We start from the raw sequence: 117912 nt of genomic DNA, 5'->3' as shown, positions 1-117912 counted from the left end.
TTTTGGAAACCCAACTAGATTGTCTGTAAGGGATCAGCACAGATTTAGAAAAGGTAGGAATGACTTAAATGACAAACATTCACTGAAAAACAACAACAACAGTAATGAACACACACAGAGCATACAATGTGGTGTATTTATATTATATTATATTTGCTTCTTAAAGATGGACTTTTTTTATTCCTCAAACTACAGGTAGCGGGCAATCATGGAAATGTGTGCGATTGGATTAAGAACTGGTGAAAGTGCATTTCTTACTGAGAACAGGAGGCACTTCACTGTACAAAAAGGTTGTGGGTGTACAGAACACGCTACCCAACCATGCTCTTCATACCGGTGCTCAAGACATGTCTGGATGAGATCTATGATCAGTTAGGACTGAACTACCACATAGGCCAAACGGGCTGTATCACCTCCTCTCCTCTGTAATCTTATAAAATCAGCCACAGTAGTCAGTCCGTCTAGTTCGTACACCCCCCCCATAGCATATAAACTCTATTTATTTTAACCTGTACCTTTAGTAAACCAAAATAAACGTCTGACTCTAATCACTGCTTTTCGACAAAAAATCTTACCCTTAACGAAAATGTTATTCACCTGACAAAGTAGTTCTCCCTTTAAAAACGATTCGATTGCATCACACCAAACTAATAGTCCGTTTTTAAATAAATGACCGAAAGCCGAAATACCAGACCTACTCCAGCGTGTCCACACCCACGCCCTACACCGAGAGACTAAACACGTGTTCCGCCAGACGCGCCACATGGAGAACTACCGTTCACACCCCATTGGCTACACCGGTGACTGCCAGAGGACGGAAGCCAATAGGATCCAGAATTCAATCACCAAGGCAACTAGCCTGAATACGTCACTAGACCGAACAGCCGTCTAGTACTAGTTTTTTTTTAAGCTCACCCCCTTATAAACAACCCAGACGAACGACATTGGTTCTCTATCATTTGTGCCGTCTTGGTTTATGATATACTGCGCTTTTCTGACAAGGGTTTTCTGTTTATATCGCTTTGGGAGTGCTTGCTGGTATCGAAGGAGGCAATTAACGATATTACAGCTTGTTCTTTACATGCAACACGTGAATGAGCTGTTAATTCCACCATCAAGTGCGTGTCTTCTAGTACGCTTTTAGCGTTGCAGTTGTTGGTAAAATTGTTAAAAATAAGTATGTATTGGACTTGAGGTTAATATCCATATGCTTTAAGTGTATACGTTACCATAATACAGTTTTCCATATGGGTTTAAGTACGAATTACATCGGTTTAAAAACATACAGCTCCGTGCAATCCCCCCCCCAAATTCAGGTGAACTGTGACAGGGATTTCCTGGAATGGGTGAAAAACATTTTGGGCCTTTCCAAAATCGGGTGTGGATCCAAGAACCCGCCCCCCACAGACGATCATAATATTTTTCAAATGCATAATGCGGTTAACGTTTCATGTCGTCCAGATGCCTCGTGAAGTTTACGAATAAATTTCTTTACATATACAGTACACATATGTGAAACAGCTGTTTCAGAGAATGTGTGCTGAACCCCAAAGAAGTATTTCCGGGTGCAGGGACAGCAGAGATGTTGGGGCTCTGGGCTCGAGTTCAGATCCCATGGTGAGGACTCTGCTCTTGCTTTACTCCTGCTGCTACAGATTAAGTGCCCAGTAGTGGAGGTAAACTGCTTTAGATAAACGCAACAGCCATAGTGTTTGCTGTTTTCTGCATTGCATTGCATCTGCAAATCCTTTAAGGTACAGAGAGAAAGGCAGCGGCTGTGCAATAGATATCGCAGCTCCATTGCACATAATGTGGGGAGCTGCGTCAGCAGGCGCAGGCTGTAAAGGAACGGGTAAAGGTGAAAAGAGAAGAAAGAAAACAACATTTCGGGTGTGCAGCCTTCCACACCCGAAGAAGGCTCCACAGCTGAAACGTTGCGTTTTCTTTCTTCTACTTTCAGCATGGAATAAACCTACACTATTACTTGTTCCTAGATCTAGACTCTAGTTCTCATTTAATCTCCGGCATTAACTGGTTTTAACCGAACCAACTTAGTGGCTACGAAATCCACCGGCTGTGTTTTCCAGGTGCTAATTGAAAGGGCATCCAAGTCCAGCACTGGAGGACCAGACTGACTTACAGTACCATGGTATTAATCATGCATTTAAAAGCACTACACCTGTACTTTTATAAATAAAGAAACAAGATACAGTATGCCAATATAATTATCTAAAGAAACTAACAATTGCACCCATTTCTGTAGCTGGTTATTTTACTAGAGCTATGCGGGTGCAGTTCCCTGCTCAGGGGTCTGACTAATGGGATTTGAACCCACAACCTTCCAGTTCTGAGGCCAGAGTCCCCTCCACTGCTGGACACGAGATGCTATAGCCAGCACTTCAGGTCATACACATAATACAATCCTAATTTCTGCAACCAATGCAAGCGCAACAGTGTATTTTTTTTACATATAGAACTTATCTAATAACGCTATAGATGCGTTTTGCAATGCCATAGTTTTAACGAATGTATTTCTTCAGTTATCCAATTATTGTGGGAATGATTCAAACTGTTTAAAATAAAATAGCTATGTTAAATACGATCTGATTTTAAAAAAAGCGAGGAAGTTATTCTCACCAAAAATGTTAGTCAACAATATGACTTATTAAAGATGTATTTTAATTCGGTACTGAATCCCATCGCTAGCAGTTTATATTTACGGTTGTGTAGTCTAGCTGCACACAAAATGCAATCGAAACACCGGCCTTTTAAGGGTTGCGTTAAACTAGCGGTGTTAACCATTTTGAGCACCAGACTCCAAGCAAATTAAACCCTTCTTCTCCTTTTAAAAGTGTAAAAAAAACACGAAGTAAGCAAAAACGTGCTAATTTCATTTTTTTTCCCATAAAACAGGCGCATTTTCTCACTCCCGCCTTTTTAATGAAAACCCGTTATCTGTCCCACTGTGGGGTAGATAAAAAGATTCGAGACCATTTCAATTGTGAAATTTTAGCAAGACATACACACGCAAAAAAAACAACAACAACAACAACAACAACACAACAGTCAAGTTTGAATTTTGATGCTCCCGCATCCTGGGACGAACCGAGAAAGCAAGACTGGATTAAAGAGACTGGCTTAAAAGTTAAATATTGAATGTTTTGTTAGGATATTTCGTGAGCAGGAAAAATATGAAAGCCTCACAGTAGCGAGTATCATCAAAATAAAGAATAAACAAGCGAAGGGCTTAATCACTACTACTATTTCCACTACTACTCTGTTAAATAGGAATGCTACAAATACAGTACTCCTGATTTTGCCAACCCAAGGGTTGTGAAATTAACCAACCCCGACATCTGCTCCTGCCCCATTTCAGTTTAACCGTAAAAATCGCCATAGCGTGCGGGCTATGCTCCCTCGCTCCAAAATTTATTTTCTCCAAAACCAAAGCCGTTGCACAAACGAGCACAGCAATCATGAGCAGCACACTCTAATGATTTTTGAGCCACTGTGCAGCTAAGAGGGCGCAATTTCACGGCCCAGAAAAGGTTCACCATCTCTGTCTTGGGGGACAAGACCGCATCCAAAACGCGTGCTGGAAATATTCGACAGGGTTTTCGTAGGAAAAGCTGGCCGGGAAAAGGCAGCACTTTCACTTTTCAACATAAGGTCGCCGTGCAATCCGGTTAAATACATCACCTCTCGAAAATATCGTGGTACTCCCGTCGATCGTAGTCATGACATACGGCCGGACTACCGATCAATCACCGCGGGACACGTCTAAGGGAAGACGGCGGCCTCCGAACTGCAGAAGCGCCGCTGCTCCGGGGCCTGTAAAACTTGGCCCTCGAGTTACTCATCTTTTCCAGCTAATGAATTCATTGATTAAATTAAGCGTTTAAGAAGTCAAGCGCTCTGCTCCCCCGATCTGAAAGCAGGTGCTAATTGATTGGTACCTTTAAAACCCCACAAACGCACGCAGGCCCCCAGTGGTGGCCAAGAGGTCGTCTGGAATACAGCTTCGCTACAATATTGTTGTCGTCTTTTTTGTCTGGGACTCCGGCAATTAAGATAGACGAAAAAGTACACGAAAGCCTCCGCGCTTTAGCCTAATAAGGTTTAGCCGCTCTTCTTTTTAAGTCACAAGGCAAGGCAGAGGAAACAATCGCGATTTTCATGTCTCAAGTGGGTTGTCATGACACCGAGGGAGAGCAAACAAGTCGGGGAACCGGGAGAATCGTCGTCTTTAGCGCTTACTGAATTAAGTAAAGATTTTTTCTGCCTTGCAAATTAAAACCGTCAGTCTGAAACAGTGCATCGCATGGTATAGGATGAGGCATAGAAAAGGACACGGATCTGTATCTGTACAAAGCGAAGTGCGACGACTGAAGATCAAAACTTGTGAGGTTAATATAAAAAAAAATGAGAAAAATGGCAAAATGTACATTGTAATCAAGAAACGTGAAATATGGTGAATATAGAAAGATGGTGAAATATTTAATTGGGGTTGGTACGCGAAGGAAGCGAGTCTGAATGTCTGAACCTTTGCTCTGACTCCAAGCTTCTCTCCCTGTCTGTGTCTCATGGAGAGCAAGCTGGGGTATGCGAAAAAAGACGAATTCCTAATGCAAAAAGTTGTATATGGCCAATAAAGTGATCATATCTCTCTTCTCTTAATTCTTAAATATACTGTTTATTAAAATACAGCCCCTTCTGCGCCTACCTTAAAAACATCTGGTAGGCTATGTAACCTTCCATTACAGGGGGAGAAGACCATTCGATTTCTCCGGCTGTAGTATTATACAAAGATCAAATTGAAGTAAATCAATAAGAATATAAAAAAACATGAAAAATGCAGTAGTACAAGCCAGGGGCGTACCCAGGAATTGATTTTTGGGTGGGCCTGTGCAAAAGTGGGTAGCACGGGCTCAAACTTACCGTCCTGCCAGCATAGGGGCACCCCCTCCAATTTACAGTACAATGCAATCCTCGAGCGGTATAATCAAACAGCAGAATTAGCGGAACCTTATGGGGGCAATTTGTTTTCAGAGTCTGTCTGGTCGGGTGGGGTGGATGTTTCAATATATTCCAATAAAGCGCCTTCTTTTCCTGGCTGTGACGTCGCTCTGTGGCGTACAAAACAGCAAAGTCACGACCACCAGATCTTTCAGTTGTGATCTTTTGATCAGTTGATCCCAGACTTTGCAGCCTTTTCGCGAATAAACAGTCTTACATTTAAGGACGTGTTATTATGTTAGTTCATTGGGTTGGGTGTTTTCTTTTAATTTTTAACCATGTTCTCGAAAATGTATTGCTTGTGTACTCCTTTCATTGGTGAAGAGACAACAGTTTCCAAATTACCGCTGGTACAACACGAGAGCCCATATTCACATTTTCAGGTATTAGTTTCAAGATCAATATAATTTAACAATAAAAACAAAATTGAAAGCACGAGCATAATAATATGATGATCATAGACTTTACATTTCTATTCATTTTTGAAGTACAAAGCAGAAGGTGTTTCCCCTACCTTAAATATACGATTAAAAATGTTCAAATACCATTTATTCATTACAGAAAGCAGCGGATGCCGTTATATTGCAAATAAAAAATGTATTTATTTCGAAGAGTATGGGACACTGTGAATCAATAAAGACGTTAAAAAATAAGCCGATTTAGTTATTTTGCAAGTAAGTAAAGCATTTAAAAAATAGATTCTCCTTGACAGTTAACAAGCCGATCCACCTGGCACTGCTCGCTTGAACAGCTCTCAGACCCGTGATTGGCTAAACCCCCAACAGCTCGGGCCGCGATTGGGTGAAGAGTGAGAATCGACACTCTGATTGGGTACAGCGCCACAGCGGAAGTTCCGAGAACATGTAGACACACAGGTGATGGAAGTTCTTCTTGGTCCAAATACTGTAGCCCCGGTTAACCGTGTGTGCTTTATGAGCACGCTGGATATACAGTAACACATCCATTGGTTTCCAATTACTGATCAATCAAAGTCGCACTGAGGTCAAAACTGAATAGCAAAGAGCGCGTTCACGACTCTGATAGCATGTCACGATAGGAGTGCGCGCATCACGATCACATTGCGACTGGCGCATCACTGCCATGGCTCAACTGTCCCGACATTAAGTCCATATAACACGATATGGCGTACCCCTCCGACAAAACCCCACCCCCATGTCGTGACACGGAGTCCACATATCACGATATGACAAACACCCCCGCGTTCATGTCGCGACATGAAGCCCGCATATCGCGATATGACACACCCCGGCAAAATTTTTCCGCCCCATGTCGCGACATAAAAGGCCCTATATCGCGATATGACAAGAATCGGTCACACCCATGTCGCGACATGAAGCCGTATATCGCGATATGACATACCCCGGCAAAAATGCCCCGCCCCATGTCGCGACATAAAACGCCCTATATCGCGATATGATAAAAACCGGTCACACCCATGTCGCGACATGAAGCCCGTATATCACGATATGATATACCCTGACAGAATGCCCCGCCCCTATGTCGCGACATGGAGTACATATGTTGCGATAGGGCATACTCTGACAGGATATGCTGACTGCATGTTGCAACACAAAGTCCATATATCGCGACACGTCCTATCTGGTTATATCATGACGCGAAGGTATCCCACAGTTATGTGTTTGGCAACAGCGTGTCACGATAGGGAAAGTAAAGGAAAACGTGCCTTAGAAAATAAAAACCATAGATCTTACAATCACGGTGATTTTACATACATTACAACCACAGGTTTATGTCATAGATGGTTAACTTGTTGGCATGCGTCGTGTCTTATTATTATTCACATCTAAGGAGACTCATATGTTTATGGATATTGATTGTCTTTAAAATGTTAAGGGTACGAGCTAAACTGTAACAGAGCGCTTAAACTCGGGAGACAGGGTCATTGGAGGTCAAACTCACCGTGCATGGTCATGTGATCACCGGAAACACAAGGTGCTGTATCTCGGGAACGAAAGCAGCAAACATAGCAGTAACGAATGAGACCGGTTTGGCTTTCCTACGACATTGTAGGGGGGCTGAATGACGTCATGACCCCGAAAAAAACAAGGCGCTGTATCTCGGAAACGAAAGCAGCACAAACGCTACTTTCAACGGCACAAACGTAGCACTGACGAATGAGGTGGGTTTAATCGTTCGTGTTGTCTGTAGGGGGGCCAACTTCACGGAGCTTTTACTTTGCCTTTAAATATTCAGCGGACTTGGGCATAACATACCAGAAGAACGTGCACGCATAGGTTTCAGAGGTCGGACTAAATGCATCGCCACAAGGATAATATCGAGTGAGGCACCATGAAAATAAAAACTGCGGAGGTATTAAAATATTAAGGTCTTAAGATCTTGTTTGATCCTTCATGATGCTTTTAAATTTGTATGAAACCCACGAAATTAGTATTCTATTTTCGATGCCAAAAGACACCTAATGTGGAAATTCGTGACTTCCCACAAGACTTAACACTGAATTGTTATAGTCGCATTACAATGCTCAACAATTAATCGTACCTTTAATTGCAAGAATGGTCTGCTAATAAAAGCGTCAAATACATACTTTGGATGTATTTTAGCTCTGTAAACGTCGTTCGCTTAAAATACTGCAGGGCAATTAGAGGCGATCTGAATAGTTATCTGTAAAATGCACACTTGGCATCTATCCGTCAGTATTATCTTAATGTTACTCATGCATTCCAAAACCTATAATTTGTTTACAGGAGAAAGTTTAGAACCTCTTCGTGCTCAGCTCCTACAGGTCGAGCATGTATCGAGCTGCTACTGCCGCTTGCGGTCCAGACACACTTGTGTTCGCGGAGCCAGGCTGTACTCCTTAAAACCCAAGATGCCTGTAGCATCTCATGTGTCTTATTTGTTTCGGGACTGGTCTGGTCATGTACAGGCGGCTTTTCGGAAAACGTTGATATACGCACTTGTTTTGCCATGTTGGCTAATAAACCAAAAACCCAGCGCTAGACAGCTCCAAGAGCGTCTGACGACAACGATAGCCAATTAGGCTACGGCTACGCTTGCACCGCCCCACCACATTTACATCATTTTCTTATTGGTCACAAGAGATACAGCGAGCCAATAGCAAATCAGATACGATGAAAAAAAAAATCAATCACCTAACATTAAAAATCAAATCATGTTACGCAAACAAGGGGAAAAAAAATTCCTAAATTACTTTGGACTGATTGGGTAGGCCTAGGATCAATCAGGCCCACCCAGGCCCACCCGTGGCTATGCCCCTAGTACAAGCACACTGCTGATTGTGCGACAGTTGTTTCAAACACCAGATCCTTGCCAATATAGAATGTCAATCACAGACAGTACAACACATAGCAGCTGTCTTCCCATCCATCTTGTTTTCCTCTGGAGAAAGCCTACTGAACTTTGGCATGTACGTTCCTTTCCGTGGCATGTTTTTGCTCCACTAAAGTGGTCTTTAGCACCTGGGTTGATTAAGCCATTCAGTATTAGAAAAAAAGGATCAATTCAGTAATAAATTTATTGGAGGGAACAAAGTCCTGTGATGGCATGGAATGGAGATACCAAGGCAGATGGCTCCTGGTTTGGCAGGAGAAGTGAACAGGTGCTTCGCCTATAATCACCGAGCTATTAACCTGTGCATGTTAGAAAAGTGGAACAATGTAAATTTAATTATACGTGTAGAAACAATACACAAAATAATCTTTAAACACGCCAGTATGAAAGCCGAAACATTGTGTTTTCTTTCTTCTCTTTTCAGCATGGAATAAATCTATTACTTGTTCCTTTGCAGCCTACGCCTGCTGACGCAGCTGCCCTCCTGAACTACTAAAAAACCAGCAGGATTGGGAACCCCTACTGTAGGGAATGCAACATCAAATCACCAGGTACAGCACTATCATGCAGACATTTTTTCACTGTATCGGTTTAGTATGATTACCCCTCCAATCGAATAAGGCAATTCATGTAAGGAACCTCTTGAAACAGAGTACAGACTCCTAAAATCAATTTGGCACCTTGATATATCATAAAATACTCTACCCAGGGGTTCCAGAAACCAGTAGGTCTTTCACGTCTCTTCAATTACAGCTTCAGAGACAAGAGAATTAAATAATTAATCATCAAAGTTTAACTGCTTAAGGCCACAGAAAAGAGATTAATTGGTGTAATTAACATCTCTGCTATGAAGAGCAGCATCTTTAGGGACATGATAGATTCCAGGCAGAGGTCTCAAACTCAGTTCCTGGAGGGCCTACTATCTTCTGTTTTAACACTCCACCTGTGCAGTTACATAGTTGTTTTAATTATTTAAATTAACACTGTGGCATATCACAGGTAACCTGTACTGTCAGTAAAGAGAATGTTTTGAGAAAGGAACTGTAAAATACCATATCTAACAACACAATAATTAAGTCGATCTTTTAATTGGGTAATTCTGATTGCGGAAAAAAGCAGATGACACCAAGCCCTCCAGGAAATGTTTGTGATCCCTGCCTCAAGGATTGGGCCTGGGAAACCCGGATCTACAATTTTCCCAAAGGGTCCTGGAGTAAATCATGTAGTGAACCAGCTATCCAAACCAGACCCAGAGGACTACTGCAGCCACACATTTTCTAAACTTGTTTAAAACACCAGTGCCTGAAGTCCTGGGAGAAGATGCTGGCTTAAATGAACTGAATCAAATCTTTATTGAAACAGTTCATTATGAGCAGAGTTAGAATGAACATGAGAAAATAGGAAAGGTACAAATGAAAGAAGACTAGCACTTCGTTGATCTTAAGGTTCTCATCCTGCAGATCAAAAGCCCGTGGACATATTAGTCCTCCAGGACCAGGATTGGACACTCCTGGTGTAAATGATGAGAAGTGCTTCTCGCTTTTAACAAACACAAAAATTACATAAGTTTGAAAACAGCATGAGGATAAAGTAATTCTTTATGCTCAACCATGATGCAGGAGTAGAACTACAGAAACAGGAAGTCATTTAATTTCAATTTAAAGCAATATTTCCTGCAGAAGATTACCATACACGTACAGTATTAACATCGGATTGTGCAAGTGTAAAAAATACTGTTAACAGAAAGACATACACATGGTGTATACCTCATTCAGCAACTGAGGGCAGAAACAGTTAATATTCCATTTACATCTAAAGTAAAAAAAATAAGTGGAATCAGACAGGCAATGGTGTATAAACCACTGCTTCATTCTTATGAAAAACAAAATATGTATACACTGAACTGGTTAATACGTAACACGGCACACACTTGCAGATTACTTCAGATAATTATGCAAGGTTACTAACCATTCTTCCGTTTTCTAAGATTTCAGCTGCTAAACCGTCTCATTTTTGTAAAAGAGAATACTGTAATTTGCAGAGGTAACGCAAATGTGGCACAAATATTTTTCTGTAGTGTAGTCTGTGTAAAAAAAGCCAATTACTGTAAACATGCTCACAAGAGAGAACACCTGCAAAGTCAGGGATTTTTTCAGTATTACAGTATGTACTGTGTCAGATGGCCTTTGTTTATATGAACAAATGTACACTCTGGAGTGTGATTTTAAAATTATTCTCTGACAAGGTCCATCAGGATACAATGTGCAGTGTGGTGAAAAATCAAAATCAACAAAACACAAGTTAGACTTTTAAAGCACATTTCCCATCTGCAACACAGCAGCCTGAGTAGGAGCGGCTGGATTTGGCCATTATGTCCTGCATGATTAAAAATTCAGTTTCTTGAAATGGTTACTTAAATACATGAAAAAGTCAACAATCCCATTTTTTTAATCTTAAAAATATAGTTAACGCCTTGGTACCAATAAACTAATCACAAGGAACTGCTGACTTTTCATGGCCATTTTAGCCTATATTGAAGCCACACAGCCCTCGATTTAGTTTTTTAGAAATGGTCTGATTATTCCAGCACTTCGCCTTCCTACAGAGACCCGACATTAAAACACAGGGCCCTGAAAAGTGTAAACCCCACCAAGCACAAAGTAGAGCAATCACAAACATCCATGTGTGGCAGTAAGGTCTTGTGCATCATGCAGGGTCTGACGTGGCCCGTTGTGGCGATGGAGATGTAGAAAGTTGATATTTATAACCAGGGTTCAGAGCCAGGGCTGGAGAGCCAAATAATTCCATTTTCTCGGGGGGCAGATGGACATCTGACACTGCAGGGCGCCGCTTATTAGGACAGACACACTATATCAAGGTCCTGTAGAAACGCCTACCTTATTAGAGAATCTCATTTAGACTATTCAGCAATAATACACTGTTTAATTTTCATTTACATGTTAAAATCTGGTGCTGATCTTTTCACCGTTCCAGCACCCTAAAGGAACGCACTGCATGATTCACTCAGCGAGGACGTACCAGCAGTCAGGTAGACCAAGGACATTCAATGCTTTTTGTTGGTTTAAAAAGACCTTGGCACAAAAGATGGTCTTGATAGCCATCTGCCGATGAATCTTTGTATACCAATGAAAAAGGACACTCCTCCCGTCGTGTTTTTGCGTCTCCAGCATTGCTGAGGACTTTCAAGTAAAGAGATGTGGAGGTCAGTAGACGATTTTCCAGTGGGTGGGCTGCTCACAGTTTGTTTCACTGTCACCGCAGAAGCGGTTATAGGTGGTTTTGGGGTCAAACCCAAGGATCTCCCTCTCCTCATGGATTCTGAATGAGAAGGTTGACACGGACGTCCCTATGAAGTACCTGTGGAAGGTAAGAAGGAAAGCAGCTGTAACCCAACACCCACATCACCTACGAACAGAAAAGCGACACTGCATGCTTCCAGCTGTTTATATCCAAGGCGTTAATGATGAAATCAGGAAACAGAAAAGGAAAGTGACAAGAAAAACCCCCCCACCAATCTCCTATTTCATTCAGGGAGAAATACGTTAATGAAGGAAGAAGAATAAAAGGACTTATTTTTGCAGAACTATACGGGGGTGTAGTCCAGCCTAATATTGTGTCAGTCGGAGAAACGAGGAGAGGAGGAGGGGACTGAAGGAGGCGGTACCTTGCATGTGCGCAGATCCATTGGTCTATGATGGCCACGCCCCCATCCTTGAAGAGCTCCAGCTCCTCCCACGTTGGCTCAAAACGGACCATCTCTGGCAACATTCTCTTCAGCTCCTCCAGCTCTGGGGGCACACAGAGCAGAAAAGGCCACAGCTCTTTCAAGGGCTCACTGGGATGCAGGCGATGATAAAGCAAATAACGTAAAACTAACTGGATGGATCCAAACACACTAGGATGGATCCATATGGGCTACTTTTAGTACCCTTCTGAGGCCTTTACAGCAGTATCTCTTCCACAAGAGATGAGTGCAATGGAAATCAAAACTGGAAAAAAAACAAGGGTTGGGTCATATTCCGTCATATCTAGAACCTGAAATGAATGAAGTGTTATGTGTATTATGTGTACCAATAATTGGAACCTTGCCTTTGTTAAAATTGTTTAAAAGATCACAGTTCAATGATTTTAAACTCTACTAAAGAATAAAGAAAAAAAGCAAACGAACATGAAAAAGCTTTCTAGATGTATTAAGAAGTTTGGAGTTTTGAATTTCATTTATAATGTATAGCATTTTATTTTCCCATCTATTCCAATGAAATCTGGAGGTCTTTAGGCCTTAATTGTTAAGAAGGTGTTCAAGCCCTACAAGATAATTTAAAGATATAAGCTGGCCCTCACACAGTTAAAGAAAGTACTATGAATAATTGGGGCGGGAGATCAACAGTGTGTATTTAAGGCGAACACTGTGGCAGTACCCTCTTCATCTGCATCGGTGGCTACAAACACCCTGTCCAGCCGATATTTCTTCATTATACTGCGCGTCTTCTTCACAGCCCCCTTCAGGCTGGGCACATCCTCCCTGTGGCCCCAGATGAAGTCCTTGCGCCGGAGGTGAACCCCAAGATAAGGGCCGCCTTTCGCAGTGCCCGGCTTCACCTAGGACAGGGAGACACGGGACCACATTCGTGGAGCAACTCTGCTACACTATTCAGAAAAAGAAAATTGCTACAAAAATGAAAGCAATTAACTGCCTTTAAGGACTCTTCAATTAAGATTCTGAAAGCAGTTTTACATGATGATTGAGGATAACGGTGTTTTGGATCTTTATTAGGGTAAAAACGGGTAATGTCTGGCCTGGAGGAGCTTGGGCTCTGTACCACAGGTGGCTCCGATTTCCGAGTTCACAGTTTAATAGACTGAACAATAGGGCATTCTGCAATGCAGGAAACAAATTCCTAAGGAACAAGGACCATTAAGGAAAAAAAAACCTCATTCTACAATGTATCTGTGCATTATTACTAGGTTCCCAGACTCCTCTGACTGGGATGCCTTGCGGCACTAGAGTACTCAGCGGCCTAGACTCACTCTCATCTGTGTCCAGTCCTCGCCGTGAACTGTCTGGTCTTTCTCATCCGTGGAATTGAGGTACCTGGCTCTGAACTCGTCTCCAACCACCCGCAGATGCTTGGCAAAGACCATGCTGCGGCGCGTCTAGGGGCAGAGAAGCACCATTAACTCCGCTACTCGGCCGACACGGCAGCACCATTTTCAACACTGCGTTTCCAAGTGAAACTGGCTCGTGACCTTCAGGGTAGGAATGTAACTGGAAGCAGAAGACAACAGTGGAAAAGCAAACGATTTCTTCCTCTCCCATGCCGTCGGTTCATGTCGCCTAGATCAGCATATGCTTGATTTAAATTGGAACTGGACAAAAATTGAATATATTTAGTTCTGGAGCCAAATGCTCTTCAGGAAATCTTACAACATTCCTTGCACTCAAGCTGGAAAATGCCTTCCACAACATTAGAAGTATAGCAGTATAAATATAGTATTCTATATATTTCCATGGAACGGGAAACCAGCTGTGAAATGCAATTCTGTTTTCCTTGGACTCTGTAGATTTAACCCTTAAATGGTACTAATGCATTGCAAGGATTAATGCATGCAAACGGAACATTATAATGCCCATTATTTCTAATTAATGAAGTCTGTGAACTTCAAAACCTACAGAAAAATTATTCTAGACACACACGGTCTAGAGTTATAAATTATTTAAAATGAACAATTTTAAATGAACAATGTATAATAAAAAATTATGCTAGATCAAAAAAAAACAGCACAGCTAAAGTGCACTAATGTTTCAGAACTTACATCCCAATAATCTTTCCCAGCATAATGGTCATGAAGGACAGTTTCAGCTCTGTCCAGCATCACTGACCTGAAAAAAATAAAATAAAACTTTGCTATGTGAAGTTTCTTAGCACTAAAAGCAGAAAAGGCTCATTCAACATCAAGTGGGCTGGTATCCCTTATTGTAGAACTCATGATTCATGAATTCATGTCCTCACAAAGAGGACAAGAGGCAGATCTACTCTCTAGGACTGCTTCTTGAATGGCAACCACGTAAACCTGTTTACCTTTCACAGAAATAACTGTCAGTAAGACCCGCTTTTAGACAAAAGACACCAAGGTCAACAAGTGCCCTTCTTTCAACAAAGTTTAAGAGATTTTTAACAACTCAACCAATCAAAACTAACCTAGTAAATGACAAACTACAGAGCAACATAAATGTGAAATGTCCCTTACAGGTGGTATGTTCAAATCGGGGTCTACAAAGAACTTATTTAGAGTTTCTATACTATTCAAAATTCAGGTTCAGGCAGAGGAGCGTGACTTTGGAGGGCCACAACTGAACAGGACTTAATTAGTATAAGCAGCATTTAAAGAGCAGGGTAAAGTAGTTTAACTGGCCCAGGTTAACCAATAATCAGATCAATTAAATTGTTAGGAATTGAGCTGGATTAAAACCCTAGAGACACAGAGGCCCTCCAAGACTGGTGTTGGGCGTCTTTGTTTTCTGCATCTCTCCGATAGTGAGAGCAGTCCTTTAACCTTCAACCCCCCCCCCCCGGTGCCACGCTACAGCCACTCACCGGGCTGTGGTGTTCTTCAGAAGGACAGGAGCCAGAATGGAGGCGTGGCCCTGGACTGACAGGCAGGTGACGTTCAGACCCCTCGTCTCCTCGTACCCCCAGAACCAGCCTCTGGACAGGAAGGAAGGGCCAAGGATTAAATCAGGCTGAACAGCAAAAACTGAAAAAATAAAACACAGCACCCCCGGACCTCTTTAGTGGCTGCTCAACCAGTAAAGGTGCTTGCCCAAGTGTAGCTCGAGCCGGTGACCGTGGGTTCGATCCTGGGTCACGTCACCAGGAGTGGCTACAAACACGAAGGACATCTGGCCAGCTCGCCCACTAGTATCCAACTGATCTGAGGATCTTGAAAGAAGCCAAGGTGTAGGCTTCATCCACATCGCTGGGTAGACTGCTCCACACTCCCACCAACCAGCAGTGACCCGAATTCCCCAAGACGTGGAACATAATTGGCTGTGCGCCCCTGAGGGAAGGGGGGAGTTAGCAGATGGGGGCTCTCTCAGTCCTCGATGAACCAGTGACCCCTGTGACAAAACTGAGTGGCTACTACAATCCAAGCAAGATGTGCAAGCAAAAACATTTGCAGTGATTCTAAGTCAAATAATTCTCACTTGTGTTCTCACATTGATAGATCACGCTAATCAGGATAAACAGAAAACCTGGAAAGGCTTCTCTGGGGTGAATGAAGCCGTAGCGTCTGCAGTCACTTTACTTCTAGTACACAAGCAACTGGAAGACAGGAGGTGAACATCAGAACATAAGTTACCCTGACCTGCTCACAGCATGTTTCTAATGATGCAATGAAAAATATTGGCTAAGAATAGTATTTTACATTGTTCTTTACTGTTTGTCTGTTCGTGCAGGTGACAGAATCCCAGACACGTACTGTACAATGATATTTCAAGGTCTAGGTGCCATAAGACTAGTGTTGGGGCTCAAACCCTACCTGTAGTACCCCTGTTTGTCTTTGGAGTACATGAGGCGCTCAATGCAGGGCCTCTCGTCGACTTTCTCCTCCCACTTCCCATCCGTCCAGCCCTCCGAGTAGCTCTGCAGGACGTATACCTGCTCGACGAAGGGGCCCCCCGACTCTGGGTCCCAGGGAACATAGACAGGCGAGAGTGGAGCAGGAGCCATCAGCAGCAGAGACACGAAAATATCGGCTGGCTGTACGAGCACTTCGGCAGAATGAGGAAAATTCAAGTTCACTTCCCAACGAAACAAGCTCAGTTCAGTTTATTGGTCATAAGCACAAGTGCAATGAAATGCTTACTTGTGTGTATGGTCCAATAGAAAGGGATTAAGGAATCACCAGAGCAGAAACACAGAACTACAGCAGCAGCAGCAACAACAACAAGAAGTTAAATAACATACAACTCAAACAAGCAGTGTGAGAAGAGGAAAAAACCCATCAGTGTGAGCCAGTGGTAGGGGTAGAGTTCAGCAGTCTGACAGCTTGCGGGAAGAAACTCTCTGAATCTGGAGGTTCTGAATCTGGAGGTGGCTTTATGCTCCTATAAGGCTTTCCAGAAGGAAGGGGAATGAAAACTAGGATTATCCTCAGCAATACTTCCAACCTTCCCGAGACAGTGAGTTGTAAAAAGTCCACAACAGAGGAGAGCTATACTCCAGTAATGGACTGGGCTGACCTATAAAGGCTAACAGGCATCACAGTGGTGCAGTGATTAGCATTGCTGCCTCGCAGCACTGCGGCCCTGGGTTCAATTCCAAGCCTGAGGTGCTGTCTGTGTGGAGTTTACATGTTCTCCCCAAGTTCATATGGGTTTCCTCCAGGTCTCCTCCCACAGTCCAAAAATACACAGGCAAAATTGGCCCTGGTTTGTGTGTGTGTTTGTGTATGTGTGTGCCCTGTCATAGACTGGCATCCCATCCAGGGCGTAGCCTGCCTTGTGCCTGTGGCTTGCTGGGATAGGCCCCGGCTCCCCCGCGACCCTGAACTGGATGATGGAGCAGTTATCCAACGGATGGAGGATACAAGCTAATCTTAACAGACAGGCAGGAGGAAACCAGAGTCCCTACCGGCGAGAAACTGCTCGTACTCGATGACGGGGACGTTGGCGTTGAGGCTGGGCACGCTGAAGAACTCGGCCCAGGGGATCCGCACCTGGTGGATGTCGGGGCTCTGCCAGTGGTAGAGCCGGCCCCAGGGGGGCAGCACGAGCACCCAGCCCCCGCCCTCCCGCAGCAGCGTCTTGGTCAGGGACGCCATGCGGATGAACACGTCTCGGCGCAGGTTGAAGCCCTCCGGGGGGTTGACATCGTACAGCAGATACCTGGGGAAAGCACCCGCTCCCGTCAGTACAAAGCCCCGCAGGCAGGGTCCCCACCCACACTCGCGTTCTGAACAGTTCCTGGGGCCCAGAAGCCCTCGGGATCCCTGTAAAACTCTTGCGAGAATCTTCCCAGGAATCTCACATCCTTACACGTATACAGCGCTTCTCTGGACACTCCACTCAAAGCTCTTTACAGGTAATGGGGATCCCCTCCACCACCACCAGTATGACAGCCCACCTGGATGATGCGACAGCAGCCAGAGTGCACCAGTCCGCTCCCCACACACCAGCTCTCAGTGGGGAGGAGAGCAGGGTGATGAAGCCACTTCAGAGATGGGGATTATTAGGAGGCCATGATTGGTAAAGGCCACAGGGGTATTTGGCCAGGACACCAGGGGTAACATTCCTACTCTTTTCTAGAAATGCCCTGGGATTTTGTAAAGACCACAGAGAACAAGACCTCGGTTTTACACCTCATCTGAAGGATGGAGCCTTTTTTACAATCTAGTGCCCCCATTACTATACTGGGGCATTAGGATCCACAGACCGCAGGGTGAGCACCCCCTACTGCTCCCACTAACACCTTCTCCAGCAGCAGCCTCAGCTTTCCCAGGAGCCTGCTGAGCTTCAGGGTGTTGCCAGTTGCGAGTTGCAGCTTGATATACAGTAGCTGCTGGCTATATAATTTCACTGGGAAAATAAAGGACTGCTAAAGATTATGTAAAGAATCTGTAAGGACCTTGGACCTCCAGATCTTCCACAATTTCTGCATATGTACTGAAGTGTTCCTAGTTTCATTCCAAAGTATTTTTATTCCCCAAGTACAGCTGCAATCCCAGTCCTGTATCAGTTAATCGGAGCTCCAATTCATTTTGGGGTCGGACTAGGTTTTATTATGCAAACAAGTAGCTCGCAAAATGAATCGTAAAAAGATTTTTGGCTCTATAAAACCTAAAACATAACAGAAACGCCTTCATTAAGCCATCAAAAACTCATTTACAGGTTTACACAAAAAATACATTTTCGTTAAGACTATACGGCTTGAGAAGACCCAATTGTATGTTAAAGCGAAGCTTAATTTTTTAATTTAACTTCTTGGTACGGGTTTCGCAGCGGAGGGCCTGCGTGCCCTCGATTTTAAATGACATCGCATGACATTTTTACCCCTTGATAGGGACGATCCAGACACCGAGCCCCCCACCGTAATTCAACTGTACCGTATGTCCCGGGCGACGGTGGCAGCACCTGCAACGCTGTGCGCAGACTGCCCGGCACTGAACGCACCATCTTCGGACGCAGCTTCAGCCGTCGCCGCTGTGCAGGAAAGCAGAAGAAGCAGTACGAGGAGAAAGTATCCCGGAGAAAGCCAGACTAACATAGCCGCTACGTGCTGCTTCCTCCGGTCCGCCATGACAAGCCTCAGCCACGCACTTCCGGGAACACTCTTGGAATTCCTCCGGCGTCGGTGGTCTCTTAGCAACGTTAATTGGCGTGTCCAGTCAGTATTAGAATCAGTACTAGGATTTATAGTATTTCTTCTTGCGCCCAAAGTTTATACTAAACCACAAACACGAAATAATTGTTAAAAGAGTAACGTGTTGTCCAAAACCGCCTGAATACATTTTAATTGTAAATGATTGAAGTCAATTTTACCTCAGTTAATTCACGTTCTATCATTTATTAATATTAATAACCTTTTTTTTAATTTCAGTGCTTAATAGAAACTGATTTTAGGACTTGATTACACGGTTTTAAATCTTAAAAAAAAACTTCAGGTTCATGTTCGATCTACGTTTTTAGACAAATCACCGATTTCCCCAGTGTCCACTAGATGGAAGCAGATGAAAACTAATTCGGATGTACACTATTTGAAGACGAGAGAGGGGAGACCAAACGTAAAATCACAATTTAAAGATTTCCACTCCCACATTGTGTGAAATTGATCTATTATTGGTTACAACAGGGCGTTTCGGAGCCAGCTTACGAAGTATCACAAGGGTCAACCTTTCATTAATATCTCGACTCCTGTTGAGAAACTTTCCTGAGCAACAGCTGAGAGAATGGTTTTGCAGCCGGGAGGCTCCAGAAGTAATTACAAGGAGGGAGATTAGCGTGTGAGAAGTGAAGCCAGGGTAAATATTTTGGTTTAATTCACCGTAATACTTTGCGAGAAAGAAGTTTAACACCCGCGCTCAGTCCACGAAATGAATTTTTAAGACGAGCCAAAAGAGTATTTTATGTATATATGAATACGTCACACCAACCACCCTGAAACATTTTTCAACGTGCGTCACGGAATAAGATCTGTCTTACAATCTGTCCGGGAAACTACCATGTAAAATAGAACTTATTTACAAAATAAACACTGGACAGGTATTTAACACGCACATAGGAAACTGTGCTGATCAGCCATCATTCTGCATTTCTGGCCGCCTGCTACTGTGTGCGCGCATATAACCTTTAGCAGCAAAAGGAGCTGCAGACGTGACACGTTTTCAAAGGAAACGAGTTTAGATTGTGCTGCGAATGCAGAAATGCGACTGGGAATGTCGTTTAGAACCTGCCCTCCCCCCCAAGTCACTTACAACGATTGAACTATGTATAAAAAAAGTTTCAGAGCACACTTACAGACAGGCATCCTTTTATGAATTATGGAGCCTAGGGATGTTCAGTATTTTTTTCAGGTTAATATTCGGTAGTATACCAACACCGGGGAAGCTCTCTCCTTTTGGGATATTATTTAAACGAGCCAAACTAATAAAATGTGCAGAAAATCACCAGTATGTGGACCTAATTATCCCTTACCTTGAACAGGTAGAAACGTTAAAAGTTCTGGCAGCAATGACGCCAAATGGCCCTCAAGTGTTTCTCTTCAGGTGCAAAATTGGGTGAACTATGGACAGTGGAGATTTGAGTAACTGGAACAAGAATCAGTCCAAAGACACAGTTGGAGGTAAATTGCTGTATGGGAAAACTAGCACTGGTGTGGGTGTGTACATGTTTGTGTGTGTGCCCTGCGCCGGACTGGCGCCCTGTCTAGGGTGTACCTAGCCTTGTGCCCGTTGTTTGCTGGGATGGGCTCCGGCTCCCATGTGACCCTAAACTGAGGCATTTAGAAAATAACTGGACAGAATAAGAATCGCATAATAATTATTTATTTTTTCCCTCTTTTAAAATTCGTTTTTAACACTTCCAATCGATCACCACAGTGCTGAAAAAGGAATTTATCAAATACAATCCTGAACATCCCGAAGGTGTCCAGAGGAGCTCGCCACACAGGATCGCAGGGAGATGAAGCTGACAGAAGGTGGCCTCGTTGTCTTCACTCACCAGCAGGCACTCCAGAGCCACTGCAATGTGGCCAGTGTTGTAGGAGGAAGGGTGGTGAATGGTTCCCTGCTGTCCATCAGCGGAGCAATGGGGCTGCACTCCCAGGTGCTGTGAGCAGCTGTGTACCAATACCGCAGGCCCCTCTGAGCTGGACATCCTGCTGTCCATAGCACGGCATCGCCCTTCACTCACCTGCACTGCCCAGACTCTCTGACAGGCAGGGCTGCGCTTTAATGAGAAACCTGGATGTTGATCTAATGTGCATCTGGCACAAAATGGAGCAGAAGCAAACTCACTCAAAAGTGCTTCCTTGGCCACGTGCTTCATGCTGATGTGTACCCTAGGAGTAAGAGGCTTTGCTGATACAGCTGGCACTTCATGGGGCACTGAAGGTGGACTGTGGCCGGAGTGCGCGCAGTTTGGAGAGGCAGAAACTCAAGGTAAACCCTTCAGTAAGTTTCTGTGTCTGCAAACGAACGAGAGCAGGCAGCTCACGTCCACAAAGACGAACAGTGAATCGTCTCAAGAAAGACTTAATTTTTGTCTCGATATACAAGTTTCATTCTTTTCGCAACAAGGACCACATCACTAGTTTACAAGTCAGTCTTAGTGAGGCACTTACCAAGTCATTAGAATTTGTCATTCACGTACTTCTTTATTCAAAGGCTCGCCTGCTTCTCCCAACTCTGAGCTATAGGGCTGAGAATCAAATAAGAGCTCCCCCCCCCACTCCCCTCCATAGATAGGCTGCACCCAGGGACCTGGATTGTGTAGTGCTATGTGTGACATGCTTTAGATTAAAATTACAAGGACAATTCCACGAGCCCTTGCAACTTAGTTCAGGCTTTCAGTGATCTCTACAGCAGAACCTCAATCAGGGGAGTGCAGCGAAGCAGCGATCAGCAAGCAGTCCCAGCGGAGACTACCACAGCAAAGGCTGAGCGCCTGGGGTCTGCTGGAGGTTCACCCTCTCTTTCCTTTCCCAGCCTGCAGGACGGTGGGAACTCCAGGCAGCCTGTGGAGTAATTGCGCGTTATTTTTAACTGCAGTGTACAATCTGTCAGGGGGTCCCGTCTCCTGGGACGGCCAGCCAGGAGCCCCGCACAGCCACGGAATTTAACCCCGGACAGCTCTCCAGATGTGATGGAAAACATCTGGGCAGCTGCAGATCTTACAGACAACCCCCCCCAAAAAAACCCCAACAGATTTTAGAACTAGGCCGCAGGAATGTGCATTTAAGTCTTGATCACAGCTGAATGTGGTGCCAGGACAGTGAAGCCTCACAGCTGAAGTACCAGAACACTGAAATAGCCCATTAGGCTCTTCAGCACAGGGGGTCTCTTCAGTGTTTTGTAAAGTTCATATCTACTGGGCAAACGTCTCCAAATACCGATAAATGCCTAAAAGGGAAGTCAAGGAAATGTACTCTCTGTACTAGATCACAGTTCATTTATAACCAAGGGTCCCAAATCTAGCTGTACGTCCGCAACTGTGGTTAAAATAAACCTCTCAAACTAGCTGGGTTTTTGTTCTTTTAATTTATAAAAAGATTAATTGTAGATTTGTTACACTGAATTCTACTGAATCACTTTATCTGTTTTGCAGTACAGGTTACATTAGGCACAAAACAAGAATGCATACAACATTTGTTGTTTTTTTTTAAATAGAGACAAGACAGGGCAATGATAGCATACCGCACTGGAATTTCAAACCACGAAGTCCTGAAGCAAAAGATTAAGGTTCAGCACAGCCTTTCTTTTCCCATTCATCTACCAGTAGAAACATTCCCTCTCACTGGGACTGTTAAGAATGAAAGTCAACATGTCAAGTAGGCACACCTGCATGAGTAAGGAAGGAATCAAAATCCTCAGAATCTTTGCAAAAAACTGTCAGAAAAGTTTGAGAAAAATTAATATGACCAGAAAATGACCAGGGAAAGACTGCATTTTAAATATTCCTCAGTATAAAATGCACCTTTGATTACTTACACTGGTATACATAAGTAATCATAAGTTAAGAGCCGCAACAAAAAAAGACGATCTAGAACAGCGTCTTTGAGTTGGTTCATCGGCAGTAACCCTGCTCTCTCGTGTACAGTGGATGGGCAGCCATAGAAACATGGATCTGGTCCAGGACAAAGCATTAAAATATTAAGATTTGCAACTCAGCTAAAAATAAACCACTGTTTTATATCCGGTCATTAATACCAAAACCCGGAGTTCTGCAGATCACAACGCATTGAGCAGTTTACACTGGAGAACGAGTAGGCGAGTGTCCTTCTGCGATAGATTGTATTCTGAACCCGCTGGCTTTCGAAGTGTGATCTTCTGCTGACCCTCACGGGTAGAATTTACATCTCAGCCCAGGACTGTGTCCTATTTCTTTTACACAAAGTTACAACGATTAAGCAGAAGTCCTGAGAAAGACGCCCACTAAGTAGAAGCCATGCAGACAAGCAGGAAACAGGCAATCTTGAGGCTGTGTGTTAACCCTCTCTGAACTCTACAAATCTTATCACAACAGTAAAATGGCAAAAAAACAAAGTTAAAGATCTACAACGAGGATTTTATTAACGCCTCTAAGGTTCTGATTCAAAGCCCTTTCTCTTGTATCGGGATTCCTCAGAACCGGTTTTTTCCTCAGACACCATTTTTATAGTGAATTCTGATTGGTACAGCTTTGCAAAAAGGGTTAAGAAAGCAACGTTCAAAATAATTAAGGATTACAGCAAAATATAAGAAAAATATGGGAAGCTGAAAACCTTCTAATGGCATGTTTATAGTGCTAGCAGATAATTATCCGCTTAAACACGGTTTAGGTTTATAAACAGCTCCTACTGTCAGTGTTACACACAATGCGACAGAATTCTGAATACAAAGGAACCAGCTGCGCTCATGTGTAATTAGATCTGTACTGCCTTCTGCAATATACAGTACACTTTGCTGTAACAATCCAGAAAGCGGGACAAATTTACACAACAGATCACAAATGCTGTACAACCGTGCACGCATGTGCATGCAATATACCCCACATGGGCACAACTAAACACATACAAAGCCGAGAAAGAGCATGATCCAGGTTCCTTTACACACACAGATGAGGAACAGGTGCGCATTTTGAATTCGTATCCTGTGAGCTGAATTCCAGGCAGTCTGACAATTCCTTTCAGTTTCCTCTAATGGCCCCTGACACAGTCCAGTCTGGCAATTCTTAACCAGGAGGCTAACTTAAACCACCTGCAGGCTCATCCTCCAGAGCAGGTCTCTGAATCCTCCATGCGCAGCATGAGAGAGTGTTTCTGGATGTGCTGAATGGTTAAGGGCAGGAAAAGCAGCTTCAGCAGGACTGGGAGCTAATGGATCATTATCATCATTAGAAAAATCACACTCGCCACTAACCACAGTCATCTGTTCCTGCTGAACACCTTTTTTCTTTCTCTTGATTCTCTCTCTCTATATATATGCACCTGAACAGCATTCTTGTCTTGTCGCCAAGCAGTGGATTGGTATCTTCTTCATCGTGTGGCAGCGCACATGGAGATAAAAGGATTTTAAAAAGAAGAGGAAAACGGAGAATTGCACAGTAACCACGAGCAGTCCCAGAGAAGCGCCGGCCGCCCCCCTCTACGGCGAGGGCACCGCCACCTCCAGCAGGCGGTTGTTCTTCCGCCGGCAGGTGGCGCTGTTGCCGTTCTTGGGCCCGCCCGGGATGAACTTCACGCACACCTTGTCTTGCTTGAACTGCACGAGGAACCTGCAGGGGGAGCGAGCAGACGGCAGAGCGAGGGTGAGGAACCCCAGCACCCCAAAACACAAGGGCAGCAAAGAGCGACAGGACATTTCGCTGGCAGAGAGAATGAAAGCATTCCAAATATGGTAGAATAATTACAATTTGTCAATTGCATTTGCATATCACTTTTATCCCCAATAAAAATGAACACAACTTCCTAACAGCGCTATGGGACCTCATGTGCTTGAGGATGATGATATTATTATTATTATTAATGAATTATTCAGGGATTTTAAAAACTGAACAATGAATGCATGCCTAACGCATATCGGTAATAAACAGAAATGGCAGATCGGCGAGGAGGAGGAGCTGGGCGTACTCATCCACGATGTCGACGCCGATCTGGGGCCTGTCCCTGCCTGCCCCGCTGCGGTGCAGCTTGGTGATGATCTCGATCAGGCGCTCGCTGCTCAGCAGGAAGTCCCCCTTCAGGGCCGCGGCAGAGCCCTGCAGAGACACGGGGAACGTGATGTTTCTGGGTGAAGTGGGCGTCCTTCAGCATGAACATCTGGGAAGATATTAACTGGGGGGGATTCCATTTTCAATTGCATCCTAGATAGGTGACACCTGGTCACCAAGGACACCGATTCCGTCAGGCTTGAGACTGGCAAGCATGTTTCAGGCTGGAAGCAGAGGATTTCCTGCACAATCGGTGTGGAGAGAGCTGACAGCTGTTGGGCCAATGGGGAGGGACAGAAAGACAGCAGGTCGAAGTTTGGGAGGGGCAGCGGAGAGAGAGAGTGAGCCTCATGCTGGCTCTGGAACATTAGAGAGGAGTCAAACTGGAGGCCAGGAGGACAGGAGCTATCGCTGCTGACCTCCAGCAAAAGGGCATTATGAATAAGGGTCAAAACGCCTGATGGAGGCCGGGTTCCATCTGATAACATCAATTCCTGGCCAACAGCAATAGTCAGTGCAACTACTGACTAAGGAAAGCATCAGTAGATGTGCAGTATGCATGAAGTGTTCCAGGTAAAGATAACCTGGCAATCAAGGAATCTGCCTTTCGCAGAATGTCTGCCTTTGTTTTGCTTGACTTAATGCACAACAGACATCCCGAGACAGAGCAGGTCTCTGCATTGCCAGATTCCCTTCACCTTACACAATCTACATCCTCGGTACGACATGTCACAAGATAGCTTTGTGTGCATTTAGTTGTGTGCACGTGAAGTGTACTGCATGCACACACATGCACAATCATACAGTAATCTTGATCAGCTGTCTAAAATTTGTCCAGCTTTCTGGATTGTTACAGCAAAATGAACTGTGTATTGCAGAAGGCAAGACAGATCAAAATACACATTGAGTGCAGCTGGTTCTTTTGCACTCAGAATTCTGACGTGTTTTGACTACGCTTTTGATTAGAGGTGACAAGACCGCCTTCCATCCCCAGCACATGTAGACCTGTTCTCCCTGGACTTGTGGGCTTGGGTGCGAAGCTCTTACCTCCTTGAGGCGCAGTGCAAAGAAGCCGTCGCTCTGCGTGCTGACGGACACACTGGTGATGTCTTCTAGGGGGACGCTGGACTTGATCTGACCCGACTTCGGATCCGCCAGGATGAAGTTGCTCTTGGTCAGGAGGAAAATCCGAGGTGCCCCCTGGGGACAGCAGTGACACAATACATGAAGCCCTGCTGTACTGCACGGAGCAGCCCCTAAACACAGCGAATATCCGACTATTTCCCACAACACGGCAGTGTCCGGGTCCTGCATGGGAGGAATGTTACCACAGATCTGTCATCTCTGTGTCTGCGATGTCCATTTGATTACTGCTTGGTTCTGTATAATAAAGAGGGGCAAATGTACAGACATGCAAGGCTTGGGGAAGCACAGAGCACATACATGCAACCCATCCAGCTCATTTCATAACAGCCAATTGATTGGAGACACTCTTGAATTCAGCATTGCATTGATAAGAACATGAAAAAGGTTACAAATGAGAGGAAGCCATTAGGCCCTCCTAGCCTGTTTGGTACCTAATATCTAATTGATCCAAGTATCTCAGGCACTTCTTACAATAAGACAGAGTATCAGAGATAGCTTCACTATCAGCCCCTGTTCAGGACTTATTACACCAGTGGGACTGCTGTGCATCTGCATACAAGTGTCTTCCTGTGCTCTAAATATGAATGGGACTATAACCCATGCTCCTAGACTCCTCCATCCACCACCACCCTCCTCACAATATTTCCTCCTCATTTCCACAGAGCCAGACACCACTGAGCTGCTGCAGTACAACTAACGCAGGACCACCCCCGATCTGCCAAAGCCAGGCTCACAAGAGTACAGTGTGAACCCTTTTTTCACAAAGCTGGACGTGCAGGCCCCGCGTACAAGATGTTATCAGCCGTCTCTTGCCTTGCCATTGGCCCTGTTGACTTTGTTAACGGTGTCTGCCAGGATGATCTTCTCCTCCACCGCGCTGCCGAGTTTCTGGTATTTGGGATTCTTGCCGATTTCCAGATAGTCGCCTTTGAATGGCTGGCCGACGCTGCCAGAGACACAAACACTCCAGGTCAGGCCAGGGGACAACAGTGCATCTGTCGCGCTTAGGTTCAGAGCCCAGAGTCGTGCTTAAAGGAAATCACTCTCCAGCATGTTTAAACAGAGAGGAGGCCTCGGCTGACTTCATAATCCAAGTAATGACTTACACTGCATTGTCTACACTAATCACTGCCCTGTACTACATACGTATGACATATCAACACATCTTTGACACATTACCTGCATTACTGTACGTTACCAGCTGTGACATTTGAGATGAGGTGGCTAAAGCAGTGCTTGGTCTGCTGTGCTCCTTACCTGCTGGGGTACAGTGCCTTCTTGTCCTTAAAAAGCTCACTGGCCTCCAGTTTCTCCTCATAGATCACTTTCTTTTGCTCCGTAAACTGGCTTTTGTATTTCTTGCACTGAAAATAATGAATAATGATGCACAAAGAAATTAACATCTTGAATTCTGTCTTGAAAAGAATGATCGGGGCTGCTTTTCATAATCTAATCCCATAAAAAAAGATGACCAGAAATTTATTAAAAGTAGAAAATACCCCCCAGAGATTAATTGTTAAACAGGGTGGTCTATTTACATGTTTTACACTGCTTATTCAACAATATACTTACATAAAACAATCACACAACAAACAATTGTGATTTAAGACAACTACATACAGTACGGACAGTAACAAACAAGGCATTCAGGGTGACTATTTCAGAGGGGAAATCCAGAATTCAAACTAGACACTATCTCAGAACCCTTGTGAATCCCCTTTTCTAAACTTTAAGATGATGTAAGCACACACTATTTACAGAGACAAACTGTTTGGTCAGGGGGAAAGACTAAGCTTTTCACATAATGATCTGTTAAAAACAGACACAATCAACAGTATTGAAAGCTTTACAAATATAGATGACTAAGGTTCTGGCTCCACTCCACAGCCCTTGCACACACTAACCCTTCGTCCTTACAGAATGAGCATTCTGCTCAGTGCTCAGTTTAAAGCACTCCATTCAAAGTGCTTTACAGGTAATAGGGATCCCCTCCACCAACACCAGTGTGCAGCCCCACCTAAATGATGCGACTATAGCCGGAGTGCACCAGTACTCTCCCCACACGCCAGCTCTCAGTGGGGAGGAGAGCAGAGTGATGAAGCCAGTTCAGAGATGGGGATTATTAGGAGGCCATGACTCCTATGGCCCTGACATGAGGCCATGGTAAAGGTCAAGGGGGAATTTTGGCCATGAAACCAGGGATAATGCCCTGGGATTTTTAATGACCACAGAGAGGTAGGACCTCAGTTTTATGTCTCATCCAAAGGATGGCGCTTTTTTCACAGTATAGTGCGTGCGTGTGTGCATCTGCATCTGGAGTGTGCTCACTCTCCAGAGGTGAAAGATCCTCCTCAGCTCCTTGTGGGTCCCCTCCAGAAAGATGTAGGGCCTGGCTGGCCAGCTCTTGTCAATCGGCGACATCGAGGGCATCTTGTTCTTCAGCTCCAGGAAGTACTTCTGCATCTAAAACAAGGACCCAACCCAGTAACGCCATGAGAAACCATAGCCAGTCTGCTAACATTTGCAAGAGCCCATCTTAACCACTGTGGCTCTCTGGAGGATTCAGCTGCTGAGCTCCTAACATGTGGAATTCATACCAGCCTAGATGACTGTTTCCAGCTCAACCTTTTTCTTTTCAAATTTGCAGTTTGCTCTCTGCTCTAAGAATGTTAGGGACTGATTCTCGACTGTGACAAAGGAAAAACAGAACCTAATTAAAGGGTAGGCAGGAGCACAATTTTACTTCATGTATTATTACACGTTCCCACCATTGTCCTAAGAAGGCTCAGGCGAAGAAGAAAAAAAGAGTCATCACTCACAATTCTCTGGATAGTGAACTCGTAGATCTTTTTGCCAGCATTTGCCCGGAAGAACTTCCTGTATTCCCGACGAACCTGCACACAAAAGAGGAGGAAATGAGGCAATGACAAAAGACAGGGCTCTCGCCTGTGAAAGAGCATGATCCCCACAGAGATGGAAATGATGATGATGATGATGGCGACGATGACAAGAAATTTGCAGGACAACGTGGACTGTGGCACAGGATGGAGGTCTTGACAGATGTTAAAGCACCAGACAGGGTTAGTCACACAATAAAAAATGTTATCTTCTGCAACAACGAAAAAAATTACTACATTTAAGAAGCATTTAAGAACAGCTCTTGGGTACTTTCTGTGGGATTATGTAAAAAAGTCCCTAGTTAAACACCGATGATCCTGCCATTCCCACACACACGACACTGTAAAAAGGAGTGCATCATGGGTCAGTGCTGGGATCCCTGTTCTCAAAATAATATCAAAGTATTTACACCACGTAGCCAATTGACAGAATTTCATATAGCATGGGCTTAGATCTGCTCTATAAACCAGTAATCAGGTTCTGGAATGAAAAGAATAGCTTTAAAAATTGATAGCTCAGGTTGTTCCAGGAGTCCCTGTATAATCTGTTACTTCCCTCAAATGTCCCGAGATGTGCGTTGCTGTATGAGAAATGAAAATTATCTGAAATGGATGATTCTACCATAAAGTACCCAAGGGCTCTTCCAGCAAAGTACTCATACATGGATAGATTTACCTCTGCTATAAAAGGAAAAAGAGGACATGGAAAATGCAACATGATGTGATGAGTTGTTGGAAACCCACCCACTAGGACGCAATGACACACAGCAAGCCCTGAACACAGTTGTGACAAGCAGGCAGGGACGGTGACTGTGTCTCCTGCATGGATGAGTAAGGACTTTTCCGTGTTAGTAGGACACTGTGAGGACACTGAGGGTGCAGTTGTGCACTTGGTCTGAGATACAGCAGGTGTACCAGACAGATAGATAGACAGACAGACAGGCAGGCACTCAGCCGGTATCAAAAATCAGAGTTTCTCTGAGGGAGCAACCAGCAGCGATAGAACTACAGTGTAGGTTTTCTAAAAGCAGCTGCCACTCAATTATCCCAGGCCAGATTATCTGAAGCGCCGGATTATCCGCGCAGATTTAATTCAGCTTTACACAGCATGAGCATATTCAATGTGACAGCAAAGACGCCAAACGTGCATCACTGGGGGACTGTGGGCAGCTCGTTGTGCACTGCGCCCCTCCATCTGGGCAGGTTCGATGGATGCCTTTGGCTTAGTTCATGTTTTGCTTTACAAATTAAGCTGCTGAAGTGTTGCAGTTGTAAACTCTGGAGGCAGGGGCGGGCCGATCCCCCTCGGCACCCATGAAGGGGACGGTTCGCTTGGGAACAGCTGCTGCCTGCCTGTCCACCCGCCCCCCCCCCCCCCTGCCGGCCCAGGCAGGGGGACAGAAGGTACCTTGAGTCCCAACCAGTAAGCCCAAATGACCGCAACAGCGTGTTTGCGCCTGGCCTCCTCCTTCAGGCGCCTCAGCTCTCTGCGTGCCTGGAGAGGTGGCAAAGAACCAAGGGAGAGAGGGATTGAAACACAGGGGAGAGGGCAGAAATGAAGCTGCTCCACTCTCCATCTGAATTGGGTCCATTACAGCACAGGGCATTCAGCAATGTGGGCAGAGCCACGCTTGGCATACTGAGACGGATCAAGGAGCCAAATATAACCTCACATTCTGCGAGACACAAGACAGCCTTTTCAGATATTTTCCTATGGAACTTCCCACACTGCATTGAAGCCCTGTGGAATGGAGAGGCAGCAGGCGCCCCAATAACCCCACCAACAATCTCCACACTGATGGCATCCTGGGAGCGGGAAACATTGGTCGTCTGAAGAATGGAAACAGGACAGCGTCGGGAGGCTGTACAGAGTCTCACGGGCAAGCCCTTCCACAACCAGCACTGGTGAGGACAGGCAGACTGCTCTGATGATCAGGCCAGTCCCTCTGCTTAAGACAGACCTCTTTATAATAAGCAGTACAACAGCTCCAGAGCCCAAACATTTCTACAGAGGTCGTGGGCCTTCGGGTCTTCTCTTGGAAAGGAAAGGACTCTCCACTGATAAATAAGTGGACATCATCAGGCAGAACCCTTGAACTTTCAAACAAATAAATAAGACCTAAGCATTCAAACCTCCTATTTTCAAAGGGTTGGGTGCATTACCTATTCTAAATAAAAAAAGCTGTTCAACTACGTGACAATTCTCCACTAAAAGGCACCCAAGTATTTGCTCTTAGTGCGGTGGTTAGGCAATGAGAAAAGAACAGGATGAGGATGAGAGAGCAATAAAAAGAGGAAACATGCAAACGAGGAGCCAGGGTTTATTTATATTAAGATGTGTTTATATCTGGAAAGAACAGGATATCTGCAGAGAAAGAGCAAGATAGGGGAAGTGGAGCAAGCAGGGGGGCTGTCACCCGTGCCGGAGCCAGGTCTGAGATGCCCAGGGTCGGGCCTGTGCTGCACTTAAAAACACTGCGAGATGCACCATTCGCGCATCTCCGCCCGGCGTCCACAGGGAGGCGCTCTGGAGCTCAGCTCTGCACAGAGCAATGAGACTCTCAGCTGAGCTGAACCCGTCTGGATGCTCCGTAATCCAACCGCGGCAGAAATAAGAGGATTGGGTGACAGTTTAAACTATCATCCCCTGTCTAGAGCAAACAGGTCAGTCTTTTAGCGCAGGCATCCGAGTGAGCCCTGCAGGACACCTCACGTGGGACAGAGTCAAACAGGAGGCAAATCTCCCTCCTCATTTGCCAAAAAATCCTACACGTAAAAGACCAGCAGCAGGAATATGGAAATGCAGCAGGATACTGTGCATTGAAAAGACAAGGAACTTCTTTTTTTACAAAATCCCGAGTGGTGCTTGAAAACAAAACGAAGCACTGGAAGAAATATCTTTGAACACCTTCCCAAAAATACACTCTGGGACTCAAGAGCCGGACAGAGAAGGCTTCAAGGGGAAACCTCTGAGCCGGCTACCGGTTACCAGCTGGGGTCCAGCACCATGCAGGGAGACCAGTGGAGCTACCAGCTCTGATGGGAATGGGGAATGAGGGGAGTTGGTGGGAAGATGCGGGGAGTGAGGGCGAGCAGGCCCCTCTGTACCTTCGTCCCCTGCCAGGAAGCCCAAATGACAGAGACCGCGTGCTTACTCCGCGCTTCCTCCTTCAGGCGCCGCAGCTCCCGCCGGGCCTGGGGGCGGGGTCACGGCACAGACAGGGGGAGGGGCCAGAGCAAGAGGGGGAGGAGACAAGGAGAGAGGTAGAAACACAGCAGGCTCACTCAAGTAATCAGCCAGTTCACAGAGCTGTGGAAGCAAGCTTAAAGTGGAGCAATATTCCTTACATGATGTAATCCAACAGGCGTATTCTGGATACAGTCCCTTGACTGGATCTCACTGCTGTGCTACAGCAGCTGTTTAGTGCTGAGAAGCACACTTACAGCCAGCACAGGTACAATTCTGAATCTAACACCGCAAAGACTTCACAAGAGTATTGGGAACTACAATGGTCACACCGCGTATCCTCAGAAAGATCACTGGAGGTACTCGCAGTATGGTGACCATGTGAACCAACACAGAGTGCTACACCACTTACTGATTGCAATCTACTGCTGACAAATAATAAACTTTAATAAATTATCCTTTAATAATAAAAAAGCAGAATAAAGCCATGACCCCTGACTGGAGCAGTGTTGTCCTTGACACCGGGATCAAGGTCTGATTTGTACAAATGTATCACACTAAAAACCCCAGCGCATAGCAGTCTGATCCAGTTCAGATTTTGCTGGAGCTGTTGCTTTTATTCTTCTTCAGCATGATTAATGCAGTAGCCTGCAGCCTGTAAGAGCTGACGTGGACTCAACTGCTATGTGATCAGGATCTTGTATGTTTTTCCCTGTGGAGGCAATGCTCGTGTCGAGATACAACGTGCACTCAGAAATTAGTTTGCAGTCTTGAATCAGTTTGAACTGCAGAAAAAGGCCGATGAAAGACTGCATTCAGTTTTTAAAAACCATGTGGAAAATTTGGGGCCACAAAAATATTGTTCCTGGAAAAAGAAAACACAAACCCAACATAACACATTCTACACTGGTAAATGTGTGAGGAAAAAATGTATTCAACAACAATAACAAACATTTTATGAACTGTATCATCATAATTAGTCTATGGAAAAGAGTTAAAGGTTAGTTGGATTATTGAAATGGTTAGTGGAGCTTTTTTTTCCCCAGTTTGCAATGAATTTCCCCATAGGACAACTGGAAAAGCAAGAGATGCGCAGTGAACAAGCATTCTGGGTAATGGGTGTTAGAGGATGTCACCGTGACGACAGGGAGGAGAGGTGTGGCCAGGGGGCAGAGTTTATGGATGGGAAAGCGAATCGCTGGGTGATTGGGGGGGGGGGTAACTGATGGTCAGTAGGGAATTTGGAGGATGGTAAATGCTGAATGGCAGGTCCCTCAATACCTTCGTCCCCTGCCAGGAAGCCCAAATGACAGAGACCGCGTGCTTACTCCGCGCTTCCTCCTTCAGGCGCCGCAGCTCCCGCCGGGCCTGGGGGCGGGGTCACAGCGGTGGGGCGGGGTTAAAGTGAGAGGAGGAGGAGACAGGGAGAGAAGCAGTGAGAACAGGCAGCCCACAGCCGCAGAGACAGGCAGAAGGATGGAGAAAAGGCAGGTTTTTCCCAACGCAAAAACGGGACTTCCCCGATTTCTTTTTTTTTTTAAACAATCTAGGATGCATTCTACAGTTAACCCCTCACTTCACTGCAGGGTTCTTGGGAACACCTCTCAACTTCCTCATCTGTAGGACGTTTTTCTTCTATTTTTGGTCCGTGGCCGTGCAGTGACAGAGAAACGGATTCATCCTTCACCCCCATCCCAGCTCTCCATTAAGCGAAGCTCCTTTTGCTGAGACTTATCACATGTAAGGGTTAGGGTGCCCTGCTATGCATCCTTCCGCTGATGAGCTGAAACAGCCTCTGGACCCGTTTTTGAGCTCCACGCTTGACAGAGGGAAATAAGACTGTGGCAAAACGCTAAGCACAAAATGGAGCAGACGGACGCAGGCGCGCTCTTACCTGAGTCCCGTGCCAGTAGGCCGCGATGGTGGTGACGGCCTCCTGGCACCGCTTCTGGTACTTCAGCTCTCGCAGGATCTTACGAGACTGGAGGAGAGAAGGACAAGAAGGGACACTGAGGCACCAACTGGGAGGAAACGATGTGGCTTAAACTAGAAACCTTCCCCCCCCCCCGTCATTTTCCGTCTCAGAATCCCAGAATCATTCGGTTTGCCTCCTGGCTAGAGAAGACAGACTCTGAAGGACGAGGGAAGGCGGTTCTGAACAGTTTCCAGAATGTTCTAGCAGGTTTCAGTGAAAAAAACATGTCGTAACCGGATTCGCGTAAAGGCTCTTCACAAAAAGAAATCAACATTTTTCTGGAGATGTATTCAGCTGCATTTCGATTTATTTTACTATATTGTTAACCTCTCAGAGCAGTCCAGTCTTGGTCTTGAGTATCTTCAGGTTTTCTAAGTCTCTTCAAACCACCTGAAAAGCTGGGAGAAACTGCTCAATTGGCCTGATCAAGACCGTAATTAGCTGAATTGTCTCATTAAAGAGCATAGTTGGAATAAAAACCCTCATCCAAGGCCAGGAATCCATGCTCTAAAGTGTTTAATAAAACAACAATGAGAACAAATACTAAGGGAATGTAAAACAATCTACCAAAAATCTTCCCCACTTGTGAGATTGAAGTAACATTATACTATGTGTGCTATAAATGCTGTTGCCCAGCAGGGGTCGCTGTGAGGCAGACGGAGGTGAGTGGGAGGAGAAGAGCCACGTACCTTCCACCCTCTGATGAAGGACTGCATCACAATGGTGGACCTCTTTATCTGCTGGTATTTCTTTTGTTGCTGTGAAATAAAAGCGAATTGTGAATCGGCAAAAGCCACACAAATAACGAGGGGCACGAGGGGGCCAAACTCCCCGCACACCGGCGGTACGTCACGGCCGAGCACGTCAGAGGGGCACGAGGGGGCCGAACTCCCCGCACACCGGCGGTACGTCACGGCCGAGCGCGTCAGAGGGGCACGAGGGGGCCGAACTCCCCGCACACCGGCGGTACGTCACGGCCGAGCGCGTCAGGGGGCACGAGGGGGCCGAACTCCCCGCACACCGGCGGTACGTCACGGCCGAGCGCGTCAGGGGGCACGAGGGGGCCGAACTCCCCGCACACCGGCGGTACGTCACGGCCGAGCGCGTCAGAGGGGCACGAGGGGGCCGAACTCCCCGCACACCGGCGGTACGTCACGGCCGAGCGCGTCAGAGGGGCACGAGGGGGCCGAACTCCCCGCACACCGGCGGTACGTCACGGCCGACCGCGTCAGAGGGGCACGAGGGGGCCGAACTCCCCGCACACCGGCGGTACGTCACGGCCGACCGCGTCAGAGGGGCACGAGGGGGCCGAACTCCCCGCACACCGGCGGTACGTCACGGCCGAGCATGTCAGAGGGGCACGAGGGGGCCGAACTCCTCGCACACCGGCGGTACGTCACGGCCGAGTGCGTCAGAGGGGCACGAGGAGGCCGAACTCCCCGCACACCGGCGGTACGTCACGGCCGAGCATGTCAGAGGGGCACGGCGGGCCCGAACTCACCGCATACCGGCGATACCAGGCAGCCACCGTCACCTGGCTCCTCTTCATCAGCAGGAAGGAGGTGCGGCACTTCCAGCCGCGGTAGATCTTCTGGATGAGCGTGGCCAGGTCCTCCAGGCGCCGCTTCCGCGCGTCCTCCAGGGCGAAGAGCTACGGGGTCAAGGCATGTCAGCGCAGACACTCGCCACCAGGGGGCGGCCTTGTACCCACCGGCCCTGCCCAGTGGAGTCTGGCTCGCATCCAGTTTCATTTCCCAATTTTGAAGAAAAAAATGCATTCCTCATTCTAATTCAAATTTCCTTTCTTTTTCCATTTAAACCAGCTCCACTTCCCTTTAAAGAAAAAGGTTTTACGAACAAATTTTAGATTGTAACCCCTGGCGTTGTTACATTTTGTGCAAAGACGCAACCCATAAGACCAGCCAAAATGATTCTGGAGAGCGAGGCAGAACTCCTTGCGGTTTTCTTTTCTGCTAGCTCTAATTCACAGAAATAAGGTTTGAAGAAAATGATTTTTTTTTTGTCAAAGGCCATTCGTGGGGGCTTTTAACGCCAGAGGTGCTGCAGAGCAGAGGAGCGAAGGCCTTGAGCGTCTCCCTACCGTTCTGGGGTTCCTGATGAAGATCTTGGAGCGGCCATAAGAGAACTCTTCCTTGGGGACCTCCAGGTCTTTCAGCAGCACCTCCACTCCTTCCCTGCAGCGAAGACACCCCCACAGTCACACACTCCCACTCCACACCCCTGACCTCCCACCCACGGCTGCAGTCACTCTGGACTGGGAGAGCACGGAGACAGAAGCCAAAGATGCAGAGAGAGGGAGGAATACCAAATGAGCACAGACACCACATTCAGAAGGCAGCACAAAACTAAAGCCAGTCAGTCTGAATATAAAATTCCAGGCACCTCAGTCTCTACCTGCCTGCCTCTCTCTCACTATCTATGAACCTTCTGCCACCTGAACCAGAGGCTGGTATACAGATTCGGAGATTCTCAGACGCTGAGTCAGGATGGTCCTTCAGCAGATATAAATCTCTCTTTCGATGGTCCATGTGAATCCTGCTGTGACACTTTATAGCGAGATAAGGGTTTTAATTCCACACCCTGAGAGTTAGCGCAGAAGCAGCAGCTCATCTTCATGAGGAGTTAAGAGTTTCTCGGTTACAGTACCAAGGTGAACAGGTACAGCACGAGCAAGGAGGTATTGCCAAGTGGGAATATCCCATCACCCCCCGTTGTCCTGACCCTCTGCCCCTGCCCAGCGCCAGCTGCTCGGCTCTCTCCGCTTTCTCCCCCTCCCACTGAGCCCGATCCTCCTCCTCCTCCAGACTTCCTCTTCCCCGTCTCCATTCTCCCCGTGCCAGAGCCCCTTCCTGCCCCGCCCTTGCCCCCCAGGGGTGGAACAAACTGCCCTCAGGCCCCGACTCGGAGACTCCCCTGTTTCTACAGCACCTGTGGTCTCTCGGCTCTCAGTTACATCCTTCAGTGACTCCATGACACTGTGACTTGCGTATTGCTCCTCTTCACTGTAGACATACTCCATTGCTGCTTGCTATCCACACTGTTTGCATTCCTATAAATCGTATTCCATCTTGCTTGTGTAACACTTCTTCGCTGAGCCATATTTTAGATTTTAGTAACTCACTGTAAGTACACAGTTGTCACCTCATTTCCATTTTTAATAGATCCTAAGGAAAGGAAGGCTAAGTAAATGAATGATAACTACCAGAAGAGCAGATTGCCATCCGAGGCCAGACACCGGCAGGCTTGTTGACATGATTCAGTCTTCACACTGTTCTCCCTGCCTGACAAGACAAGCCACTGCCTGCGGAGCACTCCAGGCCAGAGCCAACAAAAAGCTCCAGCTGAAGTGAAAAAAAATCACTTCGCATGTAGCCGTTATGCCCCGAGACGGGATCTTAAAGAGTGCAGCGAGCGTTCAGACTCTTTCCCACTCTGGTCCGACACGTCCCTGGAAAGACGCGTGTTCAGGTGGGGGAGAACGCTGATTTTTTTTAAAGGGCTTTGCCGTTTCGGAACAGTATTTAGTGCCAGGATTCCAGAAAGTCCATGCAAAAAACACAGAATGCGCAGATTCAGCAGAGGTGAGGAATGCAACAAAATGATTTTTCGCGCATAAGCACAGCAACGCAGTTGCAGGAAAGACAAGAAGCTGAGAGGGTATTTAATGCGATACAATTACAATTATAATAGTGCTGTGCTAAGGAGTCGAACGGGCCCAGTGAACTTTGGGACTGCACCCTCACCTGGCTGGGCCTCTCCAGTGCGGCCAGGTCTGCTTGCAGAGCATCTTGTAGCGCTCCAGGCAGGGCTCGTACGCCTGGCGGAAGGCGTAGCCTGCCCGCCGCACGCGCACGTTCTCCATGAGGCCCAGGTAGCGCACCTGGTGGCACACCAGCGACTCCGTGAAGATGTGGGCCGCCTTCTTGTCATTGGGCTTGATGCACCTGCCGCGCACAAGAGGGAAGCTGAGTGTCAGCTTGCTGGTTTGCTCCCTCGCTGTATTATTTCTGCTGAAGCCCAGGCGCGTTCAGTAGGAGCCCGGGGCGGCTGCTGGCCCACCTGATATAGTTGGGATTCTTGCTCTGCAGGTTCTTCATCAGCGTGCCCACCGAGGCTCGGAACTGGAAGCCCGCGGTGGGCGGCCTCTTCAGGTTGATCTTGGCCGGGTTGCCGTCAGGGAAGAGGGTCTTGATGAGGCTGTGGTTGGCCTTCCACATGGCCTGGGACAGGTCGCGGTACAGCAGGTCGTTGTTCTTGTCCACGAAGCCCTCCACGTGGTACAGCACCTGCCAGCCGCAGAAAAGCAAACAGGCAGCCGCTGGGTCAAACGAATCACCTGCTCTGGACTCGGCAAGCTGACATGACGTCGGTACAGTGCTTCCTCCACTTGATTGGCTTGTTCTACATAGGGGCGGGCCTTGTAAAATGTAGCCCCTCCCATTAAAGAAGCTAAAATGCTGCTGGTATCTAGTCGCCTGTCTCTCTATTAAGCTACCTTTATATATAAATCCACTCAAATAATCTTTATCCCAATTTATTTAAATTAACAATATTACTAGTGCTGGCAACCTGGGGAGCATTCTCTCACCCAGCCATTCCCTACCAACACCTCTGGGGAAAAATGTGTTTTTCCCATTTAGAATGAGGAATTAAGCTGGGAGCAGAAAAGAGAGCTCTAAGCCACTCTTAGTGGTCTTAATTGGTGAGGAATCAAAGAGAGTAAATCAGCTTTGCTAAAATGAGGGATGAAGGCTGAAATGAAAAAAAAAAATCGCAGGGCTGCAGAGCTCAGTGCCAGGTGAGGCTCTGGAAGAGATCACCGCTCTTGTCTGGAGAGACGGTTGTTTGCACAAATTCGACTTTACGTAAAAACGTCGTGTGGTTGGCTTAGTGAAATGTTCGAGGTGAGCAGAGTTTACGTTACACGTGTAAAGAGTAGTGTGGCAGGTTTGCTCCACAGACGAACAGCGAGCTTTTAGCGTCCCTGCCAGGACATCTTATACTTCAGCCTCCCTTTGCTTTCACACACGAGTGGTGACCCCTCTGCTGCTTCTTAATTGAGAATTGTGAGGGACACGTATTGCAGGCATGTCAGGGAATACCCCCGAGTCATTTTATTAGCTGCTGTGTATTTTACTTTGTGTTTAATTACTGAACAGTACAGTGAAGAGTTGAGATGAAATGTACAGTTTTTCTGAATGTGAAAAGGTGATTCTAATTTATCTACTGTGGGTTCTTGTGCGCTATATCTGGTATTAAATTATTCGAGTTACGGGGTTTTAAGACTTTTTTCCATTATTTCGTTTCTCTCCCGCTATGTAAACAGGGGAAGGTTCCTTTCTCTCTCCAGCGCACGCACTGTGCGCTGCTGCACCATTCGCTCTCCTGCTCTGTTAAAGAACAGTAAAAGCCTGTGATTCTGCTCTCCTGTCATCACTCACAGACCCCGCCAGGGCAGGTGAAGGCGCATCGCTGCCATATTATCGTTCTCCGGGTATGTCCCCACAACGGCTCAGAAAGGGTCGCCTCTGATTGGCGCGTGACTGGTGTTAGGTAAAGACTGGAGGAGCCAAACCCTCAATAAACCGGGGGAAGTGGGTGAATTATCGAACCCGCTACCCCAACCGGGAGAGCTTCCTCCCTGAGCAGGGCCAGTAGGGTTACGTTACGTGTGAATCCGTCAGTGTTTGCAGTTCATGCTCACTGTCGGCAGGGTCTGCTCGTTCGACGGCTCTACAGATATACAGTATGTTGTGGTTACGGAGCTGTGGTGGTCGTGCAGGGTCGGGGGGTCCCCGGCTCGGGCAGTACCTTGCCGGCGTAGTGCTGGATGCGGAAGCAGCTGTGCGGCAGGGTGTGGTCGTTCAGGAACTTGGAGCTCTTGCTCAGGCGGCTCTCGAAGTGCTGGTGCTCGGCGCACACCGTGTTCAGCTTGTCCAGGAAGGTGTCGTCCGTCACCGTGCCGGGGCGCAGACACTCCTCGTCCAGCATCGCCAGGATCCCATTCGTGTTCTGCCGAGACCGCCAGACGGGGAGGGAGAGATAGGAGAGGAGAGGAGAGACAGGAGGATGTTGATGAGACGATAATTAAGAGAGTAGGGGGTGTTACTCCCGGTGTCCTGGCCAAACTCCCCACCTCCTCCCCCAGCCTTTGCCAGTCATGGCCTCCTAATAATCCCCATCTCTGAACTGGCTTCATCGTTCTGTTCTCCTCCCCACTGAGAGCTGGTGTATAGGGAGAGTACTGGTGCACTCCGGCTGCACATTGGTGGTGGCAGTGGGATTCCCCAAAGTGTAAGAAATTTATTAGTATGGTTAAGCGCCTGCCTGTAATAAAGCAACTACTCTACTGGAATGTGCTACACAAAAAACAAGAAACTTAGTCCAAACTGGTCTCATGAGTCTTTGTGTACAGTGAATCACTGAGAACCTGCACATGTGGAGAGGGTTACTGCTCCAGAGGGAAAGTGCCCGAAGAGCCACACTTACATTCTCGATCAGGTCACAGATGATGGCGTTGTTGAAGTATTCGATGTGAGTCCATTCGATCCCCTGCAACAGAAACAGGGACTTAAGAACAGAAGGCGATCGATCCGACCGAAGTAGCGAGTCTCGAATTCAATCCTTTAATCAAGAAGTAGCCCCCAAAAATGAATCCCACCCCACCAGGCATACCTGGGTGTATTTGCGACTGGTTTAAGAGGTAACACAGAGCAAAAACTCCATGTTTACTCAATTATAGAAGCAGCCTTTGCCACACTAAGGATTTTTCCCACAATGGGATTTTTTATGGTTTTATTCCTTGGGATTCCAGCTGCATACGCAGTTATCGGCACTGTACCACGATGGACGATATTAAAGTTGGCAACTGCACCCATGCTTGCCGAGATCCAGAATGTTCAAGCCCCGAAGGAAAAATCACACTCGTACAATGTCTGACTTTATTTGACGAAGACGCATTCTGCAGTTTCCGAATCAATTTCCTACACTCAAGCCTTAGCCCCAGGCCTGTGCTACATCTCGTGCAGACGTAAAATTGCTAATATATGAGCAGGCAGAATATTGCTATTCCGCAGTGCATGAAACAGTTAGTCACAGCGCATTTTCTGGGAGGGCGTGAGAAAGACAGTGACTGGGGTTACTGAAACATCACATTTAGGAACAACTGTAAGAATACGCATCCCTGAATCAGCACTGTGGAGGAAGGAAAGAAACCTTTACTTGGCAGGAGAGAACTTTTGAACACACATTCATTTTTGTTCGTCTTAGCCCAAATTTAACATGATTTTCAATTAAAATATGAATTTCTACTGCAGCTTAACTGGAAAAACCTGACCACTGACACACTCGATTTCCAGTTTCTTTCCACAAGCTGTCAGATTACTGAACCCTACCCCTGTAACTGGCTCACACCGATATTTTTTTTAATTCACACTGCTTGTCTGACTTTTTTGTAAAGTTGTACGTTATTCAACTTGCCGCTGCTGCTGCTGTTCTGTGTTTGTTTCTGGTGATTCCTTTAGTGTTTTTGCATTGGCGCACACACACAAATAAGCATTTCATCGCCCTTGTGCATATGACAAATAAACTGAACTCCAGAGAGGCTTGCTTGCATACAGGCCTGCAGAACAGCTCTGCGAGTCACTGAACGGTGATTCAGGCTGCTGCAGTCGTGTGAACACCAGGCAGCGCTGGACTCCAGAGGCCCGGACAACACCGGCGATCTGGAGACCGGATTGGTTTTCCTTTTCCATTCTTCTCCCCTCAACCTCCCACCCGCCCCAACCCAAGTCAATTTCCCATGCACTCCGCTGGAAGCGGGCCAGGAATGTAACGACAGCGGGGGAAAAAGGTCGGAGCGCTCGGCACATACTTGGGAGATTTAATAGAGAAAACCAAACACAGTGTGACCCCGCCGCAGCGCCACGGGCTGGGAGAGCCGCAGGCTTACCCCTGGCGGCCCGGAGCAGGGAGAGAAGGCACAGCAGCAGAGCAGATTGAGGATGGCCGAGGGTGGGGAGAGCAGCGTACTGGAGCGGGGTCAGAGGTCACTCTTACTCCTGGCCCCGTTTCAGCTGCCTGTGTGACCTGCGCAGCTCTCACGAACGACACTCCACTTCGCGACCGCGCCATCCTCGGCACGGCTGTTTTATTTCTCGAATGGCCCCCCAACGTATCATTACCCGACAACAATGCCATACGGTCTATTTAAATAACGACACTCCAATTACTGCATTTTTGTGGACATCTCTGAAATCTTAAATTAGAAAACGCTGGGAACACGCTCGTCCTTAGACACGCTTCTCCAGCAAACACAGCAGAAGGACACGGCGACCTCGGAGCGTCATTTTCCCACCTCTCTGATGTACTCCTCCTGCTCCTCTCGCAGGGTCAGCTCGATGAAGATCTGCTGCAGCTTCTCATTGCAGTAGTTGATGATGAACTGCTCGAAGCTGTTGTCCTGCAGGGAGAGCCAACACTCGGCATCAGCCTCCAGAGAGCCCTAAGACTTCTCCACCCTGTTTTCCCTGCATTCACTGCCAGGGGCTATAGGCTACAGGCAAGCCACCAATCCTCCTCTAGTCCATAACACCACAGGACACTGATCCAACCCGTCCTTTGTCTACCTATTGGACCCTTAATTACTCAATGGATCTAGCTGCGAGATATGAATTAATAACATGTTGGAACACAGAACCTACAACAAAACATTAGAAATAAGGCTGCCTGCCTCTAGTGTACATTCACTTCACTTCAGAAATGGTGCTCATTGTAGTTCTCTGCTAACCTGTTTAAGAGTTACAGGCTAAACCATCTGAAAGAATCTGTCATTTGTTAATAACTACTGAAAGCCTAATAACTACTGCTAGTTTTAACAGTTTGCAGTGCTCTAAGACAATGCTCCACTAAATCAGCCCAGGCTTCTGAGAGACAAAACACACATCCTATACAGTCCTGCTTCCTGCACAGTGTGTCTGCCCCCTCGGGTTCCCAGAGGCATTCTGGTCACGCCGAGCCGAGGAGAAGAATGTGCTGTTCAGCCCACATGTGATTGATTTCTGGAAGGTTAGTCTCACGCTGCTGACAATCCCTAGAGGAGTCCCACATCAGGCTGGCGTGCATGATGACAAATGGACGCAGGACTTTCACCTGGTCACCGGTCTCCTGGTCTACCAGCACAACTGTGTCCCACCGAGCAGTCGGGCTAATCCCTCCGTCTCTCGCAGTTCCCCCTGAATCGAGGCGTCATTGATTTTGTAATTAAATCACACGTTAAGTGTTAAATCCAGGATTGCAATTAAACAGTTCCCAGGATTGCCATGTTGAAACCCAGTTGAGTGGAAGTTTTTCACCCCGATCAATTACCTTCCCCCTTGGATCACTGAAAACTCATCAGCTTATGGTGGGAGTGTTAGGATTGCATCTCTACTGGGGGCACAGCGGATGAAGATGAAGGTACCCTGTTTGAGGCAGGGAGGAGAGGAGCCGCGGGCAGCTCTCGGCCGGCCGAGAGGAGACCCTGAGCCCCGACGCAGTCCTGCTGCGACCAGCGCCACGGGCCCTTCCTCCGGGTCCGCACCCCCGGGCTGAGCTGCGACCCCCCTCCATCGCCCGCACAGGAAAGGACACTGCACCTCCATTCTCACACAGAAGCCCCTGCACATAGCCAGGTCTCCCGTGCGGCCAGGCACGAGGGAAGCTCAAAGCTGTTTCTAGAAGAGCCGAAACCCAGGCCTGTCCAGCCTCCTGATGCACCGCCCAGACCAGTGCTAACAGCGTGGGCTGCTGCTGCCAATGGCCAGCCCGAGGGGTGGGATGGAACTGGAATACGAGACCCGGTTGCTTTCTGGAGTGTGGCCGGACGCATTGGGATCAGGAATAGGGCTGCAATAATAAACGACCTGGCCTGACGGCAGTGCAGGAGTTGGCAAGACTGGACTGGGCTTTCTGCCGGCAGCCGGAAACACTGCTGCTTTGTCTAACCTGGTTGCATGTAGGCGGTTAGATTAGGATTAGAATTAAGGACTACAATTGCAGCATGCAGCCACACTTTGCCACTGCAAAACCCTTCATACTTACGCCGTTCTGTTGCCCCAAAAAAACATTAAGGAGAAAGAGAGATTTGTCAGACACAGATGCAGTAACAGATTAACACATTAAACCTAAACTAAAATAAATTAACATCGAAAACCTTGCAGTTACTGAACGGGTCACTTACCATCCTGTCCCCCTGCAAAGACGGCACACCAGTACCAAATAAAACATTCCCAACCAGACCTTCAGGTGGAACATTTTTTAAAACTTGACGAAGTTTCAAGATTCTACCCTCAAGGACGGAAGAAAATCCTCCCGTGGAACATTTAAAAAATGAAAAAGTGGCAGAAATTAAAAATGATACCAGAAACAAAACACTGGAAAGTGCCCTCAAGGGCTGTGAATTAGCAGCACTTGGGTAGTTAGAGTAGTAGGAGTTAGTGAACTTAATTATTTTTTCTACAGCTCAGGTCCAATGAAATAATAATACCCGCGCTGAAAATCCAAAAGCAAAGTTTCTAGGGTTTACACAGGTACCCCATTTCTTCAAGGGCTCCTGCCTTCCCTGCAGAACTCAACCTTCTTTGCTCTACGGGCCTGGGTTTGAACCCAGACAACCCTGGCTGAAAAAAGGTGAGAAAAAAAAATATGGCGGAGAAGACAGCTGGAGCTTAGGTCTGGGTTGGCCTTAACCTCCAAAACTACTACAGAAACGTCTGACCAAGTCCAGCACACATCTGCCAATGTCCGATATGTGAGATACAGAGATGAACCAGCTTTGGGCAAGGAGAATAGCTCCTGCTGCTGCGCCCTTCCGAAAGCTGAGAACAGGAGTGTGGTGTGCCCCTGGCCATCAGCCCTCACAGTAAGGCTCAGTAAGGCTGGCGTCCTGGGCGAGCAGGACGAGAGCCGTTCCTTACGCACATCTCCGAAACTTAACATCCAGAGCCTGCCCTCCCTCACAGCCTGCCATTTCACCCTAGCAACCAGGAAAACACATTCCTTTCCAGTCAGCTCTGTTTGAGGAAAAAAGGCACAGTCTGGAGACACTGTAGCCACTGGACAACTGCCTCGAAAAAAATATCTATACTTTGAAGACGATACCTGCATTCGAAAGAGAAAAAAAACTAGCACCCAGTAACAGGCAGGTCTGAACTGCCGGACTCAAGGAGCAAAATATTCAGGAATGAAGGACAAGCAAAGGCATTCTGTTTTGGTTTCTGCCTCAGCGGTATAGAGTGTTATCGCTGTTATGGCTCCTGCTGTGTCAACTTACACTTCCGAGCTGGAAACAGCACATGACGTGTCCTACCCTTTACTTTCTTTGTTTTCATCAATTCTTTGACACAGCGTTTCTGATCCTTATGAAAAAGGGACAAAGAGAAACAACCTCATGCAGCACACACACAGCGCCAGCACCTATCACCCAGACACACGCCGACTCGCACACAGATTCGCACACACACAAGAAAAACAACAGGCACAACTAGAGGCCAAATAAGAAGGAGAAACACACAGAGACTAAACAAACTGATCTAGACAAAGATAGCTACAGAACATGGCAACCCACAAAGAGGCGTCTGTACAAATGTAGGAGCAGTGGTTAAGAATCGTGGCTTGTAACTGGAAGCCTGTGGGTTCAAATCCCAGACCCTGCTGCTGTACATCACTCGGAGTACCCCACTGATATGCCCCACATGTACCCAATATGGGTGCACATAAGACATAAATGGACATAAAATATCCAGTCAAAATAAATAAATTAATAATGACCTGCTTTGCAAAGAACAAAGCAAAAGAAAAATAATGAATTGTAACAACCTCAAAAAATGACCCTCTTCTTATAATTACATGTTTATTGAGCCTTGACTTCAAGTGATGTATGGAACAAGCTATTCAGCTATGTTGTTGAAGGGGACCCCCTGGCTTCTTGTAAGAAACTACTAGATGAGAGCTTTGGATCAATTAACTACTAACAACCAAACAGGCCAGACTGGTCTAACGGCCTCCTGAGAACAGGAGGCACTTCTCTAACCCACAGGTGTGGCCGAAGTGCCAACTCCCAGCTGGAGAACACAGACCCTGTATGTGAAAGGTGAATGGGGTGGCACTCACCTCGAAGATTTCAAACCCATAAATGTCCAGGACACCCATGACCTTCTTCCGTGTTTTGGTTTGGGCCTGAAACGAGAAGGAAACAGGCGTCGGTGCAGCCAGAACCAGAATCATAGCGGGTGCCGATGAGAGGAGGCCTCCTGACCCATCATGTTCAGTCTGATTCAGTCACAAAACCAGTACTGGGCTTACTGGAAGCACCCCTCACGCTCATTCCCAAACTGGGAAACCTGAACCCCCCCACCCCACCAAATCTGACAGGTGGACCCCCATGCCCCAAGCCAAAAAAACGGACAACACCCAACAACTGTCTGTGGGAGGTGGGAAGAAGCTTGAGGGCCTGGTGAAAACCTACACGAGCATGCAGACTCTCCACAGAAGGACTCTCCCCGGTCCCGAGTCGAACCCAGTACCTAAAAACCTTGAGGCACAGACGCTCACTGGCATACCGTGCCACCGAACCTTCTGCCTTTTGTTTTAGTTCCTAAGGAGTGATCAACCACCACATTCCCATTTGGAAAAGGAGCTTCCCAAGGGCCTGGGAAAAGGCCGGTACCAGACAGTGGTTAAAGGAAGTACCTTAATGCTTTCGTTGATTCGGTTCACCAGCCAGGTGAAGAGACGGCTGTACAGGTTTTTAGCCAGGGCGTCTCTGGCGTAGTAGGCCTTGAAAACACAAGCAACGCAGTCTCAGTAACGAGGAAGCACAGCTTCCACAGCCTCAGACAACAGACACACATTTCCTCACTCTGGATGATGCAAGTCTGCGGACAAAAATAACGTGAACATGGCTCTTTCCTGTTCAGAAGCCTATTCCACACGACTGTCCTAATAACACTTATGATGGCATGTCTGCCTCTGCCACTAATTCTGTTTAAATATTTAACTACAAGCACAGACATACTGTATCTGAAAGTGCTTCAAGAAAAATCCTTGTTTGCTGATCTTGAAACATCTTAAAGGACTTTGGCCGTTTGCCAGCAGTATGGATCTTCTAAAACGCTGGAATTATATTTCATTCAGTGCGCTCCCCCCATTTTTTATGTTTAAGTGGCCGGATGTTTACAGAAGGAGTTTCTGGATTGTGTAACAGCTTTGTTAATGTGTGAGTGTGGCATGTTTCCTCTAGAGACAGTCTTAGAAGTACACGGACAACTTTATACTGGAGGGAGACATATGATCCTTAATGTTCCATCTTTTGTAGGACTTCGTCTCAAGGGAAACCTTAAAAACTGTCATTATAATATTGAGAAGGGAAAAAGACTAATAAAGATCATTATAGACTCTTCAGAAGAGCCAAGTGAAGCAGAAAGGCTGTTTATCTGTGTGTGGTGTGTCTAGAAGCATGCAAGATGCCTACAGGAGACTGTAGTGTTCACATTACAAATGGATAAGGACAGCATGAGGTAAGAAATACAATAACCTGCAACAAACAAAAATCACATTAAGTCGCAGTTTAAGAGGCACTGTACTGTACAATAGCTTAGACCTTTTCAATTGTGAACAAACAGGGAATCAAGGGAAAATGCAATCAATGGAGAAGCACATTTTCTAAACGTGTCAGAGCAATAAGGCGCAGAAGAAGACTCCCTCTCTCGTTCGCTTCCCTGTAACGGGGATATGATGGCTCTAGATCAGCCATCCTGAAGAGTGCGTGACCTCTGACCCTCAGCTGACCCCACCTGTGCCACGTTGAGTGTGGTGGACACCTTCTCCTGCTTGGCCTCCACGGTGCGGAAGCTGAAAGCTCTCTCCAGGACCCCCTGCTCGATCCCCAGCAGCTCACACATCTCCTTCAGCTCTGCAACGCAAGCAAGCACTTTGGAATCAGAACGTGAGGCAATTTTAGGAAAAGCCCAAGGCATCTGAAGCTTCAAGGGTCAGGAATAAAATGAACATGCAAACAGTTTAGTGAGCAAAGGAAAAAGCTCTGAGCTTCTGCCCTGCGTCCAGCATTCCATCTTTGAGCAGAGGAGGCATTCATATAGAACTGGACTGTCTCTGGCTAGATCCAACTGTTTACTCCCCTCCCTTTGCTCAGCTAATTTAGTGAACCATACTAAGGGATCTGTCTGGCTCCCTAGGCAGTGTCCTACCCCAGAAGACTGTACTGGACTGTGGCCGCCCAACTCCAATCCTCACTCAGTGGGGATGCAGATCTCCCCTCTGTTACTGCCACCTGCTTGCTGGGCATCACAACCAAGCACGTCCACAGATCACTACAGGAGAGCAGCAAGGCAAGCCGGGGTCTTAGCTGGATTCCACACAGATCCAAGCGGGCGCGGCACACTTGACTGCCTGAAACCACCTCAGCGACAAGCCAAGCCTCTGCCAAGCTGTTTTCTTTCAGAAGGAGAGGGAGAGATGGCCAGATAACGGAGTGGTGTGTGAGCGAGCCAGGGTGCCTGGCACCTCCGCCACTGATACCCTGGCGCACAAACAGCGCAGGAATTCCAGCAATGTTCAGACAGCCGGGGCTGCCACCAGCTCCTGAAAACAACAAACGCCAAAGAATTCCTCCACATCTCTCGGCAAACACAACATGTGCGCTGGATTGGATCCCACATATTCCAATCAAGGCTGCGCGCTACGCCGTGTCTTCTTCGAAATTAGCATCCCGAGGACACGGACTGGGCCCGTTCCTACTGACCAGCTCACACACACCTGGGGTCAGGGCAGCGGCCAGCGAGTGGACACACGGGCAACAGCAGGTGTTCTACCACTGGAGCATCTTTTGGTATCCATCCCAGCTCAGACTCTTTATTACTTTATTCACCCATTTACTGGCTAGGAGCAACGCCAGCCAAAGATCTGATGACGATGGCTCAATTCCTGATGCAACAGCACAACAAGCTGGACAGGTGGGGCACAAACACAAAACTCTGGCAGCGAAAGAGAGGCGTCTCTGGGCCCCGGCTTCGCATACACACTGATTTACACAGCACAGCTCTGTGCTGCTGCCGAGACCTGTGCTGTCATGATCTGCAAACAGATTCAAATCGGGGGAGAACAGGAAACATCAGGCAAGAGCAAACCACAGCACAGTGGAATGTGCTCTTGAGACTAATGCCTTATGTAAGCAAAAACAAATTGTTTTCGCAGTTCAGCCGGGCAGAGCCCAGCACATAGTCGAAGCCATTTATGAGATTCTCAGAGGGGATCTGTAACGATTCGTGGGGATTTGTCATGAGTCTGGATTCAGTGGAAAAATGAGAGCCGTGTACTCTGTATGGCAAATGGTATTACCAATGTTCTCCATGAAACATTAGCACATATCAGGAAACAGAGCAAGTGTTTTAAAGAGGACTTTTATGTCTTTTAAAAGACAGTCACAACATAGATCCAGCCTCCTGGGGAGGAAGGGAGAGAAAGAGTATACAGGAATTAGAGAGGGAAGATGACCAATATTAGTTGACAGTGTCTTTCATCTGGTTTACTACAAGCCCCAATCAATTAGATATTTAAATACCCAGTAGGTGGCAGCAGTGATTAGCCAGGTGAGCTTGCAAATTCTCAGTTGAGCATCTATAATTTAACTGCCATTTCTGTACCTTACTGATATGTACCTTTAGATGGTAGACGTGACACTGTAGGATTTCAAGAGTAAAAAACTACAACCCACAGTTGTATTCCAAGAGAGTACTTCAAAATGCTGAATCTGCTTTTAGCTCTTGCATTAGAATACCAAAGGGCAGCGGAGATGTATTCTTCATTTTACAGACAGATCACCAAGTTGTCAGTTCATACCTGATCTTAAAGACCTTTTAAAACCTCCATTGTCCAGCTTCTCCGTTTCCCATTACTGAATAACGGACATGTGAAACCACATTCTCAAAAAAATACTTTCCCTCTATGGTAACTTCCCAATGGTATTTTTGATCATTAGAAAATACAGATTTTTGACCTTGTGCCACACCCTACGCTACACTAATTCAGGAGTCCACACAGGGAACTTACTCATTTTGTTGGTTTTGCCATACTTCGAAAAAGTTTTTCGTATTTAATAAAAATGGGAGGGATATGGACGCCGGGTGGAAATTGTTTTAGTTATGAATATCCGACCCCAGGCTTCTGAGCTCTCTACCGCCCCCTGGAGGCTCTCACCGTTCTTGTCCTTGACCCTGCTCTCGTCCAGCCCGTTGACCCGGGACTCGGGTTTGAACTCGATGTTGCCCAGCTTGAGCACTGCAGCCACCAGCTCCAGCACCGACTGCACCTCATCTTCCATGAAGCCCACAATCTGCATGGCATTCTGCAGGGAGAGAGAGAAAGAGGGGATAAGGCATGAACAGACATGCCCAGCGACCGGACATGAACGACAAGTATTGCACGAAGGGCAGTTCACTCATGCAACATCTTAGTGATTTCAAGGGACGCAGTTTGAGGCCTTTCAAAGTGCAAGGGATGAAGGACTCTGGGGAAAAAAGTTAATTTTTTTTGCCTGGATAAATTCCAAATTATCTTTGTGCATTTTCTGTTTCCTTTGTGCATTTCTCGGTTCCTGGAAGAAGGTGGAAGTGCTGATTACAGACAATGTGCGTCTGTCTTTTTTGTTTCTAACCCCGGGGCCTCTGACTCTCTGCTTCAGGGGTGTCAGCCCAGGAGGCTTCACTGCGAGATGAGAGCGTCAGGTTAACCCAGTTGAGAGAATAATGAACCCAACCAGATCACGATGAAGACGAGCCAGAAGTTTCTGCGGTGTGCTCAATAATTGCTTTTTGCATTAATCTAAGAGCTCCAGGCCTTTCATTTACAAACCAAATTGGGGAGAAATAAAAAGAAAGAACACCACCTTCAGAGCACATTGTAACATGCGTTCATCTCCAGAGCTACAGAACACAAAAAACAAACAGCTATCCGCACCGAAAGAGCGGAGAGCGGTCTGGGACTTGAAACAAACAGGAGTGCCGCTCCCTCACCAGTCTTCATCACTGTCAGCATGAGAGGGCTTGAGCGAGCCGGACGCGCTAATTAGGATAATCACCCTGCCACTTAACGAGCTGCAATCCTGCGCTGCAGCCTCTCACAGGAACTGCACTATCGCGCTGTAGCTTAACCTTTCCATGTGCGCTGGCTTCGGAGAAAGCGCTGCCTGTGCAGAACACAGGTGTGTGGGCTCACAGCGCCGAGCTGCTGCCTCGCTCACACTGATTAATGTGACCTCGCCACTGCTTGAGCTGCACAGCCCTCCCAAACGAGCCGGTTCCCCAGCCTGAAGTGGCTTTCTGCACCAGAACACTGTCACCTTACATTAGGAAGCTACAGCTAAAACAGACGTGATCACCCGGAATATGCAATATTATTTTTTTTCTCGTCCCGAGTCCGCTTGCATAATCCATCCCGGCCTGGCACTTCAGCGCACAGTTTTGTTTGTTTCAAAGAGAAGTTATCTGGCTTTGAAGTGCCGTGTCCTAGTTAGAGAGCATTGTTAATTTGTGCTGACGAGGACTTGCACAACAGATCTGGAGCTCGGTTCTACTCACACTCCTCGTTATATAGCAGGGGGAAAACACAGCACATAAGGACGACCATTCAAAGAAGCTTGATCAGAAGAGCAAGCTCAGTCATTGGGTCTGACCTGGACCCCCTGGAGGTAGTGGCTGAGAGGAGAATGGTGTCCAAACTAGAGGCCACCATGGACAACATCTCCCAGCCCCTCTGTGACATGTTTGTGAGAATGAAGAGCACGTTCAGCAATAGGCTGATCCAACCACGGTGCGACAGGGAGCGCTACAGGAGGTCATTCTTGCCTTCTGCCATAAGACTGTACAACACATCCACTGTGTGTCTGGGCAGGGGCAACATTGACCTGTTTTTGGACTAAACAGTAAACTCGCTGTTTACATGTGGCTTTTCCTGTCTACAACTGTTTTGTGTGCAATATATTTATAATTGCAATACAACTTTTTGTGTACTGTTCTGGTTAGTACACTTCTCACTGACTGTACTGATTGTATTGTATGTATTCTATTGTTGTATTATTGTATCATTTTGTTACACTGTGCTGTGCTGAATGTGCCAAGCTGCTGTTGCACTGCAATTTCCCTCACGGGATCAATAAAGTGTCCATCTATCTAAGCCACTGGCCTCCCCCCAGGTCCCCAGCAGAAACACTCTAGACACGATGCTGTATCTGGAGAGCACACCTGAGAGAGGGCACTACAACTGAGCAACAACAATGACCATCTTAAAGAGGTATAAGGTTCTAGCTGCCATCTCCAGCACAATAGTAAAGACTAATCAGTGGAAACACGGTGTTAGATGATTTGGGGTTTTCTGACCGAGGGCTTCAGGCAAAAGTATTCGGGGATCTCCTAGAAACAGTTAGAGATATCAGAACAATAAATAATGTATAAATAATAATACATTAATTGATTTTATGTTATGAGAGCTAACAGGGTGGCTCAATCCCAGCCAAAGGCACATGTCTGTGTGGAGCTTGCATGGTCTCCCTGTTGTTACTGATGCCTCTTTGCCATATGCTTGGAATTGAATTATAGGTCTACATGCAAGAACAGAATACGCAGGAACATAAGAAAGGTTAGAAACAAGAGGAGGACACTCAGGCCATCCAGGCAGTTGCATAATTAGTAGTCAATTGATCCAAGAATCTCATCTAGCTGTTTCTTGAAGGAAACCAGGGTATCGGCTTCAACTGAACATCTGGGTAGTTTGTTCCACACTCCCACAACCCTTTGAGTAAAGCCGTGTCGTGATTTTACACTCACTTCCAGCTATGTCCTCTGGTTTGTGTTTCATGGAACTGTACAGTGGAAGAGATCCAATTTACTAAATGTGCAAGGAGCCACATCTCAGAAAGTCTCACAATGACAGTCAAACATAAGCTTTGCGGGAGGAGTCCTGACACAGTAACGGTCTTTTTAGAGATCACCTGGCATCTTCTCTTAAATCTAAAACCGCTTCCTGCTCTGGGCTGACTCTTCTTGTTGTGATTCACTGGCGTGTAGGACAGTAAATAAAAACGGAGTCAGTGGGAGGTCCTCCAAAGGCAGCAGTGTGATGTGTGTGTGTGTGTACACGGCTCTCTGGCACAGCCTGTCAGGCAGGATCTCGCCTGGTGTGCCTTTCATTGTTTTACTATAATGCACTCTATTGTCCCTCCTGCACTGTCCTGAGAGCTGTGTTTATTTGTCTGCGTGAGCAGCTGTGCTCTGTTCAGTCAGGCCGGAAGAGTCGGGGAACTCCAGAGCTACTGTATCACACGACATCCAGACTGGAAACAGTTCTGAAGATTAGAAACAGTGGGGGGGGGGAGGGGGGGAGAAGGTGAGGAGACGGGCAGCTCTGTATTTTCCCCAAATATTTGAATGCCTCCTCCAATCAACAAGTGAATATTCAGCTACTGTGCAGAGCAGACTGCTTCTGGACCTGACCGTGTTAGCAGCTCAGCTCTGGTTACAGAGGCAGGCTGCAGCTGGCTGTCTGCAAAAGGAAATTTATAGGGCTTCCACTTCTCATGTATTCTGTCCATTCCTGTGTAGGTCCTGGCGAAAACCAGCATCTTAATAAAGCAACTCGGGCGACAATCAGTTAGTTCAAGAGCTGGTTGTTCTAAAGCTGAACCAGAAAGCGGAGGTGATTCAAACACTCGAGTAAACCTTCACACAAACCTCAACCTGCACAGACATATTACAAAAAACAACTGTCCATCCATCCATTTTCTAACCGCTTCTTGCCTATCCCTGCAAGAAACGGGCACAAGGCAGGATATACCTTGGACGGGACACCAGTCCATCGCAGGACAGACGGACACAAATGTCTGAAACCGTCCTTATCCACAGTGCTGTGCCGTGGGGCCCGGAGTCATTCCCTGCAAGCCGCTAACTCACCCGCACAGTCCTGAAGTTAGCAGCGTCGTCCAACCCGTTGACAGCAGAGGAGTCCAGGCTCAGGTAGTTGTACTTGCTGAAGTCTCTCTCCAGCTTCAGCCTCTCTGTGGGAGACACGGAAGCACAAACAGCAGCTTAGTGCCAGACCAGCATGGAAACCCCTATCCGGCCTGCTTTGGCAAAATATTTCACATCATAGGGGTGCACGGGGGTAAGTACTTAGATTGCAGTAATAGTGCTCACCCTCACGGAATCAATAATCAATTTCTGTTAACACAGCATAGATATCTGAGAGATGGAGATCAAAGGGTATAAACGAGAAGGATTTTAGAGTGTTGCACTACTCTAGCTCTCTTAGGGTTTACACACCATACACAAAGGTGCATAAAAGCTTAACATCTTTGCAACCGTTCAATCGCAGGTCCTTAATTAATCTTTCCAATTAAAGACACTGGGCCACTTTGTAACCCTCTGTGCGCTCACATGGTTACCAGGAATAAGAATGAAAACAAGATGTTCACTCACTCAGCGTGTCTTCTGATGCCCCTGACAGAAGCTGGTAGAATATGTGGAAGTTCCTCTCTCCTCTCGGCTGTTTGACCACACGGGACTTCTCCAAGAGATCTGGGGGTGGGGTGGGACAAAATAAACACAAATAAAACTCTCCAAAGCAGATCAGCAGATCAAAGCTGAGCTGACAGCAGAGGTGCTGATTGACATTATCAGGGAAAGAGTCCTCCGATGAGAGAAGAGCACTTCTTGACCACTTGAGTTTCCTGCAACTTCAAAGGGATTTCGCGACACAGTGTTTTTCAGACACTATCATGATGCAGATATGTGCCGGAAGGCAAGCTCCAGTTAAATCTGCTCTGAGCTCTGTGAACGAGTTATTGCGGTTAGTGAGTCCCACAGAGTCAGGGTGTCGCCTTGTTTCAGCTAGAGAAGGGGAATCAGGCAGGTCCAGAGCTGGACTTCCCTTCATAGTGCAGCTTAACTCGGGTCCAAGCCAGTAAGATACAAGGAACAGAGACCAGTACTACAGTGCACAGCAGGACTAATTCCAGTGAAAATGGATGATGTACTACAAATCTAACTGATCTCGGAGCAGTGGCACTGTGGCTAAGGATCTGCACCTACTGGAAGGTTGCCGGTTCAAATCCCGTGGCCAGCAGAGGAATCCTACTCCATTGGGCCCCTGAGCAAGGCCCGTATGAATGGCTGACACTGCGCTCTGACCCCCAGCTTCTCTTTTCCCGTCTGTGTGCCTGTGCGTCTCATAGAGAGCAAGCTGGGGCATGCGAAAAGACAAATTCCTAATGCAAGAAATTGTATATGGCCAATAAAGCGATCTCTTAGAGATCTCCACTTGTTGAAAGCCAGCGGTCAGCTAGAAGCAGGTAGACGATCAGGACTCATTGCCTCCTGCCATTGTTCTCCGAGGAGCTTGGCGCTGGAACATCGCTCTGCTCGCTGGAGCCTCATCAATATTGCAGCTCCTCACAGGAGGAGAACAGCTCTGCTCTTTGTTCTGGGTCGTGTTGCGTGCTGAAACTGAGCTGTAATCACAACAAGAAAGCGAGAACAGCCCGGCCTCCTCAAACAGCCAAAAACACCAGCCCAGCTTCTATTTCTGTGCATCGCGCCTTTTCATTGCTTTTCCACATCTGGGGAAAATAAACCCCAGCGCAGGAAAAGAAACGATCCTTCTCCTTGTGGAGCAATACAGACAGTCCCAATCCTGGATGTCAGGACAGTAAGGTGGATAAAGGAATGGAGGTGTTAAACCAGTGTCCTCGTTTAAATCTAATTTTAAAGTTCCCCTTTCATTTAAGTGGCAATTTCTGTCTTGCCTGCCTGATCTGCTGTGCAGGGGGGCTGCGGGCAGAGGACAGGGTTGAGATCCCCCCCAACATGTCAAACACTGTGGGGTCCTCTGGGCTGAAATGTGCTGTGTCAATTCATTAGTGAAGGTAAGGTTCATCCAGGACCAGCCCTCTGTACGAACTGTACCACAGCTCTGTTGCTCTGCTTCATTTGACACTTCGGACATCGGCTTCTCAGGCCAAACTGAGAAACGACATGTCGCACGGAAACAGTCTCGCGCTTGCATAAAAATCCGCTCTGTCTCCCTTCAAACGACAGCAGAGGCGAGACCTGCTCCGCGAACTGTAACATCAGCAGCCATGCCTCGGACCCCTGTTCTCATCTCAGCCGGCCTGTCTGCAACAAACAGCAACGCTTGTTTCCCACTGCAGGAAGAATGTGAGGCATTTCCTGGCTGCTGGGCCCTTGACTCAGCTGTCTGCGCAGCTCTGTGCTCTCCTCCGCGATGAGCGAGAGGACCCGTGTCTCATCGGTACCTGGTGGCAACACCAGCCGAACCCAAGGCAGTGTTTTATGGCACACCTAGGCTGGCCTACCCACGAGTGCATGCAATCCCGCAGCATGCAGGCAGCCAGAAAGAATACCCAGCACAAATCGAGCACCATTCCTCAGAGCAGAGACTGGATTGCTCCAGAGGACACACAACTCCCTGCTCGAGATGGCAGAGACACAGGAGAGACCAGCTCTGGGACAGCTCGTCCCACTACAAGCCCAGCTCCACAACAACAGTCCGAACAGTCCTTAAGGCCTGAGCTGAACAGAGTGAGGGAACAGAGAGGAGGAGGAGAGAGAGAGAGAGAGAGAGAGAGAGAGAGAGAGAGAGAGAGAGAGAGAGAGAGAGAGAGAGATCACCCATATGGACACATCCCAGCAGGGACAAGAGCTTTTCAAGAACTACAAAAGAACATCCTTGCTGTAGAAGAAGACCGCCACCCAAAACACGCAAAAATAACTGCTGAGGCACCAGGGATTCATGAAGCTTCCCCTCTAGGCAACTATTAATACTTGGCTCAGTCTAGTTGAAATTGTTTAATTAAAAATTAAAAACTAATTTCCAGTGATGTTCCCCACATTATGACTTTCCTGGGGTCTGTCTATAGACAATACAAAACAAAAGCTGGGAAGGACACGGAGAGGGAGACAGGCTGCTTTGCCTGAACAGCAGGACTGTGCGTGTGTGGTTAACCCTCTATATGGTGCAAGAGGGAACTGTGGGTTGATGTGCATCAGTCCTCTGGCACTGACTCCACCTTCCACACCCTGGTGGGGTCCCCAGTACCACAGAACCCAGGGGCAGCTCATGGCAGTGGGACACCTCATAATTCACAGGGCAGTACAGGACAGGGCACAAGAAAGCACAACTTCAGTGCCAGGGGTGCTTGTTAAAGAGAAGCTGCAGACCTGAAAACAGCAAATAAAGAGCTCAAAAGTTATATAACCTAATCTAAATTAGGACAATGTGAAATCCCAGCATCCTTAGCATTTCCAACTTCAACAAATAAAGGAGTTCTTCCCCTCCCTCCTGCCCCCCAAATTATCCCTGTTAAATGAATGAAACGTGACAGTCTGCCCACTCTCGTCAGGAAGCCATGAACTCTGCAGAAGCTTAGAAGTTACATTTTAAACCACACCTCGTGACCTCCAATTCAGGAAATGGGGGTATTATTAATCAGCCCTTAGCAACTTGAAGATTGTGCTTACTTTCTGCGCCCTACAACTCGGTAACAATCAAATTTCATTTTTTGTTTTTCCATACAATTCCTATGGAGGCTACATTATTTTTTATTATAATATAACATCAGATGTTGCTGCAGGTTCTTCAAACAGCCTCCACTCTAAAGGGTAAGGCAGCTGAAGGTGTTCTTGGAGAAACTTCCCCAGGGAAACCTGGCACTCTGCCTCATAGTTCCAGCCACACATTGAATGCAGTATAGAGCACAGCATCTCAGACATGTTTTTCATACAGTTTCCAGTTTCACAGTATAAAAAAAACAGTGTTCACCCACAGCAAGCATTATTTTCCCTCTGAGAAACAAATGTGACCTTTTATGCACACAACCTTTTTTTCTGTCCACAAGAATGTCGGATCAGCAAACAGCCCAGTCAGTCACAAACAAGGCAACTTCCTAAAGATTTTGCCCCAGTGCAAAAAGAGCTCCACATTTTTAAATACCATACTCTCTTCGCCTTGGTATCAATACGGTCTCTTGCAATGTTTGCAAGTCACCCATGAGAATGTTGAGCATAATTCGGGCAACGCTGGAAAAAGATGCTCCCGTGTGTGAGAGAGCCAAGGTTTGGCTGGTAGCCTTTGAAGAAATATCCTCAAAAAAATAAACTGCTCGTCCTATTTTTTTATCTACAAAAGAAAAAGTTCAGTGGCTGCCTGTTTGCATAAATCAGGCATTCAGGAGAAGTTTCCTAGCAGCAGGGCAGAGCAACCGCAGGAGTCACACAAAAGTTAATAATTCATAGGCACAGACTTGAAAGGAAGAACAATTCTAAACCCACACTGTCAGGTTTGCTTCTAAGCCAATTATGATCTGTAAGAGGTAGGCGGGGTGTGTAGAGAATCAAAGATAAACCCATATAACTCATTAATATGCGATTAAGCAAAGCAAAAAGATTATTTCGTTCGAAATCTGCTGCTGGGCCGATGCCAGATTGCTGTGGGATCCGCAACCACAGTTTCTACAGGACATTCCACCAACTGCATTTGCCAATTAATGTGGGGGGGGGGTCCATTTCACTGGCTGGTAAAGTACCCCATGTGCACGCTGACAGGCTTGGCAACGTTTGTCCACCCTGCAGCTCAGAGCAAAGTGGAGACCATCTTCACCAGTACAGCAACCCAGCACACTGCCCGCTGCGTGGTCCACACGCTGCTCAGCCAGCCCGAGAGCAGAGTTCGCGGCCAGTACCTTAATAGGAATAGGTGGAAGAATTCTGCACGAAATGAAGACTGTGATAAAACTAATACAGTGTACGTGTGAAACGATGAGATGAGTAAACTCTTCTACTTGATGCACGAGAGCTTAGCATGATAGGACGAGAGAGCTGGATTCATGCATACACCCCAGCAAGCAGGTTCCAAGTCTGTGCCACAGATCACGAGCTACATCCGGTGCTCTCTCCTGCTCTCAGGGCCTGAAGCGCACTGTGGGCTCGGACTCTGCATCGCTGGCCCAGTTTAAAACGCCCACAACCTGTCTTGAACTGCTCGAAACACAGGCCTATTCAGCTTCCCGTATCTGTAAAATCAGCCACGATGGTGATGCTGCCTTACTGGCTAATCGAATACAAGTCTCAGAAATCCCTTGCTGCAACATCCATCCACTACAGAAACATTAGGGATGAAACTTGTCTTCAGAAAAGTGACAGACTCGTTGGTGCGAGGCGTCAGGGAAATCCTGAGTCAGAGAGCACTGCAGAGTGGTAGTTTAACCCTCACAGGGTGAGACCCTCCCCCAGGACGCCAGCTCATCACACAGCCCTATACAGATAACAGGCATTCAACTTCAAAAAACAAACCAGCCATTGAAAGGGCAGTCTGCAGCCCCTCGTTAACTGAGGCCACACAATGTCCATGGTTATACTGGGATACATCAAGACACCCGCTGGACTTCAACAACAGCAAGTGGGCACACGGGGAAACTATGTTTCCAAACAACATCCAACAAAAGGAGGCACTTTCTGTTTTTAAACAAAGGGTTGTGGGAGTATGGGAGAGGCATGAGCGGGCAAGGTGCTGGAGCCGATAAATTTGCTTCTTTCAAGAAGGCAGTAACAAACATACCGTGTTTCAAGAAATAGCAGCACAGTTTGTTCCTAAGAGATCCTAGGATCACTTAGCAACTAGTAACCAAAAGAACTGGATGGGCTGAAAGGCCTCCTCTCGTTTGTAACCCTTCCTGCGCTCTTACAACCTTTTCAAGGCAAACTACTCGACCTGCGCACAAAAATGGAGACCAAAAAAAAAAGCTGAACTTCACAATTTCCTACAGCGATGTTCCGCCCAGCCTATGAAGAATCTACTGTCGCAGCAGATGGTGCCATTTATCAATACGATCATGAGTTATCCTGTTATGTTACTGATAAAGATAATTGAAGCAAAAATTAATATAAAACTGAGCAGTATCTGGGCTACGCCGTGGCGATGACAAACAGCTGCAGACTGGACGATGCCCCGCTGGCGTGAAGGATGGGGCTGCTGTGCAGGATCGCCCAGGTGGGCGCGGGCTGGCATGCAGAGCTGGTACTCACAGTTGCTGATCACTCCGCCCAGGGGGTCGCCTTTGAAGTCAAACTCGATGTCCATGTACTTTCCCTGCAGAAGCACAAACACAGGTTCTCAGGCAGTTTCAGCAACGCATCTCTCAGAATCTCAAACTCCAGGACTGCAATGCCTTGAATTAACTTGTTCAACAAACCCAGCTTTTGATCCGGACAGAACAACAGAGAAAACTCATTAACGTTTCCTCCCGTTCTCCACGTATTAAACACAGACAATGCCAACATACATAACATACAGTGGACATACACACATACAGTCTGAATGGCTGGCCTGGTTTGTAATCAATATATTCCCTACGTATGCACACTGATGTGCAATGTGTAACACATGACCAGTTGACCAAGCCTCCTCTAGCGCTCTCTATTATAACTAACTTGACTCTTATTAAAACAGCTTTGTTTGAATGAGCAGAAACTTAGATTAAATAAAAATCTTTAACTCACAATGATCAGGTCTTCAACAACAAATCCTCAACTACTCCAAGTAAACTATGCGAAGTGTTGTCTGATTGTCACATTTACTAATCACATTCGACACTGTCAGGTGTTCATTGGCAAATTCTTCTTCTCCTTTAAGCAGCTAGAAAGCTATTTTTTATCTTTTAAAAAATGCCAAATTTATCAGGATTGGGAAAAACAATTCGAATATTGCTGTAGAACTGTGCTTCTGCATCAAGAAAAAAACTGAAAACGGAAAATGTACAAAAAAGTGCTTCGAGGTGCTGTCTCTTGGGGGTGGGTGGGGTGGGGGGAATCCTACAGGCTGCACTGAAGTGTCTGACTATGCAGTTTTCCAAAACACTAGCCTATAATTCTGCTGCTAATCCCACGTCCATTAGCAGGCAAAGATCACTTCAAGCACGGCCCCTGCTGCAGAGACAAGTCAATACGAAGCTGACAGGTACTCTCCAAACAGTTCAGGCAGAGTGCTTTGGGAAAGGCACTCCCACTGAGCGCGCCGTCTGGTGCGCATTAGTTTCCTCTCGGGGCAGGAGCAAGGCAGGCAGCCAGCCAGAGCTGCTTATTAAAGAGCAGGTGAAGCAGAGGCAAACGGTGCCTGCCCTGCTCCACCGGGTGTAAGCTTTAACCCTGAGCCTCACTCACTCATGAACGCCGCGTCCCCCATCATCGTCACACTTTTCATTTCGTTACTGGCCCCCAGCTCGGGGTGCGAGTTAGAGCCTAAAGCCAGACCCCGTTCGGCAGGACTCTCAAGAAGGGGAAAGGTGAGCCGGCGAAGAAAGACAGGGTGACAAGTGGGCATGGCCTGGCAAACGGTTTTTGAAGTTGATTTTTTGTTAGAAACCGCCAATTCCTTTTTTATACCCCCGCCCGAGTCTCAAACGGTGTTTCTCACCTCCGCGGCCGCAGGGACCCCAGGACCTGCCCGCCCCGGACCGCCAGCTCCTCACCCCTGCACGAGCCAGGGAGCCTGCGGGGGGGGGCGCTGCGCTGGCCCAGGGTCGGCAGGTCCCGCCCCACCCCTCCAGTCCACTCGCTGTGCGCTGTCGCCCGGGGAGTCAAGACCGCGGGTGACCTGACCCGGGCTCGAACCCACGACGCTGGATTGCAGAACCTGGACAAGTGCCTCCCTCCCCCTTTCCCAGTACAGGGCAGGATCCTCTTGCATGGCTCAGTGCGATTCCCTCAGGCCTCACCGCCGCACTGCTACTTATTTTATTACCGTGTGTGTGAGCATGCTGGGTGGATGCTGTTTATTATCGGCTTTAAGTTGTACATTTTTATTGCATGCTTCAATTGTATGAGCTCCCCAAACACAAATTCCACGTAAGTAGTTGTTACGGCAATAAAGTATTGAACTTGAACTACAGCTGCTTGTAGCGCCCCGTTCTGCAGTCCTTCAGTGCAGGACAGTGCTCTGGGACACGCCTACCCCTGGCAAACACAGGCCTCACAGATTCATAGTTGTTTCTCGGGGCAACGCACGCAGTATTTTACTACCAGTCGTTTTCATTCCCTTCTCACCAACTGCGGACGTTACAGTCGACACACCACGCAGGCCAAAGGTCTCTGCACGGAGATACCTTCAGCAAACAGCAGCCTGTTCGCCGGGGCTGGAAAACAAACACAGCCACGAGATACTTACGAAGCGAGATGAGTTGTCATTCCTCACGGTCTTGGCGTTTCCGAAAGCTAGAGGGAGTGGGGAAAGACAGCAACAACAACAATAAGACACAGAATAACATGTCATTCCACTGAGCTCTGAGAAGAGACGCCCCAGAAAACATCTAAACGGAAGTGATCGGGGAGTCTCACAATTTTTAAATATCATTTGGAATATTAACTAGGGATCAGTTTTATCTTTAATTCATAGGGATTATACCCTTACCTAGAAGAATCAGTTTAAACTTGGTGACCAAGACAAAAGAAATAAACATAAAGCTCATCGTGAAACAGAGTTCCAACCTTTAAAAAACTTTGACCGGGGGGGGGGGGTTGTTTCTTTAAATTTAAGTGGGGTATTTATTACCTGAACCAGGGGTTCAGGGGTTGCCAACCCTTGTCCTTAAGTGCCTGGTTCTCTAATGTTTTAGATTTTCATTTAACACATGATTAAGACCTGGGCAACGCATTTATTTTACACACCGCTACCGGTCCCCTGCCCCTCTCTCTGGAGTGAGTGTGTGAATGCCCTGGGCACTGCCCCCCTCTCTCTGGAGTGAGTGTGTGAATGCCCCGGGCACTGCCCCACCCTCTCTGGAGTGAGTGTGTGAATGCCCTGGGCACTGCCCCCCTCTCTCTGGAGTGAGTGTGTGAATGCCCCGGGCACTGCCCCCCTCTCTGGAGTGAGTGTGTGAATGCCCCGGGCACTGCCCCCCTCTCTCTGGAGTGAGTGTGTGAATGCCCCGGGCACTGCCCCCCTCTCTCTGGAGTGAGTGTGTGAATGCCCCAGGCACTGCCCCCCTCTCTCTGGAGTGAGTGTGTGAATGCCCCGGGCACTGCCCCCCTCTCTCTGGAGTGAGTGTGTGAATGCCCCGGGCACTGCCCCCCTCTCTCTGGAGTGAGTGTGTGAATGCCCCGGGCACTGCCCCGCTCTCTCTGGAGTGAGTGTGTGAATGCCCCGGGCACTGCCCCCCTCTCTCTGGAGTGAGTGTGTGAATGCCCCGGGCACTGCCCCGCTCTCTCTGGAGTGAGTGTGTGAATGCCCCGGGCACTGCCCCGCTCTCTCTGGAGTGAGTGTGTGAATGCCCCGGGCACTGCCCCGCTCTCTCTGGAGTGAGTGTGTGAATGCCCTGGGCCGTGCCCCCCTCTCTCTGGAATGAGTGTGTGAATGCCCCGGGCACTGCCCCGCTCTCTCTGGAGTGAGTGTGTGAATGCCCTGGGCACTGCCCCGCTCTCTCTGGAGTGAGTGTGTGAATGCCCTGGGCACTGACCCCCCCTCTCTGGAGTGAGTGTGTGAATGCCCCGGGCACTGCCCCGCTCTCTCTGGAGTGAGTGTGTGAATGCCCCGGGCACTGCCCCCCTCTCTCTGGAGTGAGTGTGTGAATGCCCTGGGCACTGCCCCGCTCTCTCTGGAGTGAGTGTGTGAATGCCCCGGGCACTGCTGCACCCTCTCTGGAGTGAGTGTATGAATGCCCTGGGCTGTGCCCCCCTCTCTCTGGAGTGAGTGTGTGAATGCCCCGGGCACTGCCCCCCCTCTCTGCAGTGAGTGTGTGAATGCCCCGGGCACTGCCCCCCTCTCTCTGCAGTGAGTGTGTGAATGCCCCGGGCACTGCCCCCCTCTCTCTGCAGTGAGTGTGTGAATGCCCCGGGCACTGCCCCCCTCTCTCTGGAGTGAGTGTGTGAATGCCCTGGGCCGTGCCCCCCTCTCTCTGGAGTGAGTGTGTGAATGCCCCGGGCACTGCCCCCCTCTCTCTGGAGTGAGTGTGTGAATGCCCCAGGCACTGCCCCCCTCTCTCTGGAGTGAGTGTGTGAATGCCCCGGGCACTGCCCCCCTCTCTCTGGAGTGAGTGTGTGAATGCCCCGGGCACTGCCCCCCTCTCTCTGGAGTGAGTGTGTGAATGCCCCGGGCACTGCCCCGCTCTCTCTGGAGTGAGTGTGTGAATGCCCCGGGCACTGCCCCCCTCTCTCTGGAGTGAGTGTGTGAATGCCCCGGGCACTGCCCCGCTCTCTCTGGAGTGAGTGTGTGAATGCCCCGGGCACTGCCCCGCTCTCTCTGGAGTGAGTGTGTGAATGCCCCGGGCACTGCCCCGCTCTCTCTGGAGTGAGTGTGTGAATGCCCTGGGCCGTGCCCCCCTCTCTCTGGAATGAGTGTGTGAATGCCCCGGGCACTGCCCCGCTCTCTCTGGAGTGAGTGTGTGAATGCCCTGGGCACTGCCCCGCTCTCTCTGGAGTGAGTGTGTGAATGCCCTGGGCACTGACCCCCCCTCTCTGGAGTGAGTGTGTGAATGCCCCGGGCACTGCCCCGCTCTCTCTGGAGTGAGTGTGTGAATGCCCCGGGCACTGCCCCCCTCTCTCTGGAGTGAGTGTGTGAATGCCCTGGGCACTGCCCCGCTCTCTCTGGAGTGAGTGTGTGAATGCCCCGGGCACTGCTGCACCCTCTCTGGAGTGAGTGTATGAATGCCCTGAGTCGTGCCCCCCTCTCTCTGGAGTGAGTGTGTGAATGCCCCGGGCACTGCCCCGCTCTCTCTGGAGTGAGTGTGTGAATGCCCTGGGCTGTGCCCCCCTCTCTCTGGAGTGAGTGTGTGAATGCCCCGGGCACTGCCCCCCCTCTCTGCAGTGAGTGTGTGAATGCCCCGGGCACTGCCCCCCTCTCTCTGCAGTGAGTGTGTGAATGCCCCGGGCACTGCCCCCCTCTCTCTGCAGTGAGTGTGTGAATGCCCCGGGCACTGCCCCCCTCTCTCTGGAGTGAGTGTGTGAATGCCCTGGGCCGTGCCCCCCTCTCTCTGGAGTGAGTGTGTGAATGCCCCGGGCACTGCGCCCCTCTCTCTGGAGTGAGTGTGTGAATGCCCTGGGCACTACCCCCCTCTCTGGAGTGAGTGTGTGAATGCCCCGGGCACTGCGCCCCTCTCTCTGGAGTGAGTGTGTGAATGCCCCGGGCACTGCGCCCCTCTCTCTGGAGTGAGTGTGTGAATGCCCCGGGCACTGCCCCCCTCTCTGGAGTGAGTGTGTGAATGCCCCGGGCACTGCCCCCCTCTCTCTGGAGTGAGTGTGTGAATGCCCCGGGCACTGCCCCCCTCTCTCTGGAGTGAGTGTGTGAATGCCCTGGGCACGTGTATGTGAATGCCCCGGGCACTGCCCCCCTCTCTCTGGAGTGAGTGTGTGAATGCCCTGGGCACTGCCCCCCTCTCTCTGGAGTGAGTGTGTGAATGCCCCGGGCACTGCCCCCCTCTCTGGAGTGAGTGTGTGAATGCCCCGGGCACTGCCCCCCTCTCTCTGGAGTGAGTGTGTGAATGCCCCGGGCACTGCCCCCCTCTCTGGAGTGAGTGTGTGAATGCCCTGGGCACTGCCCCCCTCTCTCTGGAGTGAGTGTGTGAATGCCCTGGGCACTGCCCCCCCTCTCTGGAGTGGCTCACTCGTGGAGGGCTACCCTGGGTAGTTTGGGGGGCATGGAGAAGCAACACTCAGCAGCAACATTCAACGTGTGCTTCAGCCCGTCATGGGTAGATGAGAACTCGCGATGAAAGCCCGAGCACGCAGCTAATGAGAGCTCTGGGGATAGCGTTGCAATGTTCCCAGCTCACTGCAGGAAGTCTGCAGGCCTTCGCGGAGTGTCTCTACCTCACGGGTCATTACTCACAGAAGCTAAACTGTTACAGATGTGACGGAGCGGGGATTGGGGGTGTCTCATGTTACATACTGCCGCAGTGTTACAGCGTGATGCTGCAGGAAAACACTCATGGCACGCCTACTCATGACTCAGGATAAACACTGACGGACGGTTTGCTCCTCAAGGTTGGGCTGCGACATCGTTGTATCATTTACCAACACCTCTCTGACAAGAAAGTACAGCAGTCACGCGTGCTATGGGGGTCAAACTGTGTAATCTGGCCTGGGATTCCTATGAGAACAATTTATACCTCAGGCTGCGGTCCACTCTGATGTACTGTATCTACTTCCACTGGTGCTCAGCTGTGTTAAAAGCTGGCGATACGGCGAGCCAGAAAATGACTGATTCCAGTTCCAAGATGACAGATCTGCAGGACGCCTGATGTCTGGAGATGATGCTGATGCCACATGGGCACTCCAATCATAAGGGATCCCATGTTGGACACCAGCAGTTTCTCGATGACTACGACTTGGTTTATGGGTCTTCTACGATGCGCAATTGTGTCAGCCGCTGTTGTTGTCACCGTATCAGAGTGGTTTCTCCAAACCTTGGGGATGTGCTCTAGGATGACACTGGCAGCTTTCTGTTGGAGTCCATTTATTGTGGGTGAGAGCAACCTCAACTTCACATGGCAACTTTTATTCCAGGCAATGTGGGAAAAGCACATTGTTTCGCTCTTTCACTCAACCATTGCAGCGTGGTAGTACAATTAAACGCTGCAGGCCTCTGATGCATTCGGACCACCCCTGCACATGTAAACACGTGAATGTTGATTGCACTCTCTCACTTCCTTTGGAAAAGGTAAAGACGTCAGCAAAAAGGGGACATGAGCTATGATGCTTTCTACAGGTGCCCCTCACAGCATCACACTCGAGCAGCTCGTTCAGAAGCTAGGAACTGAATCGCTAGAAGTGAAGGCAGTGGCTGTTTGTAAGTGGCACAGGGCTCCAGGTGTCTGCCCAGTGTGAAAAGGTTTTCCACGCCCACAGATGGTCATGTTCTTTCAACACAGATGTGTAATCCAGATGTCCAGATGCGGCAGAGGGGGTGAATGGAATCAAACAGTTTCATCGCCAGAGTTCTTGCAGTACGAAAGAGTAACACAGCTCAACACTGAATATGGTACAGAACAGGGCTTCCCGGCAGTGGTTCTGGGGTCATCCAAAACTGCAGGTTTTTGTTTCATCTGAGCTCTCAAGATATGCAACTGAACTTTTACCGAAACTAAGAACTGGATTGATCTGAACTCTGTTTCTAGTTTCTAAACATGCTAGAGGTTGTCTTGTAACATGTATTGAGCTTTATAAGTAACTAAACATGTGTTTAGCTTTTGATCCGATAAACACTTACAAAGGTTTTGATGATGCAGAGATTTAGGTCAGTAATGAGCTGGGCTGGAATGGGACCCAGTGAGTATGAGGATCCTGGAGACTAGAACTGGGAACCCCTGTACTATTTGATAGTAATGAAACAGGACTAAGTAAGGTGCAATGGAAAGGTCTGCAACAGGAGAGAATTCAGAAATCATCAGGTAAAACATCTACCAACCAAAAGGACTGGGAACAACCTTTATACAGTTTTCTGTGTGTTATTGCTTAAATGTGTAGACTGTAGCGAACAGGGATAAAGGTTGAAAGCTTGCATAGGTGGAATAAATAACTTTAAAAAAATAAAGGCAAAGGTAAGAAAGGTAGTGGCGAAACTGCAAAATCAGGAGCAGAAAAACTCAGATTCTCCAGAGGAGGCAGAGAACTCATGCAGCACAGTGCTTGGAGTACCTCAGAGATGGACATACTGCATGTATCCACCTGTGGAGTTCCTGTAGCTGTCTGTCCCGTTGAGCCAGCCCTGCTGGCCCCTGCTGGACCGGAGCTGTCCTGTACTCACCCTCCAGCACCGGGTTCGACTGCAGCAGCTGCTCCTTCACCTTGTTCACCTCCTGGCCTTTCCCACACACAGCCGCTACATAGGACATCACCAGCTTGCTGGCCTCTGCAACACACACAGGACAGGCCGGGCTCAGCGCACAGCTTCCCCTCGCTCCCTGCAGCCCTTCCTGGCGGCTCCTGCACGGTACTTGGCCACAACCAGCACTTTCATTGTTAAACCGATCCTGATGACGATCCATTCAGTAATGAAGGGACTGGATGTACCAAAACCATGGACTGGAGCAGACTGGAGCGGATGCGGGCAGAGCAGCCCTGATTCAGCCAAAGACAACCACTCCTGCTCCCGGAATGAAACCATTCCCCATCTGGTTTTCATGCCAGCTAAGCTCTTAACGACTTTACTGAATAATCTATTTACTTAACTGGTTTAAACTCCAGGTTACAGGTGCTTATCCACGGGGTGTTTTAAGTTACCTTTATACTGTAGCCTTTAGGGCAGTCAAACCTTCTTTAGATGCAGAAGTTAAAACCAGAATTCCAAAAGGAAAAATTGAGCAGAAGAATTTGTAAAACGTTAAAAGAAGAATAAAAAAAGGAACAAATAAGCTTGTAGAAGATGGAATGTGGCAGCTTGTTGGGAATGTCTGGCAACAGAATCAGCTGTGGATGTGCGGACAGTATTATCGCTGCCACTCCACAAACTAGCTCTCACTTCATTTCAGGGTTGGACAGGTTTCCATCCGTCCTGGGTGAAGAAATAAGTTTGCACTAGGTAACGGTGGGAAAACGATAAGCTGAGACAGAATGAAAATGAGCCGAGAGACAGCTGTGAAGGCTGCTGGGAAGCGAGCACTCCTTCAGCCTGTAGAGCAACATGACCGTGACCTTTAGAGAGGGCAGCAGGGCCGGAGCAACACAGACCCACACACTCGACACAGAAAAGCATCACATTGTGACCAGTGATACTTCCCATGTCATTGACTGAGGAGAAAAGGGCAGGAACACAAGAACAGGAAGAGAGAGAATACCCAGTGGATATCTTCAAAATGAACAGTGAAACACCAGCCAGCGGACAAAAGCGGAAACTACGTGGAAGTGCTTTTAAGACTGAGAACTCTTTACACAAAGAGTTGTGGGAGGATGGAACAAGGTACCTAGCCATGTGGGCGACGGTGACATCCTAATATCTGTCAGTCAACAAAGAGCTGAAGGAGATCCCCAGACAACCTAACTACTAACAAACAGGCTAGAGGAGCTGAATGGCCTCATTTCTAACCGTTTCATCTTCTAATGACAAGGAGAGCTGGGGAGGGGTTGAAAGAAGAGAGAAAGAGGGAAGGAGGAGTGTTGGTGGGGGAAGTGATACAGACACACACGTGGTTTCATTCTCGTCTTAAGATAAAAACAGAAAACCAAATGTCAAGGCAAAGAGCCAGCTGAACAGCGAGGAAGGGTTAACAGCGATGCGCCGCTGGAGAGGGGAAGGAGCAGAGCACAGTCTTGTGATGAGAGGCAATCTGAAGTCTCAACACCCTCCCGGGAGAAGGGGGTTGGGTGGCAGCGCTGTGTGGGCGCTTAATCAGATTCAGATCTCCAATGAGGCTTGAAAAAAAAAAGTTTCATACCAACTTAATCTAATACACACTGTGAATATATCTGAAATGCGATTTAGAAAGCTGAGCCACGGCTTTGTTATAGTGTTTATTTAAAATGCTAATTGCCCCATGTGATATGCCCACACCTTCACTTTTCTGAACCTCCTTCTGGCGTCCTGCTGTCCAGGAGCCTGCGTACAATCTGCCCATCTTCAAACTTAACTGGTGCTTAGCTTCATTTCCCTTCAAAACTTCTTTCTTAGGACGAAAGGTATTTTAACACATACTGCACGCAGTGGCCGCTGGCAGTGCAGTGTACCCGTCAGGTGTTTCCTGCTTGCTTGGAACAGTAAAGGTGAAAGAGAGAAAATGTCTGCAATAGCACCTCCTGAACAATAAAGCCATGCTTTGCTTTTAAGGCTGCAGGCACCAGATGTCAATTTAGCTGTCAAATCCAGACAATGTTCAAAGAGCAGTTAAAACAGCTAAATGAGTATGATAAAAGGCCAAGAAACAATAGCTAAGACCTGGCATGTACAGTAGGCTTCATTTACATAGCCCTCTCATGTGGAAGAGACAACCTAGAATATAGCCGAGACACTTAAATGTGGTGTGCTTTTCAATTCTGATGTCGCTGTGCCAGAAGAGGAAAGTACAGCTTCCAACCCACACGTCTTTCAGTCGAGAGAGACTTTTGTTAAGGTTCTCGTGGTAAAGAGGCACTGGAGATTCGTCCCCGCGGCCCCGAGCTGACGAGCTGTGGAAAACGAGGCTCTCCTGAGAGCGAGTCCGGCAGGTCTGCTGCCGCGGTCTGTAATTAACACCTCGCAGCAACTCTCTAGCCCTCCCAGGGGAGAAAAGGAGACCCTGCGCTCGGTTCTCCTGGGGCCGGAGTCGCTGCGGTCTGCGCAAGGACAGGGCAGCTTAGGTCAAACCTGAAAGGTCGGACGCGCTGGAGGAGAAGGGTGACAGGAAGGGCTCGTTCAGGACATCTTTACAGGTGACCAATCCACACAGACACGGATGAGCTTAAGCAATTAAAAAACTAAAAGGCTAAAAACTCAGTTTACATGAAATAAGGCTCCACTTCCATGGAAATCATTAAAAATGCTAATTCTGCAAAGAGCTCTTTTATTTCAAGGCTGTCAATGTTGACCACTGCCCCCTACCAGCTTGGGCCTGACGATCCCCATTGTGGCCGAGTTCAGACGTTTCTGCCTCAGGGACCCCCACTATCCACAGGTACTTCTGGAACATATTAATCGTTGATGGAAAGGAGCTTTGATTAAATGCAGGTGCTGTATCTAGCATTTATACCTGTGGTTATTAATATACTGTACCGCACAATATAACCAACCATGAAACATATTGTTGAGATCTTGCACTTAATTAAAGCTTAATTAAAAAATAAACAAAGCCCACTGCACAGGGGAATGTTTTTGCTCAGTAAAACAAGGGCATGTGATGACAGCAGTGGACTCATACAATTCTAATTTACCCAGTTCTACACGATTTCCTCCTGCGCTGAAGTCCAACTATAAAAATAACTGTAATCGTTTGCACTTATCAGTGACCGACATGGCTTTCGAATCTCCATTAATGTCTTTGCTCCTCTTCTCCTCGAAGAGACCGACAAGAACGAGACAGCCGGAGGAGAACTTAAGCGGTAAGACAGAGGAGCTGAGTGCCAGTGAGCCAGACCCAGATAGGGGCACAGCTGAGCCTCCAGGGAAAGCCGCATTCCAGCAGAAAAAATAACTACTGAGGCAAAACTGTCTATACAGCCATCCACCTCCATCTTCCCACACAGGCCTCCTGGCAGTCTGGGAGCAGGAGTGCACATCCCGTTCTGACAGGCAGGCCGAGCCGCACGCTAACTCACCGATCCGCACCGGATGACTTTGTATCAGCTCGTCACTGCAGTGTGGCCAAGTGACCTCTCTTTCCCTGCAGGGCCTTCGTTACTACTAAAGGAGATCGCATAATCTGGACCAGTCAGTTTACTACAAAACCATCTTGGGATCAACCCCCTACTGTGCTCAGTAATAACCTGACAACTAAATCTAAGCTTTCAACACCAACACCATGCTACGCTGACAGTTGTGATCCTACAGTGAGGAACAGATTTCAGGTGGCTCCCAGCATGCATGAGTTCAGGCTCAAAGTAAACACCCCCAGCCCGGATCACTGAGCACAGGAACTTCTCACTGGAGCAGGAGTGAAGAGCCATGTGCTCATGGGTGTGACATCAGTGTAACTACGGTGCAGCAAAACCTCGACTTATTTGACACCGTTCTTGCCAAACCAGCCCTTTGATTATTTAGAAGAACATAAGTTTAGAAGGCTCCAGCCTAGCTGAAGGTCAAGACGGTGGCTGGTAGGAGGATCTGGAGGCCCATACCTGCATAACAGAATTGGCAGAGTTTGTTCTGCTGACGTCTTGCGCTCGTTTAAAGCTGCAGGTATCTACATGTATTACAGCTGCTTAGAAAGCCTGAGGCACATTTAATGAGCTCATATGGCAGCTCCACTTGTAAATCACATAGTTCAGATATTAAGACGCCTGCTGGAAGACTGGAGCTTCAGCGAATCAGTCTTTGCCTTCTAGGCTTTCCGTGCTAGACAGGGCCGCCCTGGAACTTTGGATTTCGGCACGGTCGGTGTGGCTGAGGGCACGGGGCCCAAGTCTCTGCCCAGACCTGCCATAAAAGCCACTGTCAGCGCGGATGGAGTGAAGTCTGACTGCGAAAGGATCCTGGGATACGTTAAACAGTGAGGTCACACAAAAAGTGCGTCAGGGTATTTACTCCATACGACACAAGCAGACTGCACAGCACAGCTCTTAGGCGTCTGACAAAGGGCTTAGCTTTTACTCTTAACTAGTTTTTTTAATAGCCATTGTATATATAACTCTTCAGGCAGTTTTGTGGGGGTATATGGGGAAAAAATAATCCTAAAAGTTCCCAGAAAAAGTTTATAAAGGGCAAAAGTGGGCTTCTACACCATGTACAAGTGAAAGTTGGAGTTGACTGCAGCGCTGCTACAGCAGGGCTGTTTCTCATTTCTTTATGGGGTTGAGGAAGAGGACCCGCAGCAGGGCTCCGAGGGCAGCGGGGCCAGAGCTCTGCAGGGAGCCGCGATCCAGAGAGGACGGCAGGCGGAGCCATCCAGCAGAGACACAGATATGAAGCCTCTGTACCGAGGAAGAAGGCGGACAGCTCTTTAATCCAGGATGGCTCCCAGCAATCAGTGCATCTCACTCAGGCCCAGACATGTGGCCCTCACCTGCCGTTAACATCACCGGCCAAGTTCTAAAAACGGGAAGCTGGCGGTACATAAATACCAGTTCTCTCTTCTTGCACATGTGCGGAGGTGGCTGTATTCTTAGAAACAGCAGGACAGGAGGTAATAAAACACAATGGAAATATTTCAACACACTTTAAAAAAAGTAAATTGACAGAAATGTTAATGGGTTGTTGAAACTCTAGAAGGGATGGGGAAAATCAGGGTAGAGCACTTCAGCACACTGGTGTCAGAACGTACAGCAATGATTCTCATCTGTGTCATAAAAGCACATCATTTGTGATGTCTTATCTCCCCTACAAGCCTGGCTGAAGACATAAAACAAATGCAAAACCAAAAAAGCCAGCAGGCAAAAGGGTCAATTCCTGTTCTCATGCCTCAGTGTGGTTGTTGAACATAAACAAATTAAATCAATCTTAAAAATCAATTTCCAGACCAATTCCAAATCTATTTCCCTTTCTATGAAATCATGTTACAACAGTGAAACACAAACCAGAAAGGTTTACTGGAAGCCTGAAGGGCATTAAATACAGCGGGACAACTTCTTTACACAAAGGGTTGTGGGAGTCTGGAACAAGCTGGATGAGATCCTCAGATTAATTAGCTATATAAAAAAATCAAATAAGCCAGATGGACCCAATGGCGTGGTCTTGTTAGTAATTGTTCTTATGCTGCTAAATCCATTTAATTGCAGAGGTGAACTGGGACAGGAAGACGGGATTTGAGCTCAGAAGAGGAGGAGGCGAGAGTGGCCGGCGTTTCGGTACCTGTCTTCCCCGCTCCGCTCTCTCCAGTGATCAGGATGCACTGGTCCTTGTCTTGATCCCGCAGGGACCGGTAGGCCTCGTCCGCCAGGGCGTAGCTAAAACACACAGCAGGAATCTCTGTTAAATCTCACCCACTCGTGCTGCACTCCCTCCGGCAGGCCGGAGCCCAGAGGATTCCAGCCGAAGCCGGGCCACAGACAACCCTGCTACAAACCCCAAGACTGTCACTATCAGAAAGGGAAAAACCTGTTCGATACTTTCTTCTCTTCAAAATAAGCAGCGGGAGTTGAACCTGCCAGGCTCCCCTCACAATAGACGTGCCTCCCATGCATCGCCTGTGTAAAACATATCCGTAAATGACAAATAAGCAAATGAATTATGAGATGTCAGTGAGAAGATTATGTGCAACGTGACGTGCTCCGTAATCCTCCTACAAGGGATAAAAAAGGATCCTAAAATTTTCAGAAAAATCTTATTTAAAAAAGGTCAGTACATGGTACGTGCAAAAACCGAAAAGCCAGTGAAGTCAAAGCTCAGTTCATGCGAGGACATGACTTCTATTATTACCTCTCTAATCACCCCCTGTGCATGAGAGAGCCCTGCAGCGCGAAGCACTTTTTTAATGAATCGGGACATTTTGTGCGAGTTTGAGGCTGCAGAAAACAGCTGCACACATCAGCCCCGACAACACATGACATCCTCACAGCCTGGTTTATTAAAGCCTTTGACAAGTGTTGCTGCGCCTCTGTCACACAGCTCGTGGTCCCGAGCCTTCCCCGACAGGGGCAGGACGTACCAGGCCACGGCCTCCGCTGGGCAGAGCAGGGTAGGGTGTGAACTGGCCACCCACTTCGGGCAAGGGCTCAGCACCTCACTGGGATACGCCCTTCCTAAAAACAGCCCTGAGAGCACTGCCATCCCTGCTCTTATTACAGCTCGGAAATCACACCACGGCCATTCAGCTCAGCTCTGCACTTTTCCAGCCCACGAGCACCAAATTAGTGAGAGCTCTGGGCAGAGCTGCAATACTTCTTCATGCATTTACTTAGGAATTTTCCAGCGCCACAACTAATAATAGATAGGAGTGTGCAGCAGGCATTTTTCTTCTCCACAAGAAATAATGTTAATGCCCTGCTCCCAACGGCAGAGAAACGAGAATGAACAGCAGGTTTATGTAACTCCTAACGACTTTCCTAGCTTCATCAACTGAAGTGGATTTTTTTTTTTCAGGACAAGGCATTTGAGCTGTGAAATCTGCGGTCGTTTAATTTCATTTCTCAGCATCAAAACGGTTCAGGGTCCTGTTCATATTTGAAGTCTGGTTCCATGCATCCAGCCCTTAAGGAAAATCTTATTTTCTGGCAAGCAATAAATTAATGAATATTTTTCTCTATAACTAAAGCGTAAACCATTCAGTGTTTTTGTAAACCATAAATTACACTAGGTTCATATCACTTATGTTGGATTATATGATCAGCATCAGAAGAAAATTATCACTGTGCAGGTATGTTACTAGGAGAATTAAACACATGGATTTTGAATATGAAGGAACCTATTTTTATTCCTTGATGGCTGACTGTGATAGAGTTGAGTGACGTTGTTGCATAAGCACTAAAAGCCTACTTTGTAAGAAAGCTGGGTGGACGCAGGCAATTTTAACTTGTTGAATGCCAAAGAAATCAAGAAAGACAAATACGAAGGAACAAATATGCTCCACCTCCCAGGAGAACAACATCTTTGCGACATCAGTATGTTTGAGGCTGGTCTAAGTCAGCCCTGGTATTCACCATCTGGGGTGCTCAAAGCCAAGAATTTCTATCCTGGTAAGATTATAGCCAAACAATGCAGAATGACATGGCATGATGTCGGTGAGCATAAGCCATGACCCCTTGACAAGACTGGCAAATCGTGCGCCGTCTTCGTGACCGTTTTCACGACCTGGTGCAGCATCAGAAACCCCAGGCTGCGACAGCCTCAAGCGTTCAGCTTCTCCATCGTGAGGAGCCAACTAAAAAGTCAGCTTTTTGCAGGTCAGACAGCCCCCCCCAGGGGCGCAGTGTTCAGCCCTCTTCACGGAGAGACCAGAATGAGATGGGGTGACAAACGCCTGAGGCGGACTCACCCCGCAGCGGAGCAACCCTAACTGAGCTGCACATATGCAGAACAACCCATGAGGATCCCCATGTGTGATGGCCTGGGCAGACGCGTTAATTACTACTGAGCTCCCCTGGTAATGGATGGATGCAACCGAACTGAGCATCCCTGAAGAGCTGCCTCGATGACCTTCTTGCAGGCTCACCCTGACATGACAACCATGCATGTGACAGTAATGCTATGGATGCCAACTTGTCCCCATTTAACCCTATTGAAAATCTAGGGCTCGCAGATCAGAGAACAGGCAGGCACATGTTGGTGAGAAGCAAGGGACTAAATATGACAGGGCAGCATCTGCAAACTGGCGCCAAGCAGGAGTCGTGGATGTGCGGAATCCATACCTCTTAGTACGGATTGAGAGACGTTTTTGAGGATCCTGTACTTGAAATGTGCTTCAAGCATGCAGACCTGGACCCGTCCTGCATTATCTGACATGATCCTCAGAGAAAGAAAGATTTCAGTGTGAAGACCAGTGGGACCTCACAGAATAAGAGCGGACCCAGAGCTGTGCTATCGTCCCGTCACTCCGTAGCTTCAAAGGGAGCTGGGATCAGTGTGGACCAGGGAAGCAGCAGCAGCCGATCAGAGCAGGCGGAGCAGATCGGAGCAGGACATTACATCACTGCAGAAATGTGTGGAAAGAGCACAGCAGGAGAACAGATGGCGGGGTGTTGTTTGAACAATCTCACCATCAGCCATGAGGGAGACAAAGGACTAAGATCACACAATTAAACTAGTCTGGGAAAGGGGAGAGAGCAGAGGAGGGGCGTCCCGGCCGTGAGATGTAAGTTAGTGGTGAGTTGCCAATTCTCAGTCGTTGTACCCAAATGATATTCGCTCTCAATGACCTCAGAAAAGGGAGGTCATATTGCATGCCAATAATTTTAATAGAAGCAGTATTTACATCTGGACTTGGCGGCTGCCTTCTTAAAGGGGATGGAGGGGGGAGGTGGCTGCATCTCAGATGACCATTTTAGTTTACTGTTAAGTTCTCACAGGAAACACAGTAGCTGCTTCACAAGGGTTTTTCAAGACAGATGTGCCGAAGGACTCCCGAGCCCTGGGCAGACTACTGCGTTTGCCCAGGTGGTGGTCAAACCCTTGACAGGATTCAGCTGGATGGAACTGGCAGTGTGGCTCACAACGCTGCCCCACCCACCGGCTTGCTGTGTCAGTTTCTAAACAGCTCCCCACTCATTTGTCTGCTCATCTGTAGGAGGACGTCGAGCATGGGCAGTCCTCATCCACGCCTGACGGTTGCAAGATCACTGTGTCAAGGCAAGCTGATACCAAATTCAAAAGAGGAAGATTACAATCCCTCAAACCCCTTAGCGGGTCAAGAGGCCAGATCACCTCAAATTAGCTCACTTCTGTCAATTCTCCAGCCTTGCAGAGAGAAAAAAACAGTTCAGCTTATTTCAGACATAAAAACGTTTCCAAAAACAGCTGGATTACAAAAGCCGTCAGGGTGTGCGATTTCAGTAACAAACATCTGCACTATTTATATCTGCATGCATTCTGTCATTACCAGCACACGGGACAGACTGAAACATCAAAGGGGGGGTGTGGGAATAGCTTTTGCCTTCCACATCTAAACTGGATCACGCTTTAGCCTTCTCCTTCATTTGCACGGAGAGGCTAAATATAGGAGCGCTACCGTCGGCACTCTCCTTCTGAAATTAAGCAGATTCAGCACTGTAATTTCTCTTTCTTCAGAGCAGTATCCCAAAACCACAGCAGCATGAAGCAAGCTGCAGAAAATAGCCACCACCTCCCTTGAAGAGCTCCGAGACGGGGAAAAGGGTTGTTTATAAGCATCAGGCTGATGCGCCCAAAGACCGAGGCAGGTCTCGGCGACGTCTGCAATCTCAGCTGACAGCAGGATGTGAGGATGTCATTTTCTGCCTCTTTATGCTCCTGCAAGTTGCTGTGCACAGAAGGAATTTCACATTCTGACGACATTCTGACAGCCTTGGGGCTAGACTGATTCCAGTGACCACATCACATCCAAAATGACCAACTGGAAAAAGATGTGCTTTGGCGAAGAGCTAAGATTCAGACCAAAAACATCAATCAAAAGTTTTGTGTGGGGTAAAGCTCAGAATCGATCTGGCTATTATAAAAAAAGGAAAAGATCGCTAGAAGAATAATAGGAGGAATACACAAACCCAGGTGCCTAATATGCTGGATTTGCAGATTACAGGTATGAAAAAATTGCAGTCTTTAAATCGGAACCTAATTTCAGCAATCTGTACCCATCTTAAACACAGCCTTGTCAGTCTCATTTTTAATTCATCTTTTTTTCACGTTGGTTATTTCTATTTCAAGCACACAGAGAGCTCTGCTTCCCCCCCATGCTGCCGAACAGTGAGCGCGTGGCCTGTCTGAAGCTCTTTGTCGGCCGGGGAGCTCCAGGATGTAGGTCTTTCAGTGCCACTTCCTCACATGGGCTAGCCAGTCCCTGTAGGGGAACTCGGTCTTCCTGAGCCCGTGCGGCAGGAGAGAGCCAGATGGCCGTGGATGGTGTGGGCTTTGGCAGAGCACAATGTCTCAACCGGACCTGCCACACAGAGACTCTTTATTCCGCACATCTTGGCAATCTGACAAGTGCTGCATCATTTCTATGACTTCCCACAAGTACACAATCACAGAGAAAAAAACCCACCATGCACCATATATGCCGAATGAGGAATGGGGTTAGTACGCTTATAGCAAAGGACACGACCGGGTGCAGTTATTCACTTTTCGTGCATCAGCTAGTGACATCCAAAGGCACAATCTCTAGAAGGAAATGGGAACTTCCTACACTGTCCCCATCCGAGCCCTGCAGTGTTTTCTCTTGAGATCAAACCTGTGCTAGGAAGACTGTCCTGCACGGCCGGGGGAGAGGTGCAGCAGACGTGCACCTCGTGCAAAGTGCCACCCTGCGCACTTTGCACGGTGTGAAGTCACCGTGCGCTTCCTGCTCTTCAGGCACGTCTCCAGACCCGATCCCCTCTCTCCTGTCAGCTGGAAGGGAAGTCATAGTCCCTGCTCTTCCTGGCTTCCACCACTCTTAGGCTTCTTATCAAAGACAGGTGGCCTTTTCTCTGTTCTATTTTTGCCCATCCTACCTTCCCTCCAGAGTCTATAATAAGAACGGCAGGATGTGCTCAGGAGCTGACTTGAGCAAAGGAAGGACAACAGGGCTCGACAGAAAAGAAGAAAAAAAGGAGAGCTGGGCTGATGCCAAAAAATACACCCCTAACTCTTTTCACAAACATTCCTTTTTATGAAAATTCGATCAGACAAAGCATGTGAATTTATACCCAATTTTCATATCACGAAAGCCAACATCAAAACTACAAAGAAGCAGCACGGAGGAAACTTCTGCCAAATGTACAGAGTGAAGTGGAAGACGGCATGCGACCCGTTTCATGTCGAGTGTAAGCATCGCCTTCCACTGACTGGTATGGGTGGTAGGTAGCACAGAGCCCATGGAGTGGAAGGAGAGACATGCGTGATACAGTTCACCACGCCTTGCTTTGTGCTCTGTTTGCTACTATTGTGTATGCTGTTACTTTTTGTGTAAGGAAATTTGTGGTTTAGCCTTTATCATGGACCCTAAACATGTTGACAAAATGAAAAGTGTGTGTGTGTGTGTAATTACGCAAAAAGCAAATGAAGTGGTCACTGCACATGGGTATGATTAACGAGGTCTAACTAGATAACCAGTGTTTTTTATTACTAACACAAGCCTCAGTATGAATGCTAGTTATTATTATATGCCACTGTCATTTTGGAGACAAAAGTTAAAGCAGGGATCCAGAACGGATTGCAATCCCCCCCTTGAAATAACGGAGGTTTTTCTTTTGACAGATTTTTGCTTTACGAAACGGTTTCTGGGAATGAATTAAGTTCGTTAGTACCTTAAAAAGGTGGTAACCAATGCCCACCTCAAGCACATTTCGAGTGGCTGAATACAGCGCCCAAACTTCTATGACACTGCATGGCTGCCGAAGACGGGCAAGAGCAGCTGCACTTGGCTGTCCTGATATTGTCACGGTTCACTCCAGTGACAGGTGTGAAGCTCTAGGTGTGCCGCCCTCTGTTCTGTCTGGTCTGGTTGTGCACCTGGTCTCTAAGCACAACATGAAAATAAGACCATTTGTCCAAGATCTGTCCGGCCTGTGGAAACTAAAGTTCGATCAATGGATTAAATCGATCAATACCTTCTTTTACATTGTGTCCTGAGGTGTTCTAAACTAGCACACGCCGTTTTAAAACATTCTGGCCCATGACACCTACCCATGCCCACTCTCTGCCCTGGCTCTGAGCCTGCTCTGGACTTTTTTTCAGGAAGAAGCTCAGATTTGCCCGTGATGAGCCAAAATAAGAAAGATGCAATGGATGACATTATGCGTCTTGGCAGAAGGTGTCGCGAGCGACATACAGACGGAAATAAACACTTTCTCGTGTCCGAAACTGCTTTCGCTTTCTCCCAGTGTGTTTCTTAGTTTCAATATTCTCAAATCCTACTTTTACAAAAAAAACAAAACATTCCTTTTTCTTCTGGCTTTGCCAGGTTTAAGGACTGGCCAGTCAAGTGAGCGTGAACCGTGCACTGAACGCAAGCGCACACCGCAAAACACAAACAAACAGGAAAGCCACGAGAAAACATCTAAAGACCAGACGGACAGCGAGGGCATAAAAAGGTTGCATTTAAGGAGGAAAATACAGATGGACAAAGGCAGCACCTCTGACCCCAGAATAACCCAGGCTTTCACTGGGATGTGTAACCTCTGATCAGACGGGACCGTGCAACTGCGTTTGCCGACAGCAGACACACGCAGCCATTGTGAGCTGAGCTCGGCCGGCACGGCGCAGACGGGGCTGTAGCACAGGAGTCCGACTGTTGACTCAGCCGCACAGGCAGCAGCTCTGCAAATCACAGGAAATACAGGGGACCTTGGGCGGGCCCGAGTGGGGGAGGCACGGCTAAAAATAACATACAGTACACGAGACACAGGTCGAAGGCAGAACAGGTCTGGACCCCCCCACCCCTATCTGACAGGCTGCTGGTCCTGCACTCTGCCCTCACCCAACTGTATTAATAACAGGTGAAAGAAATCCACATCACAAAACCGGCACATGAAAAGCCAAACAGTAGCTACTCTAATGATGTTTAGCAGGCACAGCACTCTTTTGTAGGTCTTATTCACAGAGCGTTAGGGACAGTGATGATGCCCCAAGGATGCCAAAGGAATGACATGGAAGAGACTGAGCATAAAAGCGGAAGTGCTCTTGAAAACCACCACTGGCCTGTAAAGTTATGAACAGGGTGTACTGGACTGTGGTGCCCTTTTATATGAGAGTCTCAAGGTCGCAAGGTTTCGGGGTAAGGCTTTGGAAAGCAAGAGTCCAGCCACATTACCACCTCCGTTGTCAGCAAGCTTTTCATCGGGCTGCACAGAGAATTCTTAACAGCGGCTGTCAAGGCCTGGAAGTCATGAATAAGAAGAATCATGGTCGACAATCAGGGCTTGGCACGAGCCCAACTGATCTCGCACACCGTGGAGAGAACAGACCCAAGAATCAACAGCACCAGAGGGGCTGGCATGCGGACAACTGTTTCCTAATGTCCTACAAAACTGTACTGATGAATACCCACTATTTTCTGATGTTAACTGTGGGGGGAAATTTTTCTTCATGCACCATCAAAATCACTTATACAGCATTTTTATCCCCAAAAAGCTTTTGGTAAAGCATGATGCCTCCCAGTACGCTGCTCAAGTTAAAACAGAAGACATACCAATATATTTTTGTAAGGGGACAAGTAACAGGTTTATTCCACGCTGAAAAAAAGAAGAAAGAAAACAACGTTTCGGCCGTGGAGCCTTCTTCAGGTGTGGGGTATATTTTTGTAAGGTGAGCCACAGAGAGGCGATCGGCAGGGACCTAGTCTGCTGAGTGCAGACCGGGCAAAAGCAGGAACAGAGCCTCTACAGCCGAGAGCAAAAACCACAGAGACGGGCTGAGCTCTGCGTCCGTCTCTTCAAACTGCCACCTCCTCTCCGCTCCTAACGAGCGCAGCTGCTTATTATTGTCGGTTACCGGAGGCACATCTAGATTTGCATCTCATTCCACCTACACGGAGGTGGGCGACTGTGTTGCTGCTGGAACTGACACACACACACACACACTGTGCCGTAATTACGACTAATTTCCATAAGCGTGCGCCAGATGGACAGGTCTCAACGACCGATATCTAATCAGCCACTTAACAGCATGCACGGATTTCAAGTTGCCATTCAAAAGACAGAAGGGCACCACGACCCCCCTCCTCTCTCCTCCCCACAGCATCTGTGTCCATTCAGATCGTCGGAGCTTAAAAACAGCAGGAAATCCCCCCCCCCACCCCAACACCAGCTGAACAGACCCGTAGACAAACATCGGTGTACAAACAATGCTTCGATTCCCCAGAGAAACCTGCCAAACCACTACTCCAAGAAAAGAATGAGATGAATAAGTACAGTTAGGAAGCACAAACGTGTAACAAAACCACTATCTACACATTCATAGGCCTGTTATGCAGTAAATAGCAGGTTGGCAGGTGATAATCATATTTTCACACTAATTACAGTAGCTACAGGTTAATGTATGTAATGGACACGCATGTGAGAGAACAACTCATCCCTCACCCCCCCAACCTAACCACATTGTAGCCTAGCGCTACTGGAAAACCTAGCAACAGGCCACTGCAAAGCTGAAACTACACATTAGTGGCTGGGTCTACAGCCCTTGGTAAGAGTTTTGCGCTCCTAGTTCTCTGTGCTTCCTCCATCTCGTGGTTTTAATCCCTAACTGAGCTCTCAAACACTTAATTGAATAAATATTTTGCACCACTAGGATTTTTATTTTCAACACTAAAAAGACAGAAATTACCTGAAGCCATTCATGTCAAGTTAGCTTAACACTTCAATTATGGAACCGACAGTGCACCTGGCATGCAAAAGTGAAGACAGAAGGAGGAAACCTTCGGTCTTTAACGGAATGTGAAACCTTCAGTGGGGCTCCGAAAATAAAAGTTGGTTTTTACGTTGAGAAAAAAAAATCTAACCTGTGCAATGTCTTTCTGCCCCACACCAGCTACAATCTCATCTCGACCGACTGAATGGACTGATCGAGGGGGGAAAGATGAGTGCAGGGTGGACAGGGACAGGAGGCGAGCTACCCTTGCTTGGGCACCCAGGTTTACTGGTGTGCGCCACTCTTTCTGGGCCAGATGACACCTGTGCCCACCCCTATCTGGGAGACGCCATGTAGGGGAATAAAGCCAAATGGCAACACAACCACTGTATAGACCTAAAGCACAACGCAGCAGCACTGCCTGTTAAAACTAAGTCCGACTTCCATCATTCCAATCAGAGTGCACTGCTCAGATAGATAGACCCTCCCAAGGGCACACTGGAAAGCCAACTTCACGAAAGGCAACAGAAAGACACATTCCCAAGCCTGGAACTAATCCGCACTAAATCCCAGGAGGTGCTTTCAACTCCAGCCAAATGTCCAGCTTCCAGGAAGACAAAAAAACGGCACAAAACCCATAGGAATGGGATCTGGCAAGCTGTTCCACAGGTAACTCAAATCACAGGGGAATGAGCAGATCTCCTTGTGAAGCCTTGAGGTAACCGAGATTGCAGCGCTGTTTTCTACTAGCAGAATGTCATGTACTCACTCATCCCCTAGCACAAGCCTAAACTACAGCAAGAGAGCAATTACCTGCAAGCTGACCTCCACGTCACTTTGATCTTCAGAAGGATATTTGCATGTAATCCTGTGTCTGGCACATTTGTGCAGTCAAAACCACAACAATAGCTTGTTGACTTGGAACAAACACCTAATAACCCGCAAAGCGAAACTGGATAAGACGCCTGCATAGAAATGAGATCATCACTGTACAGACTAAATACTTGGCAAAACCTGCTGTTGTTTTTTTTAAAAAAAGAAATCTGGAAGGTTGCACGGCCTTCTCTCAATCAGATGCTTTTCAAGGCTGCAACCCTCATCCATACTAGGAGAGAAGGACAGATTTCATGCTCCTGTTTCTTCCGGGCTCTCAGTGAGTCACGTTCTAATGCTTTTGCTCTTGCAAGATCAAGAAGGGCAATGCCAAGGGAAACCTGCACAATAAGTTTGCAGGGTGCTCTTTTTTCCTGTACTCGAATTATAATTTTTAGCATTCTTCTCAGAGCTTTTGCGCCAGTTTCCCTACATACCCCTAACATTATACTTCCCAATTGCTGGGGTTCTGCTCGAGTAAACATTAGGAAGGGCAGTCCCAGGAGGTACAAAGGGCTTGACCCTGCCATGTGGGGAGAACAGACAGCACTGGGGGTCAAATTACCTCTGATTGCACTGTGAAATCCAATCTCAGCAAAGATCCAGCTGCCTGCCTCTCTGAAGCTGAAGCACCACTCTGCGCTTCAGCAAGTCTCTCAGAAAGAGACGCAGCATTCAATTGATCAGATTTTACAAATCAGAAATACTTCATAAAAGCATAAAGACATCCCAAGCACAACTGATATTTCTGTAGCTGGCTAAAATCTAGATATAAGATTCGGCAAGTGACATCATACGGATATGAAACTTGTTTTGCCTTTCTTTCCAAATAAAATCCTGAATCAGAACTCCTTGAAATACGAGGGGGATACAGAGGTGCTTATCAGTGCCTGATCCTGCAGATATAGGCCTGTAGTCACTCTGTCCCTCTGTTATACAGGTGACACCAACAGCAGGACTGGAACTTTTCTGAAGATCTAGACAATGCATTGCAGCACCTGACTGAGATGAGATTGGCATCCAAGCACAGGATGTTGGCGTCTTAATTGTTCCATCACCCCCACTAATCGCACCGAGGTGGCAGGAGACAAAGAGCCCTTTACCTTTTCACAAACATGCATCCTTCCCTTTTCCTTCCAAATAGTTTCTGATTCATTTCTAAAAATCATGCCGGAGTGACGTCTTTTCCCACACCTTGGTTGCTTGCTGGAGAAGACGAAGGAGCATGACTGAGCCGAAGAGCCGAAAAGCTCAGTAAACTCGAAGCAAACGCCTCTCTCGACCCGAGCGGAGGGGAAGTCTGGTCTCTCATGCCCCCCTCCATTCCCCCACCCCAACTTCACTGCAGTCTTGCTGCACGGTCTGAAGAAAAGAAATACTTTCCAATAATGGCTGCTTATTATTCTTTACAGTAATTCTGGTCAATTACGGCTCATTAGGAGCAGACCAGCTGCAGAGCGCTCAGAGTTTCACACAATAGCTCCGTGAGTCAGTTGCTTTCAGCACTGAGAGCAGGGGCACCCGAGAGGCCAGAGAGGAACCATACCCAACAAAGCTGGCAGTGGGCACTACCTCCACATTGGCAGCAGACTGAACAGCAGACAGGACACCTGGTCACCTCAGCCCTGTGTCCAGAAGTGGGGTTTTGTTTTGTAGGCATTACACTAGGACACTAAGTGCTCAGTCCCAGACTGCACTGGTGATGACATCTCCACAATGGATGCCTAAAACCGCCAACTACATTGAGCTCATACTTTGTAATCTCAAACCCTTGAGCCACAGGTATTCATTCCAAAGAAAGCAGTACAAACAGAAAAGATGGGGAACAATTCTAAACTATTCTGCACTTTTGAAACTGTTGTCAAGACAGATTTACTGCTGCAATGCAAACAAGGTTTGGGATTTGCTCTAATATCAGTGTTTATTTTACTTCTCCCAGACACGATTAAGAAAGAGTGAAAAGGGGGTGAATTGAGCACGAACAACTGCTGCTGCAGAGTCATCTGAAAGTGGTTCTGAAACGCTCATGTGAAATGACATCGCCGTTCAGATCAACACCACTGAAGTCAACCCTGGCCCAGGGCCTCGTGGTTTAAGGTGATTAGAAAGGAATGTTTAAAACGCAATTTAACTATTTTTTTCTCCAAGGCACCAGCGGTTTCTTTGCTATCCAAAATATCTTTATGCCTTTTTGGAATTGAACCGGTGCCATTCTTTGCTCTAAATTTATTCCTACCAGTCAACATGATGGAAACAGCATGGCACTGAAAAAGACGTTAATTCAAGGAACTGGTGTCGCTAATGGCCCTTTTACTTAGAAGTCAAAATAAAGAGCTTTGTGTTAAGTACACAATTAGGACCTCGTTTTCATACTTACGTTTGAATTTTAGTTTTCATCTAAACTCAGTCGCAGCAAACTGATGTTTTAAGAAAAACAATTTTCAATTCAGTTACAAATTTTCACGAGATTTTGGCCTTGAATGAGGAATGAAGCCAGTAATTACAACCACGCCCACATGCTGAAGGTTGAGCCAATGAACAGACAAAAGCACACGTAGGTTGCCCTAAAACAAAAGATTTTCTTCCACAGCGGAAGCAATTGATGTAATTATAGGGGAAGTACGACGAAATAAATCAATTTATCTAAAAAACATCCCTTGAAACCAGAAGGTGGGCAAAACAAAGGCATGGAAAAATCACAGAGTAAGGAGATTCTGCGAAAATAAAATCTTACATGAGGTGAAGGTTGTTCCCCATGGCTGATATATCAGGCCGATACCTTAGCTCAGCCCCTGCATATCAGAGGCAATCAATGTTAGCATGTATAGTAAAAGGTGTAGGACATAAGCCAAGTGGTGCTAAAATTATTAATGTACTTGTAAAACCTCATTTAGAATGGCATCTTCAATTTTGGTCACCCACGATACAAGAAAAGTTAGAACAGCTCTGGAATCAGTCCTACTGGGACAAGGGAAGACTAGCAGAAGACCCCGACTCAAGTCTTCACAATCCACCACAGACAAAGCCAACCTAACGGTAAGAAACGTGAAGCAGAGAAGAAAAGTGGAAACCAAGGGGAAGTGTGTTTAAAACAGAGCAGGAGCCAAAGTGGCAAATCGCTCGGATGAGGCCCTCACAACAGGTAGCCTGTAAAAAACAAACGGTGCTGATGGGCCAAACAGCCTCCTCCTTTGGAACCTTTCTTGTGTTCTTGAGCCCCTGGAGGACTGGTACCCCGGTATAATTCATCGGGGCTCCGGCTTGTTGTGGTTTCTTCAGGCACTGAGAACTGAGAGACTCGTGATGCTGTTACGTCACACTCGTAAATCTAACACGCTGCACAGCTGTGGCTGATGATGTTTGGGTTTATTGTGTAAATGTGGGACACTCAGATGTCCCATCATCAAAAACAATGATCACCTAGCTAACAACTGCGCAACCTGTGTATATCCTAATAAACAACTGCAGCAAAGCGATCGACTGTTTTGTTGCATAGGCTGTTTAGCAGTGCAACTCAGCAGTGCAGAGTCAAGACTGAACAGCCTACAGCTGCGAACGTCCCTCAGATACATGAGCCTAGAAAGCCTGCAGTGAGCTGTCTTTGCAAAGGGAAGAGAAGCGCACAACATCACCAGCATGCACAACAGAAAAGCTTGCAGGCAAGGCTGAAAAGCTTTCCGCGATAATATTTATGCATTTTGACATCATTAATGCTACACAAGTTACTGCACAGATCCACGGAAGAACAGGAAAACAAACACTTCAGATATAATACGAAGAGGTTGAAAATTGCCTGTGTGCAACGGCAAACCCAGCAGAAATTCTAGGCTACCTGACGGTATAGAATACAGCTCTCACCTGGCTTTTGAGTCCTGTGTATCCAAGACACCACTCCTAGAAATACAGTTAAACTGAAGACAATTCAAGTGCGTGTGAACTTCCACATTCAGGTTGAAATTTAGATTTACAGAAAAAAAGCAATCTGGCCCTTAGCCCTGAAGTCCCACTGTGCCACAGGTGACAGCCACCTCTTGGGGAGCAGAGGGCTGGATCTTCAGAGGGGCGCCACGGCTGACACTGCGGCTGTGGCCGTGCCACTGTCCTGTTAGTGCGGCCGTCCAGCTCCCAGGCCACCAGCCCTCTCCCAGCCTGGAGGTCCCGTCGCGTCATGGGTCACCCCCTCCAGCCTGCCTTGGGCCGATCGCTTTTGCCCCAGATACGAACAAAAAAAAACTCTTCACTGCGAAACAAGGCCCTGGCTGCTTTTCACTTCACAAAGAAAAGGCCTAACTGCTATTTTTGTCAGCCGACGCACAAGAAATTCGACAGTATTCTTTTCAACAGAACAGTGATGTGTGTGGTTTACAATAGTCACAACTGCGATCTTTCAAATTCTTCTGGGTCAATAATGACAAAAACATCTCGAACTCAGAGGGCAATGGATGTGCTCGGCTACTGTGAGATCCAGTGGAGATGCAGAGCTCTAACTGCACTTTAATCGGAAGTATGTGGTTGCGCCTCTCTTCTCCTGTAAAGATACCCATCCTTCTGCTGAGCTCTCTGATCAGAAGACAAATTAGCAAGGTTCAATATGACACCATAAAACGGGGCTACACTGAACACGAATACAAATCAGAAAAATATCTACATCTGCCCACACACTGGGGGGTCAATAGCCCAGAGACCGCTGCTCTTCAGTGCTGTAAAAGATGTGTGCGAGACAAGGGGTGGCATAATTCCTGCTCCTTTTATAATGGAAATCCTCCACCATTCAGCATCTTTGAAACCGGCACGTTCCGAAAAGAAAAGATTCAAGCTGGTGCTGCCACTATCTCTGCTAAAACAATGCAGCGCACTCTGATTTATGCATTAATGACAGACACAGTGCACTAAAGAAATGGCATGGATTTGTAAAATATAATGTAATCGCCTTTTGCGAGTGTTTCATGCTTCAAAATAAACTTGGCTAAGCCACAACAGAGACACCAGTGAGCCTGAACATATATCGGGTCTTTGGAGAGTTCAAGCTTAGGTCTTAGGGCTGATGTAGGTTTTAAGTGCTTTTGAAATGACACTGCAATTTTAAGCAAGTGAGTCAGTGAAGCAAACTTGTACAATCCTGTTACAAAACCACCGTTTCCATGTTATTTATTGCCCTTATCTTCAGCTGCTCTATGGGACATTTACAGCTACCTTTGCATCCCAAGTTAATCTTTGAACACAGAACTGCTTCCTTGAAGGAAATTCAAGAAATTCGTACTATCATAAAAATCCAAACTGTGACATGACAGCACTGCAAATGGTTTACAAATGCAAAATATACTAATATATAGTGGGATACCCTCAGTCTGGTAATCTCCTAGGTCTCTTTAAAAGATCACCCTGCATCGGCTCTGAGAAGAGATTAGGAGACGTTGCAATAAATTCCAAATATACTTTAAGAGCAAAGAACCACATCTTCTTTGCAGTCCTATATAGGCATTCCACTTAAATTAATATTTTTGTCCTCTGGCACCGCCAGGCTGCTGCCTTTGCTGGTGTCCCATTTTTTCCTTTTTAAAAAAAGAATAAGAAAGCTTGTGTGGACAAAAAACACTTTGTAATTGTCAAATGAAATTGCTTCACCTAATGGTAAAGCACTGATAAGGTTCTTTTCCTTGCTTATGAATTGCACGAATTCCATCAAAGCTGATGAAGGATCAGGTTTTAAGAGAAAAATCTACCCAGAGTACACCTTGGATTATCTATAAATTTTCTTACCAAACACTGATCAATGCATTCCATTCATACCAATGGGCACACGGTAGATGTTGAAAGAATTACCAATGGAAAACATGCAGCACAACCACAGACCACATGCAGATTAAAAATCACACCTGCAGAGACTGAAATGAACAGAGCTCACAGCACTGAAATCCCACTGAAAATCACAGAGAGACAGTGGGTTCTGTTTTACTGGTTTAATGAGTTTAAATATGGAGCTTCTTCAGTTAATGAAGTCTAGCTTTAACTTTGCATCAAACACTCTCTTTACAACAACGATTTAATGTTTGCAAGCAGGGTTGACCATTGGTTGCGATGCACCATGCCATGTTAATCTTGAATTGCTGCATCCTTAGTAATCTTAGTGAACTTTTATCTATAACTTACAATATTGATTTACTATGATTCCATCCCTCGAGATCAAACTCTAAAAACAGTCCATCCTAACGTGAAGCCACATGGTGAACCGCCGACTCAAGGCAACTTGAATGTATGGTTACCCTGATCGAGTCCTCAGACCTTACTTGCTGTCCTTCCTGATGAGACAACATGCTATCAGGACAGCACATGTCCTCGTTCTGACTGTAGCTTTCTAGCAAGATGAATGGCATAGGTATACTGTGAATGTCCTGCTTAGCCAGACTTGAGGCCCATCGAACATTTGTGTGATGAGTTGGGATGACATGTGGCATCTAGGGCTCAGAGACGAGTGACATAAGGATCGAGGTGACGTATAGGCATCGGCAACCTGGTGCAAACATGAGCCACAGGCGAAGAACTGTACAACGTCACACTCTTTCAGAGTAGACCCCCCCCCCCTACTGGTGACACATGCTAATCAACAGAATTTTATAAATATTATACTAACATCATGTGTGTTCAATAAAACATCAGTTCACCTGCCTGCATCATTTTCCTGATCGCTATGGGAATTTGCTGAAAGTGTAAGGGACAGGTTTCTTTTTAGACTTAGCACATGTTTTTTTTAAAAAATGTATCTTATGTGGATAGATCAAACAATAGATAATGAAATCCTGATTACTATGAAAACTCTTGGGCACATCAAGAGAGCCATCATCCACGCTGTAAAGGCTAATACAGGGCCTAGTCAGCAGAGGAGTCACAGCCTTTCAGAGACTCACCACTTCAGTACAAACAGTCGTACTCAGGCCACATCCTCCTTCCAGATGACACCAGACGCAGATGAAATCAATTTATAGCCCGTTTAACAAATACCAGCCGGAATTGATGTTTACTGTTACCCCAGTGTAATTGAAGGCCCTAATTAAACATGTTTAATCACTCTGCCCTCCTAGCCTATGTTAAACATTTCATTTGCCTTCGCTGACTAACACATTCACTGGAAGATGAAACCACCCTGTGATGCCCCTCATAGCAAACGTCTGTGCCAGCCACGAGCCAGCAAGCTGCAAGTTGGCTGACATTGGGCCATTTACAGAAGAAAAAAAACTATAGAACATATAAACATGCATCAGCAGATGCTACACAAAACTGGGTTCAAATGAACTACAAAAATGTTGCCATAACAAAAAAATAGCATGCCTTTCTCTAACTCCCATGAAAACAGACACACCCCTGGTTTTTTTTAAATGATGTAACTTCAGTGTGAACACATTGCCGGTGGATTCCTTCAGCCTCCTCGCTGATGCATCCCATCGCCGGCTGCTGACCTGCCTGCACAGCCTGTGATCCCGTCACGATGTTTACCGAACAAATGATGTGCTAATTACAATAACGGGTGAGCGGGGCCTTGGAGAACTGGCCTTTCAAAGTCTTGTCTCAGTGCGTCCCCTGTTCCTGCGGCTGATTACAGAAGCAGCTGCTGGAGAAATTCAATAGGAAGCGCAGAGGAAAGAAATCCTCCAGCTTTCTTTCAGACGGATGGCAGCATTTGAGATGAGATTCGCATCCCCTGCAACAAGGCGACAGGCATTCCCCTCCCTAGGCACGACCTCCCTACTAACACACGGACTCACCAATAAAAACATAATAGAGGCAAAACACTAACATCCTCTTCCTCGCAGCCAGCCAAAGCAAACAGCTGGACACATCTGTCCTCCTGGGCCTCCAGGCGTCACGACTGCAGAACTCGCTGTTACACACGCCTGTAAATGGGGACCAGCAAGCTCCAGCAGAGCTTCGTCTCGGACAGAGGCACCTCTTGCATGATAAGTTGAAAAGTAACAAAAGTAAATAAAATCAAAGTAAAAGCTTTGTGTGATTTAAGTGTACGATCATTAAACTAGCAGACAAAGGGGAAGGTGGAAGATAAATTAGCCCCCGGACATAGGCTGCTGGGAGAGACTGCAGTATAGTGGAATTTGAGAAGCGCTGGTGTAAAATACACAAGGCTCTGTGTTTCACGGGTTTGTTTTTGAAATATCCTGAAGTCCTTTGAAATTTCAACCGGTCAGCTACTGGCAAGAGCTGATCAAGAAGGCATGGATCCTTTTTGTTTTTAAAGGCAGCCAATACATGAATGCAGTTCAGTCCTGTGGGATGTTAACAAGTTCGCCTCGGAGATCAGTATGTTCCGTCAGGAGAGCAACGGCATAGTTCCTTAGGACGCGCCAGCTCCTCATGTGAAAGCCTTCTTGTGTTTCTGCCCTGAGTCAGACTAACCCTCCTGACTGCAGACCACCAGCTATGTGAAGGGGTGGTCAAACACCGATAACTACAGCACCCTGCCGGTACCTCAAGGGTGAAACTGATCTAACGTGTAGCACGCTGTCCTGAAAAATGATAAAACAGCTGTGACTGGAGAATATCCCCCCATTCTCTTTTGTTCTTAAAGCCAAGCCACCTCTGTGATCAAAACAACCCTCCAAATAATATTAAAGATGACTGTTCTAATAAGAAAGAGTGCGCTTCTCACTCACATGTGTGGACTGAGCTCGTAGAAGTTCCTGTTGCGATACTCCTCCACCTTGTCCGCTGTGTAGATGGGCAGAGACCGGTAAGGGTTGAGGGAGATCACCACGCTGCCGATGTAGGTCTGGACAGGAGACAGACACAGAGGACATGGTCAGACACAGGACAATCAAGGGGCTCAGCACAGGGCCTAACATAGGATGGATACCCGCCTGAACCCAAAGCTTAAGATGGAAATGCTGGCATGTAGCATTTTGACATGGTTTAAATCAAGGGTTTTACACAAAATACTTAAAGTTTTTTGGGGGGTTCTCAACAGGTGTGAGACTGCAGAGATTGCCTAACAATGACCTTCACCACAGTAGCAAGAGATTTCCCTGTGCAGAGGTAAACCATAAATGTCTTCCCACCAGCCTGTAAAACAGAAATCTGATGAACTGGTATGTATACAATTCTTATCGCTAGTGAGCTATCTCTCTTCTCTGTTCTTATCTCCACAGAGATAAAGCCTTGGTGAAAGCTGAGGCAAGGTAACTTCCATATAATGCTTCATCAGACCAGAGCTCCTCCTGGTTTCTGTGGTGTTAACTGCACTACAGAACACATGACTCCCCCCCTCCCCTTCGGACAGCACACCAGTCCATCACAGAAATCACCACCCCCCCGCAATGCTAGTCCTCACTTATAAAACTGGGAGCAGCTTGGTAAAGTACCTCACTCAAGAGGAGAGGACTGAACCCCCAACCTGTTAGTCACGAGACCGGAGACTTACCCATTATTGTTGCACTAGCCCATAGTATGCTAAAGCAAAGCAAAATCATGGTAAGAGCACTGCAGGGCAGAGCTGGGTTGAGATGACAGTATATTTGTAAACTGCATCAGGAGAACACTGTGGAAGGCAGTTTCAGGGCCTGTTATCCAGCTGTTTGCACTGGGACACGAGTCAAGGGGTTGCAAGAACGAGTCCTCAGTACCCTCTACGAGCACGGGAGCTGCCTGCTCCCAGCACGAATGGCTTCAAAACTTGAATTGTTCTGCTAGCCCTATTTCTGCCTTGCACAGAGTGAAACAATGCCACACAGAGCACAATTACACCGGGCTGACACACGGCGAAACTTTCGAGTGCACGACGCTCAGTAGCTCGCTTCACTGACTGATCCCCTGCAGACAGGGGAGGGACGGCTTGCTGCCTCAGCCCGGCAGAAACCCGATTTGAATGAAGCAGGGATCGCCCGGCACCACGTGGGGAAATTCCTGGGCACTGTTCGGGCATGTCAGTCAGAAAGCATTCTGAGATTTCAAACAGAAAGAAAAAGAAAAATGCTGGGAATTCCAAAGCCCTCCTGCGAGAACTGCACCACGATCAGCCGACTCCGGGAGCCAGGCTCCGTCCCCTCAGGGCTCACAGCGGCTTCATGCGACGTGCCGGAAGAAGATGAACTCCAGCCGCACCATGGGACTTGTCAGAGCTCCGGTAAGCCAGGCCACACCGGCTCCTGAGCCGAGGGGTCACCACGTGAGAATGGAGGTAAAAACCGCGACAGAAATATGAGCTGAACCCAGCCGAGCCCCCCCCAGAGAAACTCCATCTCTACTGCTTAATCACAGATGGTCTTAAAGCTCTTGAGAAAAACAATAAAAAGGTACTTCGTATACAATGATCAGGAAGGTGCCCTATTCCACATTGACCAAAGAGACCAAAAGACCAAATGTGGTGAAGACCAAAGTGCTTTCTAAGTGCTTTCTAAGGCTGAGGAACATTACGCACTTCACTTTTTTGCTTTGTCTCTGTGTAAGTGTTGCCATATGTTCACATAAAATCAGCAATTACAAAGAGCAGGCAGAAGAACTTAAACGTTACAATCGGGAGTCCATTTGATAGTTAGCCGTTAATTGATCCAAGGATCTCATCCAGCTGTTTCTCGAAAGAAGACCGGGTATCCGTTTCAACAACATGGCTGGGAAGCTTCTTCCACATTCCCCTAACCCTTTTGGTAAAGAAGTGCCTGCTGTGCTCTTTTTAAAGAGGAACTACAGTCCCTAAAGCCATAGTTCAATAAAATCTGGGTACAGCATGTTTTTGGACATTCTATCACAGAACATTTCATAATCCACACTTGAACAGCTCTGTGATAAACGCCAGACCACAAGACTCCTTAAGGCACTGGACATCAAGCCTTCGGGACAAGAACAAGGTTTATCAATAATGCTCCAAGCTCCTCAGCATTTGTCTCAGCCTAAGTGTGCTGCTTTCAACAGGCTACAGACTGCGTGAAACGCCGGTTCTGCAAAGGCTCAGTGGTTGGCCCAGCCACAGTCAGTGAGCAGGCAATGACGGCGCTGCGAGTACTCCAGTGGTGCAAACTCTATACAGACACAGCTGGGCTGACAGGGCTGGACCTAAACAGAAACAAAAAGGCAGACAGGGAAGCCTTTGCATGCACCATCTATGTGTGCAAGACTCTGCCCCCTGTCCACAGAACGGAGACACATGGCCCTGCACGGGGGCTCAGTGTTTTTCAGGGGCAATGCAAGCCCTTCAGATTTGAGACAAACGAGGAGAAATGCCACAGCAGCAATGAAACCCAGCACTTCCATCTCATATCAGTGCTACTGGGCATGCAGTCGTGGTCTACAGAGACCAATACATTAACAGCACTTCCAAATGAGCAGCAGAGCCAGAAGAGGAAAAGGCAGTGTTGGCAGTAAACCACGCGAGTGGCCACACAGTGGCGAGCTGTATTTTTTCCCCAAGGCCATGTTGAAAGGTGCCGATCAGAATTACAAAACAGTCCAAAGTCTGCTTTATCGTATTTGATCAAGCAAAGTTCTCAGAACACTGGGGACAATGTTTGGTCTTGCAAAAAGAAGCATCTACATTGAACATAAAACTTTTATGGCATGGATAAAAGTATTTTATGTTACTCAAATATTCCTTTAAACTTCCTTTAAGTAACTTGCATAGCTGGCTGTTCTCAGGGTTACTCACAGTATTAATTTAACACTGATTAAATTGCCATGCTTTCCCAAGTAATTTGTTTCATCTAATGGTTGCTTACAGTTTTTTTAAACGCTTTCTGTTGACCACCACTGTAAGTAGCTTTTCCAGCACCAAATCTCCCTTTAGGGTCTGAAGCGAAGATGGATGAGTGGCATTATCCCAGCAGACCTACACAAACACAGAGCCTTTAGACCTGGGTCATATGGGTTTTAATGGCCCCAAATGACAAAAGAAATGCACCTGAAAATTCCTGAAAAAAAGACAAGGAGAAATCGAAAGGCTCCCACTGTCAAGTTGACTATAAGATCCCTTTATTGACCACATACAGTTTCTTGTATTAGGAATTTGTCTTTTCGCAAACCCCAGCTTGCTCTCCATCAGACACACAGCAAGGGAGAGAAGCTTTGGGGGTCAGAGCGCAGGGTCAGCCCTTTATATGGCGCCCCTGGAGCAGTTGGGGTGAAGGGCCTTGCTCAGGGGCCCAACGGAGTGGGATTCTTCTGCCGGCCGTGGGATACGAACCAGCAATCTTCCAGCCACAGAGCCACTGCACCCCCACCGGTGCAAAGAGGAGCCCTAGAGATGGAGCACAGCAGCTCTGTACCAGCTGTCCTGACTGGTACGTGTGAATGTTGCATTTGCCACAGTTACTGCGCGGTGTTCGGGTACAGGGCACGCATAAGAAGACCGGATCTTAGGTGCTGGCCTGCGAAGGTTTCTGTGTGTAGAATAATAAACCAACCCAGTTCCTGAACTTTAATGTCGTGCCTTTGTCTACACAACATCTGGCAACGAGGATGGCTGAATTTGCCTTACAACACTGACCTCACTTACACACCGGAACGAGTCCATCATGGAATACAGGTCACGCTTATCAACTGATATGTTCCATTTCCATCGGCCTTCTTGCTTACAGGTCCCTGTGCTATAATATCTTCAACAACAGAACCCAAAACAAGAAAATTCCTGCTTCACACCAAATGATAGCTGTTCTCTAAATCACTGCAGCCTAAAGCCACTTCTAATTGGAGCCAGAGGTAATAGCTACCTGGGGTACAGTGCGCTTGAGGGTATGAGGCCTCCTATTGAAGAATGACGCAGGAATGAAGGCTACTTTACCAAAGACAGAGAAACGGCCCGGTCTCGCATGAGCGTGCTAGATTATCTACCACTTCAATCAGTGCAACGCAACAGGTCTTGTATAACCTCTCTTACAAGTCGGGCTGCGTGTTCCAGGGCTTCCAGAGTGCGGGAAGAGTGTCAACAGGACACCAGAGTGAGGGTGAAAGACAGAGCTGCTTCTCATGGCTTTATTCCCTGTCGCTCCCTTTCCTCTTTGGGCAGAGCCAACTTCGTACAAGGAGTACAAGAGCATGTCGCACTCCGGGAGAATCTCTACTGTCGCTGCAGAACAGCAGCTGTGGAGACTGATGGATAGCAGACTGGACAATCTGGACCGATCAGGCCCTGGGAACTCTGATTCTGGGTAGGACCTGACATGACAGCATTCCTGCAGGACAGTGCCAGTTCCCCTGTTGCTTCCAACAATGGCTTTCTTGCCAGATGAGAATGTGAAAGTTATGCTGTGGATCCTTGCACTCAGATTTGAGCCCCCACTGAACAATCTGGGGGGATGAGCTGGGATGATACGCAGCATCAAGGGCTCACAGGCCAGTGAACAGGCTCCAGGAGGAGAACGGGCGAGACGAGACCCCCTGCAACCTGGTGCACAGCATGAGTCACAGCCTGTAACTGTTCCCTAATGATAACAACTCTTAATAAGCTAAGAGAATTGACCTACAGCATCTGTGTTCGATAAAATATCAGTACATCTGATAAAAAAAACAAAGATTTTGATTATAACTAAATGTGTTGCAGTTATAAATTATGTTTTATGCTCACAGTTCAGTGGCAGCCCCTACTTACTGAAGGGACCCCAAGGTACACTGTGGCTGAACAGAGAGACACTACAGCTTGGTGTGTTACGCAATGTAAACAGTCCCTGATGACCTGGTGTGATAACATTCCCCAAGGGGATAAGATTCCTGGCTGCGTGTTAAGGGATTATCTCCCTTTGTGGCTTCCTCTCTGCCTGGGGCCTCATACCTGCCCGAGAGCTTAGATGTGAGAACAGACTGGTTCAAATTGCTTTCATGTAAATTATACTAATGGCGGCAACCTGTGAAGAGGATGTAGCAATGTGAAAGTTTCCTGTCATCAGCTGTGTTGGGGCGGTGTTCAGCGCCACTGTGGCTAGTGCAGCTTCCGATGAGCTCTTGGGACCTGCGTTCGAGTCCGGCCTGGGGAACCATCTGTGTGGAGCTTGAGTGCACTCCACATGTTCACTTGGCTGTTCACTGGGTGCTCTGGTTTCTTCCCACCTTCCAAAGACCAGGTGCACTGGTGTCTCTAAACTGTCTGTGTGCACTGACTGTCCTAGGTTCCTAGGCTGTAGTCCTACAATGCACCCTGTGCCTGTAGGAGAGGCTGCTGCAACTTTAACAGAAGGATTCATCCCTCTGACGACTGATGGAGGGAGAAACTGCACTATGCGAAGAATGAATACATTGAAGTGGTCAGTGTCCATTGGCACGGGGTTTGGTCAGCCAGCAATGCGCCACCTCTGTGCCCTGCTGTACAGCAGGCATGACCATTACGGACACCTGTAAGTAAGGGTCTGGCAGGACTGCTCTAACTGTGGGCCCTGGGCCTTTCTGCTGCTCATTACATCAGTCAGTGTGTCTCCCCCTTATGTTGTGAGCTACGCCTAACTCAGCTCAGTCAGCATATCACTAATCTGCCAGCCATATCATTGTGAATCATGTAGCTGATCAGCCCAGGATGCAGAATCACAAGCCAATGAGAGACAATACCAGTGTTTTGGCTAGGACTATGTTTGCGCTGTGTAGAGAGGCCATCACCATCCTGGACTGCACTACCAGGCCAGTCCCTCACAGCCCGAGGGCCTGGCTCCTCATTTTCCTTGACACCCATTGCAAGGACAAATGGACCCACCCAGAACTGGCATCCTCTGCCAGGGATGACACAGTAGGTGCAGGTGCACACTGCAGGTGTGAACACAGCAGAGGTGAGTCATGGACACATGACTGCCAGGTGTTCAACCACTAACACGGAGATCCCTACGGAGAAGCCAGAATGACATCACAACGAACTGACTTTCGTTTAGTCAGCATCTGCATATAGACAGATGTTCACAAGTAAATTGCTCAGTGTGCGGAAAAATACCGATTTATTAACCTTTAACCTTTACACTGAGTATAAGACTGCCAAGGCTGGGAATGCACTGTGGCAGGTACCCTAGGCAAATGTTCTATATTACTCAGAAATAAAATAAATAAAAAGGGTTTACTTACAGAAAACAAAATGTAACTTAGGATATGACAAAACAATTCTATTCAGTAAAACAAAATGCCAGCATTGGGAAAATAAGCAAGGAAGCAGGATATTCATACCGAAAGGGGGTCAGTCAGCAAGAATAAGAAAGATGCAAGTGGCACACAGAGCAACTGATCATCACTAATTCAGCCTGATCTCCTGATGTCATGTATTAGCTGTACTGAAAAGACATGGATTTACCAAATAGCAACTAATTGACTCCCAAATTAAATGAGACCACATGATATAAATGGATGACACAGAGGTGACACTTTTGGGTGGCATGATTTACACAGCAAAGAATCTTACGGGCGGAAGAAGCAGTGCTTTGTACAAAGCATCATCTCTGTTCTTTGGAGATCTGAACCTCTGATGTTCCACACTGGCAGATCAATAAATAAGGAGGAGAAACTCACATAAATTTCGTTGTGGTCAAAACGCTTCTTCAGGTTCTCGATGAAGGATTCTTCGGTCAGTGGTTCCAGCAGCACCATATCCCCCACTCCTATCATGTTGTCCAGAAGGGATGTCTTCACCTCCATCTTGGACATCTTTGTCCCCTGAAACAACCAAACACATAATTAAAACTAAGTAAAGCAGAAAAGCAATACTCACACCATGCAGCTACCTTGTTAGACCTTAGACCATCAACTATGGCATTAACCTGCTTATCGCAACGCAACAGAGACCACCTGTAATTATCTAAACTAGTATTCGACAGCACCAACGGATTTGTAACTGTCTGAGACTGCAATGGCTGTTTTAGTTCTAAGCGCAGATGAAAACAATGTCAACAGCAGGATGTTTGCACAAGTAGGGGTCAGGCACGTTTGGGAACCCTTGGTGTGCGCTTGATGAGACTCTCTGCTGTTCAGAACTGGAAACCGTGGGCACTGTGACGGAGTTATTTATCCCGACCGCCAACTTTGACAGAGAGACTCCAGCAATGGAGAAGAATTCCATCACCATTTCTCCAAGATATAGCAAAATCATTGAGGTGTTTTTTTTCCGAAATGATCTAAATATCTCCGTTCATAGCTACTTAAGAGACCAACATCAATGACCATGCTGCACACTTCACAGAAATACGGGGCAGGCCCAGTGCCGTTTCGCTCCTGTATCAGAGGAGGAGGGCGTGCACCCTGGGCAACCCATGTGGGATGCAGACCAGGATGGCTCCTGTTCCGTCCCAGGTGACGGAGCAACAGGCAGAAACAGCAGCACAGCGAGCGGCAGCCCCTTCCCCACATGACCTCGGAATTCTAACCCTCCTGGTTTAGCGTCTGGGACTGAGCAAGGCCTACAGCCCCTTCTCTCCATCACACAGTGCTCCGTGCACGTCTCTCTGTTCTGAGCACTGCGGATGATTTCTGAATCAGCGCTCTTCAGTCTCCCCTATAAAAGTTGACATTGTAACAGATACCAGACAGGGATGCAGGAAGGAGGAGCTCATCAATACCCAGTAGAGCAGTATTGTGCATTGAAAGGTCCGGTGGGGGGATAGATTACCTGTGCCAATGGGAGTAACTGAGCCACAGAAATCACAGTGCTTTTGTGTTTCTAACAGGTGTCCTTCTGTTGGTGGGAAAACATACTACTACTCAGGGAGGGCTGGATTTCTTATCAAGCGTATTAGCCAGTTAGGCGTCATAAAACTCCCATATCTGGTTAACGAGCACCTACAGAGCTGCGGATACGCTACTGCAATTAGGAAACCTGACAAAGAGATTCTAGTTCTCACAGACATTCTTGCCTTATAGCTTGACTATGGGGTTAAATGTCTGTTTTACAAAAGCTTTTCTTTGTGCAGGATTAAAAACTGCAAGTATTTATTTTCTCTCTCCTTTGGGCAGGGCTTTGCATGATCTCAGCTTGCACTGCGAGAGCCGCCTGCAGCTCCTGGAAGCACACCGGTGTTTGCTTTGTCCCTGCTAACCTGCAGCAGGCAGGGCTGGAGCGGGGCTTTATCACAGAGACGCGCGGCGTCCTCTCCCATTCGCGTCCGCCGCAGTTTGACGCCGTTAATTTCAGGGCTGGCCAGCCCCCTGACTTGTCCGGGGACGTCTCGCCGTGGAGGCCGAGAGGTGAAACCCCCACACCCCGCACCCCCGCCAAGGGGGGCATCTCCCACACCAGAACAGCAAGAGAACAGAGCAGGGCATCGCTAAGATAACCAAGAACTCCTACCAGCTTTTTTTTTTTTGGAAAACAAAAAGGCTTCTCTCCTGCACGGCAGCGGTTGGCTCGTGGTGTGGAGGCAGCATAGCAACTGAATGCTTTCGCATAGCAACACCGCCTGCCATCCTGCCCTGACCTGAAAGGCAGCTAAATCAGGAGACGGGTAGGAGGTCAGGAGCTTAACTCTCCGGCTCCCAACCCTCCCCACTACCTGCACGGCTGGCAACATAGGCCCTGCTTTCAAGAGGCAATCTTCCACAGCAGCTCCAGGAAAGACAGCGCCGGCTCGCACAAGACAGCCTCCCACACTGAAGCTGCGATTTCCGATTCCAGGCCCGAGGTGGGACCGGCCCACGCTCCTTTCCCCCTCCCTGGAAACTGGACTGGCCAGGTGTGTGTCGAGCGAGGTATCGGCCTGCTTGCCTTTTCCCTGTTTTAACTGTTGCTCCCAGATAAACGCCAGTGGGTTGAGGAGAGGAAGGTACCGAAGCACAGACAACACACACACACACACCAGCCAGAGGAGGGCCCCGGAAACCCTGGCCCATATTTAACCACCACAATTTCCAACTCAAGGCAGACAAAATCGTTCCTTTGAGAGGAAAACGCAAACTGGAGCGAAAGTGTGGAGCAGAGGTTAAATGGTTCCGCAGAAGGAAAAAAAAAGATCGGGTGTACCTGCTGACGCACGAGAAGTGATGCCAAGCCATTTCGAAATTCATTCATGTGAAATTGAAATGTGGCGCTAATCACAGGTGTATAAAATGTCTCACGCCCTCCACTTTAACAGCGCCTATACACCATACAGCTCATACAGCCCATACAGCCATACAGCTCCTGTTTCACTCATCACCGGGATGTACTGCCACCACAGCGCAAACAAACCTGTTCGATTTCATTTACTTCAAACCAAACTGTAGTCTAGTTTCTATCACAGATATTCCAGAAATATATCCACCCCTAAAAGATCCAAGTCTGGCATTACTGCCAAACCCAAAGCCAGCTCAATCTTCCCAATGTACTGTGATTATCTGCTGTACAACAGGGTTAGCAGACTGGTGGCCTAGATAAGGTAGTTACTCTCTAGGATGTGATATAACCACATTAAGAAGTGCATAGAACAGTGCCACGTCAGAACCAATAGAGAAGAGTGCTTTATCATTATCTGGGGATAAAAATATTGTGGATTATATTATAAACAGAAAAGCCATGCTACGAAATTGCATCCATTGCTGCAGAGCAGACGCCAGCAGTTATCCATGCCAGGTATTTAGCATTATACATACATTTTCATCTTAAACTGAATTTAAATGTGCATCACATAAAAATATAAATGTTCCCTGCAACTAAAGCTGCAAAAACAAATGCACTGAATGCAGAAAACAAAAATGTGTGGTAGGCGTTTAATTAACACTTGGGGATGGAGAGGTCATGACCCCAGGGCTGCCCTAGATTAAAAAAGGTTTGGCTAATCTGTTGAAAAATGAGAGTAGGCCATCATCCTGCTTTCCCTTTGTGGGCTCAAGCTAATCAACGCCACACGGTCACCTAGCTTTCTCTTTCAGGATCCCACAGTTGGATTCTGCATTAGTCACAAAAAGTTTCTGTCGATTTGCACTCTCAGAATGGAAAATACAGATTTAGTTATCATCACTCAGAATTGCCTCCCGACCCTTAGCCAGACATTCCCCATCACTTCCCATCCCACCTAGATCTCAGCACTCTATAGTCCTCCACTTGTCTGCAAACCCCACTGTGAACTGCCATTTACCTACAAAAGCTGATGGCATAGTCTGGATTTGAACTGGCTGCCTCCAGGTGACATGGTGAGTTCTGCGCTGCGAGCTCACTTCTAGGCTCACAGCCACAATCCCCCAACCTTATGAAAGTGAGAATCTGGAAGTGTGGTCAGGGTCTTTCGCCACTCCCACCTCTGCCCCACTTTTCTTCTGACACATCACAGGAAGCCCAGCCCCGAGCAGGAGGCACAGCGGCTGGAGGAACCCTCACCAGCACTACCACACAACTGCAGGCACTATGGAAGCTGCCAGAGGTGCCGACAGCCCACAGGGCCCTGTCTGACTAATCCCACCCCAGCACCGTGGCGATCATCAAGCGACATGCCCCGGACTCGAACCTGCGACCACAGAGTTCGACGGGCACCTGTACTGTCTGTGCCTCCTGGGAACTCCTACTGAGGACACCAGACCAAAGCCCAGAATTAGGACATTCTGCTTCCAGCCCACCTGACGATCACAGCCCAGGAATGGAGGACTCCCCATTCAGTGTCACTTTGATTCTTGACAAAGTGGGTTCTCCTTTACAGGCATTCAGGCATAATCCCACAAATGGTGGCTTTGTAGGATTGGCTCCTCAGCCAAGCAAAGACACTAAATCTGAACCTGCGGGTCTTCTTATACTGAGCAGGGTTTCACGATGGTCTATACTCTGTTCCCAAGTGTTTCTACCGAGCCGCCCACAAAGATTCAGAAAGTACTTAGAGCTATTTAAACATAGCATATGAGGAAATTGCCTGGTCATGTTAACTAATATCGTAAGCAGAGTATTACAGCACAATTCCTTGAGATGGAAAACTTGTTTAATGGGATCCAAGTTCTGAGATGTAAAAGGTCTGTGGTATCATGACTGTCAGATGAATCAAGTGAAGAGTCAGGCTATAAAAATGTTGTCGCCCATATGCTGGGAATGTGAATTTGAGAAGATCTTGTAACCAATACCGGTGGTTTTCTAAAACAAGATCAGTGTGCCCTATAAAATGATGTACCATGGGTTACAATAACCCTGTAAATCCATTCAGAAACCCTGAACGCAAAGACAGAATAATCTCGGTGTTTTCGTTCTTTCCCTGACATGCCAAGACAAAGCACACGCACACGGGAAAAGGGAGTCATGCTAGTTTAGCCATGCCAGATGCTGAAACTTGCTCCATAGGTTCTTTGACATAGATGAATGCATTAATCACTAAATATATATTGCTACCTACGTTTAAGATTAACACTTTTCTGTTTATAATACATCATTAAAAAATTACAAGTTCTAAATTTGATCCTGGTACATTCTTAGAAAGTCTGTTGAAACACAAAGGAGCTTTCTGTGTTAACGAAAATCCAATATTCATAAATTACCCAAAACCCGAGACTGGTCTCAGACAAGCAAATGAAACTGAAACTGGAAAGGCTCCAGAAAGCAGCTTTAGCCTATATTTCCATACTAGAGCGAAAACAAGGTATAAATCCCACTTTCGTTGGATGAGAGCCACATGTTCATTTCCGTTTCCAGCTGCACTTTGGATTTAAACTGAAGCGAAATTATCCCACTGCTGAGACTTTCCTCCTCCATCACAAATTCGAGAAGAGGCTTGGACCCTTGATCACCACAGTGAGGTCAGAAAACAGAAAGGATAAAACCAGCTATCACTGGTTCCACTATCTCCATTACCGTAACCAGAATATCAACCCACTTTTTCTTTTAAAAACCTAAACTGACCACTGCTAATCTGACCTCTCCTAAAAATAATGCCATTACCAGGCTTTTACTGGAAGGGATGTCTAAGTGACCTCAGAATTCAATGGATGCTGTATTTCTGTGCAGCAGCTTTCTAGAGCTAAACAGTGCTTTATTACAATGATGTACAGAATGTAAGTGTCTGATAATGTGTTTGTACTGGAAATGGTGTGTTCATCATTTCTGCTTTGCCTGCACTGTAATTCATCGGTCATGCCAGTGGAGCTCTTTGAACGTGAATTCTCTCTTTAAAATATGTAAGAGGCGTGGGCTGTGAGTGGGCTAGTTCTACCTCGCTGTTGTCACGGAACACACACATGAAAGCGGAGGTCTGGGAGCTCTTCAGCAGCTAACAATTCAGAGGCATGACGGTAAAAAAAAATTCTCATGCTTCTGCTCTAAAGGGACAGCTGAGGTTAGGCTCAGCTATTTTATTCAAATCCGAATAGCGAGTCTATTTGTATAACAAAGCGCGCGTCCTGTGTGTGTGTTATGGGTGGAGAGCTGGCCAGAGGAAGCTGTAAACCTTGAGCCAACGGTCTGGTGTATCTGGTTACCCTGGTACCGAACCCCACCGTCCCTCCCTCACCCCCTCTGCCTCGAGTCCCCACCCCTTGGTCCGACCGGGCCAGCTGTGCAGTTCAGCATCTCCACACAGAAAGGGAAGAAGTGCTTTATAGAGTCTCCTTCAGCTAAAGGCATGACGGTTCCCCACACCTGCACCCAAAACCCTCCCGCCTCTAGAACCGCGCCCAGTACTCACGCCAGCGAGCTCGTTCCAGCCCTCTGCCCGCCCGCATTGCTAGAAGACCAATCTCACAGCAAGACGTGCCGGCACTTCGGCAAACCTCTTCCATTTCAGTGCCCTTGCCATTAGCCAAGCAAAGCATTCCATTTTTTGCAAAGTCAGACCGGACCTTAAATCGACTGTTTAAAAAACTGCTATGTCATAGTAACTGGAAGTATGTCAGCCGTTACAAATACTGCAGGCACGCCCATATGCAGAAGTATACTGCTGTTCCACATGGCAGCTGGATTTGGTTTCTGTGATGGTCCTGACGACTTCAGTACAAACTTAGCCGCGGCGTCTCACCGATGCAGATCTCAAACCACCAGTTCCCAGGGAACAATGGCACTCTATATTTATACTGCACAGACACAACAGGACTGCACAGGACACCCCTTTATAGTTTTCAAGGCAGATTAAGGTGGATTTACATGCTTGTGACAGGAACGAGGCGAGACGCGCACTGCAAAAAGAAACAGCACTTGCCACCGTGAAACAGTGTAGAAAAGAGACGGGAGGTTTTTCATTTAGTTACTGCCACTCACTCACGTCTGGGATATACTACTTCACAACAATGGGCCCATTGTAGATCTTAGGTCAAAGAAGACCTACTGCCCTTATTGATCTCGCAGTGCCTTGAGGTAATCTTAGCTTATCTTCATGTGGGGTTTAGCACACCCCGTTCACCCAGGCCCTCCAAGCGGCCTGTGAGCACAGCCCCTCCACTGACACAGCCCCTGCTGTCTGCTGTGCCTACGCTGGCCCACACAAACAGTCAAGAGCCTGTGCTGCCGATAACAAGAGCAGCTGCTTGATTTTAAATTTGTTAAACAAACACCTGAAGGTTTGATATGCAAACGACTGCTGGCACCAGTTTGCATTCCCAGTCGCTGTGGAAGCCCCAGACTGACACCGGCACAGTTGCTCCTTCTTAACTCCTCACTTATCCGAAAAAGCCCCCCCCACCCCCCATCACATTCCAGATCTCACATTCCAGAGGCGACAGTGAGAGATTAGGGGGTGGAGGGTTCACAGGCCTGCCTCTACCCCAGGAAAGATCCACTCCGAAAAGCAGGACAGCCTGTGGCTTGGACTAACCGGTTTTATTCTGGGACGACTGTGCGCCTGATCATCTGTAACAGAACATGACATCATAGCAATTGCACAATCGCGACAGGTAGCCTGTCTCGGGCCTGTACTGCAGTACGGTGTTGGCTTCACCACGAGATATGAAGAAATCCATCACAACTGGGGCTAAAACCAAACAAGTCTTTATCAGAAACTCCACCCTCCTCAACACCACGCTGCTCTCAGGAGGACTCTCAGGCACCAAACTAGTTACAGGGGAACAATCTGTGACCCCCAGAGACAGTCTCTGATTTAGCAGAGACAGAACCCCCCCTGCCTTCTACACTCCTCCAGCTACTGTAGAGGGGGACAAGCTTATGCCCCAGACCTCTTCTGCAATATAAGTGGGACACATTACCACCAAGGGCAGGGGTTTCTGGCTCCAGGGGCCACTGTCCAGGGTTTATAGTTTCTTTAGATCTCCATACAGTACTTCTCAAGAACAAAGTAAGAACTCAATTCAACAATTAATGGGCTGAATTTGGTCATTACGGGCTCTGCTCAGAAACAAATTCAGAAACATTCTGGCTCGCCTTGACTAGGCTGTGGGTTCACTTGGTAAAAAGCTCTATTCCCTGCACAGCTAAGAAGGAAGATTTGAAGGACACAGAGCGCTAATGATAAATCTTCCGTCCACGGCATAATACACACGCAGAAAAGATCAGGCTCCTGACATCAAAGATGCAGCTGTGGGTTCGCTCAGGTCCTGTGCTGTCTGCCAGCCGGCCCAGAGCCCCCCTCCTCCCAGGCCCCGCGTAGCCCGACATCACTTGGCACTGGCCCAGGGGGGTACAGGCAGACGGAAGATGCGCTGGAGTGGAAAATTGTTTCTCTGATCCCATGTCCTGGCAGGAAGCCCGTAATTGCAGACTCTGGTGTTGCACGTGCACATGCCACAAACACACCTCGTCCCCCTGCATGCTACCCTCCCCGACAGGCTAGAGCGCCCCAGGCACCGTGTGGCCAGCTGGGCTTGAAAAGCCCTGCTGATTGCATGAATGCAAAGCCGAGAGAGTCAGCTTGCCTCAGGCCCAGTGTCTGCGGTCAGTGACACCATACGGCTTCTGTCCAGCTACATCATGCGCGAAGCACACCGAGGCTCACAGAGTGACCTGGCAGAACCAAGACCGATATTACTTTAATAACATAATTCCACAGCGTTACAGCATCTGAATGGAGATTTGACGGCAAAATAACTACTGTGTGGCAAAATCCCTCCCTCCTCCACTGGCTGAAGCATCTTTTAAAAGTAATCCATCACACACAAAAATTCCTGCAAAAGGCATCAGATAAATGTTAATACAATAAACAGATGCAAGCAACCCCCTTAGCCACATGGCTGATCGCAATATGTTTGAGGGTCTTGCACTGTCTCGCTGGAACAAAGCTATTGCTGTGTTTATACCAATTACAGCCAATTATTTCAGCAAAGGCATGAATAGAACAGCTGTGGTGATTTTGCAGTGCAGTCAGAGACTGAATCAAAAGGATTAGTCTTCGACTGTGCTTAGATTGGGGGGGGGAATTCAGTCACACACACACACACACACCACAGAGGCATTAGCTCACCTTAATTATATGGCGGAAAAGCACCTACTGGAATCGCACGTGAATCCCAGGAGCCTGGTGCAAGTTTTGTGCTCACAGTTGCATGAGGTGACAACATATGAGCACAAAACTAATTAATCTAAGCCATAGCATGGGTCATGGGTCATGCCAGCACGATTTCAGGTTGTGCTTTCCTACCACGGTGATCACACCTGTACCCCCCCCGCGGGTTCAAGTCTGTGAGGACCTGGGTCCAAGCGACGCTGCCAGTTTCACCACCTCAGCTTAAAAGCCTACAGCCGACACTACAGTAGTGCAAGCTGGGAAATACTTGCTTCATGCATGGGAGCCCTCCCAGACCCGGGCTGCCCGTCGCTAGGTCCAGATGCAAGGTTCTGCTATGGCCGCCGCCCCTACACCCCAGCCACTGCCTGCCTGCCCGGTGACGCACAAGCACACTGGAAAGGCACAGGCAGTGGTTTGTGTTCTCAGGAAAATTGCCATGGGAACCACCACAGGCCTAAGGGTGCTACCAACCACTGTGCCAGTGGCCTTCTGACAATGCTAATGGGCACTTTCAAACTCATCACGCTCACCATACTTTCCACATTACAGCATGATGAGGCACATCTTCCCCCTTACATGTCAGATATGTTAACTGGAGGAGTGACTATGACAAAACCTCCACATCCATGAGCTATTAGCTTTTTGAAAAGCTTAGATTTCAGTTCATGTCTGTGACGCGAGACTGAACAGCAGCGCTAAGATGTATGGACCCAGTCTGCACACTGTCTGCAGAGGCCCCTACAGAAAGAATGACTGGAAGAAAGATCAAGCCCACGGGTTATTCAGTAGTCCCTTGCTTGAATCCACACAAAAAAAACAGTTCAATCAGTCCAGTTGATAAAACACTGCATTCGCAAACCTGGCAAAAATTAAAGCATGCAGGCATCAGCTTCTTACATGACATCGCAGAACAGAAGAAACAAAACCAATCAGTCCCACTTCACCATGCATATTAGATGGAATTTTACTTGATTTACTGCTTTCATTTTCATCGCCAATAAATTTAAAGGGGCAGCTCGAAAAAGTTCCGAAAACTTTCCCATTTTTTTTTTCAAACGCTCGATGCTCGATGTAAAGAAAGCTCCCTGTTTTTGTCTCAGTGTGCAGAGAGAAGTCATTGTCTACATGGCAAAGCTCACTTACAACCTCCATTGAAAGTCTGTGAGAAAGTTAACAAAACACAGAAACGTGAGAATCTGCCCCAGGAGCTGCCACTTGATCTCAAGCCATCCAGCAGGTTTACTGCGCTGACTGACTGGCAGCGAGAGGAGAGCTCTTGGCGTGCGCCCTGTTCCAACAGCAGGAGGACGCTGGGTGCCAAGTGACTTCACACATACCTTCACACTGGTGCAGGAGCCAGTGCCTGCAGTACAGCAGTTACTGTACAAAATACCTGACATGTGAGCAGGGGGCTACAGCAACCTCCTGGCAGAGCACAACGCCAGTCTCGTTATGGGACTTCGAAACACGCAAGAGTGCCGCTTTGAGCGCAGAACGGTAAACGGAGTTTGCACAGAGAAATAGTTTATTCGCAAGCTGACAAACCTGGAATTCTTAAGACAACAGCCGCAGGCTCCTTGAATGTCAGTCACTATTCTTAATCAAAACTTCAGCCTTTTGCGATAATATACCAATGCATTGTAGACAACATGGTGAAGAACCTTTTCTTCCAGAACAATTCTAACAATAATAACTTTGAACTTTACAAATTTTGTTTAAAAGATCTGGCAACATACAAAATACTTTCTGCTTTTCAAAAATCTCCACCGTCCTGCTCTGTAACATCCTGTTTTTTTTCAGCTGTGTCCACCAAACTGACTGGAATGGAAGAGGGGAGGCCATTTGACCCATCTGGCTCTACTGCCTGCTGACTGATCTGAGAATCTCACTCAGCCATTTCTTAACACAACTCAGAGAGCCAGCTTGGACAACGTGACTGAGTTACTGGTTCTAAGAAGCACCTCCTGCCCACAGTGCTGCAGTTTTGTGTTTCACCGATGATGCAGATGAAGCCTGCAGGTTTGACTTTGTCGATGATATTGAGGATTCTGAATCGCCTCACCTACTCTGTTAGAGATGAAAAAGATTTAGCCCGTCAGTGCTGGGCGTTGCTTGAAGGCCATGAGTCGATTTGGTCGCTCTTCTAAAACAGCGATATCTTTCTGACCTCGTGACCAAAACGGTCACTATAAAATAGACAGGACTTACTATTTATCAAACGCACAACAACACAGCGTGCAGCAGTAATTGCTGGCAATGAAACGTCTTTTCTGCAAGTTCCCCCGGGGGAGGGGGGGGAACACAAAATTAAACTTACAAAATAAGGTTACACTGCATATTTTAACACAACATCCCTCAATTTAAAATCGACACTTTTAAATGTATATCCTGACTTTGTTTGCTTTCCTTGTCGCTTCCTCATATTGTCTAGAAGCAAATGTGTTAACTTACACACTTAAGTATTTGAAAAAAGTTGCTTCCTCATGCTCGGCATTTCCCATTTCATAGATGAAACACTTCTTGTATTGAACACCACCTGCCAGGCTTTTTCTTGCAATCCTAAATGAAGCCTAATTAATTTTCCTTTTTGATTTTCTACAATGTTTGCCAACCCTCCTATGTTGGCATCATCTGTGCACTCGACTCGTTTACTTGATGTGTGAGAGTTTGGACATTCACTTAATGACCAATGAAGAGCCATGGTACTAATACAAAACCCTTTAACCTGTGCATTTGCGCCTTTTCTGTACTGTTTCCTCTCTACATTAGCCAGAACCCAGACAACGTATGTGCACTACCTTGAACACCTTACCTTGAAATAATTAATCATTTTGGAGTTTTCAGAAAATATCAGTTCACCACATCACATACTCTGTTTATTTCTTGTTCCTTGAGCTCTATTAAGTTAGTTAAGCAAGACCTACTTGTGATAAATCCGTGTTGACTTTGTTCACTGAACAAGACTTTTCCAGTCAATGGATATCACCCATATCCTTAGTGAGCGCTGAAAGACTCTTGTTAAATGCTTTTGTTTCTGTACGTGCAACCTGTCGAATACCGTCAGGTCCTGATGCTTAACTGTTTCTAGTACCTCTAACAGGTCTGCCTTCCTTGCACAAATATACACCTTGGTATCTCCAGGTCAGCCTGAGGAATGCTGTCAGTTTCTTTCTTTGTGAACATCTGGGTAAAACATTCATTTAATACATGAGCCATTTCATCAGCTAAAGGATTCCAGTTATGTTTGAGACAGTTTACTACATTGTTTGCTGATCCTTCTGCAATTCTGAAAAACCCTTTACATACTTTAGCCTCAATTGCAATATTATTTCCCAGTTCTCTTGGCCTCTCCAATATCCTGTACACCGAACTACAGTGCCATGCTGTAATATCAGTAAAGTTTCTACAGACAGGAAGTGTACATTTCCTTTCTGGGATTGGGATTACAGAAGCAGTGCACAGTGAAGTACTGCTGGAAGTGCCAGGACATTCCCAGAATCATGAATAATGCGTACAATGACAAAATCAGCCATGCGTCAGGAGTCCACGGCTGACCAAACGCTCACAGAAGGCCTGATTAGTGGATCCACAAGCCCATGAATAAACTGCAACATTATTACTAGGGTCCTGTACACCAATCTTTCTTCCCCGTCACTAGGTTTTAGCAGTAACTTCTCGTGCGCGCGCGCGCACACACACATCTTCAGGATTGGGTTTTGGCCTGCCTTGGGCTTCAATTCAAAGTTCACCTACGAATTAAGATTAATCCTTATCATGAGCACACATTTTAGCAACCTTGGTTCTGTCCTTGTATAGATTGCAGTGCAGACACAGACAGAGAATACTCCGATAGGACCCCTGTGACTCAATAGTGGGAAGAGCCAATTCGCAGATTTACCATGATAGGCGGACAAGGCCGTCCAAAGTAGTTTACATTTACTCCCCAAGGATGATGTTCGAACATATGCTGGATGCTGAGCAACACAGCCCAGCTAATCGCTTGGCATTTGTGAAGCAATGATTAAGGGGAAGCACACTTCAGGCAAAATGTGATGATGCCTACCATACTGGATCTTAGGTGCACAAAGGAAAATAAAGCACTTTATCTAAAATTTCTGAACTATGAATGGGTTCCCAGCAGCTCATAACTGTTCATTGTCCAAACCACACAGCCTTTGGGGAATGAGAACTGGCTTGAAGATGATCTTTTTTATCCACACAGTATTGAGCCTGAAATGGAATATTAACATCTAAGCTTTCACCTCAGTCCTTTCTAAAGCTTCCTTTTCCCCGAGGAGTTCAGCTAAAGTGCACATCAAGCCCAAGGCGGAGGGGGAAAAACTCCCATTACGCACAAACCTGTGTGTGGTTACGACAGTCAGTCCCCCCAGGAGTACTCATTTGGGCAATTAATCACGTAATAATTAGTTATTTGCTCATAAGCCAGTCCTGCAACTCCTCTGGGAAATCCACATGAAACATTACTTACATCAAACGTTTCTAACCCTGGTCCTACAGAGCCCTTGCTCAGAGAGTTTTATATAGGCCATTCTATAGGAATATGGAACATAGGATACAGGAGTATAGGACAGGGAACACTTGGAAGATACTTGCAATTAATCAAGTTGCACGATTAAAAGATCTCTTGCCCTTGAAAACTGAAGAATTTTGTTGCAAGTGACCTATAAATTTCTTCATTTAACACGTCACGTGGATCTGTTCACAATTAAATCTCCCCAAGTGTTCTATAATGGCTTGAGACCTATAACACCTGCTGGACTGAGCAATGCAGTATTGTTTCTCTCCAGCAGTAGCTCTCATCCCTAGTCACCAGGAACTCCTGTTGCTGCTGGGTGTTCTTCCTAGCTGGGCCCTAAATCACGGGTGTGTTAATTGATCTGCTTGCTTATTCAGACTTTTTTTTCCCTGCACTGCCTTTGATCTCAAAAGCTAAAGCAAATCATTTCTGACAACTTAAGATTTCTGACTATAAAGCTAGAAAAGGGTGATCAGTTTATGATGATCCCACAGTGGGTATTTTGTTTTTTCCTCCTGTTCAGCCATCATCATTCTGGCTATCATCATATTCCAGCCAAATGAGAAATTCAGAAAGCCAGAAGCCTGGCGCAGGGACGATACCAAACTACAAACCCCCATACAACGTTTTTAAAAACACACCTAAAGGTCCTAAACAGGTCCTAAAACATGCACAGTGAGATGGGCGAATGTTTTTTTTAAAAAAACACAACATATTCCATCCGCCTTCTTTTTTTGCGAGAGCAGACAGAACAAGAATAACACAAGGGAAGAAGAGGGCAAAGGGTCTCATCTCTGATGTATCTCAAGAGGCTCGCCCTCCTTCTCCAAACCCGCAAGGCTACCTCACTGCACACAGAGGCCGGGATCTAATTAGGAGACACGGATTACAGAGCGCAGGGAGCAGAAACAACAGGTTTTCATTTCGACTGTATAGAAGCGGGGGTCAGTACTTGAAAACGACCGCAAGCTGTTAACACGCATGTTTTTTTTTAAAAAAAAAAACTTTCGAAAACGTTTGGTGCTGGCATTGGGGAAAAAAAAGAGAGAGAAACCAAAACAAAAAGTCCTTGGTAATAAGAAACAACCCCCCCTGAATAAACACACCATTCTAGGTCTCCTTTCATCTGTCACCATGTCCTTACTGTATGTACGAGCAAACTCCCCTTCAGCAAAGTCAGACTAACTTTTAGGAGGTTCATTTCTTCATCGCGGAACGGGACTCGTGGCGATAGGATTTTGCACTTAAGATCTGCGATCAATTAGAAGTCAACAGTGGATAGACCAGCGGTCTGCTGTTGTGCGTCAGCTTCCCTGGGTTCTCATGTTCCAAACAAATGCAACACTGCTATTTAAAGATGACCAAGGAGTTAGAAAAACAACTGTTTCCTTTCGTACTGCCCCTCGGGCAGTAGGGGATGGAGGACACACAGAGAAGGCAATAAAATTCGTTAATCTAAAAAATAAAAACGTTCTCTTCTTTAGCTACCAGCACACAGAGATAGCCTTGAGCAATTTTCCACTGGTTGTGGCAATCCACGCACGGTGTTGAAGTTTAGTGTTTTATCAAATGCTTAAATATTTAAATATTCAGATACAATGGCGACTATTGTGCTGCCTTTTGCACGGGATTGAAGCTGTCAGCGTTCCCCTCCGTGAACTTGAGCTACACAATAAGCCACATTTCTCTCGCGGAGCTGCAGCCATAGTTTTCAGCAGGACATTTCGCACAGAACCCGACGGAAAACAAATGAGACTGATATCCGTCCACGGAGGTGCGTTTCCCGAGTGGAGGGGCTCTGCGGGTGAGAAGACTCGCGCCCTTCCGTCACATTTTCTGAGGGACTGTTTCCGAAATGACATGCCCTCCACCACTTCTTTTACCAGTGGTGGTGGAGAAGAGTCCCCATTACCTGTAAAGCGCTTTGAGTGGAGTGTCCAGAAAAGCGCTATATAAGTGTAAGCAGTTATTATTATTATCTGCAAATGACACACACCTGGTGCGTCGCACTTGCCTCTTATTAGAGCAATACATCTTGCTGACGTGGGTCTCTACAAATTTCATTTAAGTGTTGAGAAACCCGTCCCTTCCTCCTCCCCATATGAGAACGCTACTTGAACGCTCTCGAGTCCTCTCTCTGTCTCTCTCTACACAATTCTGCACATGAACATGCAACACACGCGACCTTCCAATACTGTTTCAGGATACTCATCTGAGGCGGCGAGAAATCAAATCAAATCAAATAGGGTACCGACGACACTTCGGAACACACAGATCTCTCTAATAATTCTCTTCCCGTCTCACATCTAGCCTCAGATGGATAATTGGACCACGATCGCCCTAGTTTAGTTGAAGAGCAGACCGGATCACTCCCCTCGTATATAATCCTACATAATCTGGGAAACACACGCCAAGGGGGGGGGGGGGATAATTTACAGCAACCCCATGACTGGTTCGTGTTTTAAATCGTGGGGGCAAGTTTCCATGCGGTACTAACTGATTGGTCTCGGGTGTGCACAGCGAGAAGTGTGAACAATGCGCGCCTTGGACCTCGAGGATGCCGGAGAGAAAAGTTTCATCAAGAACTGCAACACCACGCGATCTCTCCCTCCTCACTCACACACACACACGCGCGCGCGCAAGACCAAATCAAGCCGTGCGGAACCAATAGAGAACAATCGAAGCTGGTATCCCATTGTTAACACCCAAACCCCCAGAATTCAACAATAGAAGTCAATATATATATACTTCAATTATTGAATCTCGAATGCTGCTCTCTGGAGCACAAGAACGATCCACTGCACTGTGCCTTTGCGCCTTGATAGCCCTGAGAAAACTAACACTCGCTGCAAGCAGGCACAATCGACTTCTTCGGGACTTCTGTTACGAGTCAACACACTCACTGTGATGGCAGTGGGTCACTGTACTCGCACAGTCCCCGGTGAACGACTTCATGAAACAGGGACGCAAGCGGGGTCATTCTGTCCCGCGAACGGCAGCCACGACGCAACCTATGGGTTTCACCACAAGCTAAACCCCGTCGGCTCGTCCGCCCAGGGTGATTACAATGAAACAAGCGAATCTAAAAGACCTGTACTGGAAGGAGCCCCTACCGAGGTTAATCACGCTGAAACTATCAATGGAAGAACAGACCTACGCTTTTTTTTTTTGTCTGAACAGGAAAAAAAAAGTATAAAAACAAAAAAGACTGCAACTTTATAAGCTGTACCAAGCTTTTAGTTCTGTTAAACATCGAAGATTTCAAAATATCGTTTAACCTTGCCTCTTTATAGCCTTTTCTTACTCCTCTTCAGTCCTCTTTCCCAGCAAACGTGGTGGGTTTTTTTTTTAATTCCCGAAATGATGAGCAAGTTTCAGAGCTGTCTGGTCCCCTTTCCCACTGGTCCGGTGGTGCGTTTCGGCGAGGACGCCTCACTAATCCGGTTCCCGTCCCGTGCGCTCTGCGTTTCCACGGAGCTCGGAAAGATGATGACCCGGCAGAGCGAGTCCACAGTCGCAGGGAGTGGCTCCAACTCACTGTTCCAAACTGCCAGCCGTCCCTCAATGTTAATCACCTTCAGCACAAAACACGCCCATGTTCCCAGCTCCCCTTTTCCAGCTCAATCCCAACTCTCCAGAAACCGGCTAGGAGCAGATGGACAAGGAAGCGGAGAGGAGGACTAGCTCCGCCCGGTGTCCGTTTGGAGAATTACGGCTGGACCACGTAAATTTAGCCCATAAATGTTCTCGATCCTGTTAATGAAATGGGGGCATCTAAAGGAATAAATAACTGATTAATCTGTTTGTTTTCTTCTTCTTCTTCTTCTTCTTCTAATGTAGTTCATAAAAACAAATCATAAAACTTTGAAAAAAAAGGATTACTTAATATATTTAAAGAGATGCATACCTTTGTATAGCTGTTGCTAAGGAAGTTAGAAAAAACAGGGAGATTAGCCAGCAGTGTATTTTGGTAGAGATACAAGACTGAAAAACGTCTTAAAACGCATCCAACAAAATCCTTTCTTATACAGTAATAACGAAACTGCAAGACTGTGGTTTAGCGACCTGTTGGCAGGCAGTGTGTCAGGGAACACTGTGTTTCCAGGATCATATTCACCTTGATCGTGCTGTAGAAGACTGTGCAAAGGTTACACTGGGCTCTAACGCAGCCACATTTCAATTGCAGGGCTGTTAATGGAGCATTGCTGATAATTATGTAAATCTGGGAGATTCCTTCCTTTTATCTCCTGTGTCTATAGGCGGGTGATAGACAGGTCTGGGGGGAGGGGAGAGGGCAGTGGGATTGAATTGTTGGGGTGGGGGGCAGAGGGAGAGGTCTCTCCTCCTGAGAGCAATGGGCGACTTCTCTGAGCAAGACTCCCCTACTGCCTGAGGCCCTGAATCACCAGCATCAGACCAGACAAGGCTGAGACAAAACTGGAAGGCACACACACACATACACACACACGGGCTAAAATACAGCAGCTGATGTCCGAAAAACAGAAGAACTTCAACTTTTACTTGAAGTTTCCAATGTTTTCTGTTTTTCTTTTTCCGGCAATAACATACAAGAAGCAGGTTTAATAAACTGATCTACTGCAGCAACGCATAACCATGTAGTTTCTTGCATTTCAGCTTTTAGAACTATCCCACTCAGAAAATCGGAACCATGCATCATATTATGTCCAAGTACTGGGAGTACAAACTGCTTATTCTCAGAGACGTGCTGAGACGAGCTTTTAGTATCTCCTCTGATTCCTCACATGTTCTTCATGAAGAATAACAACTGATGTCTTAACATAGATGTTTCCAGAGTCCCTCGATGCAGACATTACAACATGGAGGAATTGCTTTATCCCACGTTCAGTAATGCTACTCTATAAACGAGCTGGCATTGAAGGAGCCCTGGTTTATGGGCAAGTGCAGTCAGTGGTTATGTGCACAAATGAAGGGGTGTTGTGCAATTATAGGAGCTGAAGGTGACTGTGGGGGAGTAAACTCACAGGTTCTGGTAATCTCTGTGGATTCCTGTAGGAGTGGCATGTAATGACTATGTATGGGTGGATGTCTTCCATGTAATGTTCTATTTATTTTTCATGTAATGTTTATTTGTCCTGTTGGTATGTTTTTTGTAAGGCTATGTGTAAAACAGCTGCTTGAATGCAATACAAAATTATTGTATGAGATACTGTATGATAAAGCATCTCTCGCTGCCTTAATACGTCTGGAGCAAACAAAACCAGATTAAACTAGTGTTTAAGGCTGGGCCTGCTCTGCCCTCTGTAGCTGTTGGTGTTTGCTGGATCGCTGGGAATCATGTCAGGCTGTACTGTCTGGACATCGGAGTGGAGCTGTTGTCTGTGCTTGGCTGCTACCAGGGAACGTTGGAGCTTCACAGACTTGCTGACCTCGCAGTGTCTCTGTCTTCCTCGCTGTCTGAACTGCAGTGCTTTCAATGAAAAACCAACGTTATTTCCTCTGAATTTAACGCTGTTACTCACAGGTGTGGTATACTGTACTACCTCAGCCCCACAGATCTATACCTGGGCCTCCAGCTGTAGTTTTAATT

At 47.2% G+C, this 117912-nt stretch overlaps 2 protein-coding genes across 6 annotated transcripts; both read right to left on the bottom strand.

Moving 5' to 3' along the window:
- Window positions 1-9953: 9953 nt before the first annotated feature.
- On the bottom strand, window positions 9954-20052 carry pofut2 (protein O-fucosyltransferase 2). 2 transcript variants are annotated; one of them, XM_088930069.1, is made up of 9 exons: window positions 18499-20052; window positions 17028-17281; window positions 15934-16078; window positions 14988-15098; window positions 14206-14272; window positions 13420-13545; window positions 12810-12990; window positions 12056-12179; window positions 9954-11748 (listed from the first exon to the last, which is right to left on the bottom strand). In XM_088930069.1, exons 1-9 carry the CDS (start codon window positions 18690-18692, stop codon window positions 11595-11597), a joined length of 1356 nt encoding a protein of 451 aa, XP_088786195.1. In that variant the 5' UTR covers window positions 18693-20052; the 3' UTR covers window positions 9954-11594. The 2 variants fall into 2 exon arrangements, with proteins under 2 accessions (XP_088786195.1, XP_088786196.1); XM_088930070.1 differs by having other exon boundaries at window positions 17113-17281; window positions 18527-18676.
- A 2078-nt stretch (window positions 20053-22130) lies between these two features.
- Window positions 22131-115888, bottom strand: myo1b (myosin IB). Of its 4 annotated transcripts, none has more exons than XM_088930064.1 (32): window positions 115627-115888; window positions 98991-99134; window positions 92186-92301; window positions 73548-73642; window positions 67881-67985; window positions 62310-62356; window positions 60173-60236; window positions 54551-54649; window positions 54026-54129; window positions 50280-50427; window positions 47858-47976; window positions 46755-46841; window positions 46176-46241; window positions 42382-42486; window positions 40515-40577; window positions 39837-40037; window positions 38085-38311; window positions 37769-37969; window positions 36106-36199; window positions 35506-35655; window positions 34694-34762; window positions 33924-34010; window positions 33311-33397; window positions 31951-32037; window positions 30251-30337; window positions 28765-28839; window positions 28274-28408; window positions 27203-27309; window positions 26759-26891; window positions 25847-25999; window positions 24720-24847; window positions 22131-24364 (listed from the first exon to the last, which is right to left on the bottom strand). In XM_088930064.1, the coding sequence occupies exons 2-32, from the start codon at window positions 99123-99125 to the stop codon at window positions 24235-24237; spliced, it is 3504 nt and encodes a 1167-aa protein (XP_088786190.1). In that variant the 5' UTR covers window positions 99126-99134; window positions 115627-115888; the 3' UTR covers window positions 22131-24234. The 4 variants fall into 4 exon arrangements, with proteins under 4 accessions (XP_088786190.1, XP_088786191.1, XP_088786193.1 ...); XM_088930065.1 differs by having other exon boundaries at window positions 115622-115863; XM_088930067.1 differs by lacking the exons at window positions 31951-32037; window positions 33311-33397.
- Between the last annotated feature and the right edge of the window lie 2024 nt (window positions 115889-117912).

This window comes from Atractosteus spatula, chromosome 13 (genome assembly GCF_055471065.1).
Source record: "Atractosteus spatula isolate fAtrSpa1 chromosome 13, fAtrSpa1.hap1, whole genome shotgun sequence".
NCBI classification, from domain to species: Eukaryota; Metazoa; Chordata; class Actinopteri; order Semionotiformes; family Lepisosteidae; genus Atractosteus; species Atractosteus spatula.
Note: the sequence above shows the minus strand (reverse complement) of the source record. Positions and strands in the feature narration are given on the sequence as shown.

What these genes read in the sequence shown, in the direction of transcription:
- pofut2 (XM_088930069.1), bottom strand. Translation starts at nt 18,692, where the DNA reads ATGGCGGACCGGAGGAAGCAGCACGTAGCGGCTATGTTAGTCTGGCTT. An exon ending in GACAAACAGGGGTACTACAG is followed by an intron (nt 15,099 to 15,933) that starts GTAGGGTTTGAG and finishes CTTCCTGTCCAG; the next exon opens with AGGCTGGTTCTGGGGGTACG. An exon ending in CTGGGAAAGATTATTGGGAT is followed by an intron (nt 13,546 to 14,205) that starts GTAAGTTCTGAA and finishes CTCTGCCCCTAG; the next exon opens with ACGCGCCGCAGCATGGTCTT.
- myo1b (XM_088930064.1), bottom strand. Translation starts at nt 99,125, where the DNA reads ATGTCCAAGATGGAGGTGAAGACATCCCTTCTGGACAACATGATAGGA. An exon ending in GTCGAACCCGGTGCTGGAGG is followed by an intron (nt 62,357 to 67,880) that starts GTGAGTACAGGA and finishes CACTCCCTCTAG; the next exon opens with CTTTCGGAAACGCCAAGACC. An exon ending in CCTTCATCAGAGGGTGGAAG is followed by an intron (nt 34,011 to 34,693) that starts GTACGTGGCTCT and finishes TCTCTCCTCCAG; the next exon opens with TCTCGTAAGATCCTGCGAGA.